This window comes from Myotis daubentonii, chromosome 3 (genome assembly GCF_963259705.1).
Source record: "Myotis daubentonii chromosome 3, mMyoDau2.1, whole genome shotgun sequence".
NCBI lineage: Eukaryota > Metazoa > Chordata > Mammalia > Chiroptera > Vespertilionidae > Myotis > Myotis daubentonii.
The window spans coordinates 48,364,232-48,487,871 of record NC_081842.1 but is presented as its reverse complement, the minus strand read 5'-3'; the positions used below and the strand labels follow the sequence as shown (position 1 = coordinate 48,487,871).

The following is a 123,640-nucleotide window of genomic DNA, read 5'->3' as shown; positions in this document are numbered from 1 at the left end:
AGAAAACTATAAAGACAAATGTGTCATATTATTCTATACCATCTTGTAAGATGTAATACTTTTGGGCCATACAGCGAGAAAACTGAATAATTATGAATAGTAAATTTCATCATCCTTCTAGGCTTTTTATTGTATCATATTTCTAGGCCAGTTGTCCAATAGAACTATAATGAAAGCTATGTATATAATTTTAAATTTTCTTATAGTCACATAAAATATAAAAAGAACCAGTTAAAATTAATTTTAATAGATTTAATTTAATCTGTAGTATTATTGAACATGTAATCAACATGGAATTAATAATGAGCTATTTTACATTTTTTATTTTTATTCTAAGTCTCTGTAATCTCATGTGTATTTTGCATTTACAGCACATCTCAATTTAGAATAACCACATTTCAGGTGCAGAGAAGTCATGTTTAAATAGTGGCTACCATATTTGACAGCTCAGTATTGGACAATTCCACCATTCTTTCTTAGTCTAAAATTTGAGTTTTTGGCTTGTTGGAATTGGTTGATAAGTGATTCCAAGAATGGTAAGAAAAGAAAATGTCTTAAGATTTGGAAAAACAAAATCTTGAAACATTCTCCATTTTGGATTTATATAAGAGTCCACCAGACTTATGATGATTGAATAAATACATTTTGTCTTTTTTAAAGTAGTTTTGGAACTCTTAAAATAACAATGAGAGAACAGACAAGCTGATTAAAAAATGGACAAAGACCTTAAGAGGCACTTCACTAAAAAATATACACCAATGAAAAAAATAAGCATATGAAAAGATGCTCCACAATGCTATCAGGGAAATGCAAATTAAAATGATATAACACTATGCATCCATTAGTAGGGCCAAAATCTGGAACTCTGACAAAACCAAGGTTGACAAGAATGTGGAGAAACAGGAACTCTCATTCATTACTGGTGAAAGTGCAAAATGGCACAGCCACTTTGGATGGCGATTTGTTTCTCTCTCTCTCTCCCTCTCCCTTCCTCTCTCTGAAATCAATAAAAATATACTTAAAAAAACCCAAGACTACAGTTAAAACAGAAGTACCTTAAAAGTATATCAAGTATTATCTACTTCATTGCTTCTTCTCTTTTCATGGCACCATTGTATCAACCATTTGATTTGGGGGGAATCCATCACCTATATTTAAGGAATGAGAATTGGAATCTTTTGGCACCCCTAATGTAAGCTGAACCAGCCCTCCCTCTATGAATGTGTATATATACTGAGTGGCCAGATTATGATGACCACCTGATGTTTGTAGGCAAATTAGCTATAATTTTGCACTGAAGTTGCTAGAGGGCCAGACCATTGTAAATAGGGAAGCAGGTTGTTTACCACAACAGTAGAAGTGATTTTTTTCTGAAGATATGGGTAAACAATGCAATTTAACAGCCTTTGAATGTGGGATATATATAATATGGTGGTGTTATAATTAGAAAAATCAACTGATATATTTAAATTGTGTATATTATATACTGTTATTTTATCAAGTTATTTATAAATCTAAGATATTAAATCACTTTCATGCCATCTAATTCTAGCTCATAAAAGAGCTTTTTCATTTCTTTAATAAAATAATTAAACCATTTTGATAGTATTTTATTGACTAAATCAATGTTTATAACTAAAAGGTGATATTTAACACTAAATTTATAGGAGAATGTGCCCAGAGACCACCATCTGCAATGCTATTCCCACACACAACCAGAGTAATCTGCATCCCAGCCCCGCAGTACTGAGCTGGACATCAGGTCACTTCTTAGCACCACGAGAAGGTCACTAAATTAGACATTAGGAGTATCTAATCTCTTTCCAAAGCACACTTATTCTGACCTCAGTCAAAGTATGAAATCTGTGAGGATATTTTTCTGGTCTTTTCTGCTTCATAGATTAGGTAAAATGAGAAAATAATGATTATAATGTTCTGAGATGAGAAGCATCAATATTGAACCTCTTTAATGTTTTCTCATGATATTTTTCTTCCTCAATGATTAAAAATAAGGCCAAAGAATACACAGACAGGCAGATACACACACACACATACACACCACCACACACCATCTACACCATTTCTCAATGCATTTTTATTTATTTTTAAATTTTATTGCATGTCTTGGTAAACATTTAGTGGCTTGTAGATTTGCCTCTGGCTCACCAAAAGCCCATGATACAAAATACCAAAAGACAAGCAAGTGAAGCTTAAAAAAAAAAGTATCACATCTCTAAGAAAGAATCTTTCAAAAACATTAATAAAGTATATAAAACATTTGACATTTACTAATTTTTGTACAATTATAAAATAATAAAAAAATACAACCCTTAAACATTCAACATCCCACATACTATATTTTAGAGGAATATCAAGAAAACAAATATTAATGGATTTAATGAAGAAAGCTCAGTTCTCCATTTCTGTTTCTCATCACCTCCAAACAAAAACCTTTCCATTTTCGACAAGGCCACAAGGCTTATCCCCTGAACTGGAGGAACATTAAGCCCACTCCCATTTGTGAGCCTTTAATATTCTTTTACCCCATTTTCCTAGCTACTCATACACTCAAAGAGTGTAAGCTTCCATCAGGATGTGAAGTCAGTAGTTACACTTAGACTTGGCTATTGCCAAATCCATGAGATACAGTACAGGGATTTCTGAGTCCCCTAGTGCCATCTGAATAGTGCTGAAATAGCTCAGAAGTCCTTAAGTTTACTCAAACAATCAGGATAGTAGAAGAAGCCATGTGTCTTCCTAGCTTTGCCAAGGCACAGTTTTTGTTCTTCCCCTTAATAGGTTTTCAAAGCTGCCTGCTTGTTCCACAAGTTAACAGTGCTTATTATCATTTAAGCACAATGAAACTTTGAAATCAAGGACTCACTCTCTTGAATATACAAAATAAAAATAATAAAAAAACAACAACTTTCTCTCCCCCCATCTTAATTATGACTTTTTTTTTTCTTATTGACCTTTTAGTTTTACTAACTGGTATCTCCATGAAAATATAAAAAACAATAATAATAATAATAAAAGGTTTCAACTGTGGTTCTGAAAAACCCACTATCCCCAAAAGAAAAAGAAAATAATTGAAACACAAAATATGTAATTTCATACACAAAACATATATACACTTTTCAGATGAAACACATACATTATATTTTAGAGCCACATTAGCCCTTTTGCACTTTAAAATACAAATGGAAGCTTATGTGCAAGAATAGCCCTTTACCGGAAAGTAAAAGATTTTATATCTCATTAGCATATACACAAAATATTTGTTTTATAGTTTGAAAAAAGCACATTTGCTACAAAGTGTGTTTCTGAAATATTTAGGGGAATATTGTCATATTTTCCCAAACATTGAAGACAACTCTTTGTTTATGTGGTTCAAGCAACAGCTCCCACAGTAGGCTTATCCCCTGAACTGTGGGGAAATTTTTATGTCTATGCATAGTCAAGGAGAGAGATGGATGGGGAATTGGGTTCTCACAGTTACTTTCCAACAAAGTGAAACTCTCATTGATCAAAAAAGAGAAGTGATATAGTGATGTAACTGATGCCACAGAGAAAAACTAATCTCCTAATTTTGTATTTTCCAAATCACTACTCCTATTTTAAACCTTGAAGAGAGAAAGATAAACAAGCTTCTACATGCAGAATTTTATAGAGTAGGAGGGTCTTTAAAAGAAACATTTACCAAATGATATTATCTGTTTCAAAAGGTATTCCAAGAATTTAAATTCATGGTCCACTGATGTCTCTTACTAAATAGTGGAGATTCAATATTCCCCATATAATATTTCATTTTCCTGGATATTCTGAAGAGCCATTATGACTTCACTGTAAGAACTAGGTAGATGACATTCATTTCAATCAATTCAACCTTAATTCTACCAATAGTAGTAAATGTGTAATTGAGTTTGTCAATCTACTAATAAATTTCAGTTTTAAGGCTTCTATAATGGCCACAAATGTTTTACCAATAAACACCAAGAAATCAGATGTCTGATATTAAATTTGAGGGGATTATTGATATATCCAGATAGATGATACCAGGTGTTTTTTAATTGGCTGCCACGGACCCTTGAAAAATTTTAGCCATGACCCATATTCTCCATTACCAACCAAAAGCAAGAGAGCATATTTCCTTCCTCTAGTGATAATATGAATATGAACTTTTTCTTATAATTGGATTAACCCCAAAGTGAACCACCATCACTAGTAGGAATGTCAGTAACATAAGATACATCAAAATAGAGAATCATGTACATATGTATATAGTCACATAATAAGTAATGGTAAATACAACTGAATCTACCCAAAGGTTTGATGTGGCATTTGTTTAGCATCAAAAGAACTGAAGGGACCTATACATAATTGTCACTCACATGTACCACAAGCTCTAAATAGGTATTACCATACATGGGATCCCTTGAGAGAAGGGGTATAGATAAGCCATCCAAAACAAGTAAATTAAAAAAGTCACTAAGTGCAACTCAATTTTCTTTCCTTTAAATTATATTTTAAACAATACTCAATGCCCCCCAATCAAAAATATATACTGTATATTTATATATTTAAATATATAGTCTTAGACTATAAGAGTGAAAATGCTTTATAAAAGTCAATGAGAGAGCTCTACAGCTTAAGAAGACACTCACTGCTTTTTCGCTCACTTCTACTAATTCATGATAACTTTAGTCTTGCAAATAATAGATTTGAAGGCTTAAAGCCAGAATCAGAACCAGACAACTGGTTGGACATTAGATTAATGTAGCCTTTTACTTCTCCTTCCCTTAAGAAACCACACTGAGAAGAGGAAGGAGGTAGGGAGTATGCTTTGAAGGTCAAGCAGTAGTGCCTTGTAGGGTGGTGGGCTGATGGGAAGAGTATGGAAAGAGCTCATACAATAATGCTCACTCCCCCTCTTCTTTGATACGCTGTTGCTTGTTGCGACGAGCATCCATGTCAAAGTTGAAGTCATTCCATTCATCTCGGGGTGGGAAGGAGATGGTCTGGCGGAGAGTGAAGCGCACAGCATCAATAACACGCTCACCCCGGGTTTCACTGGAGCCCACACTGACTGTAGAGGTACCACTTGGGGTCCGCAGGAGGTGGGGAGGGGAAGAGAAGTCGTGTAGCTGCCGGTGGTCCAGAATGCCTTTCCAGATTGCATGTCGGAATTGCTCAGGAATTTTTAGACTTGCCAAATCCTGTGCAATAGGAAAGGGAATTAAGGAGAATCAGGTCAAGGAGACAACTGACATTTAATCTGTAACATTTTGTCATTCCCCAGTGCTCCTCTGGTTTAACTGATCTGAATTTATTGATCTCTAAATTGGAAAATAAAATAGCTCTCCCATAACCTTTGGCACTGCATATAACTAAGCACAAATGTACAGTCTTGAGGTGCCATCTCTGCTTGTGGATAACACTTTGCTCATTTTTTTACTGGTCCCAGTCCCTTCATTAGTAAAGTGGGGACAATAGTTAGATCAGAGGGAAAAATGCCAAAACAGAAACATATGGTAAAGTGCCTTCCAACTCTCAAATCTACATGGTTCTAGTCACTAGAAGAAGGTATTAATGGAATGACACCACCACTCAAATGAGGATTTGAGAAGACAAGATTACTATCAGTTATTAAAGATTTTCTATGTGCCATCCACTGAACTAATTATTTTATATTCATGATTTCATTTAATCCTCATATTAGTGGTAGATATTATACACCTATTTTTAGATAGGAAAGCTGAAAGTTAGAGAAGTTGAAAAACCTAAGTTTGTATAACTAAGTGAATGACTTGGGCTCTCAGGACAGCCTCTGAGTCCAATAGCCCAACTGCCAAAAGGTCTCTTAGTGCTTAGATAAATTAAAGTATCAAAATGCAGAGTATGTGCCCATATTCTATGGATGGGAGTAGAAGGCATGACAAATATGGTTGATCTTAACTAAGGTGGTGGCATCTCTTACATTTATCTACAGTAGTTCTTCATTAATTTGTTTCAGTGAGGGCTAATTTTGGAAAATTATATTATTATTTTTAAATTTTTATGGAATGGCAAGTTGAGTAGAAACAACATTGTTCTTGGAGTTAGAAGACCTTGATAGAGGATCTTTTGTCACTGACTGGCTCTAGACCTTCATCAAATCACTTATTCTCTACTGGCCTCATTGGTAAAATGGAATACAATCCCTTTTTAGGTCATTGTGGAATAATGTAAATATGGATATGAAAGTATTTTGAAAATTATAAACCATACTATATAAATCTTAACCATGTGTATTATTGTTGTATTATTATTAATCTATTCTTGCATCTTAGAGAGAATACTTATGAAAACTCTCAAATTTAATGACATTCCTTTTCCAGGAAGGGATGCAAAATAACTTAGACTGATATTGAGAGACAAGCTGAAAAAGAAGTGTTTATTTCCAGTAATGAGATGGAAGAAGCTGAGGTGAGGATGCAGAATTAGATGGCTTTCCAATCTTTCCAAATTTGGGCATTTGCAGTATGGGTACTCCATTTCCTATTCTAGGAGAAGAATATATTATAGAGAAGATGATCCATAAACAGATAAGTGAACATAATTCTTTATGCTTCTGACACTCCCAATAAGTCCAAAACTCTTTATAAACTAGGCTTCATTAATCTGCATGACTCTCTGGATAGATTTTAACTTATTATGGACAGGTAAGAAAGCTGTGGGCCAGACACTGGCATAAGATGTAGTCAATACCAGCAGAGAGAGATGTACTTGTGGAGAACATCTACAGATCCTAATAGGCAAGGGAACATCCTGACACACTCCCCAGTGGGGACAACGAGCAAGTAGAGGTATAACTTTAAAAATATAGGGAAGAGACATATTCCCTGTTCCATCATGTAGAGCTCCCAAACAGAGCAATTCCATTGTCTTCAAAGGATGGATCATTGTAGTTATCTAAAACCTGTCAGAACTAACTATGAAAGCTTTCTCTATAGTTTCACCTTCAGGGAGCAGCATCCAGAGCTGATTTATGGGGTGGAGAGGGGTGGGAATAGGGGCAGCACAGCATATACTGTTTACCACAGGGCTGGGCATTCTCATGCTGCAAGGGCATCTCTGGCATCGGTGCTCAAGGAGAGGAGAAAAAAAAAGTCCCAATTACAGAAGCAGAGGCAGAAGCTGAGGCAGAGAGGATCTTCTTCCACCAGTCCAAAGGGACTTCTGGAAGCTGGTAGACAGATAGTAAACCCCAAAAAGAGCAACATGAAAGGCAGCCAGGGTGGAAAATTAGATTGCCTAAACCAGAACAATACAAGCTCCCATGTGAGCAGCAGTTCAAGACATGGTGTAGCTTGCTCCAAAATACAAACCAAATAATATAAAAGCCAGAGGAGAGTGATTTTGAACCCAACTGGATTAATTGCAGCCCAGAGAGGCAAAGCGATAACCACAAGTTTGCATTGCTACTACAAAGCAGAGTTGGTCTTTAAACTCATAATAAGTAATCTTTCCCAATAATCATGAATTTCTGAGCCCTATTCTGATAGAATTGAAAATGAATGAACATATGGCTTTCACTGAGAAGAGCAGCTGAATCCCTTTAAGGTCCTACTTTAAGGAAAGGCAGAAAAGGCCAATTCATAGAGTTAAAGACCAGAAGTTTACACCTCAGGGTTCTATTCCTGATTCTGACATCAACTCATCATAGCAAATGACTATATTGTCATCTCTCCATGTTTTAAAGTGAGAATATTATCATACGCTTTATGCTATCCTCCCTAGGATCTGATATCAATTAATGAGAACATCCAAAAAGTTCTCTAAATTTAGAAATTATTCATTTCTTGAAGGTGAGAATTAGATCTCTTCTTTCCCACTCTGTACATAGTACGCAATAGACAATTGACTGATTAGACAAGCTGAGGAAGATTGATTGCTAAGCTTCTCATATGTGTAGGCTGTGATCTAGGAATCTTTTAATATGTTATGGATTCCATCCAAATTGAGGATTGGAGGGTATGACAAAAACAAATTTTATAACCAGGGGGATTGTCCTACAAGGTGGTTGTCACCAGAGGGAAGAAATGAAGAAATAAAACTCAAGAGAAAAGTCTAACAGTTACTTACATCCATGGAGTAATGCTCAATCTGATAGATGGTGGTCAGCCCCTGGGTCGTGAAATAGTCCAGACATGATGAACAGCCCAACCTCGCTAAGAAACTGCAGAGGGAGGAGGGAAGAGGAAGGAGGAAACAGAAAAAGAAAGTTCACCCCAACTGCATTGGCAGATAAAGAAAAACCCAACATTTTGCCCTGGGATGCCCTACAGAAGAGACTATGGGTAGGTAAAGTGTATGTGGTCCTTGGATTTGAGTCTTGGGGATGATAAGTGAGTTGAATTTTAGGTCTATAAAATTAAAATCAACTATAAGGATTCCTGCAGAGCAGGAGTTTTCAAATGGTGATTGAATTGTAAGGGGTTCTATAAATGTGCCTTAGCAGCCATTGCAGGGGGTGAAAGGAAGGAGTCCAGTGGTCAGCTTCTCAGCCCTCTTGCCTCCTGGCTCTTCACTTCAAAAAGAGCATCTCTACTTTAATTGTTTTGTATTTGAGGGTTCTGGGAATGGTTATGAGAACGGAACCTGTCCTTAGGATAGGTTCATGAGACCAAGATAAATTTATAGACCACTATACTATGAAGCCATTAATGCTTTTTGACTTATGTTTTGGTGCTGGTCTCAGACTGATAATGCCACCAGTTTGCCACAGTACCAGATGCTGGGTGGGATAAGCTATGTATTTGGCCATCCCTCTGACTGACGCTGCTAGTTTCATAGCACCAATCACAAAGAGCTCAATGCATTATTCCAGCAGCCAAATGAAAGAATTATTCTGCACATGAAGCAGAGGAAGATGATGTGTCCTGGGAGTGAGATTTGGGTGCCTATTCTTGCCATCGTGGGAAACACATCTGTCAGGCTTCATGCACTTCTCTTGTCATGCTATCTGAAAGCCTTTGCCTGGAGTGTTCCCATTTCCCATACAGCAAAGCAGCAGAGGCCATCAGGTTCTTGAAAGTCCCTGTCATTTTTGCTAACATGAAAACTCTTCTATGGGCATGCAACTTCAAAATAATCATCCCATGGTGGCTGAGAGCTATGAGGCCTAGAGAGCAAGAAAGGGAGCAGGATAGCAAGTGTACAGCCCTGTTGGGAACCCCAGCCCTGGGCACCAATTTGAAGGCCACAGCTGACCTTGTAAAAATGGGAGGGAAGAGGCAGGGAGCAAGTGAAGATGGGGGAACAGGCATGATAAATTATATGCCTATAAACTCACATTTTCACTTTCCTCCATGTTGATTAGGGTCATGTTCCTTGATTAAACACTGATGACCACTCCATAGATCAGAGATAATGGTAGCTGAACTGCAACCATGGGGCTGCTTTCTTTCTTTCCAACTGTGCTATTAACTTTGGACAAGTGTCCACCCTCCACCACCCAGAAATGTTTAGGACAGGCTCCCATACTGTGGCACATACTGTGGACTCACCTGACAAGGCTGCAATCTGTGGGGTACGGAGGTGGGGGGGTGCAGTGGGAGGTGGATGGCATGGAGAGTGGGGGAGGGAGGGCCTGGGTGGGGCTGAGTCCATTCATGTCTCCAGCCACTGGCATGTGGGTGCCCATCATAGGAACTGAACAGAAGCAGGAGGAAGAGAGGGTTACTGCCATCATCACGTACCAGCATCCTAGTGGTCCATCTTGTCTGGTTTAATGTACCTAAATTACCAGGCTTCCTTTTTAGTCATATCTCTCACTTCATCCCTTCAAGTACTCTACATCTCATCAATCAGTATAGCCACCAAACTAAAGACTAATTACATGCCTCTTGACCTTTGTAGAGTCTCTTAGGACAATCTCTTCCCACTTCTTTCTGTACTTCTAATGCTCTGTCCAATTACTCATTGCTCCTGATGTTAATATTTCCCTTGTTGTATTTGCCTTCATGGGTTATATTTCTGTCTCCTTCATTAGTCTAATCTCCTCAGACATGGAGATTAAGCCTGTATCTGTCTAGATCCCAACAGATACTAGCATGGCACAGAGCAGATGCACGGTAAACTTAGGTTAAATGAGCAAATTAAAAAATCTATGAATGAGAGAACAAATATTTATTTTGGAATAGGAAGATTTGTTGTACTATTTATAGAAACCATAAAACTAATAAGAAGGAATGCAATTGAAATTCTAGCTTTCTTATGGTCCATTTCAGGATTGTATTCATACACTGATTTTTTTTCTAAGCCATAATTTGTAAACATTCACTATAAAGAACAGCATAATATAATAATATTTATGAAAAAAATGTATTCAGGTCACAAAAAGGAGCAAATCAACATATATGCAAAAAGATGAATGTAATTTATTTCTACTTTAGTGAATAGTAGTGGGCCAAAGGGAAAAGACTTGTGCCATTAATGAGCCATCTAAAGAGCACAGGACTATCATGTCTCATCAGTTTCCCCTCTGACTTTCCTGATGACAGCAAAGGAAAATTGTGAAGTATAAATAAGAAAAAGTAGGCAAAGTCTGTTACACAAATATGAAGGCCTTATCATTACTATTCTCTGGTCATCCAAAGAAAAACTTGAGGACTCTAAGATCTCATAAGAAAGAAAAACAAAAAAGTGAATGGGTACTTTTCCTTTTGTTCTCAAGGGGTCAGGTTGAGTCTTAGGTTGCATTTATCCCTAGTGAGAGAGCAGCCCGGCTCTAACGTCTTTGATCTTTGCTGCTATATCAGGCAATCACATCACACATGTCTTCATCTCACTGAATTCTGAATATGTGCCATCACACCATTGACAGTCCCAATTCTACTCTCCTTAACGTCATTAAGAAAACCCAGTCTCTTCAAGGAAAAACTGAAAATACAAGTTTAAAAGTGTAGTAAAAATGATGAAGGATTTTGTAAGACAATTTGAGGCACTGTTTTATGAGGGCATTACAGGATATATGTAAAATATTCAGGCTCCTGCATCCCTGAAGATATACATCCTTCTGCATTTTTATCATCTTTTTTTTTTCTTTCGAGTTTGGGTATCCACTTTGCTAGACTTAGTTCTGGTGGACAAGATAATTATATTTACACACAAAACTATAAAGCAATCATCCACTCGAAGGCTCAAATTTCACATTGTTTTTTATAGTTATACTTAGCTTCTATAAGGGATCTGTGTGTAAATCAGTAAAAGAGAAATTCCTTTCCTTATGTCAGTCATTAATGATTGTGAATGGAATGGAGTAGACAAGTTGAGAAGGCCAAGATTGCAGGGAACAGAATCATAAAATGTGAAATGTGCAGAGCGATGATTTTATGAATGGAAAGCTGAGCATTAGAGCAGAGAGGTGTCCTTTCCATAGTTATATAGCCAATACTGCAATAGAGTCCAGACTATAATTTATTTCTCTAGATATTAAATCCACCACACCACGCTACTTCCCACATGTTGGATGTATTTTCCTTGGACTATCTCAAAGGATGTAGAAAGTGTCTTCATCCACGTTGACAGGAGTAGACTGTCCTTTTCACAGAGATCCTTATCCCTACTAAAGAAATAGCCTTCATTTCCACCAATGTACTTTGTAATGAACCACACACCTCAAAAGGGAGAAACTGTTTACTATGAGAAATTCAAGCACTCAATTTGGAACTGTTCTGTCCCACTGAGCCTCTCACTTAGCTTAAGAGCAAGTCTTTCCTGCATCCCAGAGCAGAATCTTCCTCTAAAACTAGCTCTGTGAATTCTTTAGCTGTGGCTTAAGGGAGATGCTCTTACTGTTGGCTCCCATGCCATCTGGAATGGTGGTGGGAGTGAGGGCGTTGCGCTGCTGAGGGTTGATAAGCTGGCTCACAGAAGGCAGCTTGTTCATGCTGTTCATTTTGTTCAGAGGTGGGGAGCTGTTACCGTATGAAGACTGAGACTGCATCGAGGTCCTAGGAACACAAACATTGGAATGATGGTGAGCATGGGGCACTGGAGAGTGGGGATTGGTCATTTCCAACAGGTCTCAGATTAAATCATGGCCTTAAACTGTACAGTTGCAAAATGATTCTTCCAGGATCAATGACAAGAAGTTATCTGCATTTCCTTCTGAGAACTTTCCCTGACTAGGGAGGGATTACAACGCTATCATGAAATCATATTCTTTCTGAATGTGTCGAGTACAAAGTGAATATCTCCTTTGTGAGAGGGAGAACAATTGCACCCTCCTTTGTTCCTTTATAATTTTCTTTATCCTTTTGCACTATCTTGCCTGTCAATTAAAACAAATGTGGAAATCAATAAGGAAAAAGAACTGAGTTAAGACTCAAAGGCTTATGAAAGATATGGAGATGCCAAGCTCAAATGGCAGTGGGGACATTTCATTTGTAGTTTCCTGGGCCATTGGGGATATGCAGAAGATTACTGGACAGCCAAGCAAACAAGGCCTTTAGCAGCAGACCCTGCTTCCATGCAGAGGCCTCAACATGGAAACATGCTTTGTCAGCCTCGATGTTCACAGACCATAAAATAACCATTTGGAATGCCAATAGCCTCTGTATGCAGGAGAACCCTGGAGGCCAAACAAATGTTTTATTGACTTTCCATAAGTCTCCTGGGAGACAAAGGGGAAAAAAAGTTTTCCATTCAGCGTAACTGCAACTTGGAAATTTACTAGACTTGGTTTGCCATATTGTAATATACTACATTTGATATTACTAACACAACTAGCATTTCTGACTTTTTCTTTGAATATAGAACTAGTGATGTCTACTAGAATCAGGGTAGGATACGAAGTTAAAAAAATGAAAGTTTAAGTTTTCTTCCAGCATATATTAGGAAGCTCTAGGTTCCTAGGCAAGCCTCTAAGCATCCCTGCCTTTGTTTCCTCACAGGAAAACAATAGAAATGAAATACATATACACTTACTACAGGAATTAGATGTTAGAGGTAGGAGAACTAATAAGAGGTGGTTGCATCTTTGAGAAGCTCATGGAATAGTGGATATACGGTGATAATAATCCAACTTACCTTGTAGGGCTGTAGTGAGAACTGGAAAAGATAAGATGAAGAACTTTATAGACCATGTGGTATTAACAGTGAGTAATTATTGGATTATAGGATGAAGATTTGACTTTGAGCATGTTTCTAAACTTTGATGGGAAAAGCTCCCCTTTCAGACTTTTCAACAAAATGTATTATTGTGTTTCTGTTTGTCTTTTCCCTGCTGTAGCCATACTGATATTAGAGGAAAGGGAAAGCATGTTTCTTTCAGTTTTATTTGAATATATACATGTATAGGTATATGTGTATACATATACACACAACCATATATAAATACAAATTTTGAAGGTTCTATAAATAAACCCAGTTTTCAAATAAACATGGTATAATAATGCTTGAAAACATAATAAAAAGTGGTTCTAGTACTGGAGTGCTACAGTAGGACACTTGGTCTTTGAAGCTGCCACACTGCTCTCCATAATTACACAAAACAGGAATGGCTCCATTCCATAGCACTGAGGAGCCACAGCTAGTGGAATTCAAACAATATGCTATATACACATTTGCATATATATGAATGACAATTATACAATTAACAATTCAGCTCCACATTACCATCACTGCCTTTAAGGTAGGAGAACATTGATTTTTCCCTATGGCCCTTCTTAAGAACATAGATAGATCCATGTTGTATAAATAGGTGTTTATATAATAAGCTCTTCCAATTGTAAGATACTTCAGTTTACCAAGCTCTCCTTTACCCATTTTCTGAAATATTCCCTGTAGAGGAGGACATGGTATGGGAGGGTAGGAATGAGCAGGGTAGGAATGGATAAATATAAATCTCTAAGAAAAAATGTGCTTAGTTATAAATTGTCAAATGATGAGTAGAGAGATCTCCTGGCTCCTCCTAGTCCAAGAGCTTTTTGTTTGTTTGTTTGTTTGTTTGTTTTCATTCTGTGGCACCTTTCCAGAAATAAGATAGTGGTGTGCAATAAGTTACAGAATCAAGAAATTGGTGAAGTCATAAGAGAAATGTGGGAAACTGAGATAGCACAGGGAGCAAGAGATGTAGTAAAGGACGCCCCCCACCCCCACCCCCAGCTACCATCAAATTGACTCCACCTGGTGTAAGAGTCAGCACATTTGGAGATACTTAGAAACACCTGTAAGTCCATATCCAAGAGCAGGAAAGCTTAGGCAAAGTGGCCAAGAGACGTTTTTCCAGGTGCTTCTTCTAGCTTTGCCCACTACCAAGTACCCAACATGCCTGTTTGCTAGACTCCACAGGCAGGTTGGTCCTGTGTGACCTAAAAAGACCTGTAGTTATATCTCCCATCCCCTCAAACCAGTCAAATGTACAATAAGAGCTAATGGAAGCAATACCTGAACATTAATGTTTACCATTAGGAAAATTAAAATATATTTAAAAACTTTGCATTTTCCCTGGAACCTCAGTTACAGTAAATGGCTTCTTCCAAATCCTATTACAATTCTCTTTTCCCTTTGTGGTCTTTGTTTTTGACCATTTTATTAATTCATTTGTTATAAACTGACTAAACTATTTTTGAGGAAGGTTGGTCAGAAACCATAGGTGAACATCACCTTCTAGGTCTGACACAAATTAATTGACTTTATCTTACAAGTCTGTTGAGTCTCATTTTCTTAATCTGTAGAAAAGCTATTATACTCATTTTAGAAGAGTTGCTGTGGAGATTACATTATATATGAGCCCTGGACATTGCACCATAATTTGTAGGTGCTCAAGATACATTGGTTACCTTTACTCTTCCCCTCAAGCTCCAAATGTTTAATACTCTAGTGTTTGGTTAAGGAGATAAAGATGTATATGTTTAAGATTTAATAGGAGTAAGTGAAAGGATTCTTAATTGAGCAAATCTAGAAATTGGGGTGAGTGGATGAATGGAAGCAAGGGAGTCTGAAAAGGTCAGAAATTCTGAATACCTCTCTCTTAATGTAGAAGTATTAAATCCACAAGGCAAAAGATCAGAGTAATCTGTTTAATATTAAGTTTGCAATTTCTGACATACAAATAATATTCTGATTATCTCTATGTGCTGTGGAAGGCAAATAAGCCTGAATAAATTTGTGGTGGATTTAAAGCCCTTGAAGAACAACCTTTTTAATTTTATTTTTTTTTTTACAAATATACTGTCACAACCGTTGATTAGACAATTCCAAAGATTGATGTGAATCTGAAGAGATTAAAAAAAAAAAGTATTGAAGGATAATAGGACCTGTGGCATTATGGTTTTCTTTCCTCTCCCCAACACGAAATCAAAACAAAACAAAGCAAAAAAAACAAAACCAAAACAAAACAACCCCCCCCCCCCAAAGTAAAAACATAGCTCTTTCCAGAAAAATAACAAGGTGTAAGCCTCTGGCTGTTTTCTCTAGAGGCATACTAGATTTTTCTAGTAATCCAATATAACAGCAATATAAGAATGCATGCTTCACGTATTTCTATATTTCTAGTTTTGTGGAGAAATCCTGGTAAAGTCAAGTCCCAATTCTTAATTCTAACAACTTGGGCTTCTGTAAACATTGTTAGTAAAATTCAGTATCTCAGAGTGACATTTAGGTCATCCAAGATTAGAAAGCACGTTTCCTGATTCCAAGTCTAGTGACTATCTAGGTGGTAGAGAGTCAGAATTCTTTGGAAGGCACAAGTTCGTCATCTTCACCACCTTGCTAGAGATGCCTCGAATTCCACCAAAAGATTTTGCCTCAAATCTTCCATTGACAATTAAAAATCAACTTGTTAGTATAATCTGGTGATATCTCAGAATAAACCTATTTCACCAAACCCATTTCTGGAGTACAAATCTGAGAGGGGGTAGGGGTATTGAGAAGTAGAGAAAAATATCCCTGTATGAGGAAGGTCATAGAAAGTGAAGACATGAACCATCAGGAAATAATTGTTTCTACTCTAAATTTTTCCCAGTACTGCTCTGCTTGTAACCTTTCTCTCTAGCTAGGTAATCTTCTAAATACAAAGGGTAGCATTTAATCTCTAGACAGATCAACTATAATTGTAAAATATTTTCCATCAGTTCAAATATATGCATTTATACAGGTAACTATAAACACATAAAAAACTTACATAAAAATAGAGTGAAAGAAAAAGGTTTCAAAAGAAAAAATAAATGTTAAAGAAATAAACATATTAATTAATCCTTGATGGGATTTGTAAATCAAAATTATTAGATTAAAAACATTTTACAGATGTAACAAGATCATTGGATTTTACTAATATACTTGTATCGCAAACATAAATTTTTTTATGTATTTTTTAACTACTAAATTAATTATTTTTATTTAGAACAATTGTTTTTGAAGCTTTTAAAATTAAGATTCAAAGATGGGGACATATTGTTATTTCTTTAAAAAAAGCATCAGACAATAGCTTCAACTAAAAGTTCTGAATGAATATTTACTAATGCCTCTGTCACAGAAGTAAAAATATTTACTAATTTTGGATTTGACTTAAATTGATTTTAGTAAATTTAGCAATTTAATATGTAACTCGAGGGTTGTTCAGAGATGTGAACAAATGGTACTGTAGTGCATGATTCTTTATGATGAAATTAAATATGCAGTGCTAAGGTATATCTTCAAGCTAGTGTTGGCATTGCAATTTGTTTTTAGGATTGATAATCTTGAAACAGAATATCTTAAATAAAAACAGGAAATATTGACAGTGTAAGCAGAACCAAAGTAACTCTTTTATTATTCTTTTACTTTAGACTTACACATGGTAGTACTTCAAGCACTTGAATAAAAGTATTCTAGTATTTATAATGAATTTCTTAAAAAGCAAGAGAGACAGAAAAGAAAAAAGAAACTGCAAGGTAAACCAAGATGCAAAAGTTTATTGAAAATTAAAATCACACATCCATAAAGCAACAGCCTCAATAACAAGAAATCTCTTTTGTGGTGACACAGAAGTAAGAGTTGGTGATCTGGTGTGGGGAAGAATGAAGCTTCCTAAAGTCTTAATACTATTTTTTAAAAATGTTTTTAAACTGGAGAGAAATAGATTCTCTAAACTCTTTGAACCAAAAAAAAAAAAAAAAAAAAAAAAAGGAAGCCATCAGCTCTACCTTTAATTTTTAGGCCAAGAGTGTTGGTTTCAAATGCATCTGCTTAAACATCACATAAACAAAACATAAGGCTCCTGGACAATGGAGTTTGAGCAGTGTCAGCACTATGGGTAATGTTATAGTAGGGTAGAGGGATAGGAATGCCAATCAAACATAGTAATCATAGTTTTGGTGAGAGCACTTTGAACTCCATTTTGGGCATTAAAGAATGGTATACAATTGCCTAGAACAATATTACTGGGGCAGTTTGACCCTCCTCTTAAAATAACAGAATAGGTTTACCTGCCTTGGTGTCTAAACAACAGTTTCGTGGGGCTAAGCCTCCAGGGTTCCCATGAGTAAGGAAGACTATCATAGGTACTGACATATGGTAGCAAGGGTGGGATTTGACACAGCATTAATGACTTCCACCTACATATGAGGGGAGGATACTAATAATGCAAGTTCTCAAAAAGAATGAAAGAACATTCCCCACACTGGCTACTTATGGTAATTATCACCTCACTGCCCAGCAGTACACTTTGCATCTTAGTTTACTATTTGCAATATTACTGCATGACCAGCATTAAAAGGGCGTGAAGGAGTCTCTCAGTCACGTACAAGTTACTTATGCACAGACAATAACAACATTTTTCTCCTTTTCTTAAAAAGACATCTTAAGTTTGAGACCTGCTCAAAAGCTTCTTTATGAGTTTTAGAAACACAACAGAAGGTAACAGAAAAGGGTTCAATAAACATCTTAATGCCCTTTCCCAACCTGAGCTCCTCCCTCCCAAGAAACAACACAAAAGCTCACAAACACATGTGTTCCTGACTGATCAACGCTAGGTCTAAGGATACAGAATCTGCAGAAAATGTCCTTTCTTGGAAAGTTTTGAGTCCCTTCAAAGATTTTCTCACTAGTGGCTGTGTGCCTTTGAGCAGTTGTGTCTCTGAGCCAGTGTCTCCAAGTCCTGCTTACAAGGGCTGGATACACACACAAACACACACAGAAACACAACAAACACACACACTCAAAATACAAAGAAGGGGCTCTAAGGGTACACTGATCGGTTTGGGGGGTTGGAATGTCTAAAGAAGACGTCAGATTGTTTTGGAGTTTCTTTCCGGGGCTCCACAAGCTCATTTCTGAAGCAGGCTGAAAGGAGACTGCAGAGAGGAACCAGAGAAAACAAAAGATGAAAGCTTAGGACTTCATATATTCAAATCAACTGAATACAGAAACACATCCTCCTACGTTCATGATCATAGTATAGATAGAACAGAATGTCTGTAAAGCTCTTTTTTCACCTTCCTCTTTATTCACTTTTAAAATTACTCAGAGATGATTTCTCAAGATTTTTATGAAGAAGAAATTAGATAATGTGGTGGTAATTAACCAGAAGGATCTAAATCACTTATAACATTTTTTTTAAATTGCATTTTCCTGGATGCCTTCTGAGACCAGGCTGGACCCAGGCATATATATATTTAACAAACTCCACAAGTGATTCAGGTGAGAACTATTGAGATCAGGGAGGTCAAGGTCTTAGCACAGTGCTTGGCATATTGGACTTGATTAATTAAAAAAGGGGATTCAGAGACAAAAAATAATCTTTTGAAAAATGTCATCTACCCAATTAATATACCTCATTACTGTTACCATCCAGCCTAACTATGAAGTATGAAGAAATATGATCTTATCAGTCTGGGGGCTGCGTCATCATGCATTTGTAAAGGACTCTTAATGAGCATTTATTTGTATGTGCCCAGATTGAGATGGATAAATATCTTAATCCTCCAGTCACAAACTTGGCCTATTAATGCACATATCAAATACATGAAAGCAACTTTTGCATAATTAAGAAATGAATTATGCCATAAAGATGCCAGGAACAAATCCCTTTATTTTGCTAAAAATTGTGCAATCCATGGACTGTTTGGAAATTGTTTCCCAACTGGCTTTTAAGTCATATTTGGTTACTCCTTTCAAAGGAATAAAGGCATTTTTACTTGGTTAGGTCTAGGATTCAGTAAAGCCATCTCACCAGCAAGAACGGTGATCATCTTGAAAACTATTCCAGAACACCAATGAGTAAGGAAGTAATTTACTGCCAACTAAAGAAGTATAGCTTTGACTACTTGCCTGTACCTTACATTTGGGGCTTCTCATGGAGCAAGGCCTAAATGAGACAGCATGCAGAAATCATGTTTTAGCTATGATAAGAGTGAGTGGACCACAGTGGTTCAGACTTTCAGACCTAGAATTGAGATCATTTCTGCAGTGAGATGTGGGAGCTTAGAAAAGTGATCTAATAGATCTGAATTTAATTAATCTGAGGTGTTTTTCTTCATTACCAATTCAGAGCTAATGAATCTCTGCTCTGACAACTTCCTAACATAGTGGCAAAGTTCAAAAAGGAAAACTGTGTTAACTGTAAAAAACATGTGCAGTTCTATGACCTACAAGGTTGAAACACATGGAATTACCTATATTCATCTGGTTTTTAATCTAAAAAACTGGCATTTTCATACAAATATTCTGGAAATTTGAATGATTTCTAAATCAAACGTAGAAATATGATATTTATCACATTTAGCATTGAGATTTGTATCCTCTACTCTCTTCTGATGATCCTGAAAATATTGCTTGCTTCATCCTCAGGTATGTGAATCTGAGAAACATTATTATAGAAAATCAGAGTCAAATGAGCTCTAAGTGATAGGATTTTAAACTGAAACCACAAGGATAAGTTCCAACTGACTGATACAGAGACAGACAAATGGAAATAGATGCTTGCTTTTGTCTTTTTATTACAACTTTCTTAACTAATGAAGCAGACCAGAACATTGCAGAAAGCTGTATCTTCCAAATATGGTTCTCATCTTAACTTTATTATGATCTGGCCATAAAATCACAGGGCCATAAATCATAGTTCATTGGGCCTCAGTTTCCCAAGCTGTGATATGAAGGTATCAGAAGTATGGTCTTGAAGATCATGCTCTGCTCTAATATTCTCTGACCTGTATCTAATGAGCTACAATCATCAAGTGATCATAAAAGAAAAGAAAATACTAAGTGCTCCTCATATTTAATACATATTTGTATTAAAATGAGTTCATTCTGCAGAAACTCAAAAATAATTTTCCCTGGGAAATAAAGAGTTAGGCTAAGTAAAATTTTAACAGTGATGTTTGTCTGATATTAGAATGGAAGCCAAGGAGAAAAAACTACAGAAAAAATGGGAAAAAATAGTATTGGTCTAAAATACACACACAAAAAGATTGCTATAAATGTCTTAAGATGTCTTAAGTGGTTTCTGTAGAGCAAACCCAAGAGTTAATCTCCTTTTAAAATATAAAGGCAAGGCGTCTAGTTCAAAAATGGGTCTAATTTGTCCTCCCACTAGATTCTGGCATCTATAAACATAAACCCATGTTTATTTCAATGTGAGCAAATCAACCAAAATCATATTTATTTATAAATGGTAAAAACCTACTTATACCTGTAACAATTTGATTCACAAAAACTCAGTGTGAATTTATCCTTCATAAAGCCTATGATCATGAAGGTAATTGGGAAGCAATTTTTGAAAAAGGGAAACCATGCACAAATGAAAATCAAGCAGAGAGAAAACACGTACTGAGCATCTAATAGAAGTAATTAAATTTAAAATATGTTATTGCCACCTTGTAGAAGGTGTATTTCCTTCCCACTAATTTTTTCTCTACTATAAAGAAAAGCACAAAATTGATTCTTTACCAGGATAAACTTGGTACTATGTTTTTGGAAAGAAAATCACAGGCTATTGAAGGCATTTCCAAGCTGATTTGTTATTTTTCAAATGATTACCAGAGAACTAGATTTCCATTTATCTTTGTCTAGTTATTCATGCTCTTTCTGGGAGATTTGCATGAAAATAAAAGAGCTGAAAAAAACTCAGCTGAAGAGTACAGCAACTGGAGAATTTATATAGATGGATATCAATCATTGGAAAGCAATATACATACACACACACACACACACATATATATACACATATGTATATATATATGTATCTAATGAGCTACAATCATCAGGTGATCATAAAGGAAAAGAAAATACTAAGTGCTCCTCATATTTAATACATATTTGTATTAAAATGAGTTCATTCTATAGAAACTCATATATATATTATATATATACTGTATAATGTAACTAAGGAAAAATTAGAACAAATGTCTATATTTTGCAAAGATTTCATTTTGCAGTCTGTTAGATTTTCATGCACAAGTTATAGCTCTTACAAAACTGAGAGATAACAACTCAAATACATGCAATGATACTGTAAATGGACACCCCAGGTAATTATGAGTCTACTTGTTCTCACTACGTATCTGTGGTCACACATGCAAAAAAGTCACTATGTGTCTCTAAAATCTTTTGGGCTTTTAAAATAATACAATTTTAAGATGCCTTTTTTCTTTGATGAAATAGATTGTTTTATGAAGTAGGAATTGGAAAATAATTTCCCTTTAGACCAATGCCAGCCAGTCGGACAATAAGCACTGGATAACTGAGCATATGGAGGACACCAGACAATGTATTCTCATATACAAACACACATAGCACCTGTCCTCGACTGAACAAGGTAGACCCCCCTGGCTTATTAAGTCTCTAAAACTATTATACCAAACAATTCCCCTTATTGTTTGATCTAGAGAAGCTGTTTAAAATTGTTCTGATTTACATGATGCTGAGAATAAATATCCAGAGCTTTCTTAAAATTCAAAAGGTGTTCTGGTTATGAATATATCACGAAATTGTAAAGCTATGGGAAGGCAGAAACCCCATCTTTCTCATGTCCATTCTTAATGCTATCATGCAACAGATCTTCGCTGATAGTTTGCTACATGAATCAAGTCAACTATTCCAGTCTTAGTTGATAATGGGGTTGCATTATTTTGAGTCTGGATGGGTGTGCCTAACTTTCTGGGACAAAAGAAATCTCTGATAAAGGCTGCCATTTTGTTAGATATTGAAATGTTACCTTAAAAGTCACTTTAAAATTTCCTAAAACCTTTTAATACCTTCTACTTCAGAATACATATATTAGCTTCAAAATATTCCTATTAAAACATCTGAGCCTCAAGAAGGAAGAGGCACTCATTTAGAACAAGGCCTGTAAAACACAATGAATGGGCCAAATCTGGCCCAGGAGAAAAGAATGTATTTTACATTTTTTAAAGGTGGAAAAATTCATATAGACCAGAGAGGCTACAGTATTTACTATTGGTGCATTATAGAAAAAAAAATTGCCAACTCTGAGCTAGATGGTCAGATCTCTTCAACCACACCATTTAATAGGTATCAATTTGGCCTGACAATTCTCTTCCTGTTAACTATAGAAAAGACCAAAAAGAGAATCGTAGAGCAACTAGGTCAGCATGATATGCTACTGTGTCATTCTGCAGTTATTTTCACTGTCCAGATTGAACTGGAGGTGATTTGGGAGAGTTTCTTAATACCATGATATGACATGGGAAGGCTCTTATTCCCTCTAGATTTATAAAGGATGTTACAGGTCTGCTTCTTTCATCCCTGTTGAATGATTTTATAAGAAATTGCATTTGTTAACATATATCCTAAAGAATCTATTGGATTGGTGATGGGAATTTTGTCTGCAACTTTGTGTTCTAATTCTCCTTTGGAATACTCTGTGTCCTCAAGAAACCCCGTGATTAGCCTTTCTGTTCAGCCTTATTTAAAACCTTGGAATTATGATTTGCAAAACTCTCAAACTACAAGCAAATGGTGAGCTCCTTCCAGGCAAAAAGTTTCTTAAACATTCCAGAGCCTAAATTCCTTTAAAGAAAGAGCACATCTTTCTATTCTTCCACTGCCAACCCCAAGCCCCACAGCCAACAAGGCTTAGAGGATGCCTCCTGACTATGGGAGGAGCAGTCCAACATCATCAACGGCAATTATGTTGATTAAAAAGAATAGCAAACCCTCCTGATTCTGCTTTCCATAGCTATCTCTCTATGGCTAGCTAATAATATATCAGAAAAAATATTATATATTGTTCATGTACATTTCTACTGTAGAAGATAATATTTGCCTTTGGCAAGATTATTTTGGCTTCATTTCTTTTTTCCTGAAGAGTAAGAGTCAAATGTTTGAATTACTCAAATGGGCCAAAATGTATATATTTTACATATGTATCTACAGAGACTCTGGCAATACTTCCAGTACAGACACAGTATCTTAATTAAGCTAACAAGTAATTATTTTTAACCACAGAGGGCTAAGTATAAGCAAAGTCCTGATTCCCTTCCTTTTATAAGAGCTATTCTGTTCTTGTTAGTCATAAAACAATTATCATCATCAAAGGTCCAAGAGTCAAGGTAAAAATTCATATATACACACGCACACACATATACATGTGTATATATATGTATGTATATGTATGTATATATGGATTCAAAACTGGCCCAATTTATGCAATAATATATTGCTGGAAGGTAACCTAGAACAGGGATACTAAAACATGGCAATATGATGTGACTTTGTTCTTCTGCATGTAGACATTTTCCCAAGGAACATGCACTGGGTTTCAGAACTCTTCCCAACACAGCACTCAAGGAAGCCACTTACGGTAAAACCTATGTGCTATCCCTACTCTATGATGGTTTTCCCAAATGTGGGCTGTGTGCATCCCAGGAGAGGTACAAGATAACTCACTGGGGTGCGGGAAGATTACATGTTTTTAAATATACACATTATTGCTCAAATATTGTGCATAGTCAAGATTCTTATATTGACAGATGTGTTTGGATAGGGATAGAGAGAAGAGAATTAACTCTGTTAGTATGAGTTTCTTTGTAACTCAATTGAAATAATTTAAATTCAATTCAGAATATAGGTGGAACTTCTCAAAGGGAAGCTTATGATAAGAAGCATAGAAAATTGCTGAAACTAGTACCCCACACTAACTCATTGAATCCTATCATGTCCTGCTGTCTCACAACCTCATCTTCTGCATCACCCACTGATCATGTTAATGTGATAGTCACTCTTGTTAATGCCTTCTAAAATGACACATGGACACACTCACTGTTTTTGAAGTAAATGCTGGTGCTGCTGCTGCTGCTGCTGCCTGTATGTTTCAATCGTGTGCTGGGGAAGGTACTGCATGAGTTCCAGCGATTCCTTGATTTTCAGCAGCATTTCGTATGTCTCACGGCCCCTCACCTAGGTGAACAGGAAGAAGGAGAAAAGGAAAAATGAAGAACTCTAGAACCATCGGGATAGTCAATCCCCATTTTTCATGGAGTCTGTGTTGATGATTTCTCTTACTTGCAAGCATTTATAACATGAAAATCAATATTCCTCAGCATTTAGCAGTTAATTGCAGCCATAAGCAGAGTGACAAAAACTTTAAGTGCCCATGCGTGTTCCAGCTGAGTTTGAACAGGCAAGGCTCTGACTCTTGGTTTCAGTGCTCATGCTGTGAACAACTATCCTTTCTGGGGTCTATTTAGTGCCACATTTTTCCACATTTTTTTTTTTTGAATTTGCTGTTTTGGTGGTGAATTTGCCGAGTATAGTGCTAAAGTGTTGTCTAGTGTTTCGAGTATAAGAAGGCTGTGATGTGAAAATACAGGTTAGATAAGTTTTGTTTCAGCATGATTACAGTGATATCGGCTGGGAATTCAATGTTAACGAGTCAACAGTGTATATTAACAGAAACATGCAAAAAACAGGGTTACATATTGATCAGTTGCTAAAAGTGCTATGACCAGAGTCTCACAGAAACCTGACTCTGTATTTCTCCTGGGAGCAATGGTTCCTTCACAACTGAAATTTCATTTAAAAAGAGCTTTTCAAGTGATTCCTATGTCAGCAGCTAAAAACATACTAGTTTTTTTTTGGTTTACAGTTCACTGTTGAACAACATGGGTTTGAACTGTGTGAGTCATCTACTTATACACAGATTATTTTTTCAATAAATATACAGTCAGCCCTCTATATTCCTGGGTTTCATATCCATGGGTTCAACCAACCTCTAATGCAGCGGTTCTCAACCTGTGGGTCATGACCCCTTTGGGGGTGGAACAACCCTTTCACAGGGGTCGCCTAAGACCATTGGAAAACACATATATAATTACATATTGTTTTTGTGATTAATCACTATTCTTTAATTGTGTTCAATTTGTAACAATGAAATTGGGGGTCACCACAACATGAGGAACTGTATTAAAGGGCCGTGGCATTAGGAAGGTTGAGAACCACTGCTAATGGAAAGGAGTATTTTTGACCTGTGGTTGGGAAAACCTGGATGTGGAAGGCAGACGCTATGCATTGCCATTTTACATAAGAGAGATGAGAATCTGTGGATTTTGGTATCCTTAGTTGAGGGGCGGGATGACTGTATTTAGTATATCAGGATAATGTTTAACTTAAAGTTCACAGGTCAGATTGTATATGTAGCCTGAGAAACATGACACAGAATCTTAGCTAACTCACTGTCTGATTGTGCTACCAGCAAGAAGTCTATTTCCCTGATGGGCAAGGCCCAAAGAAGGTAGGGAACAGGTATGGCATCCCCAAACCTGTTGAGTTGCTTTAGCTTCCAACCCAGGATGGCAGCTCCCAGTCAAACCTGGCCTTGTTTACCTTTGTTTCATGTCACTTTAGATGGCATCAAGGGCTATACTGGTTACCAAAACTTTGCTGCCAGTCTAGCTGGCAAAGTTCTAAGGGAATAAGATTTCAACAAAAGGCAACCATAGACTAAAACAGGGCACCTTAGGCATGTTGAGAGGACTAATGGTTACTTGTAGGAATGAACAGTGCTCTTAGACAGTGATTGGGCTGAGTCTTCTGGTCATTCACAGATAACTGAGGATTCTGTTCTGCTTGGCTTTCTTTATAGTACCCCCTAGAAGAAATCACAGTCGCCAAACTGGTTTGACTCAGTGGATAGAGCGTCGGCCTGCGGACTGAAAGGTCCCAGGTTCGGTTCCGGTAAAGGGCATGTACCTTGGTTGCGGGCACATCCCCAGTAGGAGGTGTGCAGGAGGCAGCTGGTCGATGTTTCTCTCTCCTTGATGTTTCTAACTCTCTATCCCTCTCCCTTCCTCTCTGTAAAAAATCAATAAAATACATTAAAAAAAAGAAATCACAGTCATTTCTCTATGAATGTTGCATGATAGATTTTGTGAACTCCTTCTGATGAAATTTTAGTGCTAAATTGGTTGTTATGCTGTTAGGATAATCTTGTCATCTATATTAATAAAAGGGTAATATACTAATTAGAGTGGAAGTCCTTCCAGACATCATTCTGGACGTCCTTCCGGATGAAGCTGGGGCTGGAATGAAGCCCAAGTCTTGGTGTTGGTGGGGGGCTGGAGGGAAGCCAGCCCAGGTCCAGGGTGCCAGAGGGAAGCCAGTGCTAGCAGTCAGGGGAAGGAAGGCCTACTCTTGCATGAATTTCGAGCATTGGGCCTCTAGTTCTTAAATAATGAAGTACAAATTGATTTTAAATATTTTGGTAAGAAAAATTTTATTAGGAGTGTAGCTTTGATTGGGTGAGTAGTAAGTAGAGGAGCCCACAGAATATATTCCAAAAACTATGGACAGAAGGGATTATTTCCTGAGATTATATATATAATTTCTTTGTTTTATCTCACTTGTCTCCATTACCCCTTTCTCATTATGACAGATAATCAGAATATCTGCACATTAAGCAAAAGCATATTCAAAGAAGGTGAAAATGAAATAATCATGAATACCCAAGGGAGACTAAACTCACTGGTAGGTATAACAGTTCATCATCAGGGGATCTTCGTTTCTTGATAGATGTCATCTGGATGCCATGTGTGTTCTGACGAAAAGCTGGTGAAAAAGAAATGCAAGCTTCATCCTGGGAACATTTCTGAAGCAATAATACATTTACTAAACAGACAATAGCACCAGCAACACGTGTGAGATTAGAGTTTCTAGTTCTAAGCATCCACTTAATTGTGATGATTGCTTTTATATTAAGTGCAAACCTAACAATAATGAGGTGGGGGTAAGTGAGGCAGAACAAGTGAAAGGCAGGGTTTTGGGAAGCTGGGAAATGGCCTGTGGCTTAAGTCATTCTGCAGGAATCCCTATCTTACTGGTCTGTGTCTGAATAGCTGTTAAAGAAAGGAAGATAAATTGGTTTTGTGTTTTACTTTTCAGGTCATTGATTTCCAAGGTGGTAAATGCATGTTGTAGAGGTTGTATTGCAAATGTCTTCAGCCTGTGTGCTCATCCCTCCCATGTTCATACATAAATCACATAACTTCCGACGAGTGCTCTCATTTTCCAGGACCTCAGTTTTCTCTTCAGTAAAATGAGTGAATTAAGCTCATGAATCCCTCTGGTTTCCAAAATTAAAAACTACATTCAGGATTCAGGATATAGAGATGATCCTTCTACCAAAGTTCACATAATGCATTCTTACTGATATTCATTAATTTGTAGGCAATTGAGGTGCTCAGGAAAGAATATAGGAATTAGACCACCAGGCAGACTGAAGAGCAAAATTAAGGTGGAAATAGAATTCTATTTATATTATATTAATATATTTAAAAAAATTATATATAATTTATATCATTCATATATATATAGAAAGAGAGAGAGAGAGAGAGAGAGAGAGAGAGAGAGAGAGAGAGAGAGAGGGAGAGGAGACAGACTTTTGAGGAATAATCAGAGAGAGGAAGAGCCTAGCAGGAAGGGCAAATCATACTGCACAGTTAGATGTTGATGGTGACTAGCTGTCATAACGTGCTATGATTCTCCTGTAAAATACAGTGTACTTTCCATTTCTTCTGGACACTAATCAGTAATAAAATTAAAAGAGTGTCACATGAAATAACTTACAGTGTGGCATACTTTAAAATACTTGTAGTGTGATAGCAGACTTATGTGAGATGCCTTCTAGAATCAAATCTCACAAGTTAGAGGCACTGTGGATCTGTGGTTTTCACTTTTGGTTAGCTGGAGGGCTAGGCCTCTGTGGGGTGTACCTCAGGGGTGGCTGCGAGTAGAGCACGGGACCCCAGACCACCCCCAGCTTCTGTTCCTTTCACCTAGAGCCCCTCTACTTCCATCTATTTTTCATTGTGGGTTTCATTTATGAAACAGATTTTTCTGATTAATAAAACAATTGAACCGAATCATTAGCCTCACTCCTGATAAGGTGATGGAGGCCTCAATTTGAAGACTCAGTGAAAACCAGACCTGTATCTTCTCCAGATGGTGCTTAACAAAGTGTGTTCTAAAATCTCACTGTCCTCATAGACTCATGAGGTTGGCAGATGTATTTTCAGCCCTCATGCTCAGTAACAGAAAGATTGGTAGTCAGAAAGATACCAGTAGGCTAAAATACAGATTCTCAAACTTCAGTGAGCATTAGAATCACCTAGAGCTCTTACTAAAAACACAGATTGCTGGGCCTCCCTCCCAGAGTTCCCGATTCAGCACATCTGGGAACTAAAAACTTGTATTTCTCCCCAGTTTCCTGATGATGCTGATGTTACTGGTCTGGGAGCCACGTTTGGGGATTGCTGGACTAAGGAATCCTAACAGTCACTATTTGTTTTTGTCAAGCTGGAGTGCACACCTCAGGTCCATTTGAACACCTCGATCCACTGGCTCTGGGGCCTCCAGTCACTTTTGCCTCTGGAGACCTTTGGTCCTATTATACTGCTTCTCAACTATCATGCCCCAGCTCCTCTATCTGGATAGGACTTAACCCTCCTCCATTTGGCCACTACAGCTACTTACGGCGCTTCGTACCATCACCGTTCTTTGTGCTGTCCGAGACCTGCTGCTTTCTGATGCTGTCTTCATCAGCCTTCCTGTCTCTCCCTGGGCAAGCACAGATCCGGGCCTCAAAGCAACGTCGGCCCAGGACTTGCCCACTAGGAATTAGAGAAGAGAGAAGCAAAGGGTCAAAGTGAAAGAATTGTAAACGTTCCCTAGAGTTCTCCCATTTCCATTGCTGGTCATCACCACTATCACCACCTGCCAGTCATGGCTGTTCGGAGGGTGCACCCCAAAGCACTTGGCAGAACACAAAAGTGCTTACATGCCACCAGTGATATTAGTAAATAACATTCCATTTGTTCTGCAAAGAACCTCCAAGCCATTAGCTGAACAGCTGTATTTAGCTACATATTTTGAAGGAAGCTTGAATTAAGCCCGTGGATGTCTCTGGATAAAATTCCCCGAGGCAGCACAGACTTACTCAAAGAAATTGTTAAATGCCTCGGGGGCCACATGAAAACAAACACTGTCTAATCAGAAACCATTCCAGCTAAATGTCAAGAATTCAGGTATGAAGCGACTTGCATGCCTTCCCTCTTTCTTCCCCTCTGTGTTTACCCACCCTGCTTTGTCTCCACTTTCTTAGATCTTTTATGTAAGTATTTGCAGCAAGGATTTAAAGCACAAAGGATAAAATCAAGGGTGGTGCTCTGCTGTACATGCACTAGTAATGATAAAGCAAACACAGTTTCACTTTGCCCTCTGCCCATGGTTTCTGCAGGATGGCAATTCTGCATATGCCACTTACTCTCTGGTTTCCAGAGTAACAATGATTAAAATTGGACGGCGGTTCATCCCTCCAACACAACTGCTGTTACACATGAAATTGTACAAGACTGTCGTGAATTCAGTGCCAACCTGAACACAGGGGAAAAAGAGTCTGTTAACAATAATTTGATCAAATGTTCATGCTCCTCAGCTCTTCCCTCTATTTAAACAACTTCATTTCTGATGAGGTGATGATGCTTATTTTTCTAGGAATAAAACCCTTTGTCGTTCCCCTTTGGCTTGCCTCTTGGTAAGCTGAAAGCTAATGTTTGCAACATTGGACACTACATGGGGGGAGACAGGCCTTAAAAAAACAATCATCTTTGATCCAATTCATTTGCAAGCTGATATATATCACCTGATTTAAACTGGGTTCATCTCATATATGAATATCACGGCAAAGGGAAAGCTGAAAACATCACCAAGAGTAGCAACTATGATCAGGGGTATATTCCCTATGTGGATAAACAGAATACATAGATTTGAGAAAATATTCCCATAAATAATACTCTGGAGCTTAAAAGGTCCTCAGCATTAAATCATCTAGTCCAGTGGTCGGAAAACTCATTATTCAACAGAGCCAAATATCAACAGTACAACGATTGAAATTTCTTTTGAGAGCCAAATTTTTTAAAAGTAAACTATATAGGTAGGTACATTGTTATTAACTTAATTAGGGTACTCCTAAGGTTTAGGAAGAGCCACACTCAAGGGGCCAAAGAGCCGCATGTGGCTCGCAAGCCGCAGTTTGCCGACCACGGATCTAGTCCAAAGTGCTCATTTATAGATGAGGCAGCTGAAGTCCAGAGAGGAAGAATTACAGTTAAAGGTTCACACAGCAAGCAGCAACCAACACCCTCATCTCCCTCTGCCAGGGTTCTGCGTTTCTAATCTGCCACCTATTCATTCCACCTTCAGCTAAGACAGTGCTCTCGAGGTCCCCCATGTGCAGTGTAAGAATCCTTGTATCCAGTATTGCTGCACATTCACTACCACCTCAATTGCCAGTTAAATTATTTGGATAAGATAAGGTCGTGCTTTAACCCAATAAGCAAATTCAATTATTATGAACCATTAAGATGGAAGCATGGGCACAGAGACATATTATCAAGCTAATTTAGTGCAAATTTACGAGTTTTGAAGGAGGTATAGGAGCAGTGTGTAGAGAACGAAGAAGAGAAGAGATTAAACAGGTTACATATGTGGTAACAAGGACTAAGATATAAACAGGTATGCAAAACACCTTCTATCACTGAATTAAATCAGCTCCCAACTTAGCCCAGTCCTTATCTTTTTACCTGGGGTGGCTCATAAGGTACCAGCACACTCTGTCTGCCTGTGATGGGGTCTTCTACATATTGGGCGTGGCTGTTCCCTTCCACTCGAATCAAATGACTAGGAGGGGCAATCTGTCCTGCAGAACAGAGAAAGACAAAATAGTTAGCTCTTCATCCTCAAAGAAAACAAAATGAAACAACACAGACAGGATATTGGTTGCCAAAGAAAGGGTTTAATAGAGGAAATATATATCCTTAAAAAAAGGGAAAAGATCCTGTTGCCAGATATCTAACACATGAAGGTGTCACAACCTTTATGGTGAAAGGAAGGACTGGAAGACTCAAATGTATTTAAGAGAACAATCCTATGTTTTCAGTGCTTAAGGTTAATAAATCAAGATTTTAGAGAACTCTATGAATACATCTCTGACTAGAGAAGATTTTGCTAGTTAATGGGAAATAGAAGAAAAAGAAATAAGTTAATTAAAAAAATAAGCACTCGGTGAAATATAAAGATCATGCAACATATAGATCCACACCTGAAACCTATATTCTCCTATTAACCAATGTCCCCCAATACATTTAATTTTTTAAAAAAGCTTGAGAAATAGTATTCAAAAATTGAGCAGAAAAGAAAAAAAAAAAAACCTAAAAAGGCAACAGATGGCAAGGACATCACTTTCCCTTTGACTATTCTTTTCTCCATCATAAAGTCTCCAATTTTAGACCTTGCTTTGGTCATAAAGATGAGAAACTTACTGGTTTTGTTGTGCTGAAAGAACCCAAGGTTGGAGAATAAGAAAGGGAAAGCAAATTTTTTAAAGAGTGTAGGCAAAGTTTCACAAAATCATGATATTGGACAAGGGCTCCAAAAGAAAGAAGCTGATTGAAGAATTGGGAATCATAAAGGTGTTCTTAACCTTTGACCATGTATTTTTGTTCCACAAAAACTGATCTATAATAATAATAAAAGTGTAATATGCTAATTAGACCAGACATCCTTCTGGATGCCCTTCCAAACGACCTTCCAGATGTCCTTCCAGACGAAGCCAGGGCTGCGAAGGAAACCCGGGTCCTGGATGCTTGCCAGTGGCTAGAAGGAAGCCCGGGTCCCGGGTGCCAGAGGGAAGCTGGTGCAGGCAGCCAGGAGAAGGAAGGCCTACTCCTGCACAAATTTCGTGCATGGGGCCTCTAGTATTTAATAACAGTGAAAAGTTAAGTGAATCAAGATGCCCTCTGAAACATCATCTATTATTGCAAAAGTAAACACAACTATTATGTCAAACATTGGGGGAAAAAACAGTTAAGTCATCTTGATGGATCAAGGGCAGTTATAAAAAACTATAATAAAACTTAGCTATAAGAAATAATCTTTATGGTGTATTGTTAAGTGAAAAGCAAGATGCAAAGGTATGGATGGATAAGGAGGTCATGTAGAAAAGGACTAGAAATCAATGTGTAAAACTTAATTGTATTAAGGTGGGAGGACTTAAACTTTATTTTCTTACCTGAAATTTCTATTCACTCTTTTTTTTTCTCCACCACTTTTTCTGTACCATCCCTTATATTCTCTACATTCACACATTCTAGCTACCAACCAATCTTTCCATTTTAAATACATTTTCTACATAAATTGTCTACCCATCCTGCACCCTCATCACTCTGATGAATCTATGTACATTCTTCTATCCTTTCTTTCCACTTTTCTGTGTACTTTACTTAGACTCTCTTCACAAAACCTTAGAATATCAAATATCAGGGAACCCTAGGAAACAGTGAGCTCTTCTGTAAAGCAATTGTTGGTTTGTGGCTCATATCATGGGCATGGATACAGATCCTAAAGGTGGCCCCAATATACCTGCTCCCTGACACCCGGTCCTTCACTCCACTATCCCCCTCCCTAGCTTATCTTGCATATTTCTATTTACTTCTCTTGCCCATTATTTGTCTTCATTCATTTTTCTTTTTTCCTACTTTTGTATTCTGTTTCTTCATGTTGATCACTTCTTATGCTCCTTCCTCTTACCCTTCCAACTCTCAATTGGTCAGCCTTGACCATCTCTGGGTAGGCACTAAAGCTAGATTACCTTGCCTGGGCAGAGCAGAACAAATGACTAAATGCCACATTGTTCTTCTTACACCTTCTCATTAAAAAAGAAAAAAAAATTAGCAATAGGGAGTAGAGAGACAAGTCCAGGTTATCCACTAATTACTAATATTAAATTAAATAGTTCAAGCATTATTAAGTCATTGTGAAAGGCACAAGTATATTGATCATTACTCTCAGGCACTCAGCCAACCAAAAAAGATAGACTGAGCTGCCATCAGATTGCAGAGGGTGGAACCAGGTAAATGGACTCCAAACAAATCTTTGTAGAACCTCTATTTTCAAGGAGCTTAGTTGAACAGCCACAGGATCCTCTCCTCCTTACCCTCATTGAATTCACGGCTCAGCTCATGGTTGGGGCATCGTTTCACCACCTCGGTGACATGCTCAGCTTTCTTGTAGACAGGCATGGCACGGATGACAGCACCCTGAGGAGGTGGGGTCATCACCTTGATCTGGATGGGGCATGTCTTGGCAATTTGGCAGTAGAGTTTCTTCAGTTCAGTGGAATACTGCATAGAGATGGGCCGATGGTGGAGGAAGGAAAGAATCAACAGGAAATAATGTTACATCCCAAATCAAGGAAATTATGTCCATCTTTTGAAGCCTTTATAGCTACATGTTTACCATTGGCTACTACAAAAATGACAGCGAGCAATCTTAATAGAGTTATATTCATTAATCCAACTAATACTTTTTTCCTACTTGAAATAAACCCAATATTTACAAAAGATTTCACATTTTTCAAAACACATTGATAACATTATTTCATTTCATTGGGATGAAGAAATTGGGTCTCAAGGGGAGTTAAGTGGTTAATACCATGAGCGGCTTTATAAAGTACTAGAAACTAAGTGGAAAAACAATATTCACATGAATTGAGTGATATTAGACAGATTATAATAAATCCTGTCCTTACAATATCTAAAGAGACTTGCAGGGATTAGGGTTTTGGGAATTTTGTTTTTTAAAGATGAAATGTCTGGAAGAATATGAGGATATTTTACCCAAAGTCAACCTGATAGAAAACTAGAAAGCAAAAACATCCCCAAGCTGCCACACTCATCTTCTAAGAGAATGAAACATCTGGAAGTGGCCATTTGGTTATATACTCTGACTAAAGGCAAATATCCTACCAAAGAACACATTTAAAAGTAGGTGCTTTTCTCTTCCTTTTGAAATATAAAATGTATTTTAATAATCATTTTTATATCCCAAGTACTTCACTATATACAATTTTCAGCTAAAATCTTCCTAATATTAGTACTGTATTGCATAATCAGTTCCCCACACCAGCAGATCAAGGATTAAATGCAGCAAAAGGGTTTTAGATGACTTGAAGAAATGGGAAGTATGCCCAAAAATCAATCACAAAAATAAAATCCTGATTGGGAAGCACTGATTGAAATCTAGATAGTTATTTTTGCTCTAGTGTTTTAAACCAATGACTTTTAAAAAAAGAAATTGTCTTAGGACATGTTAAAAACTCACTTTTATTGATAACTCCAAAAAATAAGATATATTTTTATTTTTAATCTAACCATGAGTTTCATAAGATGCACCATAGGAAAGATGACTGAAAAGTAAGTCTGTCAGCTAACACCTGATGAATAAGCATCCATCCAAGTATTTAAAGATTGAAAAAAAAAAGAATGGTATGTGTTCAGAAGAGGAAAGTTAAGAGAAACATTCTGCTTTCATAATTAATATACTATAACTCAAACTTTACAAAGAATAAATTTAGGCCCCATCAGGTCTTAATCCTCACTTGTCCTCAGGGATGGGAGGAGAGAATCTAATTTAAATAATGATAAATAATAACAGCTTCTCCATTTTCTGAATTATTTTGTAAAAAATACAATCCTCACATAACCCTATAAGGAAGATGTTATAGGTATATGATCTCTTATCTGAAAACCCTGGGGCTAGATGTTTCAGAATCCATAGTCATTTAGATTTTAGAAAGGGAGTAAAGCAAATACTGTAAACAGCTCCAGCAGGATTTAGGGCAGTGTCCCATAACCAAATCTAAACATTTCTGTAAAATTCATGAATATATATATCATCTGGGAAATGACTATAAGAGCCTCAAATTCAGGCTGGATTTCAACACCAAATGAGTTTAGCACAAACTTATGAAATTAAAACGGAACCAAGTTGGTTTTTAGAGCTCTTTGAGTTTCAGAATTACAGATAACAAATAATGGATCAGTATTTTTATGCCATTTTATCTCTATGCCTTAAAAAATTAAGGCATAGAGAAGACTTTCCTGAGGTCACAGAGAAGAAGAGCTGGTTAGGAACCAGAATATAAGAGTCTGTCCTCCTCTGGTAACAGTCCCTCATCTTTCAATTCTCTAGGCTGAGAAGTCAACTTTTTGTACTTTCACATTTTTCTAATTCATAATTACATGGCTTCCTTTAAAAAAAAATCAACTTAAAAGTACACAATCTCCTTTAACGTTAAAATAGAACTTGAAAGTAGTCTACTTAACATCAATAATTCCTCTTTTTATTTTTCAGTATAATGCTTGCTCATTTAATTGCAGGTAGAGGCAGCAAGTGATAGAAATAAAAAAAACCTGGAAGTCGCCTTGAACCCTAAGGCCAGTTGTCTGTTAGGACTTCCATCATGGCACTGGGGAATTCACCAGTAAGGTTCTGCTCTTTCACATGGTTCTTTATGTTTTGGCCCCATCTCTTTCATTTCTACCCCTCACCCCCAAACCCTCACATTTCCCATCCCACGTTCTACCCATACAAACCTCTGAATGCCTCAAACACACCATTCATCACCCCCTATTTGAACATACTATTCCCTATCTGGAATATTCATGGTTTCCCTCCATTCTCCACACCATGCCAGGCCAATTTAGTTATGTCCTCAGCTAGGATTGATCTAACACTGTAGACCATATTTCCTAATTTTAGTGATGAGAGTTTTATATTGACTACATCTAAATAGCTGGTCAGGGCCAAGAAACATTTGTATTAGTGCTTCTGGTTCACTATCCAGCGTGCCACTCATTTACTAGAGGGGCTGAAGTGGTCTGGCATGACAGGTTCTTGACAAAGCCAAACTTCTGCCACTGTACTAGCTTCACTGTTTGCTAACTGTTTCTGCGATGATGTTTAATATTTTTCTAATACTAAATTCAGTCTCCCTGGTCTACAGTATATGCATAATTCCGTAGACCTGCCTGCTTCCTTATTCCCTACCAAATGGTCACTATCTTCTTCACCCATTTTCCTGGCTTTTGTAAGATCAAAAAAAGTGGGAATCTGATGTAGGTCAAGATTTTTAAATCCCTGGTGATTTGAGTCAGCAGAGACTTCAAATTGGAACACTCCTGGTTTCTTGTAATGTCTCTTTCTCTCTGGGACTTTTAACATTCACCTTTGAAATGCTCCCAACATTGATTTGAGATTCTTTAATTCTAATGCCTAGTTTCTTCTTCTGGGTGTGTGTGCTTTGTTTTGTTTTAATCATGCTTTTTGGGTCCTAAGAAATATTGGTCTAACCCAATGTTAGAAGGATTTTCCGTTTTTTCTTGTAGGAGATATATGATCATAGCTCTTGCATTTAGTCTTGTATCTATTTTCAGTCTCTTCTTTATCCTGTTCTCCCCCCAACACATGCCTCTCCACTTTCTCTTTTCCTTTTTTATGGATACTCAATTGTTTGAACACCACTGGTTGAAAAGATTATTTTTATCTTTCACGTCTGTTGAACTGCCTTTGCATCGTTTTGAAAAGTAATGGACCATGTGTGTTTAAGTCTTTATATGATTACTGCCTTTTATTTTATTGGTCTATACATCTAATAAATTGGTATCACACTGTCTTGATTACTCTAACTTTATTATAGCAAGTCTTAAAATTAGGTAATCTATGTTTTCCAATTTTGTTCCTCTTTTGCTAAATTATTTTGGCTATTCTATGTTCTTTGAATTTCCATATAAAATTTACAAGCAATTTGTCAATTCCCACAGAATTGCCTCGTAGAAATTTGGATGAGATTGTATCAAATTATAGGTCATCTTGGGTAGAATTAATATCTGAGCAATATTGTGCCACTAGTCCATTAACATGATATAGATTTCCATTTAATTAGGACATCTTTAATTTCTTTCAGTAATTTTTTTCTCTCATGTTTTTTTAGTTTTCAGTGTACAAATCTTGTACACCATTAACATTTCAGACTTTTTCCTATGTGTACAAACACACACACACACACACACACACACACACACACACACACACACTCCCTTATGCAAACTGGGGCATATAAAATGTTCGGCATCATTTTTTATTTAATACAACAGAGCATGATTGGATTTTAAAATATAATTATAAGCAGTTACAATTACAGTATTAAAAGGAAATATGCCATTTAATCATGCCTTTCTCATACAATACAAATTTTACTCTGTATTAATTGGCTGCCTCCTGGGGATCAAACCCACAACTCGGGCATGTGCCACGATCGGGAATTGAACTGTGACCTCCTGGTTCACAGGTCAATGCTCAACCACTGAGCTGGGCTTCTCCAGTTTTAAATATTAAATATAACACTTCAGGGTGTATTGTGACCACATTACACAAATCTTTTGTACACCAGTTAGTTTTAGCTGGATCTCTTAAAACTAGGTATTTGAGTCAATGCATATTTTAGTGTTGTAGAGAAGTCTGAAGTAAATTAGAGACAGAGTGAAATATAAACTACACAAATTCACTGGGTATAGCAGAGGTATGTACAAAGTGTTATGAGATTCCACAAGATAAAGCAATTAAGTACTAGTTAATAAATTTGGCATTTATTGAGCGAGGACTTTATTCAAGGTTCAGATATTTAGCAATAAAGCAAAAAGAAAAGTCCATGCTCTAAAGGTGCTGGTATTTTGAATAAACAAATAAATATTATGTCAGATGGTGATAAATGCTATAAAGAAACAAAATCAGAGTACATTTAAAAGAGGGAATCAAAAGGTAGGAGTTGGGGAATTGAAGAGGATATTATTTTGTCTAGGATTGTCAAGGATTCTTTGATAAGTTAATATTTAAAAAACTTATCAAGGAAGCACTGGGATAATTTATACATAAACTGGGGAAATAATGTTACAATTATCAAAGACAGCAAGTACTAAGATCCTGGGGTGAATATTCTTGTCATGGAGGCCAGTGTCACTGGAGAGCAGTGAGCAAAGGCTGCAGAGATGGGGTTTAGATCAGAAATCAGAGACAGTATGTAGGCCAGCTCATGCAAGGCCTTGTTGGCCAGGGTTAAGGACTTCAGCTTTCCTTAATATGAGATGGAAAGCCACTGAAGAAGTTTGAGAAGGTGACATGGTTAAATTGTGTTTAATAAGATTCTGGATGTTATATGAAGAACAAACTTTAAGGTTCAAAGATAGAAGCAGGGAGACTAGTAAGGAAGCCATGCAAATATCCCAAGTAAAAAATGAGAGAGGCTTAGACCATCAGTGGAATTGGTGAGAAGCAACTGATTTCTTGATACATTTTTACCAAATTTGCAGATGGATTGGTTGTAGACAAGAGAGAAAGAGAAAAGTGAATGTATTCTACTAAAGTAGAGAAGAAAGGCTTCATAGAAATTGTGATATTTAAACTAGGAGTTAAAAGACAAGTTGTTCAGCCAACTAGATGGTGCATCCAAGAATGGGGAAAAGGGAGAACCAAGAGGCAGAAAGCAGGCTTTTCATAAAGAGAGAACATTATAAGTATAAGCAAAGAGATGCTAACTATGGTGGAAATATAGATAGTCTGGGAGAAGGAGGAGGAGAACAGAAAGCAATGAGTCCAAGCTAGAAAGGCAGGTACCAGATTCTGAGGAGCTTTAGATGTTACAAGAAACAGGTAGACTCTACCTGCAGGCAGAGAAGAGACACTAAGGATTGTAAAGCAGGGGGAAGACCTAATCACTTCTATGTATTAAGTAAAACAAAGCTGGTAGGAGCAATGCTGGAACAAAGTAGGAAGAAGATAAACTTAATCAGGAACAAGAATGAGGAGGGCCGAAACTAGGGCAACAAAATGAATGAAAAGGTGGAGAGATGGAAGAAATGTTTTAGACTTACTAAAAGTCAGTCTACTAGTTTTCATCATGAAAGATATGCAGGGAAGCAACAAAACAGGCCAAGCACTGTTAATCATTAGGAAAAAAGAAAAAAAGATGTTTGCACAAATGTGTTATTTGCTTATCCCTTTTCTAAATCATAGCAGAGTGAATGAGAGTTAGTTTTAATACAGGGCTTCCAATAGTCAATAGTTAAGTGAGACATGTCTTAGTTAATGGACTATTCAGCAAACAGAAAAAGAAAGAATAATTAGTTCTAATTCTGGACAAAGAAAATAACATGAGGTAACACTGGAATTAATAGGCCAATTTTGTTGTGAAAGAGGAAAGGGCTTAGTTCTCAAAGCCAAGAGCATTAGAAAAGGACTCTTACCCCACACTGACAACAGTAGCAACTTTACTGGACTAGGGGTCAAAAAACAAGATTTAAATTCTGCCTCTTCTATATATTCCCTAAGATTTTAGGCAGTCACTTCACCTCTCTCAAACCTAAAATAGAAAAAAAAATTATAATATACAATATACAGCTCTTAGAATAGAGGAAAAAATTACAGGTATCAGAAGCCTTAGTCAATTGCAAAGAGCAACATAAAAGCCACATATTATGGATAATTACTGAAGCCTCATCTTTCTAAGATTCTCCACATAAAGTGTTTAATGTAGCTTAAGTAATTTTGGGACTATTGTGAAAACATGAGTGCAGCTTCATCAGGAAGTGGTTGCTGCCAGATAACAATAGTCTGCTGAAGTTTGAATATTAACCATTTACAATGAAACACATAGTTCATATTGATCTGCTAGTAATCACTAAATTCTAAACCATGCTAAATTATTGGATTCACTTGTTTAAAAAAATGAATTTGGTTTATCTGCTGCTGTACATTTAAAAATGCACGTGCATATTTCCATAAGTACATGTACTATAATTTCATGTGTCCTTAAAATTTTTTTAATTACATTGCTCAAAACTTAGTAATGTGCTATTTCCACTTAGCAATCTGCTATTTCATCTTAGTAATCTGCTATTTCCACTTCTGATGTTTTCAAGATTTATCCATTTTCTTATACTTAGATGTATTTCATTTATTTTAATAGAAAGAGACAGGCGAATGAGATAGAATGGAGGAAGACCTTCTGCTTTATCTGTAATATTTTACTTAAACAAAATATTTAGGGCAATGTGGAAATTTTTAACACTTTGGTAGATTCTAGGTGTCTAAATTTACTTACTATTTTTGTATACTTGAAATAGTTCCTAATTCAATTTTAATGAATAAATTTAGCATGAACAGCACTAACCTGTAAAATTGTTGCCGATTTAAAATTTTTAGAAGATAGAGAATATAGAAATAAGGTGTTAGAACCCAGAAGGAACATTATAGCATGTCTTGTCCAAACCTTCTTCTCCCCTTAATTTTCAGATATAAAATTTAGGCTCACAGAAGTGAAATGGGTTCATCAATGCAACAAATATTTAGTGAGCACCTACTTCATGCCAGGCTCTGTCCTGGATCCCAAGGAACTAGCAGTCTCCTTACCTTAAGTGAATTGGTTTAAAGTAAACACTGATGGTAAATAAATTATTTCTAAAATTGTGATATATTTTCTAAAGAAAAATTAGAGAAAGACACACCTAAATGTGGGGTTCAACTTAGTTTGGAGGGTCAGGAGGGCATCCTTACAAAAAAAATGATTTCTAAAAGTTGCACAACTGAATCTAGGCAATGTGTAGTTGAAGTCAGATTTCCTTTCTTCCGGAAAGCTAATACTTTCACAACTACATCATACTCTAGTGTCTGAGTTTCTATAGAAAACCAAGGACTAGATTTCATGTTTTTATTATTGAGTCACCTGTTTCAATGCATTTTAGTTCAAGATAACATTGCTAAGCTTTTCTTAGAAAGTTAGACCAGGAAAAGCTTAGAGATCATTTAGTTCAGCCACTTCAGTTACAGAAGAGAAATCCAAGCCCCAGAAATGAGAGGAGACTTGCTAAAAAATGCTCAGCGATAGGACCCTCTTGATACACAGACCCATGGCCTTCCCCATGTACCCTGTAGTCTTTATACTCATATATGGGACCAAAGTGGAACTGGTATGTTAGCTACCAGAGTGAATTACATAAATACACAATATGATTATAAATACAAGTATAAAGCCCAGAGGTCATCTAAAAAACTAACATATGATCACCAATTTCTTACAGGATTACAAGGATACTGTATGTTCTTTGAGTAAGTAGCAAATCCTTTTTAATTTGTTAAAAAACTTTGTCTAGGAATTAAGGTTTTCTTTCCTAAAGTGTAACTATATTCTCAGAATGGGGTCTTGAACATAGGAATAACATGTAATGCCCACCCATTGTTTGAAGAACCAATTTTACTACTTTGGGTCCTAGGTTGAATAAATTAGCAGTGCACTGTAGGAACCCTTTTACATATATAGGTAAGACAAGCCATGAAGTTGTGTCTCTAAATTAGGCAAGTTTTAAAGTGAAATTAGAAAATGAAGTACTGTGATGGGGGGTGGGGTGGGGAAGGACATGTGAATTCAAAGATGGAAATAACTGACCTTTCAAAAACAGTCACAGATTCCTGACACTAAGGAAATCACCCACTGAAGAATTTCAGGCCATTCATGTGATCTCCTGGAAACTCAAGTCAATCATCCAAAGGGAGAAAATAAGGGAGCTATATTAGATCATCTCTAATGATTCTTTTATTTTGAAGATTTTATGAAATGGTACAAATTTGTTAGAGAACCCAGTTGCCAAGTTCATGTTGACAAGGTACACTCTTTAAAAAGAATGTGGAAAACAAAGTGCTGATATTCATTCTGATTCCTGATCAGAAACATGTAAAAAGGATAGGAATCAATCTGTGCAGTCATGCATATGAATGCACATCCAATGGTGCATTTATTTCTAGGAATTACTAGCCAATGAGCAAGAACGAAGAGTCAATATTTTGTTGATCTTTAACCAAATTTGCTCTTACACAGTCTTGAAGATTCACATGGACAAAGTATTTCCACGGTGGCATGGAACTGAAATGCCTTAGAACTATCACATGGACTAAACTCTTGCTATACCATATCCCTGACAAAATGGAAAAGCAAGCTTTGCCTAAGTTTTGTTTTGTTTTAGGAGGGGGAGAGGGAGTTTGGCATGTTGAAGAGTGAGATGCTCAAAGCCAAATATCATGTTCAAATAAAATAATTCCAGGGGATTTTGGAAAACAAGAGTAAATTCAGCTCCTTTACTAATAATATGTTTCAAATAGAAGGGGGGAGAGCATTCCAGTAACTACAGCCTCACCATCACCACCTGCCTCAGTAGACATACTATATTACATGCTCTTGGCTGCCAGACTGGTAATTCGGTATCACAATGCAGAGAGATGCCAGCTAATATCAGCACACACCTGTATAACTTTTCCCTTTCCTAAAGGTGCAACAAAGACCCTCCCTCTCCACTCCATCAAAAGACAAAACAAACAAAACAAAATAAACAAACAAAACCCTTTACTCTTTTAATATTCTCCCAGAATAAATGCCATACCTTATGCTAATCCAAAATCACAAGGCTGACTTGACCCACCAATCTCCAAGGATATGGGTGAAATAAAATTCCATGAAGTAAGTAAATCAATAATCATAAAACCCATCTCTCGACTTAACCCATCGACAAGGGAAGCAACTATATAGAGCACTGTCGAAGCTATTCTTGATACTACAATGCCAGCTTCCATATAGAGCCAGATCTGACATGCTATTGTGCTAGAAGAAAATGTTTTAATTTTTTTTCTAATGTAATACTATGTGCATTATGACCTATTGCCCATTAGCCCACAGAATTAACCTCAGCATATAATACATCCAGATGCAATTGTTGCCCATTAACACTAGGGCAAATTACCTACACTGAGGATGGCTGGCACTTAAACAGAGAGTAAAACTAAGCTAACACATAAACACATCAATAACACTTTTGGCCTCTGCATGAATTTGGGTTGATTAAAATAAAATAAAAATAATGAGATTTATAAATACTCTAAAAGAGAGCCACCATTCATTAACAAAAAATGCTAGGCGCACTTCTAATTGATGTTTCTTATTTTCAAACAGTTCAAAGAATCCAGGAGGTGGAAGGTAGGGTCTGTGCTACCTCAAATAAACTGAAGTATTTGACAAGAAAAAAAAAAAGGCAAGGAAGCCCCAAAGCTGTCACGACTCAATTCATCTCAGTTTAGCAATCAAGTAGAAAGCCTGTCTTTGTTTAGATAGGGCTATCATAAAACGTTCATTTTTTTTTTCTTTTCTGAACTGTATTCTTGAGGACTGGAAAGTTAAAAAAGTCCTTTTATAAGGGCAAGAGGGTAATGAAATCAGTAATTAGAATTAGTATGAAAAAAATCATACAAAGCAGATGGAATATTTAGAGAAGACAAAATAAACTTCTGAAAACTGACTAGGTGGTGGAGGAGAATAATGGAGGAAGAAATAAGATACTTGCAAATAAAACATAAAAGGGTCATAACATAACTTTTGACCAATATGCTTTGGAAAATTAACTATAAATATCCAATTCACTAAAATGCAAAAAGAGTCTTAGCTAGAAAGAGGTAGACACACACAGCTTTAGTATGATCTGCTTGAAACATATTGATTAACCTTATCCTATATAATAAAAGTCTAATATGCTAACTGTCTGGTCGTCCAGTCATCTGGTTGTCAGTTCAACCAATCAAAACGCAATATGCTAATGATATGCTAAGGCCACTCAACTGTTCACTATGATGTGCACTGATCACCAGGGGGCAGATGCTCTGACCAGTAGGTTAGTTTGCTCCTGGGGTCCGGCAGATTGGGACTGAACAAGACAGGCTGGAAATTCCCTGGAGCCCTTCTGCAGTCCCTCCCGGGCCCTTCTGCATCCCTCCCTGGCCCTGATTGTGCACCGGTGGGGTCCCTTGGCCTGGCCTGTGCCTCTCACAATCTGGGACCCCTCAGGGGATGTCAGAGAGCTGGTTTCAGCCCGATCCCACAGGCCAGGCCGAGGGACCCCACTGGTGCATGAATTTGTGCACTGGGCCTCTAGTCACATATAACTGTATGATCTAATTATATGCTATATTCTAGACTTGTCCTCTACAAATAAACTCACTTGGAAGCATTATAAATTTTACTTCTAGGAAGAGAGTTTTAAAAAATAATTGAAAATAATCACTTCAAAGGTTTTAGTTAAGCAAATATACTCTAAACAAATATCAGGTTATTATTATGATGGCTATGATGGCTGGTGTACCAAAATACCAAAAACAAAAAGGGAAAGCGAATGTATCTATTTTGTTTGGGGGTGAGATGGGAGTGTTCTTTTGAGAAGTCAACTTTAAAAGATTAAATTGAAAACTAAAGCATCATTCAAGAGCTAACTAATGATCCTTCCTGGGACTAGATCACAGCTTTATCACTCAATTTCTATACTGCATCTATATAATGGAACAGAAAATATTCCCCAAAGAATCTTGGACAGGAAGTCAAGAGGACAAGACTCCAGTCTTCCACCTGCCCACTGACTTCCTGCATCATCTTAGGCTAATCATTTCACCCTTTGGGCTCCAAACAACCAAGGCATTCCACTTAGGATTGTATCTACTTCAAAGGAAGGGGAAATCTGCAAAGTGAGCTTGCAAACAAGTCCTGAGCCACCATATCCTATTGGATCTATCATAACTATTGGCAGGAAGAGATCCCAAAATTGGCCCCATAGTCGTCTGGCAAGGTATTCACTTCTCCTCCCAGTCTCCCTTCCTGCCACAGTTGTCTAGCTGCCAGACATGTACGAATTGTGCTCTTGATAGTTTTACAAAAAATCCTTCCTCCAAGCACTTTTCCTGATGGCCCCAGCCAAAGGGCTGCCTGTTGCCACCTGTCAGTTGTGGGGATTAATTACCTGAGCTGAGGCTGGGAGCGGCACATTCTTCCTGGGGCCGCACCCACAGATGTTGACATCAAGCAGGTGGGCTGTCTGCTACCCACTTGCACTGAAGACCAGCCCAGAGCCCACAGGGCCTGGCAGGTGTGTGTGTATGGGGGACACTCAGACTGCACCACAAAGCGGCAAAACCTTGGCAGGGAGGAATGTGCCCTGGGACCTCTCTGGGAGGCCACAGGCAGCTCTGCGGCCAGCACTGGGCACCAGCCCGAGGCAGCTGCAGCCTGCCTGCTGGGGGACAGTATGTTATCACCAACCTTGGGGAGGGTGGGGGTGGAGCCTGCCAGCCTCAGCTAGCTGCCTGAGGGTATGAGTTTAGAAAGCCAAGTTAAAAAAAACTTGACAAAGCCTGATCGGTAATTTTGCAACTTTAACTCCCCTGGAGAGTAAAATGACCTTTTACTTAGTGTCCTCTGTCAGTACCCTCATCAGCCAACCCCTCCTGACCAGTAATAGCATTCCTAGTTACCTTCACAAAGCAGACAATGGGAAGCATTTGTCAGAGTGGCTGGTATACAGCAGGAGCTCAGTAAGTGTTAGCTCCCCTTTGATATTTCCTGAAGTCACAACAACAATGAAAGGAAAGTTGGGATGACAGAACTTTCCTGTTTTACATGTGCAGAGGCTGGGGCTCAAATGTTTAAAGTGACATTCCAATATATGGTAGAAATGAGAATGAATGTTAGGGAGTTTGTCTTCTTCTCAGGACCGATTAAACACCCACAAACAACTGTCCTGACATACATATACTCCATGGCCCTCAATAAAAAGAAACTTCAACATTCCCCAGCAATACAGGAAGATACAATTATCTGTGGAGTAAAAATTCTTCTAGCACGAACCCTGGTGTGCAGAGAACTCAGCCCTCATCCCACAAGACATATCTAGACTAACTCCTCAACGTATGAATGGGAGAGCAAACCCAGAGGAAAGGTCACACCAGAAGTCAGCAATAAGACAGAGTCAGAACCTGAGACTCCTAACTTCCAACCCCACGATCTTCTCAATATAAAGCATTCCTATAGCCCTTCGCTCCAAGAAGGTGTTATCTCGGGGCAGGCTTGGTGGACACACTGGAGAGATTCCTGGGCACACATGCTCTAGACAGGACACAATCTATGCCAACCATCTGCTTCCCTGTAACCACAGAAGTAGCATCTGACTGACTGGGCCATGCTCCAGGGTTTAAACCATCATTGGCCCTTTAGGGAAAGAAAGTGTCTTCCTCGCCGCTCAGAGTAACTCACTGTTCCCAATATCTTGCAAAGCCCTGGGCTTTTAGACCTGCCCTTTCTTTCCCTTTGGGGCCCAAACCTGATGCCCTCTCCCCCACTATTTCCTTATCCCCTTCCTTGGCATATAAAGAGGGAACCTTGGGACACATAGGCACCAGCCCTGCCCACAAGAAATAAGTCCTCTCCTCTCAAACTAGGAGGAGGCCCCCCTAGTGGCTGTCCTTCTTTGATCAACCCGCCCCAATGCTAAAGTTGAAATGATTGTGTATACTTATACACGCATTCTTGTGCTCTCTTTTAGAATGAATCACAGTGTACAGGTTCCAGACCTCTGGTTCCAGCTGAGGGCTGTGTCTTTCCAGGGAACTGAAACACATTTAGAAACTGTTCTTTGCTGGAGGCACTTATACCCCTATTGCTATGCAATGTGCCAGGCACCCTTTGCAAGACAATATCATAGTTGTTTTTCTTTCTTCAGATCCATTGCTTGTTTTGGAGTTTCATTTATACATAAACCCTAAGAGTGAGCCCTCTTTTCCAATCAAGGTGATTTGTTTAAATCTGTGGGATACTCCTCCTATGGGAAGGCTAGGTGAGCCAATTTTATGACAAGAGATGGGAAAATATGTGTAGACAATAGGGAGGGTAAAATAATCTATTGATTTCCATAAGGGACATTATTACTTACCCATCTGGGCAGTCCTTAACAATTTATAGAGCATTTTCATGCACATTTTTAATTTAATTATCAGTTAACACAATGAGAAAATCATCTATATCCTCCTTTTGTCAATGAAATTTCAGAGGCTCAAGTAGGTAAACTAGTTTGTTCACAAAATAAGGGGAGAAGTTGAAGTCAAGCCTTTAATCTAGGTTTTAACTTCAAATCCAGGGTACCATCTACCTGCATGCCCATCATATGGTACATTGTAGGATGTCTCCCTGGGTGTTTGTGGACTCCTTATGTGCTCAAGTCACAGAAATTCATGTGAGGACACATGAGTCTGTACCCTCCAGAAACTTACCAAGTGGGAAGGATCAATATATATACACTAGTGGCTCATTGTACGAAGATTCGCACAATAGGCCTTCCTTCCCCTGTCTGCTGGCACCGGTTTTCCTCTGGCGCTCAGGACCCAGGCCTTTGGTCCGGCTGCAGCAGCGAGGCTTGGCTTCTCCACTCCGGCTGCTCCCAGCCACCCCCTTTTTTTTTTTTTTCAGCTCTTCCATCAGAGACCAGGCCTTTCTGGAAGCCTGGGTTACCCTTGGTGACCCAGGCCCCTAACCACTCCTTGAGTGGAGCCCATGGCAGGCTGGAAGCTTGGCTTTCTCTGTTGCCAGGAGCAACCCAAGCCTCCTGCTCACTCCAGCTCTGTGGCCGCCACCATCTTCAGTCATCTTCAGTATTCACTCCATGCCTGCTTACGCAAATAACTGCCATCTTTGTTGGGTTAATTTGTATAGTCACTCTGATTGGCTGGTGGGTGTAGCAGAGTGGTGGAGTGATGGCTAATTTGCATGTTTCTCTTTTATTAGTATAGATATTTGTAACATACCACAGAATATAAAATTAAGACTCATGAAAAATGAAACAAATACCAATGTGTTTTCTGGTTTTCAAAGTCCCAGAAGGTATTGAGAGGCCTTAATTTTTTTTTTCTCACCTTACAAAAATGTAAGCTTATAAAATTGTAGCAAATATCCTCCAAACCCTAATTGTGTGGGCTGACTATCCCCCATTTATTTCTCTCTCTCTTTCTCCCTTTCTCTCTCCCAGTAGCTCCCTCCCCTCTCTCTCTCTCTCTCTCTCTCTCTCTATCTCTCTCTCTCTCTCACTCTCTCTCTCTCTGAAACACACACACAACAGAGATAAGCTCTGTTTTAGAAAATCAAGAGTTTAACACTTTTTTTTAATGAGAAGTAAAAGTAACTCAATTCATTCCTGAAAGAACTGTACAACTTCCACTTGCAAGTTCCATACAGTATCTGAATTATGAATAGATATCTACAGTTTTGAGGATTACTGCATGGAAAGGGGAAATTTAGGATTTGCACATTTTAATGAGCCACATCTGCCATGCCTAACGTATGCTCAAATATTCTCAATACTAGGGGTTGGTTGATGCAACTATAGGAAATGGGATCCACATTGGACGTATATATTTTTTAAAAAGCTAACACTTAATGAACATGTATTAGTCTAGGCACTCTCTTAGTTCTTATGTCATATAATCTTCAAAGTAACCTGGGAGTAGGTTATTACTCTCATTTGCCAGACAAGTGAACTGAGACTCAAAAAGGTTAAGCAAGTTGCCCAGTCTTTCCCAGCTGCTAAGTGGCAGGGTCAGGTTCAACTCCAGGTCCCCCAATGGCAGTGCCCTTGTTTCAACCTTCATGGCAATAGCTCAGGGCACAAGAGAAGAGAACAGCAAATCTGCTGCAAACCCTTATGTGACTTTAGCCATGTGGTGTAGCTGCCCAAACCTCAGGTCCCTCATCTCTAATACAGAGATAACACCACTGCCCACCATAAACTTGTGAGGGACAGCTGGTGAGGAGACCAGGTTATGTTTGTATATAGTCAAACATACTATATTACATTTATCTGCCTGAAGCAGATAAATGCTGGTGAACAACAGCTCTCATCATTGCATCACCGTGTTTAGTCTCAGTGGTTATTTTCATGGGGGAGCTTAATTGCTAGACCAGTGAACAGCAAAATTATTTTAATGACACAAAGTATTTTCAATACAAACTTATAAAGATTAATCTTTGACTTAAGTACTAGCTAATATTATTGTATGGGAAGATATGTTTCTGGGGTCCATCAGGAAACAAAGACAAGAAAGTAGAGACAGAAAGAAAACAAATCAAAAGGGTGGCTTTAGCACTGTAACGGAAATCCATGTAACTGAGTTCTTCATTTGACTTCTGACATTCCTCATAAGGCAACGTGTTTTATTATGTTTCTGCTAGGTAGGGAAACAGTACAGGGTTCAATTGGTGCTTCTACCTATGATATTTAAACTGTAATTCTACTGGACTCTCCTTCTGACAGGAAATAAGTCAGAAAAGCAAAGAAGTGTAAATCTCTCCATCGGAGTACCAGCAATAATTGTTGAGAATCATTGTTACTCTGATATCTTATATGCTTCATTTCTTTCACCTCAGAGAAATGGATGCCCAGGTGTAGGTATAATAGGATTTAAAAATGAGGGAAATGAGTAGCAAATGGATTTCAAAACATAAACAGAGGCCACGCATGCTGATCTGCTCTGACTTACTGTATTTTTAGGACACTTAATATACCAGGTGCTTTTCCATGTGCTGCAATGAATCTGTGAAAAGTTCAAGGGACTTAGTTAAGTCTCCTTTAACTACAGCTGTCCCTCAGGTTCTAAGTGAACAATGACAAGATGAATTTCTTTCAAAGCTATACCATCTTACAGGCGGATTGCTGAGTTTCTTTATTACAGGTTAGTACAGTTAGTCAACATCTGAAATACTGAGACTCCCGTTAAGTTGTTAAGATCCTGCCAAAAAGGAAAGGTGTAACTTAATAAATTAGATCAGATTTGCTTTTTAATACTTTTAAGCCAACTCTTCAACTTCTTACCTCCCCCTTTAAAAATAAACCCATAAGAACTAACAAAATTTTGAGATGTCTCTTTCCATGAATGGTAGTTCCAGACTGTGTGGGCCATTAATATGTGTCTGTGTTTGCTGGGGGCTGGATGGGGGAAGGTGTTGGGGACGAGGGAGATGAGGAGTAGGAGGTATTAGATGGGGAGATATTTAAGCAAGCCTTTCCTCTACTTACAACACTTCTTAAAAGCTTATCATAATGGTACTTTCCATTTCTTTACAGTTCATTTAAGATGGGAACATGCTTCATCTTGCTCACTTTTCTTCCTTCTTTATAAACTTAATATTCTAATTAGCCCCAAACGGGGAAAAGAATGCAACAGGACCATCTTAGTTAGGCTGTGGAGTTAGAGTATATCTACTAAAATGTTTTTAGCCATAATAAGGAAACTATTAAAACAAACCTGTTAAGCGCAGCTTGTCGTACCAACAAATTGGAAACATTCAGGAAATATGAGAAAGGAAGGAAACAGATATGGCACTTACAAAGAAGGAAGAGAGGAAGGAAGGGAGAGAGGGAGAAGAGTAAAGGAAGGAGAGAAGGCAAGAGGGAAAGGAAGAAGAAAAGGAGACACACGAGGCTGGTGAAGAAAAGAGTGATAGCTCAGCTTGTATTTGAACTCATGTGCAAACTTCTTTGTCACCTCACTAATGCTGAACTCAGCTCAGTAAAAGGGATAAAAATTTCACATCTGCTTAAAGAGTTGTTGTTTGATTTGGGAATAGGATGGCCAGATAAAATCCAGCATACTTAGTTAAAATTTCATTTCAGAAACAATGTCTCATTTTTAGCAGAAGTATGTCTCAAATATTACACAGGTTATATTTATGCTAAAAGGTTTTGTTTACTATCTGAAATTCATATTTGACTTCACATCTTGGAATTCCCCCCCCCCACCATAAATCTGGCAACCTTAGCTGGGAAGGATATATAGAAATTTTTATTATTAAAAATTTCAAATCTATTGAATCCTACAGACACATCACCTATCTTCAACAATTAGTACATTTTGCCAATATTAATGTAGTACAAAAGGAATATTTTTTAAAATATATTTTATTGATTTTTTACAGAGAGGAAGGGAGAGGGATAGAGAGTTAGAAACATCAATGAGAGAGAAACATCGATCAGTTGCCTCCTGCACATATCCTACTGGGGATGTGCCCGCAACCCGGGTACATGCCCTTGACCGAAATTGAACCCGGGACCTTTCAGTCCGAAGGCCAACGCTCTATCCACTGAGCCAAACCGGTTTCGGCACAAAAGGAATTTTGACAGCCAGGAACAAGGCAGGGAAGAGGGCTATTGTGGAGAGAGAAAATAGCAGGAGGCCAGGCATGAGGGTGGAAAAACAAAATCAAAAGGATCTTCTGATGACTGAAACATCACATGTGGTGGTGGGGCAGAGTGTATCTTTGGAATCACAACATACCATGAAGAACACGAAGGCAGAAAGTTCATTCCCTTATGCATCAAATTGGTGTGTAATCTCTGAAGTTACGTAAGTCTTCATTTGCGAAGTGAGGGTAATACCTGCCAACTTGACGGATTTGTTATACAGATTAAATGTGACAATATATACGTGTGCTTTGAAAAATATAAAGCATTTTACAAACAGAAAGGGATTATTGTTATTAGTGGGAGACTGGGCCAAAAGGAACGCTTTGATCTGAGCATGACATGCTTAGAGGTCAGTATACAGTCACCAGCAATGGTTCATCAACGGCCCTTGGACTGAGCTGTGGGTTGGAAAGATCCCTCTGGGTGACACTGGAGATGAAAAGTGGGGTGAGCAGGGATGGAACCAATTGCACCAGCTGAACCAGAAGTATATGGGCTTGCTGTGGGATAGGGAGACTTAGAATAGAAATGAGAGATATTGTCCAAACTGAATCAATATGCCATTGACTCTAAGTTTCTGGGGGAAGTGGAGTGACAGATAGCAGCATAATTTGGTTAAGTGATATCATTTCATCTTCAGGTCACTAGGAAAAACCTTTTTGGTTTGTCCATCTCTAAAGAGGTATACTTTCTAATTGCTCACTAGTCCCAATCTTAGAAGGTATTTTCTAAACAATTCCATTTTCCTTTGGTGAAATTACCATTAATAAATGCTGTGATTCTTGTAAACCTTCAATACTTTAGGCATTTTCAACTCATATCATATGCCATTGGAAATAGGAAAATTTACTCTTTTTTAAAATTGATTTGAGAGGGAAAAAAGCATCAATGTGAGAGAGAAACATCAATGGGTTGCCTCCTGTATGCACCCTAACTAGGGATCCAACCCACAACCTGGGTATGTGCCCTGACTGGAAATTGAACCCTCTTCCTTTTGGTGTATGGGATGATGCTCAACCAACGGAGCCATACTGGCCAGGGTAGAAAAATTTACTTCTAAAAGAAGAGTTATTTGACATTCTAATTTGCACAAGTACATTTGATTTATTTCAGAGAAACCAAGTAAAAAATATTTCTTCTTTCAAAATTACCATTTTCCTGAAGGTGAAATGGCATAGAATCAAGAGTGAAATCTCTGAAAACAGCAAATATTCATGAAAATAACCCACTATCTATTTGGCCAAGGGAATGTTCATTCTGAGTGCTTGCTTCAAAGACAGAGCTGCTGACAGAAACATCTGACTATTAAGCCAAATCTTTTCCAAGCCACTTCTGTGGAACATCTTATAATGAGTTGAACCCAGATGTGCTCTGGTTGCCAACAAATGGCTGCTAACAGAACAAGGACTAACACAGGAGGTAAGAATGCATTGCAATGCTTTCATTATACAAGCTCATTATACCTGAAACACCAAGAGGCTGGTACACATACACTGTAGTCAATATTTCCACTCATTTTTATCTTACTGGCCAGTTAGGGCTTTGACCAAAATAAATAAAATGATGCTCAAGGTATTCCCAGTCAGAGACTAAGGGGAGAGAGTTGGTAAAGATCTCTTGTTTCAAAGGCCTTCATACGTATAATTTGTTCTCCCCCTTTTAGTCTGTTAGCCTTAGGAATTAAAGTTTATCAAATTTAACCATCCATGTGTATTTTTTTCAGAGTATACAAGTCACCCTATGTATAACTTCATAAAGAATATAAAGCTCAAAAAATTTAATTAATTCCCAAACCCTATAGCTCTACCTGTGTTGGATTCCAATCTGAACACAAGAATGGACTCCACCAAGGTCGCAGTGACTCAGGGACATCAGCTTTTCTGTTTTCACGGGATTCATTTCATGGGACTAGATCTCCATCTCTATTCCAATCAAGATTAAAATGTTTAGAAATGCATGATCCAGCTCTCAGTCCTCAAAGTGGAAATGTGTATATTTTAACAGTTTACAAAAAAAAAAAAAGAAAGAAACAAATTTATGAAATCAACACCTACTTATTATATTTAAACTAAGTATCAACATAAACATGATCCCCCTACCCCACCCTAAAACGATGCAGCATAAGCAGAGATTCAGGTGCAGAGATTTAGGAATTGTGTTTCAGATGGGAAAAAAAAGGTGTGCTTGCTCTGTTCAGTGCACCAAACTCTCTCATCAAACCAGTTGGATTATGGTCTTAATCACCACCATAGATGAAAGCAGCCTACAAAATCAGGAACCCACAGCCAAGTACAGGAAGACTGTCCTGTGGGAACAGCAGCGGGATAATTAGGAGACACGTGAACAAAAAGCACCAGAATAAGTGGACTTGCTTTTGGGTTGGTTTTCAGTAGAAAGCCCTACTGGAAAATTTCTGATTTCGACTTTATTAGGAGGAGGAGAAATCCTGTAACTTGGATGGCACAAAGCCTGCTTTCCGTCCCTCCTTACTAGCAAGTGAGTAAGCATAAGAGTCTCCGTTTTCTAAACAGATTATTAAATTCCCCCCAAGTCTCTCCTCTCCAAAACTTAAAAAAAAAAGAATCTGTCAGACTATCAAAGCATTGTCAGTGCCAGTAAAACACATCATTAAGGTGAGTAATTTTCCTGTTTACTTCAAACACTTTTTTTCCCAAACTCAAACCTGGGCAGGTCTGATCAGGTAAGGCTTTGGAACGAGTAAAAGCGTCCCCAATTTCCACATAAACGCTGCAGGCCATGGGGCAGAGACAAGTCTCAACTGAGCACTCCACAGTAGTCAAGCTTCCCGGCGCCTCCGGTCTTGTCTCTCTCATACCTTACAAGTATCGTCATGTCTCTCAACCTGCAAAATCTGTTTTATCTGCAACACACAAACACACATGCGCACGCCCATCCTGCTTGTTTTCTCCCTTTTACCTGTGAGATTATATATATATTCTATACCATTCTTCTTGATCACAATTCTTCCTTTCTTGTGCATCTTTCAAAATAAAATATTTTTTCAATCTGAATTCACAGGTTCTTGAATGCAAAAGTATAGCCTTTTCTAATTGTTAAAATACTATAGTTTTGAAATAGTGCAGCAGAAATCTCACTTTTTGTGTTTTTTGTTTGTTTTTTAGAGAAACAGGAATTTTTGCCTTAGTAAAACAAATGTTCCCAGATCTACCCTTTATGCAAATATACCTACTAAGTAGTTTGTGTCTTCTTTCTGAAAAAAAAAAAAAAGGAAACCAGGTAAAATTGCTCTCTTTGACATCAGATTAACCTTTCCTTGTGGTCTGTTTCTAAGGAGACAGGAAATGGGAGTTAGTGTTTAGTCCTAAATCTACCTTGTCTACAGGGAGAGATCAGTAGATCTCCTTGAGTTGACTTCCCAGTCTATAAAATAGAGCATTAAAAAGGAAAAATGTCTCTAGATCACAGGGGTACTGTGTTGTGAGTTCTACTGTTTGCAAAGCACTCTGCATTCTTTAGGTGAGAGGTGTTGGGCTTACATAATCCTAAGCATGCTCACAAATTGGGAAGGCAGTTTTAAAGCCAAAGGCACAATCTTTTTTTTTTTTTTTTTTTTACACTAGAGATAAACTTATTTACATATGGGTCCGCAGTACTTATTTGTTCCTACTCATTTGCCCTATTTTCTTCTTGATGCTGTCACAATCATCACTATTGTCCCCCTGCCCATACTAACTTTGTTTTAGGTACAGCAGAAAAAAAGCAAAAAAAAGAAAAAATAAGTAATGAGTGATACAGAACTTATACTAAGTGGAAGCTCATTTATTACTCCACCTCAGGGGCAAAGTAAAGGAACCCGGATGAGGGAAACCCTTAGCAAATCTATCCTATTTACTGTACACTGACAAGAAAAGGAAATATGCAGCTCACCTTTGCTCTTGCTGTCTTTATCTCATGAGCACTTAAATTTGGACAAGCAAAAAACAGAGCTATAAACTAGTAACAGATACAGAGCGAAGGTCAAGATACTAGTAAGAAGGGCCTTCCTTTCAAGGGTCACTCATTCCTGAACTTAGAGCGTAGCTCTGCTATTTATTGCTAGATGACTTTAGTCCTGGAAAGGTAAGTAACACTGCATCTGTAAAATCTGAATGTTTACCACCTCCCTTGCAGAATTGTTGTATGAATCAGCTACCATAATGTGAAGTGACTTAAGGAGTTCTTTGCCTGATGTGCAATAAATGGTAATTCTAGTGGTTTCTCCATTACCTAAATGTTGGAGTTGGTCATCAGTTGCCAACTTCTGACACCATAATTCCATGCAAAGGAGAATAAACATAATTGACTGTACTAAGAGAGGAAAAAATTTTAGGTCAAACATTATGTTGTGTTAGATAATGAAGGAAGGGGCAAAAGCTTTTTATTTACTCTTCCTTCCCATATCATTAGTGTAGCTTGTGGTTGTGGCTGCTAAGCAGTCTCTAGCTCTAGCTATTTTACATAGGTTTTATCAGAGCTACTGTTCCTGGCCTTCTCAAGAAAGTGGACCCTGAGAAACCTCCATGGATTTGTCTCTAACAACTGTCCATCTGCCAGTCCCTGAGGTTGACTATAAGAGGAACAGTCAAGCCCTGTGCAGAGAAAGCTCAGTTAACATTTATGTTTGCCACTAGCCAATCAGTAAAGCCCAAATGAGAAGAAATTTGAATGCATACATCGTCTGAAGATTCATATCTCCTAATGAGAGCATGGTAGCTTTCGTGGCACACCAAGTTCCAGGACAAAAATTAACATGAAATCCTTCTTAAATTAAAACCTACTAAATTAAATTAAAACCTACTACTTATCAACCAAATGCCCAATTCTTTAATTATAGTACTCCTTAATAGAGGCATAAGATTCGAGAGGGGGAGGGGCTCAAATAATGCAGATAGGAACAGTCTTGCAAAGTTAATGTAAAATGAACAGCTGACTATAAAAATAGTCCTAACTCCGCCATCTAGTAGCCTAGAGATTCAGTCCCCTCACTTCACCTGTGAGCTTTCTCATCCTTCATAGGGAGATGAGGATAACAACACCAAACTTGGAGTGTAGTGAAGCTCAAAGGATAGCGTGGAAATGAATGTAACCTATATATTATAAATGTATAAATACAAATATTACTTAACAATTATTTAAGCAATACCCTCAAAGAAAATTGTGAAACTTTCTGCCTACTTACACTATCCTCTTCAATGGATTTATATTTAACTCAATTAATTGGGTGGGAAATTAATAATAAGACAACTAATCAATTCAAGTGGAAATATTTCATAGTCATAGAAAGAACTCAGGAGCCAAAGAACCTCAACCAGCAGATTTAAATACCAATTTTCCACATCACAATCACAAGGATTTGTGTTGCTGTCACTAGACTCTGCTCACTAGACTCTAAAGCCCCTATTGGTTTTCATTTCCTGGGAAGTCAGCAGCAGGGGCACTGGGCAGGGAAGCCATGTGGACTACGGAGACAGGCTGCTTGTCTGAGTTAGCACTTCTAGTCCATCTTCTTCAGAAAAAGCAGGCACAGGAGCTTTTTGTTTTTTCCATTTCCCTAGTATTGTAATGGGGCAACTAGACACATGTTTTCAACCTGCATTCTGCATGATTGTTTTTTGTTTCAGCTGCCCCAGACCTTACAAGTGATGTTCATTCCACATTTACACATTCATTCCTTTATGCCAACAACATTTATTCTTCAAAGCCCCAGAGAAAAATGTATCTTTATTTTTTTCTGTGACACATATTAATTTGTCTCTTATTATGATTATAGGTCTCCTTTGGTCTTCCCTGCCAAAGGACTATGAACTCTTAGATGGAAACCTACCTTTATCCATTTTTTTCACTCAAATGGAAGACTTATGAAAATAAGAACAACAAAATTGCATACTATGCAAAGGACAATGATACATATAAAACAAACCAGTAAAAGGAATATATTTAAAAGATTAATAAATATATCACTGAGGTCTGTGATACAAAAACAGTATTATGAAAAGGTGTTAAAGTTTTCAACTCCTATTATTAAACTACAAGTTTTTCACTGCAGTAAAATTAATGCTGATATCCAACTTCCAGGTTGTTTCAGAATTTTTTTAATTTGATGAAATGAACTTTATCCCTAACCCTTACCATGAAAATTGGAGTTACAGTCAATCAAACTGAAAGGAAGATCTTTTTTTTTTTTTCAAACCCACAAGTTATCAATCCTCTGCATTAGGAACTCTGACAGACTGTTCAAAGGGTAGCTCTTAAGTCCAATTTATAAAGGTCGAGCTTTATTCACCACCCAGAATCTCTTTGTCAGATCTAAACCTGAACTCCAGATAGGCTGAAAGGTCTCTGTGTCAACAATAGTTTCATAGTCTCTCTCTGAAGCCCCCTCCTTCAGCGTACTCTTATCCTAGTAAATGGCCACCTGCCTTGCTTTCCAATCGAGAAAGTGAAGGTTGATGGTATAGCTAATATTTAAATCTGTATTAGTAACTCCAAAATTGTATAAAGAGAGATTATTGTATATCAGGTGTGATGTGCCTGTGAATAAATACAAACATACCCCAGAAAAATAGTTTGTCTTGGTTGAAAAAAGTGAAAGTTACATTTTGGGTTGCTAATTAAACGATTAAAAGGACAACTATTTGAAAACCGTAAGAGCAGTATAGAAATCATTGGCACTAAAATGCAGTTAGAAGTGAAATGAACTAATTATCAGGGAAGTTGTTCTAAACACCGTTTGGTTATAACTTTAAAATAATGTACACACGCTTCTCTAGCTCTTCCATTCCCACCCTTAATATCTAGGTAGGTAAGTAGGCGGGGAAGTGGGGGAGGCAAATTCTCTAAAAACTGATGATTTCAAGTTGTTTTCATGGATCTAGCTTCAGAATAAATGTTTACAGCTCTTAACCATATTATATTTAGTATCAGTTAGAGAAATCCCTGTAGTATATTTCTCAGAAACAACATGTGCCAGGCACTAAAGCAGGAAGAGACGATCTCCTGATTCCTTTTTTCATATGAATTTTTAGGCAGGTGTTTACAAAGACTTTTCTCTTATTCTAGTTCTATAGCTAGATTTAGAAATACGGTATCTGTCAATAATTTTGAATCCTTCTTTGGGTACCAGTAAAAATAAAAAAAAAGTTTTGCCCTAACCGGTTTGGCTCAGCAGATAGAGCGTCAGCCTGCGGACTCAAGCGGCCCAGGTTCGATTCCGGTCAAGGGCATGTACCTTGGTTGCGGGCACATCCCCAGTAGGGGGCGTGCAAGAGGCAGCTGATCGATGTTTCTCTCTCAATGATGTTTCTAACTATCCCTCTCCCCTCCTCTCTGTAAAAAAATCAATAAAATATATTAAAAAAAGAAGTTTATTAACAGTACATATCCTTTGTAATAAATTCACAATCTCTAATGTTCAAAAAGGCACAAAAACATTTTATGATTGAATTCGCTAACCACTCATTAAGGACCAACCATGGGTCAAAGCACAAATACATTTTTCTAGTTAACTGACTTTATAAAATAGCATTGCTATTTCTTATGAGCATGATTTTTTGTATTACCAAAGTAAAAGATGTTTTTAATTTCTTTGAGCTTCTGTTAAATATATTATTTTTACCTGGTAAAATGCCAAAGTGTTCATTCTTACTTTTAGAATAAGAAACAGGAAGAAGGCTTAAGAATTTAGTGTATTCTTATTTTTAGGAAAAGCAACAGGAAGAAGGCTTAAGAATTTAGTGTAATACATTTCTTTCATAGATAAAGCCAGAGCATAGAGTGGCCTGGCCAAAGCCACCAAGTCAGTCACTGCCTTTCTAGCAAGAGATCTTCCTTCTTTAATCAATAAAACTTTCTCCCAGACATTTCCAGGACAAAGTAGAGCCAGAAGGAAGAAAAAGTGTTCCTTTATCCGGCCAACTATACACATGTGGGACTTCTCAGAGCAATAGGAGAAATAGCCAAGATTAATCCTAAGAGAAGAAAGCAAAACACAAAACCCTAAACTTCCCAAACACTGGAGGGATACCATTTGACTTGTTGGTTACTGCAGTGTGATAAGATGTGGCTGTAAAACAACTGTGTAGGAAATGACACTATATTAGGATGACACAAAACAACCCTAATTACAGGAGGTGGGTTTATATCTCTGATATATATATTGATTTCCAACCCCACACTCACTTCCATTTCCCCTGGCCCTCATCTCTTACTGAATTATTGCAACAGCCTCCCAATCATTCTCCCCTCCTTAGCTCCACACTGCTGCCAGTTTTCTTCCCCTAGTAGAATGTGATGTCATTCCCCCTACTCAGAGCCCTTCCATGTCTCCTCAATGCCTTCGAGATTAGAGCCAAACCACTCAGCATGAGTCAGAGCCCTTCTCAATCTGGCTCTGTGGACTTCTCTCCAGCCTCATTTCTGCTTCTCTCCCATTCTTCTTAATGTTGGATAGCCCAGGTATATCGGACTATTTCCTGCTCCCACACTTACATACCATGCCCATGTCTTCTTGCCTTTACTCACCTGGGCCCTCTATCTGGAATGCTTTCTCTTTTTATCATTGCATAGCCCTGGTCATCTTTGGAGAGCCAACTTGAGGTGTCTAATCCTCTTTGAAGCTATGGTCAATCAGTCTGTTTTCTGTGCTATATCACATTTTCTTCACACAAGGAATCTTCCTTGACAAATATTTGCTAAGACCCATTCTATGTGCCAACACTAAGATACAGAGATGAAAAGACAAAGCCACTGCCTCTAAGTCCACAGGATAAAGGTGGGACTGTCATTCTGAATATACGAACAAATTATAATGAAGATAGAAGAAACTCCTGAACAAGAATGTGTGTGTTGGGGTAGGGGGAAGATTTCATCTATAATTAAGTCTTTCAGTGACTTTTAAAGGATGAGCAGGACTCTGTCTGGCAGACGAGGAGGGTGGTAGGTAGAGGGACATTCCAGACAGATTATAGCACCTGTCACACTGAATCACAGCTAGGTTTATCAGTTTGCCCCTAATAGACTTTGAGCTCTTTGAAGAAGGGCTAACTTACCTATTAATATGATTGCTCTACAGTCTCTAGCTCTGATACGGACTAGCATGATTTATCAAGGGACTGCTAAATGGCAGGAACTGGACTACAGGCTTCACATATTGCACTCTCAACAATTTGCAAGGGTGACTATACCTGAAAGAGGGGGGATTGGAGTCTCAGAGGGGTCTGGTCGCTTGTAGTAAACTGTTATATCTGTTTTCATTCAAAATGCACCTCTGGTGCTCAAGAGATGCACTTTAAAACCAAAGGTGTGATTTAGTGAATTATAACAACTGAGGCCTAATGATATGGGGTCTTGAACTTAGCTTCAACTAAGGCACCTAGGGACATGTGTGTACATGCATATTATATGAAACATAAGAAGCAGCAGTTGGAGAAATCCTAGGAGAGCCATGATACATGCACACTGTGTTATCCTAGTTTGGGTGGGTAGTATTCTGAAACTTTTGAGAAGATAAAATGTAAAACATTTCAATATAAACTTTTTCATGTAACTACTGAGCTCCCCCACATAGCTGTATTTCTTAACATTACTGATAGGTCTTCTTTATCTTTTTATTGGGGTGTTTCACTGAGATATTTACTTCTGTACTTCATATGGTACTTCATTAATTTAATTCATACTGTGTTTTATCAACACTCCCTCAAATAAAAATTTCATGTGTCTTGAAATGCCAAGAAAAGTTAAAAACATAAAAATGAAAATAGCTAAAACAAAAAAAATACACATATCTCACTTCCTAGAGAGAGCCATAGTCAACATTTTTGTGTCCATAAAATCATTTCTAAAATCTGAATGAACAATAAAAAATGGGGGGGGGTATTTGTAATACTTTCAACAATAAAGATAAATCTAAAAAATAAAATAAAGTCTGACTGAACACAGGGAAATTAATTTTCTGAAGGTGAACTAATGCCTTTTCCAAAAAAAACAGATACAATATAATCAACCCAGGTTTATTTCAGTGACATTCAGCTCCTGAATGTCCAAGGCAAAGGACAATGCTACTCTTGCTGCATCCAATACTTACAGATGCCTCAGAAAGCATAAAGAGATTTGGGTTTTATGGGCAAGAAAACTTTAATTACACTAATGTCCCTTTTTGAAGCTCCAAAGATTCATTTTACTAAAATGAACCTAGACTTTAAGTTTGGAAGTTCCCTTACTGTTTTTCTTATCATTGCCTATCCTTTTCTCTCTTTCTCTGCCTGTGCTCCAGGTGGCTCATGTTACAGACAGAACAAAAAAGAAGCAAGAAAGGGAAAGAGGAGAAGGCAGGGGGTCTCCAGGAGTAGTGGGGAACATCCGTCTTTCTTGTAAACTCTGAATGTTTGTTGTACATGATAGCACATTCCCAATGGTGTGTCAAGATGTAATTACTACCATAAAATATCAGTACTTTTTAAAGCACATAGATTTAAGAAGGTACATAAGTAATATCTATAAAATCAACAAACAAACCAATAAACAAAAACACCAGTGGCTTCTCATTGTCTCTCCCACAAGATATTTCCATATATATATATATATATATATATATATATATATATATATGCACACACATACATTAATATTCCTGTAGTTTAATTTATATTGACAATATTCAAGCTTATCTTCCTCACTGACTTCTGTCTCCCCTTCTGTTATTTCCTGTTTGGTCAGGATTTGAGCAAGACCTCTGAGTACTTGGGAGCAAATATCCAGGTACTTCTCTTGTTATTCTTTGCACAACATGTCTATCACGATCACTTAAAACTTTGGAAAGTACAATCTCTTCTTGTATTTTGCTGGATTAATACATATATTCATGACCTATTCCTGACATTCTTAATATTTTTATATCCACTTTATGTTGACAAGCATTCTTCACCACTTAGGCTAACATTGGCATTGCCCACTCACCATAAGGATATACATATTAACCATCAGGCTGAAAATACATATAGTTATTATATGAAGATGTAACATTTTATTGGGAATCCTCTAAAACTTTATAAATCTTAGAAATTAGACACGTTTTAACAAGCACTAAAAACAAACAAGTCTTGGCTCTCTCTTAGGCAGAATGGGTTGGTTACAGATGTTTTCCTGCAAGCTCCATCTTGCCTCTTACAAGAACAATCCTCTCTCAAACACATCATTTCACCTATTGTGCCTGAAGGAAAACAACACACACACAAAAATCACAGCGTTTTAACGTGTTATTATTAACTCAACAAAAACTCTTACGCTCATTCTACACCCTTCCAGAGGAGAAGAACCAAATGTCTGATTACCAAAATGACACTATCTGAGGATGGCTTGGTTGGCTTTCCCTCTGCGCAGACTGATGACGACAGGGGAGTCTAACCTGTGGCTTCATTTTTCTTGCCTACAACACTGATGCCTGGGCCAGCACTGACTCATGAGGCTGGAGACGTTAGCTCATGGCAGTGACTCAGTCATGAGAATTGTGACAAGGGCCTCTCCCCTCATAGTGCTTCAAGGGGAAATCATTCCCTGGGAGGTATGGCTTATGACAAATGTTAATGTATCTGATCAAATACTGTAAAAAAAAGGTGTAATAGCAGCCCCTCTAAAGATAGAATTACTGACTCCATAGAGAAGCATCTGAAGTACAGCCTAGTTAGATGAGCCTTACAAACAGGACCCTATCTCCCCAGGCAGCCATCCCCATCAGCCGAGGAGAAAAGTGTGGATTCTATTCCAGAGACCACTGTGCTCCTTCTTAGCGAGAGAGGAAAGGCATCAGGGTCAAGTTTGTGTGTGCCAGTAGGCTTCCTGATTTTATTATTGGGGTGAGAGAGAACATGGTAGGAAGTTTTGAAATAGATTGGATATGAATCATCTCATTCAACCAGAACCTTCAGCTTGGACCCCAGGTGGAAGAATGGGATATAATTTTACAAGCTAGGGGTGTCTGAGCCTTCCCTGCTGTGTCTATCCAAAAGCAGCAGTGGCAGTTGGCATGGAGGCAGATTTCTGAATGTATAAACCATTTCCATTCATTTCCTTTGATCCTCATAACATCCCCAGAGGGTAGGCATCACTATCATCCCCCCCCCCATTTTTTTAATTCTCACCCAAGGATATGTTTTCTATTGATTATTTTAGAGAAAATGAAAGTAAGGGTGAGAGACAGAGAGAAACATTGATGTGAGAGAGACACATCAATTGGTTGCCTCCTACATGCACCCTAACCAGGGCCAACGATTGAGCCTGCAATCGGGGTATGTGTCCTTGACCAAAATTGAACATGACCCTTCAGTTCATGGGTGGACACTCTCATCTCTGAGAAAACTGGCTTGAGCACTACCATCCTTAAAGATGAGAAAACCGAGGCACCAGGAAGGTAAAGTGATTTACAAAGGTCCCATCTAGGAGATGGCTGCCCACACATTACTAACAGATCTCCTCTAATAAGACAGTTAATCATTTCAGCTCTTTCCCTGGCCTCCATTCCGCCTCCCTACCTTCCTATGCAGCCCCTGGAAGCAGGGACTTCAGCAATTGACACTCGACATCTCCCATCTCTGCCCTTGCACACTGAGTGTACTATATAACTGAGTGAGGGTTCAGCCCTATTGCATGTGTCTGCACCACTATGGCATCTTCCACACAGCCTCTCTGACTCCAGTCCCTCTCCAACTAACCTCAAACACTCTTAGATTAATTGACTTTATATACAGATATGAGCATGATTATTTCTCAGTCATGCTTATATCTGTATGCTCAAAAAGTCTTCAGTGTCAGCACACAGTACATGGGATATAGTCCAAATGCCTTAACCTACATAGGCTGGCCCCATCCTACCTACCTTTAGAGTCTTACTTCCTGCAGTTTCCTAGACAAGACTACCGTTCCATGCAGAATGGTATAGTCGGTGTCTCAGGGAGAGCAGGTCAGGCTTGACTTCGTGTTTTCACTTTATCGGCTCTCACTAGCAGTCTGGAAAGCCTACCCTCTTCCCCACACAACCGATCGTCTGGCACAGAGTAGGTCATTGGCGTCCCCCTCTTTCCTTGTAGCTACAAAACATTTCTCTTCTGGATGCATAGAGTTTCCAATTCAAAGGGAACTTCAGAATTCTTTCTCTCCCTAAAACTTGAGTCAGGGTCTTTCCTGCCTCTATGTTCACATTCTCCAGTAGCTAAAGGCTCCCTACCACTAGAAGCAGTACATTCCATCCCTAGAGAACACTGACCCTCACTTGAGCTTGAATGGGTCTCCCTCTTTTGTGGTCATTGTACTCTCTGGGGTTTTCCAAACAAGATTTGAAATTGGCTAGTTTTAAGGAAGCTCTGCACGACTTATTGACAATATCATCATTTCACAGCATGGGTCCTAGTCTTTTGGGGTCTGTGGCTGTAATCATTAAATACCTACTGTGTTTCTTCTAGAGCATATTGATTTATCTAAAATTGTGCTTCTTAAAAAGTTGTTTAAGGTACCTGTACATCAGAAGTATACATGGTGGTGTGCCTGGGTATAATTCAAAGCCACAAAATAAGTATTACTCATCTCGCTGGGACTTCAATTTGAAAGACATGTGTTTTAGATAAGGGGAAGTGACACATATTTAAATAATATATTTATAATAAAAAGAAAATTTGACATAAATGTTACAGGAAAAAAATCAGAAATCATATGTCTTCTATTGACACTACAGATTTTACCCTATTGAACACTACAGATTTTACCCTCAGGATAAGGTAGACATTAATTTCCCTCTGCTCCTCATTGGGATAAAATATTTAAAGAACTATTCTAATATACCATCTCCTCTACTTAGTGGAAGGCTACGTACTGGAAGTTAGAGTTATTCCATAAAGAGGGTATCTTATTCAGTACTGATTGAATCTGTGAGTGGGAGCAGGTTTAGTCAAAATTCTAATCCTTAAGTTATGATACATCCTAATACAAATTGCTATCTACCAGGCATGGTCTAAGGCACTTTATATTTATTATATCTCATCCTACCAATAACACTGAACACAATACATCCAGAGACATAGAAGCATCAAACAGACTGTCAAGTCTTGGAGGGAAGGCAGGGGAGGATGGGTGGATAGGAATAAATCAACCAAAGAACTTGTATGCATATATGCATAACCCGTGGACAGAAACAATAGGGTGGTGAAGGAATGGGGGGTGGAGGCGGACTAAAAGAGGTCAATGGGGAATAAAAAGGGACATATGTAGTACTTTCAACAATAAAGATTTTTTAAAAACACAAAAAAACCCACTGTTACCTAAGATGTATTATCCCATTTAGAAGCTGGCCTAGAGAGAGACAGTGTCTTGCCTAAGGCCACACAGAGAGAGGTGGAATTCTTCCCCAGGTCTATCTGACCACAAAACTTGAATTCTTTCCACTTACCACCCTTCTTCCTTAGGCACTTTTGTTTGTCCTTTAGTAAAAGAGCCATAGTCCCCACTTTCAGGAAGAGCAAGGACATGCTGGAGAGCTAAGGGCTAAGAGTCACAATATTTGTAACCTGATTCCTGCAAGATAACTAAAAAAGATGTGCTGCACATATCTCTCATATTTTATAGGATTATGTGCTTTATATCATATCTCTTTATAATTTAGTGGTTGAAAGAACATTTTCCTTTTAAATCAGAAATTTATTTTAAAAAGATCATTCCTTATTCTGTATAAATGTTTCAAAGTACTGAATTGTCTGTTTCTGAAGTCTAAATTCCAATGTCAAGCAAATGAAGAAAGCAATAAATTAGGAGCTAATCTATGCCCTAAAACCATATGCCCAAATAACAACTTCAAAACAGACTTCAAACCATTTAGTGAAAGAAAAATCTGTTAGCTTGAAAATGCTTATAAGCAAGTCTTAGGAGGATGTAACCTTTCATTGTTCATTTTTTTTTTTTTATTGCTTAAAGTATTACAAAGGGTATTACATATGTGTCCATTTTTTTCCCCCCACCCTAGACAGTCCCCTAGCCTCCCCTATCCCCCGGTGTCTTATGTCCATTGGTTATGCTTATATGCATGCATACAAGTCCTTTGGTTGATCTCTTACCCCCCTACCTCCTGCACCCCCACCCTCCCCGGCCTTCCCGCTGCAGTTTGACAATCTGTTTGAGGCAGCTCTGCCTCTGTATCTATTATTGTTCAAAAGTTTATAATGGTCTCTATTATCCATGAATGAGTGAGATCATGTGGTATTTTTCCTTCATTGACTGGCTTATTTCTCATTGTTCATTTAATACAGTGAGCAGCACACAGGCAAAATATATCCATTCTAATTCCTCTCCTTCTAATTTACTTTATCCTGAAGTATTTGTTTTCTACATGGTGACCATAGTTGACCTTCCTTTGAGACCAGAGATAAAAGATATCCAAATAGCTCTGGTCATTTCTTTGTAGTATATGTGGATACTCACTGTACAAAGGCAGACGATGTCGAAGGCAAATCTAAGCTTGGTGAGTTAGGTTGTATTCTGAGTCAATGGGAAAGAAAGCTTAGAATCAAAAGTATTTATAATAAAATAATTCTTCTCACAGGTAGAAATGACATTTAAACTGTAAAAAGTGCTTCTACATGAAAATACTGCTTTAATTACATTATGGAACTAAGTAAAGAGTAAGCCCCACACTTACCAAAATAAAATCATCACTCCTACACGTGAAAAAAAAAACCTTAAATTTTAATCGCTTATCTTTATTTCACTAAAATACTGACAGATAAATACAGAGACCTTCTTTCTTGGAAATTTTGAGTCATTTTAGAAAAATATATAGAATGACATATTTATCATATTCATTGACTAAGACCATCTAGTACTGAGTTTATTTTGAAAAAACAAAATAAAATAATAACAAAAAAACACAGTTCTCAAAAAGGAACAAAACTTATAAACAAAAGAAAGTAAGAAGTACCCCCTCCCTTTTATTTTCTGGAAATAGCTCAATTTGCCTAAAAAGACAACTGAAGAAAATGAGTATGTTCTTATACTTTGAAACAAACACATCCAGTAGACTATAGAATGCAGTAATCAAGGAAGTGAAGATTCTAGATTGAATTTGAATATTCTGTTTGAGTTGGTTTGGCTCTTTTCCTCTGAATCGAAGTCCATATTATGAAAATATACTGTCAAAGCTGCAAAAGTATCTTAGATAACATCCAACTAACACATTGTAAGTGTGCATGCCATATTTTTATGGAAGGACCCAGTCACTGTTTTCTAACAAACCATTTCACTTCCTCTCTCCCATATTCTTCCTTATTCACTTGGGTGGGGATTGAGGGGAGTGCCGGGAGCTGGTCCATCCTTGCTGTTTCAAGGGACCTGGCATATATAGCATACTGTTCTTAATATGTTTGCTCCCCTTAGCACTGTGTGTTTTAACCAAGGTCACCTCTCCGAGAAAGGTTGAATCCCCAGGTAGGGATTTTCCCCTGAAGTTAGGGAGGGAATAAAACCTCTTAACTAAGTGCCAGGCAGGTAATTAATCATTTTAACTATGAACAATCATGCTTAAGCTACATAATCTTTACTCCCTGGAATGGAGATAAGAAACGCCCTAACCTTTGTAATAGAGATTAATAGGATTGAATCAACTGGTATAAATACAGATGTAACAAGACAGCAAGAGACAGAATTCAGAAGACAGAACCTACACAGAACGTTCTCTAGAGACAGAAGAACTTCGCTGGAGAGAACATGGCAAAAGATCCTGGACTGAACCTGACTACAGAAATTGGCAAGAGAACCTGACTAGAACCTGGTGACTGAACCTGGCTGGAGAACCTAGCGAGGGAACATGGCTACAGAACCTGGCTGGAGAACCTAGCAAGAGAACATGGACACAGAACCTGACTGGAGATCCTAACCAGAACTTCGCTGGAGATCCAGACCAGAACTTGGCTAGAGATCCTGGCTAGAGATCCTGGCTAGAGATCCTGGCAAGGCTGCTGATCAACTGAACGCTGTCTCCGTGTCATTCCTTCTTCGCCGACTCCGTCCACACCTTTGGGGACCCCTGGACCTGCTGGGGTTGGACCCCGGCAGGGGAGAATCTATAAAAACTTATTAAAAAACCTGTTTCCAATTCTTATACCTTTTAACACATATGTCTACAATGTTTGTGTGAAGAAACCCATTATAACTGAAAACCATGGAACACTAGGCAAAAAATTGATTCCGAAATATGAATACATTATAAAAACGTATGCACATCACTATGTATTTAATTGCTTCTTGAGTAAGAAACCAGACAAAAGAAGTCTAGTCCTTCTGGTTCTGCTACTGAGTAAAACATTTTCCTTCCTCTAGACCTCAAATTCCCCATCACCTGACATTCTAGCTCTTACACCACAGAAGTACACAGATGAGCTGATGTTTGTTAAATTATATGATGATTCTTAAACATCATCTTTGAAGATAAATATAAAATATAATCTGTTACCAGGGAGTACTATGAAAGAACAGTATAAGCCTATGAATGAGTTATCCATGGTAACTCCTACAGGTTGATGATTTTATTATTAAAGACTGATTTAAATAGTTATTTGCCAAGTGTCTTCCTAAACTCAAAGGGTATAACATTAGGCTAAAGCTTCTTAAAACAATGTGCACTTATTTACACTTGCATAACTTCAACACATTCTAGGCATGAGAATAAGCAAAGGAGACATTTACATAGGTTAGTCCAAGAAGATATCACAACAGGATACATTTTCTATGGATTCATTCTAACTGTGAAATATGGAAAACATTATTCCAAATTTTTATTATAAAATACTTTCTATTTTACCTGTTTATCAATCTGCTTTATCTAATTATCAACTAAACACCATTTCCAAAGGGCTTTACCCATTTTCTTCTATGGTTTAGTACAGAAAGGTTAGAAGAGTGAGTGCAGGTGATAAAATTGAATAGATATTGCTTAAAGGCAAGCACCAACCCTGTATCTAATACAAAAGATGTGTCCTTAAATACCTCCCTATTACTAAAGCAAAGGAACAGAACTCTCCCCATTAGCAGCCCCAGCCCTTCTCAAAACCAGCTGCCTTTGGGACACTTTACTCTCTCAAGACTCCTACTGTAGAGAGCACAGTGGCAGGCACACACTAAAACTATTGTTTTCAAATTCAATAAAATCCAATTTTTCCTTTTTTAATAACTAAAATTCTTAGTAATATCTTCAAAAATTGATTAAATCTTTTGAGGAATGATCTGTACTACAGAATTTTTCTTTTAGTACCATTCTGAGTAATGTTGAGTAAGTATTCATTCTAATTCCTCTAGAGAAAAATTTGAGAAACATAAAATTATTACATATCAAATGCTTCAAAATTCTGGCATGTCAAAATGTTAATTAAAATGTTAGTTATAATAGCATATCAAATTTTGACAAGTCAAGTTTATAAGCACACTGTTAACGTTTTATGATTAAGTAAACTTAATACACATATGTCAAAGCACACAAGATAGTCAAACAATTTTATAGGACTATGGGAATCATTCTGCTGTTTTAAATGATTACAATGACTTACAGGAATCAGAACTTTGCTTTTATAAAATAGAGTTAATCAGATCTATGACTTACTTTATAACAATCACTTGATCAGAAATGTAATACATAATTATAACATTGTTCTTATGGGAAAATGAAATTTGCTTTTCTAAGAATACAAAGTAATAACAAAAAAGTAGAAGTAATTTATATTGTTTAACATCAGGGCTCCATTTTCATAAATATGAAAATCTCAAAACATAGGGTAGAAGGAAAAAGTAAGTAAAGGGGGAGAGAAGGAAGGAATATCTTTCTAGCCCAAATTATAATTATTGTAAATTAACTTCTTTGTTACTCAACTAGAGTGACATATTTGAAATTATATAAATATGCATATTTTTGCATTTTTAAGAAAAAAAGTAAATTTTCTTCTAACGACCCAGTCAAAATGATCATAATTTCAAGTGTGTTATTGTTTTTCTAAAATGTTACCAATAAAACAGTGATATTCTAAGAAAATAAAGTAACTGATTAACAGTTACAGGACCCAATTAAACATGTTTTAACAAAAAATTATTTTATATTAAAATACATATATACACACATATATAAAATATTTTCATCTCATTTATTTCTTGGGATTTATATATCTTTTTCTTTTTTCATTTTATGTCTGCTTATAAGTGAAAAAGTTCATAAAACTGCCTGAATTGTAAGCCTGGATATGATGCAGTATTCATGTATTCATGCAAGTAAATCTAAAAATAAAAATCCAGGATAAGATAATAACACATTATTTTTTTAGAGTTTCATCTCCCAGGTTCCCAAAGTGCTTCATAAACTTGAAGCCTCACAGCAATCCTGCCAGGTAAATACAGTAAGTCCTCCCTTAACATCATTAATAGATTCTTGGAACAGCGGCAGAACGACTTATAACGAAACCAGTTTTACTATAGGCTAATTGATATAAACAAGAGTTACGTTCCTACAGCATCTCATCATCGTTAAAACAAAAGGACTTTGAAGGAAATAGCATTATTCAAGGCCCTGCTGTATTACAGTACCGTTTAACAAATGGACAGAGCCCAAGGACTTGCCCCAGATCACACAATCTGGAAGCTGTCCTTGTGAGTCCTGTGTTCTGTTTCCTGAGCCACACTCCTCCCAGGCTGTCAGATGACTTCTCAAATTCAAATTAGGATTCTTGTTAAGTAATCATCAGTCTTCCTATTTATACAACTTGAAACCACTCAAAGAAAGTCTTTTGAAATGGTGTTCTCATCTTATTCTGTATAATTTTCATGAGATTTAGTGACACAGGCTAAACAGCATAAGACTAAAGTAAAAAAAAAAATAAAAAAATGAAATGAGTAACCCACAAAGGAATACCTGATTGATGAACTTGAAAATTCATTATTAACGTCATGTAAACACAATTAGAAATTCTGTTCCAATTCTTCAGACCTTTCTAATATAATATCATGGTGGTAAATCATAGGTGTGTGTGTATTGTGTGTTTTTTTCCACTGAGAAATCATGAGTCTTCATTATTAGATCCAAACTAAAATAAGAAGGCTCATTCTATTTGTAAAGTGAGAATCCCTCTATAATTTACCTCACAATAAATTAGATTCAGGGTCTCTGGCTACTATCAATTTTCTTTTAAATTTCAGCTGAGAGGAACCAGATGATGCAGCCATAATCGTTATTAAAAGCCACAGGAGAGACAGGTACTAAGATCATTACCTTTAGGCCTCTGTCAGCCTAATTACAGGACCCCCTGTTCTAAAAACCATTCCACATAAAACATCTGCAGGACTTTGAAAAGAGTCTAAGATTTCCCTTTCTATTTTACAATAAACTCTCCTTTAATCTCAAAGAATTGGAAGTTGTTGAGCAGAAAGCTATGTTATCTTAAGTCTCCTTCTGGTCCCAGTGACCTGAGTAGCTATACGAGTTGCTGTTGATAGAAAACTATGAGGATTTATTTTATATGAAGTTGCTTTTGCTCATGACATGAGATAGCTAATTGGTAGATAGATACCTTTCATGAGAAAAATACATCTGCCCCTTTTACCAGAAGGTGAGAACTTCTGCAAGCCTTGGTCACACTACAGACATGGCTAACATTGAGGTGGCAAACAGAAGGTGCAAAGCTCAGAGATGGGAATGCACCCAGAGCAACAATCCCACAGTAAATGGCACACATCATTCAGGGCTGACTTTAAGGGATCTCTTGTCGAGCATAATGATATACTGTGCTTTTCCTGAGTCATTAAAAAATTCTTATGATATTATTCTCTGTTTATAGCTCAATTTTCAGGTGGTTTTTGTTCCTGAACACTCTTGATGTACCAATTAAAAATAAGCCGTCAGTTACTGGGCTGAGAAAATTGATTTGAAGCCCTTTAAATCTCACTGCCCTTTTCCAATTACAGCTTTGGCCAATTTTAGAGTTTAAGTTAGAGACATACATTTTCTAGTGATAAAAACAAGCATATAAGATCCTTTATACAAAGGATACAACACTGTATACCATTATCTTTTATATAAAATAAAATTTTATTTATTTATTTTTTTTAAATCCTCACCTGAGGATATGTTTAGAGCATGGGGGGTGGGGAGAGGAGGGTTGGAGATAGAGACAGATACCAATGTAATAGAAAAATGTGAAGGTAGAAAGGTCATTTACTACATGAAAACAAATTGATAAAAATCTATTTTGTCAATATATTGCTTGGGATTTTGTAGGAAGAGATGAATCTATAAAACTTTTTTTCTGAATGGAATCCTATATAATAAAGAGTTAATATGCTAATTAGACTGAACAGCCAAACAACCTTCCAGATGTCCTTCCAATCGACCTCCTGGATGAAGCCTGGGCTGCGAGGGCAGCCGGGTCTGCGAGGGCCAAGCCCCTTGCACGAATTTTGCGCATCAGGCCTTTAGTATATTTATAGTAACCTATCTCTTAGATGTTTACTCTAGTTACCAGTTACTTATTTAAACTTTATGTAATCATCCTTTGTCACCATTAATATATTGTAAGAATGGCATTCAGCCTGCCTATTGTTTTCTTTGGTCTATTGTGTTTTACAACTTAAAAAATATATTACTACCGCCCTAGCTGGTTTGGCTCACTAGATAGAGCGTCAGCCTGGAGACTGAAGGGTCCCAGGTTCAATTCCGGTCAAGGGCATGTGCCTTGGTTGCAGGCACATCCCCAGTAGGGGGTGTGCGGGAGGCAGCTGATCGATGCTTCTCTCTCATCGATGTTTCTAACTCTCTATCCCTCTCCCTTCCTCTCTGTAAAAAAGCAATAAAATATATTTTAAAAAAAGAAAGTGAGTTTAAAATATATATATATATATATATATATATATATATATATATATATATTACTATCATTTACAGATATTATGTGCAAATCCAGGTTTCTAGCTGGTCTTGAAAATTAATCTTCCCCGTTTTAATCCACCATTCTGGGAAAATGGAGCTACAGTGAAAAAACAAGATACTGAGTGGCTGGTAATATCTACAAAACCAAATTGGCCACTACTAATGATAATAGTGACAAATAAGGAGAAGGAGGAGGAGGCCGAGGTGAAGGAGGAGACAGCAAAAGAAGAGGAGGGAGGGGAGAGAAGGAAGGATGGAGGAAGAGGAGGAAGTGCAAGAGAAAGGACAAGAAAAAAGAAAAGGGCTTTTGCTGTTTTGCAATAAGAAAAAAGAAAGCCAGTTTTATTTAAATTTGCTAATTTTCTTTTTACTAGTAATCAGTAGTATATTCTCCTAATATTAGATACAATAAATCAGTATTATTTTTTAGAAACTCTATAGTGAGCTCAAGACATCACTCAGTATAGTGTGAGCTGGCCATAAACAATAGATGAAGTAAAACTGAATTATTACAAATGCATTGATCTAGGATCAATTTAAATAAATTAGGGCAAGTATGCTGATTAAGTTAGCCTGCACTGGCCTGGGAACAACATCTCTGCAGCATGTCTTACAATGGAAATTCATTTGTGAGTCCAAAGCCTAGAGTTAAGTGAGTAATATGAACCATCGTGAGGAGTCTCTAAGTACTTTATTTACAACATTCTCCCTTAATATTCTGAACTGAAAAATAGTTTAGAAAACAGGTGAATATGCTCAAAATTATTATTTTCATCATCATGGGAAGGGCACAAAAAGGCATTTTTATATGGATGTTGGGAGATTTACAGGACAGCTCTGGCAAAAAGTGAAAATAACCTGATCAGGATTAACAAAAGTATCATTGGCAGGAGCCAAGTCAACTGACTTCTCTCCTCTCCTTTACCAATGACATCTAACAGCCACTCAATTGTAAGGTCAGCTTAAGCTCCAAGTCAAGTCTCCAACTTGGAGAAGTATTTCCTTTGTGAAAGGAAGCTGATAAATCACATTCACCATCAAAAAGTCTGTGTACATCATGTTCTTTGATGAGCAGTCCTTAAGAGTCCCAAGATTCCAGAAAGCCATGCAATGGGCTGGCTTTCACTGGGTTTCTGCAGAGCTGGCAGCCTTATTCTGGAAGTCTTACATTACAGGTAACCTGATGACTGGGAGGGTGGGCCACAGGCACACATCTCAGCCTGCTGTGGAGTAAAGAGGAGCAAGTATGCAGGACCAACACACTGGGATCAATGAAACTCTCCAGGGAACTGGCTGTCGCCCTTTCAAGTGGCACCTCCCTAAACTCTCCACGTGCTCAAGCCAGATTCTTCAAGGCTCTGAACGCCACATGTGGTTAACATGATTAGCAAAGGCAAAGGAAGAATGCTCTCTATAAGTCTTGGGTAGAAGCCAAAGGGACCAAATTCATGGACAGTTAACAATCACAATCATAACTGAGGAACACTCCTTGGAACTAGAATTGTTTCCTTTAACCGTTAGGGGAAAATAAAGTTTCTTAATATTTATTAAGGGCCTAGCGTATGTTGGAATTTGTGCTTGGCACCGAATGCCTGCTCTTTAAGATCTTGAAGTCTATGAAGGAAGAAAGATGCAATAGTGATCATACATCCCAAGGCCAGGTCATTGTCTTAAAGTTAGTGTAACAAAAAGACACTAACCTGAGGATTTTCAGTATCTGCACACAGATAATACTGTGAGTCGCATGTTGTGAAAAAACAGCTCTCAAACTGACAAAAGTGCACGGTGAGTCCAATAATCAAGGCAGATTGACCTATATTCACAAACAGGCCTCTCCCCTAGAGCAAAGGAAAACACTCTGCCCCAGAAGTAGTGTCCTTTTCAATACTCTCAGTTCTCAAGCAGGTGCCATGGAAAGCTTCTCTTTTTCTCACTAGCGATGCCGAAAGCATTGCAGATCAGCACTTGAGATTCTTTTAAATGGACATAGAGTATTTTGCTATGTGGATACGCCACAGTTCATTGAACCAGTTTTCCTCTGGTGAGTGTTTAGGCTGTCTACAGTACTTTGCTACCACCAATGAATATGCTGACTCTTCAACAACAGTGGTTCACTGTTATCTTTTATTTAACTTGGGGAACAAAAAAGGTATCCCCATAAATTAAGGGGAAGGTAAAAAATGAGAGATAAGCCCTAGCTGGTTTGGCTCAGTGAATAGAGTGCTGGCCTACAGACTGAAGGGTTTCAGGTTCAATTCTGGTCAAGGGCACATGCCCTGGTTGCTGGCTCGATCCCCAGTAGGAGGCGTGCAGGAGGTAGCTGATCAATGATTCTCATCATTGATGTTTCTATCTATCTTTTTCCCTCTCCCTTCCTCTCTGAAATCAATAAAAAATAAAGTAAAAATAATAAAAAGTAAAATAAAAATGAGAAATAAATGCCAAAGTCGACAGATCCTGAAATCTGTAAAGGGCCCATCCTTGAGCTGCTTGGGCAGGCTTAGGACAGGAGCACAGCCAGCCTGAAGTCTGTCCATGGAAGAGCCTGTTCTCATCCTGTCATCTATTCATATATTTGAATAGTGGACATTATCACAGTCCCTGGAGACTGCCGTATGCATGTTAATAACCCAAAAGCACTAAGAAAAAAAAGTAGACAAAATTTTGCTTTGCATTATTTCAGATTATTACTTATACAAATGTGCCCTCAACAAAACTATAAAAAACTCATGAAACAAAGGGATTCAAACTCAGACTCTCTAAACACTTGTGTGCCCATGACTAGCTAGGTACTGGTAGGTGTCCTTATACATGTCATATAATCCTCGTGATAAGAAAAGTATTAACATCTCCATTTGTAGGTGAGGAAAGGGAGGTTTAGATAGATTGAATTCTTTGGGCATGTCCCAATGTGCTGTTAGTAAATTTCAGGGTTAAAATTTGCACCCAAGTTCCTTGCCATTTCCAAATTATCATTCTGTTAACTGTCCTCTGACTGATGACTCCTGGCTACAATGCTGGACCGGCACTCCATTAAATTAAATGGTAGGCTTTGCTAACTAGTGGCAATTACACTGTAGACATAATAAGAAAGTCTGAAACTAAATCATAAACTCAGTGTTGATGTGTGTGTGTGTGTGTGTGTGTGTGTGTGTGTGTGTGTGTGTGTATGTGAAATAGAGAAAATGGAATATTATCATGCTTTATTTCATTGGAAGAAGTTTAAAATAAAATACCATATTTTCCTGCAACTGGAAACACAACCACATTTGTTACTCAAAACACAAAGAGAGCAAATAAAATATGCATATATGCTTTAAATATATTAATTATATTTTGGCAGTAATCCTAAGTAAACCAGAAAGTAAATGAGAAAACTCAACACAGAAGGATGACAAGTGATAAAATGATACTAAAAATATTGTTATTAAAGTATCAGCAGAATACTGTGCAATAAGTGTGGCCTCTTCCTAATGACAGTGGCTTCCGCTGTTTCCAGTTTGTGGGAAGTTTTAAAATATAGTATTTTATTTTGAAAAATTGTTTTAAAGTGCACAGATACCTAAAAAATAGATGTTGTGTAACATGGCATTACAGTGTCCTCCAACATCTGCTCCATACTCCATGGGGCCCACTGGTCCCTGTACATCCCTGCCTTCTATTAATCAAGAGGGAAGACAGTCTAGATAGGACAGCGGAGAGAGAGGGCCTGGGAGTGAGATGGCCTGGGTTCCTCTCCCTCCTTGGCTGAGTATTAGACATGAACCATTATTTCTAGATGTTTCCTCATTAATAAGACTGGGGATAATAGCCTTGGTTATGAGGTTTAAATAAGATAAACCTATAAGAAAACACTTTAAAAATGTGAGGTCTATGTATAAATGTGAGGATACATAATTTGACTCAAAGGGTCAAATGCTGCTATAGATGAGACACTGGTGTGCAAGGTTGAGAATTTATATCTTTTTAGGTGATTTCAGCAGCTACTAAGATAAAGATTAACAAACCCTAGATTCAGAAGAAATGTATGTATCTGGGCCTAAAGTAAATTTGATTGTGAACAAGAAAAAACTAATAAAAATATAAACACCATGTGATACAGTCATAGGAAGAAAAAGACCTCTAATTCAATCACCTTATTCTGTAAAATCTATAGGGTAGATTATACACAACTGAACCAAGGGAAGACAAAATAGCTCAACCAAGGTCATTCATTAATGGCAGGCCAAATATCTCATTAGAACCTAAGTCCTTCTAAAAACTGTGTGTGTGTGTGTGTGTGTGTGTGTGTGTGTTTTCTCGTTATTAATACTATCTCACCTTAAGGAAAGAGAGTAGGTTTCACCATAATCATTTTTTTAACCAAAAAGGAATTTATGGGCCATGTAACCAAGAAGTTGGTTCCCAGCTGTTTTAGGTTCATGTCTTTTTTTTATTGTGGGAAAATACATAAACATTAAATTTATAAATTTAACAATTTTTAGCTGAACATTTTACTGCATAAAATACATTCACAATACTCATTATTGGAACACAGACTGAATTCTAGAGAGATGAAGTGACTTGGCTAAGGTCACAAAGATGATCCAAATAAGAATCCTGGCTTTCTGGCCCCTGCCCTGTGCTCTGCTCCCATTACCACAGTTCCTACCTTCTTTCTTGGGGTACTGATCTCACTGTTGCCACATCAGGAAATTCTACTAGGGTATTCTGCAAAACGTTTTATTTTCTTTTTAACTGACCATGTTGGTAGACATCTTCAACGTTTCTTTGTGATATAATTTACTTCTATGAAAGATAGGCTGTGATTAAAGATAGTTGAGGGTTATGCTAAATCTGAAAAAAGAAATCTTCAGATTTCTGTATGAAGAGGTACTAAGGAAGGGAAGAGGGAGGAAGATTGATATAATGTTGTACCTGTATCAAGCTCCATCTTCAAAGTTCTTAAACCATTTTAGAAGAGAAGTGATTAATGACTTAGGGGCCCAATATGCCCACTATCCCTTCAGATGTGCCCACACTTACTATAGTAGAACTCTGCCTGAGTATGCCAAACAAGATACAGTTAGCCTTGAACAACAGTGATAGTAACTGTCCAATTGCTGATACTTCTTCTAAAACACATTAGTACTCTATTTATAAAATGGTTATTTGATTGGTTCTTTAGCAAAAGATCACTTCCATTGACCAACCGATGCTTATTTGAGGTCTATGGACTCTATGTTTACTCACCTTTAGTGTCCAACACCAGTATTATTACTATAAAAGAGATTAAAGATTATGACACAATTGATGAATAACACATGGAGGGGAGATCAAGTGTTAAGCTAGTAGACTTTATGGTTGAAATATAAACCACGACAGAACCACTTCTAAAACCATGAAAGAAAAGCCCTACAACAAATTTTTAAATGGTTTTGGGACATCCTGATGTGAAATGATGAGGAAAGGAAGTACATCAATCTAGTGGTGGTGGGGGGAGGGGCAAAATCAGAAATAGGTCCGGCTATACAAAAGCCTCTGTAACTTAGGGATGTCATCTAACCTCCACATTCTTTAGTTTTCCACACTAGTAAAATGGGAGTTATCCAACATGTCCCACCTGGCTCACACAGAAGTGAGGTCAAAATGAGAACACATGTGAAATTATGTTGGAACGCAATGTTATGAGTGCAGATTATTACATAAACTCTGTTCACTGGATTAACGCCTGCAGTGATCAGGATACTATAACACAAAAAGAGACTGCTTCCCCAAGAAACCTGTTTTTCCAATGAGGAGGAAAAAACTGTTAAGACAATTCTAAAGCTACTTCTCAACAAGATGATGATATTTGGAAGCATTTCTATAATCCATGCAAACATTATTTTTTTAACAAACATGCACACCACTTTGGTATTGGGCAGTCTTTGATCAATCGGTTAAAACCATTCTTGTGGGTCCCCTCCCTTTTATTTGAGCTCTATTCATATTATAACCCATTACAAAATAAACTTTGAACATTCTTGTACCTTTTGGATTTTTAAAAATATTTCCATATTTTCTTAGAAAAGCTATATATGAAAAGGTGTGTGTGTGTGTTTTTTCAACGTTTTAAATCAGAATATTTTTGGACTAGTTCCGTGCTCTGATAGTTTTAGAGGTTTCCTTTTGGGAAAAATGCTTCTAAGTAATAAATATACATGTATGAATAAATTATAATCCATGTTATAGAACCTACATGTATAAACAAATTTATCCCTTCCTTAATAAATGAAATTTTAATTTCTTGTTATAGATGCTGTGTTTGTGATTTTATTCATTAAAAAAATCACACTTTAATGTTTACTCTTTTTGAAATAATAAACCTGATAACCATCCTCCATTCAGGGGACTGCAGACACTTATCCTATGATTATGATCATTCTCGTTGGCATAATGCTTTACACTTTTCAAAAAAAAAATTTCACACAAAAGACCTCCCAACAGCATGAGCCAGGCAAGAACACATAGGCTGAAATTGCTAGGAGCCAGCCTTTGGTTCCCAGATCGGGGCTTCTCCTACTCAATCGCACATTTTCTGTGTCTGGTTCAGTATTAAATATTCAAGAACAAAATGTCCTTAGAGGACAGGGAGAAATTTTCCATCATGCCAATATGGATCACTCAGCTTTGGATGGGGAGGAACCCCTGGGGGTGTTGAAGATGACGCTGGTACTTGGGGGTCAGGTTTAATGGCCCATCTATTAGCTCTGGGTGTTCTTACCGTCCAGGTGGCTGACTTGGCGGTGCTGGACTGTTGGAAGGACACGTCGAAGCTGTGCGGTCCCGGGTAGTCAGTGTTCGAGGGGATGGCAGGTGATGGCGAGAGGGCGTCAAAGGTGGAGCTGGGCTGCGCGTAGGGCGAGGGTGCCGTGACACTATTCTGCGCGTGGTCTGTGTTGTAGGGGCTGGTGGATGAGGAGCCGTTCTGAATCTGCTGGTCCATGCTGTTCAGGAGCCCCAGGTTCGTGTACTGTGGCTGCAGGACACCCAGAAACCTCAATGTTAGCCATTTAAGCTGCAGATCATTGCTTCAAAAAAGACATCATTTGGTGCATGCATTCTACAGAGTTCCACCTCAGGTCCCTAATGTTCAAGGTAAAATGTCCAATTGGTGTCACACAGTCAGAAATAAGAAACGTCTCAGGCATGCGTGTGTGTGATTGTGTGGTACTGATCTGAACAGATCAATGGCTCTTAATATGTGGCTTTGGAGACTGTGGTCTTCCCAAGAGCATTTGAAAGTAGAATCTATGGCGACGGAAGATGATTTGACTTTAGGGGGTGGACATACAGTGCAATATACAGATCTTATAACATAGAAATCCACACTTGAAATCTATATGATCCTATTAACCAATGTCACACCGATATATTTAATTTAAAAAAGTAGAATATGCTTATTCACAAACGAGGCCAAACGTACCCAGTACTGAGTAGCTGCTTAGGAATTCTTTAAAACAAATGAATACGGCCTGTTCTCCCTTTCCTTTCCTTCCTTCTGCATGTTGTTCAGAATGAGAAAGACCACTGGGAAGACATATTCTTGAGGGGATTTAAGCATCAAATTATTGTATATGAGGCATATACATTATATCATTTTATAATTCGGAATTTGTCCCAGGGTACCCAGTGCTCCCCCAAAGGCTAGTTTCACAAAGCCTGGAGGGCATGGGTAGTAGGGTTAGAGAGAGCACCCAGATATTTTAAAAGGTAACATGCCTGTATGTCATCCAAACACAACCTAATTTTTTATCTATTCTTTCATTTCCTAGCAGTTTATTCTCTATAGAATAGAATATGTGTAAGAGAAATACCATATAGTGATGATTAAAATTCTATGTTGGATGTAATTTAGAAGTCCTTTCGCTCATGCAGCTCTTCTGCCAGAGATGTTGATGTGAACAGAGCTGAGTACAGAGGAGGGACTCAATAAGATGTTAATGGAAAGAATGGATTTCTTCTAATTTAATCTGCAAGACAACTTTATGACTATGAGAGAAGGGGAGTAATTTGCTCAAGCATTGGCTAATAAGCAAAGAATGGGGATTCTGAAACCAAATCTTCTGACTCCATGTCTAGGGCCTTGCCCACAACGTCACAACTGTCAGCAATTCAAGTCACTCCTAAACCTGAGTCAAAGTGGACACATTTCCAGAAGGGCCTAGTGTACCATTTTTCTCTTTGTGAGACCTTCTGAAACATAGAAATCTCACTGTTACCACCACTTAACTAAGGGAAGACAAACCGAAGACAAGAAGAAGGTGGCAGTTCTGTGGTACTGCGGTTCCTATTTTATAAAGGAAAAGAGTTGCCTGGCTCTTCAGTTGATATACAGGGTGGGGCAAAAGGAGGTTTACAGTTGTTCATATGGAAAATTCAGCAATTAATAAATAAGAAGGCAAGAATAAACTCTGTTTCGTGTTCTCACAACTTTTGCCCTACCCTGTATAACTCTGAGAGTTCCAGACTAAGTCAGACAAACTCACAAAGAAATAGGTGCTTAAAAAAATTGAATTAAAGTAACGTTGAGTAAAAGTATTTTACTAAGCCTTCTGCATTTCACTTCACGTGGGAGGACAAACGGACTCTGCCATTCCATTCAGTCCAGAGAGCATCTGTCTAAATGTTAACGGTCGCCTGCTCATTCCAGTACATTTATACATTCGCATTCCACTGCTGAATGCCACGTCCCCATTTGCTCTTCAAATGACTATTAATCTCTTTACACTTATCCCCATGCTGACAAGGGCAGCTGTTTGTCGCGCCTTCTCTCCCCTCTGACTTCTACATCGATTCCTCCCCTCTCCTCCACCTTGTTTCCTCAATTGACAAGTGCAGCAAAACTGGAGGTAAGACAACTAGAGGAGAAAAAAAAAATACAACCTGAGACCCATACAAAGCATCCAAACCCCTGGCTAACGTAAAGCTGTTAGGTTTCCAAGGCCGTGGCAAGAGCCGGGGAAGGGGGTTGAAAAGTTATTATTTGTGCTCAAGTGAAGGGTCAGTATACACAGTGCTTCTGATGGCCTGTGGGAATCAGATCATGCTCCCAGAGGCACGCGCTTCCCTACAGCAGTACAATTAGGGAGGCAGCCGTCCCTGACAAAAAGGACAAAAACTTGGAGGAGCACTTTCTCACAGGCAGTAAAAAGCTTGTTGGGCCACCCCTTTCCTCTTCCTTCCAGCTACACAGAATGGAACTTCAGCTAATTGTGGGCTTGGATGAGAACAAAGAAACATGGCCTTTGAATTTTTTTTTTTCAATATGTGTAAAGAGTAAAGTATTGGGACCCAGCTTTAAAAGCCAGCGAGCAAACACTCAGTGCTTCTCTTAAGAGAAATGAAAACTCCATTTACCCTGGAGGCACAAAGGAGACCCCTGGACTGAACATTTTGGGTGGCGCAAAAACAGCAGAAACTGTCTTCTAAAAGTGATTAATAATATGATTTTGAATGCCATCATTTTTAATTCCACACAGTTCCAGGCGCAATATCTTGGATAACCACAACAGGATAAGCTTCCAAAGCAAATGCCTCCATTTGTGACTTAAAGCTCGATTACTCAGGCTTGGGCAAAACAGCTGCTTACTATCCAAGGTAAAAAATTGAAAAACATATTTCAATTGAATTTTTTCTCAAAATTTTTACCTTATTTATTTATTTATTTTAAAGTAGATTTTTATTGATTTCAGAGAGGAAGGGAGAGAGATAGAAACATCATTGATGAGAGAGAATCATGGATTGGCCGCCTCCTGCATGCCCCCTAGTAGGGATCGAGCATGTCACCCAGACATATGCCCTTGACCGGAATTGAAGCCAGGACCCTTCAGTCTGCAGGCCGACGCTCTATCCATTGAACCAAACTGGTCAGGGCAAATTTTTGCTTTAAAAAAACATAAGCCAAGTAGTATACTCAACAATCTTAAAAAATAAAAATAAAAAAGCATAAAACCCAAACTACTAACTATGAATTACATGGACCCAAACATAAATAACAACAAACCCACCAAAGAAAAAATTGTATTATTAGAAATCTACTTGGATACTTTTCACAGCTTTATTAAAAATCAATGTCATGAACGTACCATAGGAAACAGTACTTTTGAAGATAATTTTAAAAAGCATTTCGTTAGCATCAATAAAAGTTTATTAGCTTATATTTTTTATTTGAAGAGAGAGTGGACATATTGACGGCGTGTGATTGGAGGCGACGACAGACCAACACAGCCAAAAAGAACAAGTGTTATATGGGCAGGGCCTACAAAATAATTTGCAGAGCTCATTGCAAAATTAAAATGCAGGGCCTCTGGTTCATAAATTATGAAGCGTGCCAAAATGGTGACAGAAGAGCATGAAACCAAGTGCAGGGCTCTTGGTGGTGGCACTCTGCCTGCCTGAGGAGCTAGCTCTGTGCCAGGTGAATGTGCACAATGTTTGTCCTTTATTTCCCATCAAAGGGAAGCTGCTGGGGTGAAAGGAGCAGTCCTTGTGCCCCTTCTTTACTGTAAGTAATTCCATAAACATGGAGCTGGGATGCTAATTTAATGCCTATTTACAATGACAAATAAAAGAGGCTCAGAAGTCAGAACAGGACACTTCCATATCAGTCAAAAAAAATGCCCTTGGAAGAACTCTATGAGGGTCCTCGATGTCCCATGTATTTCTCGTGTAACAAAAACTGTTAGAATATTTGAAATAAGATAGGAAGTAGATTGTTCATTTCTAACCACTAGGTATCTTGATCTCAGAATAGCGTTAATATACTTTACAGTCAATGAATGAATAAATGAATGAATGGGATGAATGAAAAATGTTTTCTATTTCTCCCATCACATCTGAAAAAGGTAGTAGTCCTATTTCCACAAAGTATAAAAGGTGAAAATGACTACAAATTGTCTGATATTATGGTAAGCCTGATAAAGTAAAACAATCAACTGCCTAGGAAATAATTTTGAAATAGGAGACTTACTTCCTTGACCCAGGAAAATTACCAACGTCTGTAGCTGGAATATATTCAGTTCATCACAGACTGGCTAATCTGACCACAGAAAGGATGAAACACATTTTGGTCACAGAGACTTAGCATATTTCACGTACTTACAGAGCTGCCTGGGGATATTCTGAAATATGAAGCTGGTATGATAAGTGTAGGTACACCCAAAGGCTGAATCTCATCATTAAAACAAAAAATGAGTAAAACTACCATTGCCAAATCTAGGAAGAGTATTTTCTTATTTGGTTTCATCCCCCATTCTCCCTCCCCAAGCCATTTTCATTCTCATAGCCATCTAAAGCCTGACTTATTTCCTCAATAAAATTCAATCTGGATGCTTAAAATTAAAATAACACTATAAAAGATTAGATTTTTTTTCCTGACTGCTCACTGCTTTAAAAGTGCCCTATAAATTCAGTTTCTTCAGTTTCATTTTATGTCTCCCTCCCCCCTGTGGATTACACTGTTGAATAATCTTAAATTCTGAATATAGCACAAGCCCAAATTCTCTTCTCAGCAACTCTGAAATACTGTATAAGTATATATTGTTGTAAATAAAACTCAATAATGAATACCTGGATTTCTACTTATTTAAAGTTGATGATGCACTTACACTCCTATAAAGAGATTTAACATCAGGAAAGGATTCCAATCAAATCATTTGATCAGTACAATGGAAACAGGGACTTAGAAATAATTTGTTTCTGAAAATATCACTCTTCTGATTTATCTGTATAAGAGGAATATTATAAGTTCTCTTTCCCAGATAGTACTGTCTATAATAACTAACTATGGCCACATGACAATAATAGCCAATAATACATGGTCAGATGTTAAAAAATGGGAATGAGAGCCACATCAGGGATAGGAGAGGTTACTGTTGGGATATATCATCACACTTTATTTACCTCAGTTGAGATGTTCCCTTGTCACAGGAAATAATTACTTGCCCAAATTTCATTTGGTAGAAATTATATTTAAAAGCATTCACTGACTGTTATATGAGGCTAGGGGTTTGTACATCCTTCAGCACTCCTTACTTTTCTGAATAATCCTAGTTATGAAAAAGACTGGGTGATGGGGGTCTAAGTTTCAATACTGCCACGGATGTGCTGTGGACCCCTGGGCCAGGTCATGGAGCAACCGAGGTCTTAGCTATCAGGAGACTGATTCTGATATCAAGTACAACAGTGAGCCAATTCTAATATTCTTGTAGAAATGCGCATGCTCATCTGCAAAGCTATTTTAAAATGCCATGAGATGATTTTAAAGAAGATAACTTTTTTCTTTATACAGATTGGCCCAGCCAAATGTAGACATTTCAAATGTTTCAGGCAGCATATATAGTTTCCTGGGCTGATATAACCTTTCACCTTAGGTTTCATGGAGGAGCTTTTGTGAACATTCTAAAGCCCTTTCTGGGAAAAGAAAACAGTGTTCTCCATGACACCGGCTTTACAAAACATTCATTTGGAGTATTCTCTGGCAGACAGTACTACATTTTCATCCACAAATATGAGCAGGATAGTGACTTTTCAACAAGCACTGCCTTAGGGAGAAATACTTGTCATTTTTTCGTCTTCTACCACCTGCCTCACCTCCGAGAATGATAGTTTGTTTTATGCTAGAATTAAACACAATTGACTTAAAGTGCTCCTTTCAAGGTCAAGAATATATTTGTGTTATAGTGTCAAGTTAAAGTACCTTCTTTCCATCTTAAGAATTTATTTAGCATCACATTTTTCTCAAAACCAGATTTTGTTATATGTAAAATATTTCACTTCTTTTGTAGTTCAAATGATCCTAAAAGAGTGAATGTTGGGGATAAAATACATTTAGACCTTGTAATAAACCATATGTAAGAATAAAGCAATTAACACACATACAAACCTAGAAAGACAGTAGGCAGATTGTTTACCAGAATGTTTTATGTTCTGATACAAAGTGTCAAGATTCCTTTGAGGACCAAGTTTCCATAACTTGGAGAGAGTTTTCTAAAAGCCCCAACCAACACCAGACAAGGCAGATGAGATAAATAAAAACAAAGTTGGCTGATGAGGTGGCCACAATGTCAACCAACAAAAGACATAGTATTTGAAAAGCCAAGAAGTTGAAATGTATTAAAGTTAAAACTTGATCCAAAGATAGCTAAATTATACTGTGTAGAGCTCAATTAAGGAAAAATAAACTAAAATTCAATGATTTCAATAAGTACTCCCTTCTAGTAATAATGAACAAAATTAAAATCATGAGCATCTCAATTCAGAAATAAACCTACATCATTTTACATACCAGGGAAGCATTGGGCTTAGCAGAAAACAGAAAGGTATAATTTCAATATTCAGAAATTCTTGATCCAGGTAATAGGAAAAAATACAGTTTTAGTTTCTTTAAAGTAAACCAGGAGTTATTAAAGTTGGAACAAAAGTATGTTTGAGGATATTTTCAATCTATAAAATCACTGTTTTGATAGATTTATTTAGCAGACATGATAACACTAAGTAGAGAAAGTAGAATCATGAAAACTTTCAGTGAATTTTAGGCCATTTATATGGAAATGATACCGTGGTGACTTTACAAGTTCATCACTAATGCTATGTTGGTTTCTCAAGTGAGTCTAAAATATTTAAAAAAGAATTTTGATAATGTATCTGTCTAGTCCATATCAGAAATTATGACTTAAAACAATGGTGTGATTTAATGTGATGAACATTTTCTCACAGGGGATAGCTTTGCTCCCATGATCTGAAAAGGAAGACATCTCAGTTTCAGTAAAATAATCCTGACCATGAAAATTACTTAAAAATCTGAAACATCCATCCATATTCAATCCTCTATAGCAAAATAATAGTAGATGTTATTACTACTATTATGATGCATACTCTGATTCCTTACTATGTTCCTAATGGTGTTCAGTGTTTGCATGTATTTACTCAGTTAATCCTCACGAGCAAGGTGGCATTATTATTCCAGGTTGTATACATATTTCATAGATGAGGAAACTGAAGCTCCACTAGCTTAAGTAACTTGCTCAAGGTTGTAAGTGACAGAGCCCAAATGTGAAACCAGTCAGTCTGGTTAGAGAAGCCGCTTTCTTAAGTAAATCGGAGTCACTCAAATGTCTGACTGGAATTTTTATCTAAAAGTTACACTCAAAGCAAGCCTCCCTCATTTATATCTAAAGAAAATATTTTCTATTTATTAAAGAGAATATAAAGCTTTAACCATTCTTAGAATGTGTGTAATTGCCAAGAGTCAGAGACCGAGCTCCTTGGAGCTACCCCCTGAAATGCACTGCAGATCTGATCACATCACTCCCAAGCTTGAATAACTTGAGAGAGCTCCGATTCTCTTAAAATAAAGTCCCAGGTCTCTAACATGGCCTATATTTCACTATTGGAAACACCCTTTTGCTCACTAAAGGAAGACCAAAACGGCATTTCTTCAAATTTTCAGAAGCGAAAAACTCCTTCAGTCCTCAAGCCTTTTGTTCGTGGATGCTCATTCCCACTCACCTAGAAGCCTTAGCTTCACTGTCATCCCTCAGGGAAAGCCTTCTTTAACCAGATAGGTATTCTCCTTTGTTTTACATTGTCGTAACACTCTAATTTTCCATTTGCGTCATGTAATTATAATTATTTGCATTAATAATTTTAATGTTGGATTTCTCTGCTAGACCATACATTTATGAGAATACATTTATCTGGCAGGCTTAGTGCTGAGTCTCATATCTGGAACAGTGTCTGTGACACAGTAGATGCTCAGGAAATATTTATTAAAAAAATACATGTAACACCTTTCAAAATAAAAACCACTATCGGAAAGTCTCTGCTATTCTAACACAACGAAGTATTGGTTTTTATGCTGAAGTCTGTCTCCAGACTGGATTCACCTCTTTATAAACTACTGCCAGGTGAACCTTACAGTGCATCTCCAGGTAATCTCTGTGACCTTCACTTTGTGTTTTGCTTTGTTTTGGTAGGTGGGAATTGTGCTTTTAGCTTCAGCTTTTATGGGAACTAGTAGCAGAATAGCCAGTCCTGTCACTCACAAGGCAATGAGTAATACTTGATAGCTCACACCTAGCTGGGAAGTTTATTAATGAGCTTTTACTTCCTTAAAACAAAACATACACATTTTTGTGCCAATGCAGTATTTTTTTTTCTGTGTGTGTGTGTGTGTGTGTGTGTGTGTGTGTGTGTGTGTGTGTACCTAGTGGTCTACATTTTGTTTATAATGCATCTAGGTCAGCAACAAGAATCTGAATCTTTTTGATCCCATAATTATTCACTTCCTTCTGATGATGGTGCTTGTGGCCAAAGCACGTTTGCCTAGGAAAGAAACCTCCCAGAAAAATGCTTATGGTAAGACACTGGTTTCTGGTAGATAGGCCACCATATCAGTCCTTCCTTCTTTACATTCCATAATTTTCTGCCCAGTTAGCCAGAATGCATTTTAGAAGAATGCCATAATTAAGGGCACTTACAAATGCATGTTTTGAGGAACTTAGATTGTAGTTTATCAGACTTACAGATCATTTCTTGGAAATGGTTTAAATTCATGACTTCATTCCCCATACTCCAAAGTTCACACTCAGAGGTTGAAAACACTAGCCATTATTTACAAGTGGAAAACTGAAGCATGAAACAAGGAATGTGCGTCTCAGTCTTATTACTCTATACATATTCAAATGAGGAACAGTTTCATGAGTTCCAATTTGCTTCTGCTTGTCAAGTTCTTTGCTGATTGATACATTTTCCATCATAATTGAGGTAATTAAAGTTTTTAGTTTTTTACTATGTTTTGTAATTACACATGGTGACTTATGTAACATTGGACTGTTCCTTTAAGCTGTCACTTTTAACTGCAAAATAAAAACGGAGTCTCCAGCCATGCAGAAGACATGCCTTACTTTAAGACACTCATCTATTCATTTCATTCTATTTACCCCATTATGAAAGTAACTATCAATCAATCGTTTAATAATTACAACAGCTCATTAGTGTCTGATTTGAACCGGCAAAAAAGAAAAAACTGGGACACGAATCTTAAGAGCAACATGACAAAGATTTCTCAGACATCCTTTAGTAATAACACCATTGAAAATAAAAAAGGGAAAGTGTTTGCAAATCATCAAGCTTATTCAGCCAGTGCAAACCACCCTTGTCTCTGGCGATGATGGAGAGACATACAGGGGACAAAACGAATCAGGGGAACAGTGTGGAAGCAAGTAAACACTTTTAAAAAGAGACTGCAAAGCCAGATAAAAATCTGATCTGTTCAGTTTATTTTTTTTAAATCAAGCGCACTCTCTGTCCCCATGAGTAATTAATTAAGTGAAAGCAGCACACACTTTACACTGTTTACCTCTGCTAGAGTACAAGCCATTCCTTACTCAGGAAACTGCCCTGTCTTTTAAAAATGTTCTTGCCACTTGAAGCATAATGGAAATAAATACCTACCAGGGCTCATTACACACACACACACACACCACGCACCACACACACACACACACACACACACACACACACACACGTAAGAGATGTCAAGGAAAAGCATATGAATCATGGCATACAGGCAGAGACAGGGTTTGTACAATGTGTGCAAATGCATAGCTCTTTGCACAGGTCAGTCACAAAGAGCCATTTCTGAAAGTATATATAAACATGCTATGGTGTTATCTGAAGACACCCCTTCCAGCATACCACACATCCTCTGCCCTCCAAGGGCCTCCAATCTAGAGATGGGAAGAAGGGATCAGGTCATCATGGCCAGTAATGAGGGAGGAGCAGAGAAGCACAAGAGTTCAGAGGACGAGGGGGTTATTCTGAACCAGGGGAGGATTGATAAATGTTTAGGAGGGCAAAGTAGCCCCCAGCAGAGCGTTATAAACTGGAAAGGATTTGTCCTGGAGATAAATATTTGGTTGGTGGTGTTGGGCTGCAGAAAGAAGTCAGGAAAAATATCTTTTCTGAAATCTCACTGTTCTGATGTTCAGCCTTTCAAGCTCATTGGGATCTTCTATTGAAATAATTTCCCAGGCCTAAGGCTTAGAAGTGGTTACTCCACCCAGTGTAACCATTTTCCGTGTCCGTCTTGTAGAGTCCTCAGCCTTAGTCCAGTGACAGAGTCTCACATGGTCTATTTAAAAGTAATCAAGCCATTCCCCAAGCATCTGATGCTGCCCTTTGAGAGGGTAATGGTTTTCCTTTTAATTCGGGCTCCATCAATAGAGTGACACTAATCCAGACTGATTTGAGTAAACAGGACATATTCCTCATTGTCTCTGTGATCTGAGAAAGAATAAACTTGAGAAAGATCACTGCCTGGATTGGAAATGGCCCCTTTGGGTGTTTTGCGCAAGCTTAAAAGGAAAAAGAAAATGCCTGCACAGAGTTCTTTCCAAGGCAAGCTCACTATGGGGGTGGTAATTCTCATGGGGGTATTATACTAAACTGCACCTATTAGTGGCTTTAGCACCAATAAGAAAGTAGAGCAATTTCTTTTGTAGTGTTTCCAGAAGAGCTGACGCGAGTGTTTCATAAATTTCCGTCTCTGGCAACACACCATAAGTTTGACTCAAAATTCCCTCTTTCAGCTTTCATGAGTTTTGTTTTTTTTAAATTTTATTTAAGAAACACAGGGGAGATGCAATTCAGATCACACGTTTTGCACAAGATACCACTTTACACTCTATACACATCCACTAACATTCCAAACATGTTTGAGTCTTGCCAGTTATTCCCTCACCTAGAACCAACATGGGCCTTACCTGGACACCACTGACTGAATTTTAACTTGACAAGTGAATATTATCCTGTGAAGCCATCTTAGCTCAAACCTACAGGACAGTCCTATCTTAGCTTGTCATTGGAAAAGAAAGTTAGCATCTATAAAGTTAGTCATTATCAAACATGGAATAAGGAAGTTTCTGACATAGTTTTTTTGTGTGTTTTTTTGTTGTTGTTGTTGTTTTGCAAAAGATGGGAAGGAATGCTTTTTGAATAGCATAGGGGTGCTATACTATAAGTCCAAATTTAAAAAAAAAATCTGGGGAAGAATACAATACTATTTCTGAAAAGACTTTACAGACACTTCATTAAACTACTTTTTTATGCAAAGGAGGTTGTATAACAATGTGGTAGTTAGTGGAAATTCATTGTTTCCCCTAATGTCTTCACAGAGTTAAATGTAGGACAATCACATGCCAATATTGGATACTTTTCTAAATCTGCTTTGTGCAAATGGAGGATTTGGTGGGTGAGGAAGAGAAAGGAATGAGTTACAAGCTTGGACATCCCTCATTTATCCGAGGACCCAGTTCTTCCTCATGCCTATTTCCTCTGCCTTTAAATCAAGTCAGTGAATTTCCTCCCCCATGAACCTATCCTGGCCTGCGCCACTATTATCTCTTTAATTGCCTACGTTTTCTTCCTGGGTGGAATGGAAGTAATGAAGGAGATTGTGGAAGGAGAGGCTATTAAAATGGGTAAACACATGTCTTTGCCCAATATTTCTGTTCAAATCTAAAATGCAAATGTGTATCCTTGCATGAAATGAAATTTGTAAAAATTTATGGCAAATATTTTAAAATTTGAAATACCAAGATCTCGATTTTTGTTTTTTTATTTCTTGTTTAATTCCAGGGGCTGTTTGTTTCTTAAATGGGACATTAACTTCTGCTTCTGCTCTATCATTTCCCCATTAGAACTGGGAATTCTCATTCTTGGACAAATGTCATGCTTGATATATTGTCTCGCATTTAGCTCCAGGGTTACTATTTGCATTCAGAGCAATGACCAAAGAGCAAGGTTTTCTTGTCCTGATTCTAGGATGAATATTTGATAAATAAAATTGATCCTAATTGACATAGAGAGTCAGTCTGGATTTTGTTCCCAGGTTAGATTAAATTTGTAAAAATGTAATTACTGAATCCCTATGTGGGTAAGGCATCTTACCTGTCTTAGTAGAAGCCTAAAGAGTGAGAACAGGAAACCCTCCACTTCACCTGCCCAAGGATCCTTTGGGTTATCTTCTCCCTCCCTGCATCATGCCACTTACCATCCCTGGAGCACACAGACAAAGTTTTGAATCTCAAATTCTGAACACTGTCCATGCTTTCGAAATATGCAGAGGTTCTAGCTTCTAGTGAGATAAAAGCCCGTACCATCTTTTGATGCTTTCTACAAAATCTTGACATACGTAATGAATACAGATCAGTGTTTACATCAACATTCTCTTTGCAAGTCAATATATCATGCTCTTTTATCTGGTCCTGTAGAGTTCTCCTTGAATTTTTATTCATTTTCTACCCTCTACACAGAATGACCTTTCTCCCTCACTACCCCCCCCCCCCCCGCAGGGCTAAATTCTGATCCTCAAACTATGTGAAATATGATCTTCGTCATGAACAGTTTGAAGCCATTTCACTGTCTTTGAGACCTTTTGGTGTGTCTTACTACATCCTGCTTTATACTGGAGTCATTTGCAAACCACTTATGTACACTCTAGGAATGTGAATTCTCAGAGCCACTGACGGCAACTTAGTAATCTCTGATTTCTTTATGGTGCCTAGCATGGTGACTGTGCTTAATTAGCTCTGTAAAGACTGGATTGTAAGAAAATGCTTATTTTTTTATGGGGGAAATAATCTAAATAGTTTGTGTGTTGGATTTCAAAATCACTCTATGTGGTTTCCAGCCAAACTTATATTACTTTATCATTTTGGAGTTAGGGATTGGGAAAAATAATGAAAAGTGAGGTCTTTGTTTATAGGATGACCATATACTTTTGAAAGTGCAAGTGGTGCTATTAATAATTATATTTGAATAGAACATAATTACATAAGGACAAACCAAGGCTAACCGTTCCCAACTTATCCATGGCAGGGTCCGCAATTATTAAAGAGAGTTATGGGTAGAGGACACACATGTCACATGAGACTTTAGCAACAATCCATTTCTATCCTTCCAAAGGTCCAACAGAAGTGATGTATGTTCTTGCAAAACAGGCAGCCGATGTGCAATGCAGGGAAATGGTTTATACTTCTAGGCAGTCTTAAGCAAAGCCATTTATCCTCCCCAAGTGCGCCAGGGTACAGATCCCATTACACCACTCCTCTCTTCAAAATCCTTCCATGGCTTATCATTGTCACTGGATTAAATGTGTAATGGCCCTCCATGAGCCATTCTATCTTACATTTCTAACTTCATTTCCTAATTTTTTCATACTTTCAATTTTGTCTGAACCATTTGAGATTTCTGAGTGCACCAGCGTTCACTCCACCTCTGTTCCTCTGCTGATGCTTGTTTATTCACCTGAAATCCTTGTACCCTCCTATATTTCTAGGACTTAGAAAGCTCTACCTGTCCTCCCAAGTAAAGCTGCATCCTGCATATATATGTTGACTTTCTTGATCCTTTTCCTCTGAGGTATTCTCTTTCTCTTACCTTTAAATTATTTTGTTCACACTTCTCATATGACACTGAAGGTATGTCCTCTGTTATGTATGAACATATATATTACCTCTAAACTGTTAACTTCTTGGTGTAGGATCTGTTTCTTACTCATTTTTATAGGCATGTGCCATCTCATATGTAACTAAACATTTATTTAAAAAGGGTAAGTTGCTCTTTATTCTAAGTTTCTCCTCCATAATACTGTTTATGAGTATTACAACTTAATTAAAAGGTATAAATGAAAATTATAAAATGTTTACAAAAGTAGCACATGAATAAACCAATGCTTACTATTTTCTTGTGCCTCCAAAATGTATTCTTAAGAGAAGGTAAGGAATGTAATTTATATCTTAACTTTTGGGTCAACTGTTTTATCCTGATACACCAATCCATTCTTTTCCAGAACCAAAATTTACTACCTTACCAGATATCCTTTACTGGCAACTCAGTCCACTAAATTGGCATTGGACAATAGCGATATATCAGCCTTCTGAATTTTTTCTCACCATACATTTGAAAGAAAATTATGAGTCCTTTACGCTTGATACATTTTTATCTTCAAAATAGTAAGCCTTTTATGTAAATCGCCAAGTTATTTTTCACTGAGATGTCTTTATGGCATCTGTGTTTGTTCTTCTTTATTTATTGACATACAACAATTAGAAGTTAAAAATGTATGCAACAAGGGAAAAAGTTTAACTCTATAATATTATGAAGGAAGGGCTTTTTACTTAACCCCCTCTATCCCATCAGCTCAGTTCCCACCCAAAGGGATCATACTAGCTCAAAGAAAGCTTGAGCATATTTGCAGAAATATATTTCTCAACAGTTTGACCCATACACTTCCTTGATAAACATAAATACCATCACCTTAGATGTGTATGCTTTTAATAGCAAAATATAGGATCTAAATTTTGAATAATCTCATTGCCTAAGAAAATTTTTAGCAACCTTGCATTCAAAAATGTATGTGATATGATGGAAAAACCAACCAATATATTTTTGGTTGCTCTAGTTAACCCAGGCATTCATTCATGCTTCCTACTGTACTCTCCACACCCCTGTTGAGGATCACTGCTCTTCTAAAAAACAAAACAAACCAAACATGCTTTTTCCTTATCTAGGTAAAGGATAAGTGATTTATTACTACCACTCATTTTTCCAGTAGTAGTGAAGGGAGGCATGAGCTATGATCTGTGATCTAAGATCTCTTTCTCCCAGTCCCCTCTGGGCTTGAAGGCAACCAATTGTAAAACAAGAAGTGCAATCTAAGACCGCAGCATGGAGTGAGGAACAGCCCAACTGACACCTGAATTAAATCTGCAGCCTCTGTTTTTGACCGACTGTGCTTGTACCTCAGGTGTTAAACATCTCGGGAGCACAACATGGAAAAACTTAAGATAATACGTTTGTTAACTATTAAGAGAAAAACCACCCGCAAATGTAAAATATGACTCAGCCCTTGGAAACAGTATTGGGACAGGAGAGACTATCTCCCTTGACCATGAAAGCCCAGAGGACAATTATGGCAAAAACCTGGAATCTGAGAGCTTATTCTCCTGCCTCAACATTTTCTTTTTGCTCTCAACTAGATTTGCACATCAGTTCTTTATGAAAACATTTTTGGAGCGTCTACTTTCACAACAGCCATTTTTAGATCTCTCTTTCCTTGGTATTATAGATACAAGGTTAGGTAAATGGGCCATATTTCTATGCCTATAGCTCAAATACAGAAATAAAAATTATTAACCTTAACTTGTAAAGAGAGGTATTTCAATATATGGGCCTTGAAGTCCAGTTTAGTTATAGAATACAATTACCCACTTACCCAAGTACCACTCCCTCACCACCTAGGACCCAAGATGGGGATTTTTAAAAATAAAAGTTCCCTTCTAATGAGGAGTTTGAGTCTCTCTCTCTCTCTCTCTCTCTCTCACTCATGCACCCCTCAGTTTTTGGCAAGCAAGTTGAGCTAAAACTTAATCTATTAAGCATTTCCTTTCTTCTGAGCTTCTCTACAAGTCTGATACCAGTCCCAGAGGCTGTGTCATTCCAAGCCTGGCACAATGGCATGGTGATTGCTTGAGGCCTCTCCATTGTAACCCAAGGGTGGAACCTTAAGCCCTGCCTGTTACATCCTGCCCATGTTCTCTTCCCGTCCAGACCCTTCCCTGTTCATCAACAGCTTCCCAAAATCCAGCTCTGCTTGGGGAGAAGGAACTGGAAATTTGTGGAAAATGGTGTACAGAAGAATAATGTTCTTATATTACTTTTGAGTTATCAACACATAGACGTTACTTGCAAATAACATTTAAAAATATTTGCAATCTGAGAATGGGTTATAGTTTTAAAACAATTTTGACTCTCATGGTTAGTCACATTCCTTTTTATTATTTTTTTCTCTGACATTCTGTTTTTATTTCAGCAAGGTAACAACATCATTTGTCTTTCCTTTCACAGGTGGCTCCATTACTCAAGGCTTATTATTTTCTTAAGTATACCAACCTGCTTCCAGACATCCATCACATGTCCATGTCCTCTACAATTAGCGCATGCCTTTTCCTTCTTAATTTGCCCAATTTTTAGTAATTCTTCTGTGATAATAGTAGATGGTGGTTGTTTTCCATATTGACAATCACTAATAAACATTACTTTAAGGTGAGTCCCAAAATGTTATAACTTTGTATTAAGTTTCAGGTTTCTCAGGGCCATGAGCTCCCAGGCATTTCATATACTAAAATGTAAAACTGCATTTTTACAGAGGACTAAACATAACCTTACACAGAAAAGAATGGAATGGAAATTGAGCCACAAAGATAATGCATAGTACACAGACTGCAGAAGGGTATGCCTAAATAATGAGTAGTACAGAGATTGGCAGAAGGATATGACATTCATAGTGGCAATATACAAAAAGGTGCAGGAAAAGAGAGAAATTCAGCCATATTTTCCATAGATGTTTTCCATGTACACTAGTAGCATTCCAACAGAAAGCAAATGACAGCTACCTTTTGAGCAGCTGACGACACATTTACCTCAAGTTTTTAAAAACTCAAACCCATGTAAATGTATTTTCTTCCATCATAAGGATGCAATACTCTCACATACAACATGACTCTTTGCCTCCATAAAAGGCAGTAATTCCTGCAGATAGCATCTAATCACAGCATTTACACAGTTTTATCCTTTCAGGAGAAATAATAATTTCTTTCACATCAACTTTATACTTTTTTTATAGCTCTCTTTAAGCCAAATTTGCTTCTACACCATTATACTCAGACACACATAGTCAAATTCCAGCCTGCTTATACACACTGGTCATGAAATAGCTCGTGAACAAACACAAAGTCAGATATGATATGACCGACAGATTTGTTTTTTAATGGTTAAAGCTGAACCGCAATGGATCAAATAGAAACAAGATAATCTTAAAAGGTACCTCTATTTTTTTTTAATTGTTTGGTAACATTTCCAGCTAACTTCCAATATTAAAGTAAAACAAGAAACTCAAGTTTCTCCACTGAAGACAAGCAAGCCCGCTGAATGTTTTAAAGGAAAATAGGCACTTCCTTTTCCTTCATTAGATAACTTGATATTTCCCTTGTTATATTTACACAGTTCAGGTGTCTAGACAATAGCAGGGTCAATATGACAGCACCGGCTCTGCTTTGCTGTCCTTTGCTAGAGTCTCCCCTTTCCCGTTGCCGTCTACACCAGAATACTATGCATTTTGTTTTCAATTTTAAGGAGCTCAATTTGAGTACCCCAGTCTACTTTTCCAAGCATTCGCCTGCAAGCATTTTCATCCGAAACACTGAACTCGCTCTCTCCACACTGCACTCCCCCCCACCAATGTGATTAGTGTCAACACAGCTGCTCTATTCTGAGGAATGTAAACTAATATTGTTGTTAGACCTCCCTCAACCTTAGGAAACTTCCTCAAAGCCTTACAGCCTCTTCAGGAGTTTTTTTCTTATACCTTTGCCCAGTGATTTAAATCCCTGAGACAAACGTTGACGAGAGATCAGAGAGGCAGATCATTAATTCATTAAATAAAATCCTATACAGTATAATACACATTTATTTGTCTGCACATGTACATATTTAATAACGCATCACTCCAAAATAACTTTGTCATTACTCAGTGAAAGTCTAAGTCTATCACCAGACAATAGCGTAATGATTGAAGTCTCCTCAAGGTTTAGGTGGGTCTCTGGATTGATAACATTCAAAACAAAGATGGCTTTAAAAATCTCACCTGTTTACTTTAAAAAAATAAAAAAAAGTTTCATTTGCTTTTAGGATGAAGTCTGGAGATAAAACTGAGAACTTAACTGAGTTGAGACACAATCAACTAATACGTCTTATTGATATGTGAACACCCAACAGAGGAGTCATTTCAATGTATCTAGCAGAATGTGACCTGTTCCCATAGTCTGTTCCTATAAAAAGTGATTTTACAAACTCCTGAATATTAGGTTTTTCAAATATAACACCACCCAGAAATTATTCTTTCCCCCTTTCTCTTACTTTTTCAAATTCTACTTAAAGAATAAAAATCTTACAGTCACCACAGAAAACATTAACCAAGAAAAGGAGATTCCTATATACAATTTGTAAAAACATTCTATTCGGTAAATGAGAACCACAAATATATAAGCTTGTATTTAAAAAATAAAAATGAAAAAGCATCTCTAGATGAAGAACTGAAATCTAAAATCCTTACCTCACTAAATTGAGTCTGGGCATTGTTTTCCAGGTACAACATGTTAGCTGTAAGATTGATCAATGCCGCTGTCCTCTCTTCTGGCTCCAGGATTTTGCCAACCCCCCCACCCCCTCTAGGACCCTTACAATAGGAATCTACTAAGAAGATAACAGAACTCAAGTCCCTCTCTCTCCTTCTCTCTCTGTACATAATTTTAGGTTCCCTAATATATACTCAACTATAGGCATGAGGAGGCGGGACTCTTCTCTTTACCTGTCCAATCCATCAACTTCCACCTGGACTCCTCCACTCCAATGGAGTGAGGCCTCTCCCATCTCATTAAGTAGTTAGAATTCCTTATCACCAATCTTTAAAGAAAAAGAAAGAAAGAGGAAAAAAACACACACACAACAGGAGAGACAGACAGGTAAAACTTTCCCCTGTCTCTTTCACCAGAGAGTGCACCCTCTCCTTAAAACAAAACCGAATCTCCCCAAACAAACCACAAAGCGTCCCGCCACCAGGGCTTACAGAAGCATTTCAGAAAGTTATTTTACACTTTGCAACTGAAAAGTCAAACTTCAGGGAAAGCTTTTGGAAGGGGCTTTTGTTTTGTTTTGTTTACTGTTTCTTTTTCCTTGTTGTTGTTGTTGTAGACATAGATGTGGAGTTTCAAAAATGATTACACAAAGTTAGCAATGAGTGAAAAATTCTAAAAGCCATAGTCATATTTCCTCAGCACAAAGATTAAAATCCACTGACTGATAGCTAAAAATTTGTAAACTCTTTCTCCCCAGAGAAATGCCAGTGGTTTCATACAAAACTATGCCAACACAAGCCACTTGATTTTTCAGAGCATGGTCCCGTTAACTTGTAAAAACAAACAAACATCCATATTATATGCAGGAAATAGAAATCCTGGGAAACGTGCCCATTTTTTTGAAAGTCCTTAAAAAAAACACAAAACACCTGCTTCTTTCTATCATTCTTTCTGAAGACATGAATCAATACAATAACTTATGTATTTGAATATTTACTTTCTCTATTATATTTAGTGTTTATTAATGTTCAAAGAGAATACCTTTTTTATAAACAGGAAATAAATTGCTAATAGAAAGACTATTATAGTGTGAGAGACAAATTAGCTTTTGCCTTAAAACATATTTCTACGAATACATAAGAACATTCATGTAGAATCTGGCTTTGGTTAACCTTGATTTAGTGGGGATGAAATGCACCCTGATGGTTATAGTGTGAATCAATAAAATACTCTCAGTACTGCTGAGTATTCTACATAATTCAGTTAGATTTATATCTAATCATCATTCTCCACCCCAACTGGGGAAGCCAATTTCCTGTGTCCTGCTGAAAAGTTAAATCTGGCCAATGTATCTTTAAGTGAATATTTAGATTTCTTCTAAAAATTGCAATATAAGAAGATTAGAAAAAAATCATAATTGATTGGTATATAAACTTTAGGAATAAAATTTTCCAATATATTTATGAACTTGGATTTGCCTTCTATTTTTCCTTTCAATACAAAGGATGCATATAAAGAATTATATGATCTTTGGGGTGATAGTTATTTTAAAGCCTCTGAATTCCTAGTAAGAATGTTCCTTTTTTTTTTCCCCAAAAAGAATTCAGTAATATCATTTGATCTCAAGTATTCAAGAATAGGACAACATTCTGTAACACTACAAGTTTATATTGGAGATAATGTTTGTTTTCTCACTGAAGTATTGGGACGATGACCTCTTACTACCTGTAATTAACGAAATAAGCACTGACTACAAGGGAAAAAAAGCAAGAAATTACTTACAAAATGCAGTATAATTATTTGTACCATGTATTTAACTTCTACAACTACTGACAGCTTCAGGGTCAATAGTAGAAAGCAGATGGTTGCTTCCTTAGACCTGTGCTGAATTCCAGTAGTTCAAAAACTTGGGTGACCTAGAGAGTCATCAAAGGTGCTTTTTAAAAACAGATTTCTGGATCTGGCCCCAAAATTCTCAGATCCATCTTTCCAGGAATGTGGCCCTTATGTCTATATTTTATACACCCTCTAGGCAGTCCTAAAGGAATCAGGCTTGGGAATCAGTGCTCTAAAGTAAACACCATTGGTTAGCACAATTGCCCAGAAAGTCATTATTGGATTCTTTTTTACACGAGTGGGATATTGTCACCATTTGAGCCCCTAAATTTAGGGTTCAGAGTTTCAATTTTTGGTGGTGTTTTATCAAAATGTAAACAAATTTAATCTTTCACGAACTCAAAAGATTTCCATCAGGATTTTTTAAAAATATGTTTTTATTGATTTTTTTTAAGAGAGAGAGGAAGAGGGATAGAAAGATAAAAAACATTGATGAGAGAGGAACTCATTAATCTGCTGCCTACTGCATGACCCCCCAACAAGGATCCAGCCCGCAACCCAGGCATGTGCCCTGATTTGAATCGAACTGGCCACCTCTTGGCTCCTGGGCCGATGCTTAACCACTGAGCAAAACTGGTCAGGCTTCCATCAGGATTTGATGTACTGAAGAGTCAAATTTCATCTATCTACCATCTCAGTCTTTAGTGCTATCAAGTCTGACTATGGTCTCTACCTAATATATCTACCAAGATTCTGGACAAAATCTAAGACCTACATATCTTATGTAAAAGATATATCTCTCATGACTGCTTTGGGTAGTTGACGGAATAGCCTGGGATTACAGGAGTAACTAGGAAACACAGGCTCTGTTTCCAGCTCCGCTTTTAGTTAGCTCCGTGCCCTTGGGGCAGGTTACTTAACGACTCTGGATTCAGGTTCCTTGTTTGTGAAATAAGGGGCAGAACTAAATGATTTCTAAAGAACATTACAAAGATAGAGTCTCTATGCAGATTTCACAGAAATGATTTGAGAGGATTATTCATATTTTTTCTTATTTTACTTGAATATTTGTATCTTGATTTGCTCATCTCTGAACTGTATAATTGAAGCAGTCAAGTTAGCTGAACAGACACTGAAATATTTAAATGACATAAAGGAACAGTTAAAATGTATTTGGGAGAAATTAGTGTGTTTTGCCTCACAACAAAAACATTAGCTAATAATGCATTTGAATTTAGCACAAACATTTCCATAAAAGAGCTCATTAAAGTCTATCTGATAACATTTAATTTCAGAATTAGTGTGAATACCTGATGTAAATACCATACATTTATTTAAGCAGGAGGTTATTTACTGCACTTGCCATAAAGCAATGCTTATCCTGGGATCTCAAAGATTTAGTAATGTGTATGAATTTTCTTAACAACCTAGCTATGTAGTAAGTATTATTATCCCCATTTTTCAGGTAATTAAACTCAAAAACTTTAAGTGGGTTTCCCAAGCTCTCAGGAGTCAGAACAACTCTACCTAGAGCTCACAAATTTCTATTCTCAGCCATTTCTCTCAGATTTTTTAAAGCTTCATGCCTGCTGGATGAAGATGCCACTGTTATAAATCCAGTGTGTTGGCAGAAGTCTTCTAAGATGTGGGGATAATATATGCTTTCCTGAAATAATACTGTTAACATTTTGTTAAATGTCCTTCTTAAAATTTATTTGTGGGAGAGCTTTTTGTACATTAAATATATTAACCCCTTATCATAAGTACTGCAGGTATTTTTTGTCAGGTTCAGTAATAAATAACCTGGTCCCTGTAGAACTCTGGAAAGTAAAACCTGGAAGCATTTTGTGCTTCTGGGTGTATGTCTGTATTCAATGTTTGGGGGTAGATGGGAAATGCTCAGGTTTTATGAAGTCACAGAATGCAGTATATGTTTTAATGGGTTCCCTCAGGAAGACCTTAATTCTATTATATTAAGAGAAAAAAGAAGTTAGCAGAAGGTTGGGTAAATTTGGCTAGGATTGGATGGTCATTTATTTAAGTAAGCAAAGGTTATTTTTACAGCAGCAGTTGAGACTCCAAGAAAGATTTTTAAAATATATATATATTTTTTTATTGATTTCAGAGAGGAAGAGAGAGGGAGAGAGAGAGATAGAAACACCAATGATGAGAGAGAATTGGCCGCCTTATGTACACCCCCTATTAGGGACCGAGCACCCAACCCAGGCATGTGCCCTTAACTGGAATTGAACCCAGGACCATTCAGTCTGCAGGCTTGACACTCTATCCACTGAGTCAAACAAGTTAGGGCCAAGAAAGAATTTGTACCTAGTTCTAAACATATCAATCCTTTTAAATGTACCTGAGTGAGAAAGAACTAGAGCTATCCAGCACTGCCTCCTCTTTTTCCCTTCCCAGTTAGAGCCCCCTTACCATCACTTTATCTTTCCTAAATGGCTCTAATGGTGTCCTTGCTCAGGGTACCTCAATGCCTATGGAAGAAAACCAAGTATTTCCACACATACTCAAGACCCTTTAGAGTCTGTTCCCAAGCTATCCTCTCAGCCTCATGTATATTCCACTCTGCTTGCCACATTCTGGCCCCTGATGACCACTTCTGCCCCTCTGCTCAATCTGGTCCCTTAGTTTAAAAAGCTTTCACTCTTTTTGCCGAATAAATTGAAAACATGTTCTAAATGCCACCTTCATGAGGAGTTCTCCAATACTATAGTTGAAGTTCAATCTTCTCTTATATGAATTATTTAAGAAATAATTAATACTATCTTACAATGCAAAAACTGGTATACTTCTCTGTCTTCCCCACTAGTCTATGAACTTTTGAGGTCAGAGTGCATTTCTATTCAAGATATCTCATTTTGTGTCTAAAAGCTTGAAGAGTTCAATTGAGCAGTTTAATACTATAAGAAAGAACTAGAAAGTTGAGCAGTAGATTCCTTACTCAAAGTTTCTGTTATGACACAGAAGCCTTTTCTATGGGAATTAAAGCATAGTATCTAATTGAAGTAAGAGGAAAAAATGATGCTTTCAATCCAACACAGTACCTCAAACCCTCAATAATTATTTGTCAAAAAGGAAAATTGTCAGCATGACAAACATGCCATTAGTAAAAAAAAAAAAAAAAAAAAAAAAAAAGATTTGACTTTTATAGAGCATGTGTGAAAGCTAAGAAATGTTGGGACTTTCCACCTGCTGCAGAACTAAATCAATTAGAATGTTTAATGTCAGCTACCACAAAGTTAAAGGAAAGTGACCTAGAGTCACTTTCAAAGCTCTAATCTTTCCCAAGTTAAGTGATTTCTTTCCCCCTCCTGCTTCAAATAGGTGAGAAAATTGGCATTTATGGAAACTATTGAAGGCCACAAAATTAATTCAACTATGGATTAATTTTCACTTTAGTTCAAGGCTAAATTCCAAAGCAAGATATACAAGGAAAATCAAATTCATTTGAGGGTCTTTAGCTAGGTTCTGAAAAACATATAAGACTTATGGGCACAGGAGAGGAGATGAGTTTTGTCCTAAATTTTACACTTATACTGGAGCTATAATTTATTTTTGTAGACCTTCCAGTAGAAGGTATAATGGTGGACAGGGTTAAATTCTCTCTCTTTGTATTTTTTATGTGTCAGGAACTCTTGAAATCACTTTGTAGTTGTCAAAATAAATATGATTTAGGTATTGTTCTTATCCCTATATCAGATGAGGATAAAGATAGTGAGATGCAAATACTAAATGTCGAATCGATAGAACTTGTATATTTTGGCCCCCAAATGCATTCAAACATTGTGCTGTACATAACTGTATTTATCCCTCCTTCAATGTCATGTCCATAACAGTGTTACAACTCATTGACCAGAGATACCTCACTCTATGTTTATAATAACAACTTTAATTTAGTCACTTCCCCAGCTTTAAACAGTCTGTTACATTTGAAGGGCTCCAAAACAGTCTATGTAGAGCCCTGGCCAGCTTGGCTCAGTGGATAGAGCATCAGCCTGTGGACTGAAGGGTCCCAGGTTCGATTCTGGCCAAGGGCACATTCCTGGGTGGCAGCTCTGAAATCAATAAAGAAATATAAAAAACAGTCTATGTAGAAACAAATGTACAGAGATAATACCATTTCTGCTCACATTTTCTTTCATTTTGCTTTTGAAAAATTTTAGATTACAAAAATGTTATATTTGTAGGCAAAACACAAACTCAAAATAAAAATGTGTTATTTCTTCTCCTGTGTTTATGTAAGTATTCTGTAAGAAGAAATAATTTTTAAAGTTATTATGAGCATTTAAATATTCTTACAATTAAAAATACCAGGTCAAAGGTTACATATTTGTCACTTATTAGGTACAGAATTAAGTTATTTTCCAAAAGGACTGCACCAAATTGCATTTTTATGAGGCCAAGGGCCACATATGAAGGATAATCTTTCCCAATTTAATGACTGAAAAAAATTTTCTTATTTTAATGTGCTAGTGATATTTGATTACATGTATTTTAATGTTTATTAGCCCTTTGCATTTTTTTCTTTAAGTGATCTATTAATGTCCCCTTTCCCCCCCCATCCAACCCTATTTCATAAGAATAGCAGTGTTTTCCTTATTAATAAGGATATTAACCCGTTAACATATTCCCAAGCTTATTGCTTTTAATATTATATATATATATATATATATATATATATATATATATATATATATATATATATATACAGAGAGAGAGAGAGAGAGAAATTCTGATAACTTTATTACATAAAAATAACATTTTGAGCCTTTTATTTCAGAATCAAGAGGTAATTACTACTAAAATTATGCTATATTCTCTTCCATAGATACATATTCCATGCAATTTTGTATGTTTTACAAGCTGTACATATGGTAGTATATATTAAAATAAATTTTGTTAAGTATATATATATGTGTCTATATACATACTTATAAATATATGCATTTACCTAATTTTAAAAATTAACCTGTTAATGAGTGCATACTCAAGTAATTACATGTTTTATTTGTTTGTTTTTAAAATACAATGTTTTAAAACTGCTACAGTATTATCAAATGAATTTAGCTGTTTTCCATTAATTGAGCATTCAATTTGCTTCTGTTTTTCTTTAACATTGTAACCTTAAAGCAAAAAAGTACTACACTATCAGAAGTTAAGTTATTAGGTTAAAAATAAGAGTGTTTTAAAGCCCAATAGATATTACTACATTGATTTCCAGATATTATACCAGATTATGTTTAGTCCAACAATGTAAAACAGAACATCATTAGCAGCTACTATTATTTTTTTATATTTTAGAGTAAAAACTCACAAAAAAATAATTTCTCCCTATTGCTAGTATGTATCATTCATTAAACATACTCATGTCCCACACCATTGATTGGGCTACTTGTGAAAGAGCAGGTATTTAAGTCAAACCAACTTGTGTTTGTTTGAAAACTGGTGTGTTTACTTAGCTTCTTTACATTTTTATCTGTAAATCAAAATTTCACCCCATATTACAACATTTAACTTCCTAACCAACCATATAGCAGTAATTAGTTTATGATAGTTTAAAAATAGATTTTAGTACCCTTTTATCATTTTGCATATTCATATCTGTAGTTCTGGACATGGCTACTAAATATCTTCTGTAAATTCTTATTTTTTAAAACAAGATCTTCTAGTGCTTCAATAAATAGTCTGATTAAAACTATATGTGATTACTTTTCTATCCACTTACTGTCTATCCTCCAAATGGCAGCTGCCACAGTAGATGATCACAGACTATGTTGTCAATAGCCAGCGTGGAGCAGGAGCAGTGGGAAGAGCACTAGAATCCACAGCAGAACCCTGGGGTCCAGTACTCAACTCCAGGATTTTGAGTTAGTCTCTTTTGTTGAATGGACAGTTAATGAACAAATATTCACTCAAGCTAATTGCAGAACACAGAAACTTTCCTTCCTGTTTCACAATGTGATACATTCCCCTGCAATACCAGCTTTTAAATGACTTACCCTATTGCAAACCATAGGAAAGACAACCTATCTTGCCTTTAAGTGTCATGCATCTCCCAATAGTCATGGACTTTGGGTTAAGTTCTGGTTCTGCCATCAATGATTTTATTATCTGAAGAAGGACATTTCCCTTCCATCTTGCAGTTTTCCAATCTGTTCATTGGACTTAGTTTTATTATATGTTTGGCATCCTCTACTACTGTGAATCTATGTGTGTGCTTTATGTGTGTCTATTTAACCAAGATCAGAATGTCACTACTGATGATGACACACAGTGTCCCTATCGACTTTATATCTCACATCTTTTCCTTGCGGTATTTTCTTCCTAAAGAGCTGGTCAGGCAGTTGATTATAGAGACCAAGTTTGTACCCCTGGCTTTTAGGCTTTACTATTAGTTCCTCAACTTTTCTCTCCTCAGCATAAATAATAGGTTGGACTGAGGGTGCCTTATTCTTTCTGGAGGCTGTATTTTGAGGCAACTCAGCATTTTTTCTTACATCAATCCCCTTTGCCCTTTCTAGGGAAAAAAGAAATCCTAGGAAAAATAAAAAGGATATGTATTTACTTTGGAGTCATGGATGAACCCCAAGAGGAAAAATAACATTTTGCCTCTCTTAATGCAGAGGCTGAGAGTCCCAGTGTCTTCCTGTTACAACAGGCCATGGGGGAAAAAGAAGTTTTGTCCCTGGAAACTATTTCTACTCTTTCTTAGGGTGGAGTGTAGGGGACCTTGGCTCACAAAAATCATAAAAACACCATGCACCCCTATATTATTACAGTGTATTTACAATACTCAAGCTATGGAAGCAAACAAAGTGGTCATCAATAGACAAGTGGATAAAAAACTCTGCTATATACACTCACAGGAATATTACTCGGCCATAAAAAAATAAATCTTACCATTTGCAACAGCATGGATGAACCTACAGGGCATATGCTAAGTGAAATAACTCAGAGAAAGAAAATACCTTATGATTTCACTTATGCATGGAATCTAAAGAACAATATAAACAAACAAGCAAAACAGAAATAGACTGATAGATACGGAGAACACACTGATGATTGCCAAAGGGAAGGAAGTTTGGGGACTGGGTGAAAAGGTGAAGGGATTGGCAAGAAAAGATTGGCAGTTATAAAGTAGTCACAGGGATGTGAAGTACAGCATATGCAGGAAATATAGTCAATAATATTCTAATAAATATGTATGGTAGCAGTTGGGTACTGAAAATATCAGGGCGATCACTTTGTAAAGTATATGATTGTATAACCACTTTGCTGTATACTTGAAACTAATAAAAATAATATTGAATGTAAACAGCAATTTAAAAATAAAATAAATATAAATAATAATAATAATAATAATAACAATAACAATACATCAAAATAAGTAGCTTCCTGGTGTCATTTTTTTAATATTTTTATTGATTTCAGAGAGGAAGGGAGAGTGAGAGAGAGATAGAAACATCAACGATGAGAAAGAACCATTCATCGGCTGCCTCCTGCACGCCCCCAACTGGGGATCGAGCCTGCAACCGGGGCATATGCCCTTGACTGGAATCGAACCTGGGACCCTTCAGTCCGAAGTCCAACGTGCTATCCACTGAGCCAAACAAGCTAGGGCCCTGGTGTCATTTTTGTACTAAGTAGGGAGAAAAGCGTAGCATCCCTGGGATTAGAAAGCAGGGCCTACAAAGAAAGGTTTGGAAGTGAAACATGGGTATTATTTCAAAATGGAAAACCAAATCCAACTCAAAGTGCACATGCCAATATCCTGGTAAGAACCCCATGAACAGTTCTGGTTTAAAAATATTCTGGCCTTAGCCGGTTTGGCTCAATGGATAGAGCATCGGCCTGGGGACTGACAGGCCCGGGTTCAATTCCCAGTCAGGGCACATGCCTGGGTTGCAGGCTTTACCCCCAGTAGGGGGCATGCAGGAGATAGCTAATCAATGATTCTCTCTCATCATTGATGTTTCTTTCTCTCTCTCTCCCTCTCCATTCCTGTCTGAACTCAATAAAATATATATTAAAACAATAAATAAAAATATTCTGTATTTCTATCTAGGAAAGTCTTAATCAATTACTTAATTGAAAATGTCCTATTAATGAGCAGAGTGCTGCAGTGGATTAAAGCTAATAATAACATTAGAAATGTATCATGCATTGCAATTTAAGAGTACATATATTTTATAATTTTGCAGCTTTGTGAACCCTAGTTCCTCTATTCTCTCTACAGGCAAACTCAAATATGTTCTTTAAAACTCATATAACTTGTTATCTCCATTTGAGTCAACATTTGAGTTTTTGCTATGTACCCAATATTGAGCTAGCATCTGTGGTCCTATTCTTGTATTCCCTAGGCAGCCAGTTGCTTTTGCCTTTAAATTTTTACCCAATTCTGGAATTCCTAAATTATTATAGATTCATGTCATTACTTTTTAAGTTTGTTCTCATGGACCCCACACTAAAGTATGAGCTCAAGAGCAAGGGTGATGCTCAATTTAGTTCTGTGCTTCCTGCAGCTTAGAAAGTTTGCAGAATCAGCACTCAAATTCTGTTTGCCAGGTGACTACTCTGTTTTGACCCATGAGATCCGCCTGTAAAGCAGACAGGCATGGCCTCATTACCCCCAATTCTCAGATAAGGAAATCAGGTTATAGTGAAGTTAAATGTTATATAAAAGTTCACACATAAACTGTGCTTAAGGCTGCATGCTCTCCTGTGCCACACAAGTTGCCCTGTCACAGAAGACATAACCCTCTCCCATGCATGCCCCAACAATGGGGAGGAATTCTGTCTGGAGAAAATCAATTTGTTTGCATGCTCGGCAGGGGAAATAAGAGATCTTGTGGCCACAAATGACTCCCAAAGATATTCTCTCCCCTTTAGTAGCTTTTTCCTCTTAATGTTGATCTCCTGAGCTTCCTTTTTCTACAGACACAATAAACTGACTTAGTTCCAGCTTCCCAAGCCTGATTCACAACTTGATTTAAAAAGTGGTGCAATCAAGTAGGTGTGCCTCTGTGACTTGAATGGTTAAGCCAGATCTTCTGGCCTAAGGAGGGCATGGTTTGATTTTGTGAAGAAAAAAAAAAACAACCTTATCTCCATGGATCTTTAACTGGACTACTCTGTAACAGTTATCACAAAGAGATTTAAGAAATGACTCAAGATGAGTGCTACATCTGAAAACAATAGATCATTTTCAGTAATGACTGAAATGTGATTTAGGATTAAAATATATGTTGCTTAAAAGTAAAGAAAAACTAAGTATGATAGCTTAATAACAATAAAGAAATAATTTCTTTGGGTGGACACAAGTACAGTTGTGTTCAAATTACAGAAAGAACATGTAAAAAATAATCTGAACACATTGTAAATAATCTGAAAATAAGCATACACACATATACACAGTGGTGTAGCTGGCCCCAACAAAAGGAAAAATAAAACTGAGAAATCATTTGCCAACTTGGTTGCTATGTGAATGAAATGGGTTACTACTTTCATCTTAATCAAATATGCAGTCTCCTTCAATTATTCCTTTTCATTCACTAGGTTTTGTAATGCAAACAGATTACAAACAGATTCTCTGCAGGGTAAGATGTTTAAGCTACAGTGACAAAGGGCTGAGTCAATGGCAGTGTGAGTGGTGTGTCTTGAATGTATGAGTAAGATTATGACCAAACCAGAGCACAGGTGCTTCAGTCTGAGCATCTCTTTAAAAGATATATTTAGCTTCTTCTCTCTAAACTCATTCCTCCAATGGTCCACATTCTTATAATTTTTATTTAGCAGCCATCATAAAATCTTAGTCATGGTCAATACCTAGAAGACTAGGTAAGCATGAACATCAAACATTCTCTTTGATTGCCACTGTTACTCTAAAGAGGAGCAGGTCAAAAAATATTTCATTGGTTCACCTCATTGGGCAAATTTTCAAATTTGAGTTTTACCTCCTCTGACTTCCTAACTGAGGAATCTTTAGACAGAAAAATTAAGTCAAGGCTAACGTAAATAGTAATTGATTAAAAATTAGTTATTTTCATTTTATTCTGAGGTCAAATCATAGATCCATTTGGGATAGGTTAATGCTAGAAGGGATATCAGAAACCATTGGTTGGGGCCATTTTATTTATTTTCATTCACACACCTGCACACATACACATTTAATTTTAAATATTAACTTCATATATTATTGTATGTGGTCTTGCAGTAAGATCCAATGAAGGATAAGACTCAATTTCTGTTCTCAGACTTCTTGATCTAGTGGAACAGACATATTTAAAAAAATTAATACATTTACCATTAAGATTAAATATATAAAAAATAAATGCTAATTAAGTGTTAAGTTATGGAAACATAAAAGAAAGAGTGATTTATCTACTGTGAGGACAGGAGTTGAGTCTTAAGGATTTTGGAAAAAGAGGAAGAGAAAGAAGACATTTCTAAAATAAAACAAAAGGACCAAAAGACAGAGACATTAAATTATGTATTCAGAAGAAGAAGATGGATTTTGGTGAGCATGGAAGGACATGGGAGATGGAAGATAAAGTAGGAAAGATATAGTGGAATAAGACTAGAATGTGGTGGAGTTGAATTCTTTTTATTTTTTTTATAGTTAAGGTAATTAAGCTTTTATAATTTACTATTTAACTTCCCTGAAGATAGTGAAGTGAGGTAGATCATCTCTTATCTCCTATGGTTCCATTTTTCTAACTCCTTGGATTAAAAATAGAAAATCTTCCTGTGAACTGAAAGCAGATAGAAAATACCCTAGAATTCGAAGGACTGTCTTCTGTCATTGCTATCACCAAAGATCAACGTCAACTGCTCTTCTCTGTCTCATCCTCCCCAGAGAAGTGTGCCTTCCAAGTCCACCTGACTGTCACAACACTGTTTGACCTCTGACCTTCAGCAAATATTGCACAGAACGTCTTTGTAAACTGCTGGATGTTATATCATTGTTTCCTTAAAGACTGACCTGCAAGGTTAATTAGAAAAGTCAATGTTCTGTCCACCTGGGGAGAGCCTTGGAGAACTCTACCCCAGAAAGGGCTGGCCCCTATTCTCAGGATAATTTAAAAACTCAAAGACAAGGTCCCATTTCTTCATCATTGCACCTCTATGGGTCTCAGCAGTTAGCAATTAATTAAGCATTGGTTCATAAATACTTTTCCCATTATTTCCTAGGACTGTAAGTAGACACACCCATAATGATAGTGTAGCTTTCTCTTCTTATGCCCCAACAAGAACAGCATGGACAGGAGAAAGGGCTCTGTCACTCTTTTTTTGAGAAAAAAAAATGTTGTATTGCAAAGATAAGGGATGGAAGAGAATGCCTGGCTTATTGTGATGATAATGTGAGCAATAATTCTAAGCACTAATAAAAGTAGAACTAAAGAATATTACACCATTAAGAAACTTTATAAATCATGTAATCAAACACTTTCATTTCAGAGACAGATAATATAAAACCCAAAAGTAGAACATAAGTGTCCTGATGCTTTGCTACTATTTTATGATTGTGAAACGACTTTTCTCATTCTCAGTATTACATCTCTATTTGAAAGAATTGCATTATCCATTGTATTTAACTAAGAAAAAAATACACATTTATACATGTCACCATGGCTTGTTTCTAAGGGTGCCAGAACTGCATCTCATGAGCCAGCTCAATTTCTGCTTTAAAATCTGTTAAATTTTGGCTGCTAGGATGGGTTTTCTAATAAACACATTAAACGGTATTAATAAATGCTAATCTCTATTTCTCTCTGGTGGAAGTTTTTCCATTATAAATTTAGGGATTCTAAAAGGTAAAAAAAAAAGTGAGTTAAATGAGAAAGGGAAAGTTATATATCAGTAAAAAATGATGACTAGCCCTAACCGGTTTGCTCAGTGGCTAGCGTCGGCCTGCGGACTCAAGGGTCCCAGGTTCCATTCCGGTCAAAGGCATATACCTTGGTTGTGGGCACATACCCAGTAGGGAGTGTGCAGGAGGCAGCTGATCAATGTTTCTCTCTCAACGATGTTTCTAACTCTCTATCCATCTCCTTTCCTCTCTGTAAAAAATCAATTAAAAAATATATTTTTAAAAAATGATGACCAGATGCTTTAGACACTCAAACAAGTATAATAAGTAGACAAATACCTTGGAGGGCACTTCACAAAAGCCTGGAAGCAAAGCACAATTAAGCAAATAACATGGTAAAACTAAGTGGAAACAGAGGAAGAAGTGACATTAGGATCTAGGTAATTGTGTAGAAGGTAGTTCTTACCTTATACTGAAGGACAGAAGTTAGAATCCAGCAAGAGGAGCAGCACCCTCTAGGTTTGGAGTGGAAAAAAGGCATTAAGACTGACTTGGGGGATAGAGTTCAGAGCCTGAAAAACTTACCTACCTATTAAGTTAAATTGAGTGGACTCAGTTCATGGCAAATGGCTTATTTATATGTAGTTTTTAACTCAATTTATTTTCTATAGAGTGTTGGCTTGTACCTGGGTCTTGAGATATATTTGATGACAAGATTTACTAACTTTTTGTACAGCACTTGATAATAACAGGCTGATGTGCTATATCTAATGCCATATTTTGAACGCACTTTGAACTTGGCTTGGAGAGCAGTGGCATTAAGTTAATTGGGCTGCCTTAAAGTCTTGATTCTGATAGTTGCTTAGTCTGTGGGCTGGGGCAAAACTAAAACTGTGTTTTCTACTTTTATTACATGTGGATAGCACCAACTATATCACTTCATGTCCAAGGTAATTAAGGATTGTTAAATGATATAAAGTGCTTTATAAACTATAAAGAGGAAGGTGAAAATAGAGGTGATTAGAATAACCATTAGTATACTGAAATTTAGTATATACTGAAAATTAGTATACTGCAGTATCTCTGTGTTCTCTTTATCAAATCACTTCCCCCTAAACACACACAATTTCTTTCTTCCATTATCTCAACTAGAAAACCATCCACTCACAAAAGAATTTGGTCACATTGAAAGATGGCTGCAGAGGCACTATTAAGTATACACAGTTCTTTTTCATCTTCTGCCAAGTATGAAATGTGTTTTAAAGGAAACACTGTTTGTTAAAAGAAAACAAATCTGCCTTTAGTCAAACAATAAAACCTGAAACATCTAGCCATGAATCAGTGGTGATTTTTATTTTTATTTTATGTATCCAGTGATATTTTTATGACCTTCAGGGGAATACAGATTGGGTGAATCTGTATTCTTTTTCCCTAAGGTATGCTAGTTGCTTACATATTATAATGATGGAACTAAAGGCCAGACTCATCTGACCTTTAAAATCTCTCCTAACCTTAATGTTTCTATAATTAAAGAAAAAAATAAATAGCAAATGCTCCCAAACCCATATACACACACAAAATAGTTAAAGTGACAACAACAACAAAAGGGCAGAGATGAAGAGGATGATTCAACAATATTTTTTAATGTTCCTTAGTATTTATATTTAGTGGTTTAATGTCTAGAACTATTATTATAGCTATTTTTTTTAAAATAAGGAACAAAGTTACCCCAAAATCATGTGGCAGCCCGTATTGTTCTCTAACTCTCTTAGGAATTGGCTTCTGAATTTTGAGTCATGGTCTGCTAAAAGGAAAAAAAATTCACTTGGCAACTTAGCCTCTTTGTCTGAATTAAAAAGATATGTACAAAATTAATGAAGGCATACTAAAGAGATCTCTAACTTGATCCATCAACTTTATTAAATGACAGCTTCACTTCACAATAGTTCCTTGAAGTCATAATGGCCCTGAAGCTGTCTGAAAGATTTACTGTCTAAGGACTTCAACCTAAAATAAGATTTACAAGGGACATTTTTAAGGAGTAAAATAAATGCAAGAATGAGAATTACTCACAGGGAGTGAGTGAGCCTGACATGATCAGAAGGGTTTTAAAAATACAGTAAATGCCTTAGTTGGTACAGTAGGAGTTTCTTTTTATCAGATCCAAATATTATAGGGGAAGTGCATTATAGAACATTGCATCAAGATCAAGATAACTTTTAGAGGGATTGCTTCATATCCTGGTGGTTTAGCTTCCCAGAGAATGGATTAAAAAAATATTTAACACTGGTTTTTCTTTATGAATCTTTTCACTGATTTATTGATTGTGGCAGAGGCCACTGAGTAAAAGTAGAGACCCCATTGTCTCTTTACACTGAGAGGCCTTGATGTGTGAGGATACAGCTGCCTTCAGATGCTCAGATAAAAGACACTAAGCGAAAAGTAGTAGTATTATCTGCTTATTACCCCACTTATCTGCTTATTTCTTCCTTGAAGTCCCACTTCTGTAGCAATATCAATCACTTCTCTGGCAGCTTGTCTCACTACAAAGGGAGGATTTGATTCCCTGCTTAGCCTTCCAGAAGCCACAGACTCGTGCAAGACTAATTCATTACACCACCACGTCTGCAGGACAAGCTTGTCTGGGGGTTAGGATGCCCTGCTCTTAGAGCACAATTCTTGAAAATGAAACAGAAATTCAATCTACCTTCCCATCAAACATGATAGTCTAGGGCTAGGCACTAAACTTGGCATTGAGTAAGCACCAAACACATTAGAGGGAAAATTTTGATACTTTCTCCAAGTTAATAAGAGCTGCATTAAGGCAAAATGACAATGTGAGACAACTATTTAACAAACCTGCCAAAGACAGGTTTAATAGTCTCAAGTAGATATATATTAATTGATGAAATATAGAGTGCATCTCAAGAGCTATTATCTACGTACTTAATTTTTTAAAGGAAGAATCATAGCATTGTGGATACCATCAGGAAACCTGGATTCTAGACTGACTCTTTGACCAACTGGCTGGGTAATTTAGGGCTTATCACTTCACTTCTCTGAGCTTCAGCTTTCATATTGGCAAAACAAAACAAAGCACTGTCATACTAAGTGAGGGAGTATAGTGTTGTGTTATGAATAAAAAGCTGGCTTTCCATTAATTTCAAAATAGGTGTTCCACTTGGGAAGAGAGACATAAAAGTTTGGGCCAGGGACAAGAAGCAAATTAGCAAACTATGTCTGTATGAACTCCTAGATTCATTATTAAGGTTGTTTATTTAACTGTCTTCATTAGCTGCTCTGAGTACATCAAAGGAATGTTTCCAAACCCTTACAATTAGCCAGGTAAACAGAAGTACAATTTGTCATTCCGCCATGCTCCACAAACAAAGTTTCTAATACACTACAAAATACTACCAAGGATAACATCCCAAGTAAAACCTTTAGGATAGCCATACAAATATTAAAAGAGGGTTTGTACAGAGAACGGTTTCAACATATTTTAAGAAGTGAATCAATCAATGAATTTGTTGAATGTTGCGGAGAAATGACCTATTGATCAACACTGACAGACACTGCCCGTACATTTTCTGTTTAAGTTGAATGAGAACCAAGTTCTCACTCTCTGATAACCAAGCAAATAACCAAACAAACCTATTCAATCCTAAGTAGTATTGATCTATTGAGTATGCCCAAATATTCAACTCAGGAGGACTAAAAATGGGTTTGTAATATTATTAAAAATAATGTAAGGTTTCCTTCAAGACCATTCAGGTAAGCAATGCTGAAAATACCTTTCATGGTAGCTTTATTAAAAATGTCACCTGTAGGTAGCATATGAAACAATATTAAAGAACATGCATCTTTGAGATACTATTATTTTAACTTAGAGCTCCATAACAAGAACCATATTCTCAATTGTTTAACAGTATAAAATAGTATGTGAGTCTTTTATTTAGTCATACTTACTAACTTGTACACTGATGAAGTTAAATGGCATTTAATAATATTTAATTACGCTAAAAAGTCCAAAGAGTTAATGTACTTAGAATGGCATCAAATATATATTGCATGTGGTTGTGAAGATCAAGGCTGATAATAGATGTGAAAAAACTTTAAACTGCAGAACATTATTCAAACATAAGATGTTTTATTTATTTGTTTGTTTTTTGATGAATAGGCACCATTTTCTAAACCCTTACTGCAATTTACTTTGATTCAAATGAAAGCCTCTGACATAGAACCTGATTTGTACACTGGAAGTGACTGATTAATTTCCAGAGAAAACGTGCCACATTGTCCTCTCTAAATGCTTTGTCCTGCCTAATCATCTTTAGAGAGCACTTGGATTCGCCTCTTCAAGTCTGCATAAACTCAGAGAAAAATGTTCTTCAAAGAAAAAAAGAACAGCCTTCTAGGCACAATCCTTTTTGATAATTCCCCAAATGACCAAACTTCTGTTGCTTAATTCTATTGGAAATTGCTTAATAGAAGTCAAAGAAGCATTTTTACGGAATATTTACACATTCCAGATGAACCAAAAAAAAAGCAATTAACATAAAGAAATAGCAAAAATCCAACAAGAACGGCCAAGAAATTGGTGGAGGGATTGAGTCTAGTTTTCAAAATTTACATAAAAACAATGGCAAAATAGAACTGACCCAATTTTTTTTTTTAAAAACATTTAACACATAATCTTTATTTTTATTTATTCTGAATCATAGACAACATCAATTAATTTTTAGTCATAGGAGTAATATTTTCTTCTTTTGGGTCATAGTCTTCTGTGTTCTAGTTAGAAAAATAAATATTGGAGCTCTTTGTATTTCCTCTGCAGATTAAATGAAAATGGAAGTTTTCAGGGAAAAATATTAGGAAATAGATTTCTCTGTCTCCATTATTATTGAACTTTAAAATGATTTTTGTCAGCTCTGAAATTTTAAGTCCATACTTTTGACTGAAAATAAGCTGATACAAAACTTTCCCCCCAAAAGCTTATACAAAATAAAAATTAATTTATATAATAAACTTCAAGTAGTTTAAGCAAAAAAAAAAAATGTCTTTAAAACCTGCTAGGTGAAGGAAGAAAAGGAAAGTAATTCCAGGCAGGGAAAACAGTATTAAAAATAAAAAGTTTATATTAAGGAAATATTGGCTGGAGCCAAGAGTAGGCTAGGAACCAACATGGGTGGAAGGGGTATAAAGCTGAAAAATAGTAGCCATAAGGCTAAGATTATTTTCTTTTTTCTTCAATTATAGTTAACATTAAATATTATGTTAGTTTTAAATGTGCAGCACAGTGGTTAAACATTTATAGAATGTATGAAGTGATCCCCCTCAATAAGTTGAGCATCCACTTGGCACCATATATAGTTGTTACAATATTATTAACTATATTCCCTAACTGTACTTTACATCCCTGACTATTTTGTAACAGCCATTTGTACTTCTTAATCCCTTTACCCTTTTCGACCAGTCCCCCACACCGCTCACATCTGGCAATGACCAGTTTGTTCTTGGTATCTCTGGTTCTGTTTCTATTTTATTTGTTTGTTTATTTTTTCTAGATTCCCCATATAAATGAAATCATATGGTTTTTGTCTTTCTCTGTCTGACTTATTTCACTTAGCATGCACCCTCTAGGTACATCCATGTTGTTGCAAATGGTAAATTTTTGGTCTTGTTCATGGCCAAGTAATATTTCATTGTATATAGGTACCTCATCTTCTTTATTTAATGATCTATTGATAGACACTTAGGTTGCCTTCATATCTTTGCTATTAGAAATAATAGTGCAACAAACATAGGGATGCATATATCTTTTCAAATTAGTCTTTTTGGATTTCTTTGGGTAAATACCCAGAAGTGGAATTGCTGGGTCATAAGGTAATTCTATTTTTAACATTTTTAGGAACATCCATACTGTTTTCCATTGTGGCCACACTAATTTGTAATCCCACCAACAGTGTGTGAGGGTTCCCATTTCCCCACATCCTCATCAACACTTGTTGTTTGCCGATTTATTCTGAAAGGTGATTTTGTTGTGGTTTTAATTTGCATTTCTCTGATGATTAGTAACATAGAGTGTCTTTGGATATGTCTATTAACTATCTGTATGCCTTTTTTTTTTTTTTGAGAAGTGACTATTTCAGGTCTTCTGCCCATTTTTAGTTAGATTGTGTTGTTGTTTTTTTGATGTTAAGTTGTATGGAATGTTTATATATTTTGAGTATCATTGGTAAATACCTTCACCTATTTGGCAGGTTGTCTTTTTGTTTTGTTTATAGGTTCCTTTGCTGTGAAAAAACATTTTAGTTTGATGTAGTCCTGTTTGTATATTTTTCCTTTTGTTTCCCTTGCCCAAGGAGATGTATTCAAAAAATATTACTAAGAGCAATGTCAAAGTGTTTACTGCCTATGTGTTTTTCTAGGAGTTTTATGATTTGGTAGTTTTATGCCTTAAATTTACATTTAAGTATTTAATCTATTTGCATTTATTCATGTATATAGTATAAGAAAATGGTCTAGTTTTTTGTTTGTTTGTTTGTTTGTTTGTTTTTTGCATGTATCTCAATACTTTCCCAAAAAGTATTTATTGAAGAGATGGTCTTTACCCCATTGTATATTCTTGCCTCCTTTGTCATAGAATAATTGACCATATTGGTGTAGGCCTATTTCTAAGCTCTCTATTCTTTTTCATTGACTTATGTGTCTGTTTTGATTACTATAACCTTATAGTATAGTTTGATATTAGGTGGCATGATACCCCAAAATTTAGAACTGACCTGATTTTAAATTAATATAATATTAAGGACCACTTATTATGTAGTCTCTTTTAGATTCGGTAGGCACTCAGAAAACTCAGATTCCTTAAGGAGTTAACAATTTAAAGAGATGAGCCTGCTGTACCTCTAAACCATTTAGAATACATTTGCTGAGCACTGACACCCAGCTTTGCAATGTGTTTTACAGGGAAAAAAATATGATCCCTCCTTTCATGGATCTTCAAGCTTGGTGAACAATCTGTTGTAATTTACAAATCAGTTTGTGACTCATTATTGGAATATAATTTATGGTGACAAATTTTCAGCCTTTAAAAAAATTAACCAAAAAATGTATTCAGCACTACCACAATTATTGTATAAAATGAGTGATCAAATTGGATAATTCTAATTTAGAAAAAAATTAGTAATATAATAAGGACACATTTCCTTATACTCTTGATAAGCGTTCATTGAAGAAGAGTGATGGGGGGAAGGTCCAGCAACGAAATTGCCCAAGCTGGCCTTTGAAGGATAGCTTGCTTGAATATCTAAATGGGTTTAGTCATTTAAAAAAATTATTTCTCTTTTGATGCATCTTTGACAGGGCAAATAAACCATCTCTAGTGCATTCTTAATCCTATATAATAAAAGGCTAATATGCAAAGTGACCAAACAAAGGAACAACCAGTCTCTATGACATGCACTGACCACCATGGGGCAGACACTCAATGCAGGAGCTGCCTCTGGTGGTCAGTGCACTTCCACAGCAGGAGTGCTGCTTAGCCAGAAGCCCTGACCCAGGCTCATGGCTGGCAAGTGCAGCGGGAGTGGTGGAAGCCTCTCCTGCCTCTGTGGCAACACTAAGGATATCTGACTGATGGCTTAGGCTCCCTCCCTATGGGGAGGGGGCCTAAGCCGTCACTCAGACATCCCCGAGGGCTCCTGGACTATGAGAGGGTGTAGGCTGGGCTGAGGGAACCCCCACCAAGTGCACACATTTTGTGCACTGGGCCTCTAGTCCTATCTAATAATAGAGAAACATGGTAATTAACTGTAAGTTCGCTACCCTCCCCATTGGCTAATCAGCAATATATGCAAATTAACTGCCAACAAAGATGGTGGCCGGCAGCCAGGCAACTGAAGCGAACAGGAGGCTTGCTTGCTCCAGTGACGGAGGAAGCCAAGGTTCCCCGCCTGCCGCTGCCGGCCTCTGCGCTGCAGTCTAAGCAACTATGTTGCAATTTCAGAAGCTAAAAAATCCCCAGAAACCTGCTTTCAGACAGCCGGCCTCGGAGCTGGAGCTGAAACAGTGTTTCAATTATAGAAGCTAAACAAAGCCCAGATACCTGCTTTCAGCAGCCGAGGCCTCAGAGCTGGAGCCGAGCCTCAGAGCTAAAGCCGGCTCTCAGCTCCAGTGACAGCCATAGAAGGTAAATAAATCCAAGAATAAAAAAAAAGAAAAAAAGGAGAGGTTGGGAGCTTCAGTCACCCACCAGCCTGGAAACGGCCCTCAGCCCCTCACCCAGACTGGTCAGGCATCCCAGTGGAGACCCTCACCCTGAAGGGGGTGTGACCAGCTGCAAACAGCCATCATCCCCTCATCCAGGCTGGCCAGGCACCCAAGCGGGACCCCCCACCCTGATCCAGGACACCCTTCAGGGCAAACCAGCTGGCCCCCACCCGTGCACCAGGCCTCTATCCTATATAGTAAAAGGGTAATATGCCTCCCAGCACCGAGATCAGCAGAGCTGCGAGGCCTCACTGCCCCGGTGTCAAGCGGAGCCACGAGGCCTCCCAGCACTGGGATCAGTGGAGCAGAGAGGCCTCATGGCACCTGGAGCAGTGTGACAGGGGGCAGCACCCAAACCCCCTGATCGCCCTGCGGCTCTGTGTGTGACAGGGGGCGGGGCCACAACTTCCCTATTCAGCTTGCTCTGTTCGTGACAGGGGAAGGCGCCCCAACCCCCTGATCAGCCCTGTTCTGTGTGTGTCAGGGTGCGGCACCCCAACCCCACCATGGGCCCTGCTCTGTGTGTGATGGGGTAGAGCCGCAACCTCCTCATTGGCCCTTCCCTGAGTGTGACTGGGGGAGTGCCCCAACCCCCTGATCGGCCCTGCTCTGTGTGTGACAGGGGGCAGTGCCCCAACTCCCCTATCAGCCCTACTCTGTGCATGACAGGGGGCAGCGTCCCAACACCCTGATTGGCCCTGCTCTGTGTGTGACAGGGGGGAGCTCCCTAACCTCCTGATCAGCCCTGCTCTGTGCGTGACAGGGGGGATCTCCCCAACTCCCCTGATGGGCCCTGATCTGTGCGTGATAGGGGGTGGCGCCACAGCCTCCCCATCGACCCTGCCTTGAGTATGACAGGGGGTGGCGCCCCAACTCCCCAATCAGCCCTGCTCTCAGCCCGACCAGGGGCTGCACCTAGGGATTGGGCCTGCCCTCTGCCACCCAGGAGCAGGCCTAAGCTAGCAGGTCGTTATCTCCCAAGGGGTCCCAGACTCTGAGAGGGCACAAGTAGGGCTGAGGGACACCCCCCTCCGCCAGTGCACAAATTTTTGTGCACCGGGCCTCTAGTGTGATTATAATAAACTAGAGGCCCGGTGCACAAAAATTTGTGCACTCAGTGGGGAGGTTTCTCAGCTTGGCCTGTGCCCTCTCGCAGTCTGGGACGCCTCAGGGGATAACCACCTGCCGGCTTAGGCCCGCTCCCCGGGGGGATTGGGCTTACGCTGGCAGTCAGACATCCTTCTGGCAGCCCAGGAGCCCTCGAGGGACACCCACTTGTCAGTGGGGAGCAGGCCTAAGCTGCAGTCGGACATCCTTAGCACTGCTGAGGAGGCGGAAGAGGCACTGCTGCACTGTCAACCGTCAGCCTAGCTTGTGGCTGAGCAGAGCTACCCCTGTGGAAGCACACTGACCACCAGGGGGCAGCTTCTGCATTGAGCATCTGCCCCCTGGTGGTCAGTGTGTGTCATAGTGACCAGTCATTCCCAGTCGTTCTGCTGTTAGGGTCAATTTGCATATTACCCTTTTATTATATAGGACAGAGGCCTAGTGTATGGGTGTGGGCTGTCTGGTTTGCCCTGAAGGGTGTCCCAGATCAGGGTGGGGGTCCTACTGGGGTTCCTAACCAGCCTAGGTGAGGGGCTGATGGCTGTTTTCAGGCTGGCCACAGCCCCCAGCCACCCAAGCTCCCAGTGTAGGCTGGCTGGAAGCAGGTTTCTGGGGTGTGTTTATCTTCTATAATTGAAACTGTTACCTTGAGTGGAGCTCAGAGCTGGCCAGGGCCTGCGGGAAGCTTGGCTTCCTCCATCGCCAGGGCAACCAAGCCTCCTGCTTGCTCCAGCTCCATGGCTGCTAGCTGCCATTTTGGTTGGGTTAATTTGCATATAGTCACTCTGATTGGCTGGTGGGCGTGGCTTGGGGCATAGCGAAGGTATCGTCAATTTTCATGTTTCTCTTTTATTAGATTAGGTATTTATTCAGAGACCATATTATTCTAACTATTTTATTAATTCTAAACTAAATATTATACTTTAAATTATTATCAACTAAGTGTAAGAATAACAAGGAAGGACCAACATAGGTCTTACATCCACTTAAGATACAATCTCTAATCTAAATAGCTAATAGGCCTGGTTTCTTAAGCATAAATCACAACAAACACACACACACATACACACATAGATAACAAAATCCATCACATATGCAAGGGGATTGACTAGGAATAACATCCTATATGATAAAAGGCTAATATGCAAATTGTCCCCTCAGGAGTTTGACCAACCAGGAGGAGTTGATCAACCAAGAGTTTGACCACCTGCTATGACATGCGCTGACCACCAGGAGGAAGTGTGGAATGAAGTAAGGCCCTGGCTGGCAGCCAGCAGATGGAGGAAGGAAGGCCCCAATTGGCCCTAATCTCCAGCCAGGCTTAGGGACCCAACCCATGCATGAATTTTGTGCACCAGGCTCTAGTTTAAGAAAATACAATTTTACTTTTTTTAGCCACAATAAATTGTTGTAACTTGATCATTGCAAAGAATCAGTGTGTGAGGCTGATAGAAATTGTAGTACCTTCAAAATTAAACATTTTAAAAATACACAAATAAATTTCTAATAAAATACTACTTGATTTGTTTTATGTGTTGGCATACTACGTAAGAATTTACTCCTATGGGTTGTTCTAGAAAACTCTTGATACCTAAGTCTAAATATATATATATATTTTTCATATTAGTTGTCTAGATTATTCTATAAGTGAGGAAACTGAAACTAGAGAGGGTTGTGACACATGTCAGGTCACTTAGATAAATGGTATAGAATTCAGGACCAGAAATTAAGTTCCCAAACTTCTAAGTTAGGAGTTTGGACCCTCCTCTCTGTGCAACAATCTATTTGTGTATAGACTTTACAGTTTATAGGTATGTTTGAACCAATACATTTTTTTCTGTTGTAACTCAGTCATAAGTTAATGGATTCTTTCTATTGCCTATGAGATGAGTTAATTCCCTAGACTCTACGTGGTAAAAATTAAGGCCCATGGTCTTCCAACCATGAGCTACTCTTTAGC

General features: G+C 37.5%; 1 protein-coding gene across 5 annotated transcripts; it reads right to left on the bottom strand.

The window, feature by feature from the left end:
* Positions 1-2,073: 2,073 nt before the first annotated feature.
* On the bottom strand, positions 2,074-98,821 carry TP63 (tumor protein p63). Of its 5 annotated transcripts, none has more exons than XM_059687370.1 (12): positions 98,615-98,821; positions 80,159-80,413; positions 33,473-33,659; positions 31,062-31,177; positions 29,744-29,853; positions 28,954-29,090; positions 26,948-27,030; positions 24,248-24,384; positions 11,839-11,996; positions 9,549-9,693; positions 8,125-8,218; positions 2,074-5,216 (listed from the first exon to the last, which is right to left on the bottom strand). In XM_059687370.1, the coding sequence occupies exons 1-12, from the start codon at positions 98,804-98,806 to the stop codon at positions 4,920-4,922; spliced, it is 1,911 nt and encodes a 636-aa protein (XP_059543353.1). In that variant the 5' UTR covers positions 98,807-98,821; the 3' UTR covers positions 2,074-4,919. The 5 variants fall into 5 exon arrangements, with proteins under 5 accessions (XP_059543353.1, XP_059543354.1, XP_059543356.1 ...); XM_059687371.1 differs by having other exon boundaries at positions 28,966-29,090; positions 98,615-98,810; XM_059687372.1 differs by lacking the exon at positions 8,125-8,218 and having other exon boundaries at positions 5,057-5,216; positions 98,615-98,808.
* Positions 98,822-123,640: the final 24,819 nt, after the last annotated feature.

Excerpts from the sequence above, each read along its gene's own strand:
- TP63 (XM_059687370.1), bottom strand. The coding sequence starts at position 98,806 with ATGTACAGAGAGAGAAGGAGAGAGAGGGACTTGAGTTCTGTTATCTTC. Across the intron at positions 27,031-28,953 it reads CGGTGATGGTACGAAGCGCC|CTTTTCGTCAGAACACACAT; the intron begins GTAAGTAGCTGT and ends CTTTTTCACCAG. Across the intron at positions 8,219-9,548 it reads ACAGATTGCAGCCTTGTCAG|TTTCTTAGCGAGGTTGGGCT; the intron begins GTGAGTCCACAG and ends CTCCCTCTGCAG.